General features: G+C 43.3%; 4 protein-coding genes and 1 long non-coding RNA gene across 11 annotated transcripts; 2 read left to right on the plus strand and 3 right to left on the minus strand.

Moving 5' to 3' along the window:
• Positions 1 to 11640: 11640 nt before the first annotated feature.
• On the minus strand, positions 11641 to 14946 carry LOC139387112 (protein-lysine 6-oxidase-like). The gene is made up of 6 exons (XM_071133128.1): positions 13977 to 14946; positions 13777 to 13885; positions 13314 to 13445; positions 12282 to 12438; positions 11920 to 12015; positions 11641 to 11760 (listed from the first exon to the last, which is right to left on the minus strand). The coding sequence occupies exons 1-6, from the start codon at positions 14944 to 14946 to the stop codon at positions 11641 to 11643; spliced, it is 1584 nt and encodes a 527-aa protein (XP_070989229.1).
• Positions 14947 to 18094: 3148 nt separating this feature from the next.
• On the plus strand, positions 18095 to 58462 carry LOC139386519 (uncharacterized). Of its 3 annotated transcripts, XR_011629063.1 has the most exons (5): positions 18095 to 18140; positions 18461 to 18692; positions 55119 to 55567; positions 57521 to 57671; positions 57835 to 58462. It is a non-coding gene; the product is annotated as an uncharacterized lncRNA (long non-coding RNA). The 3 variants fall into 3 exon arrangements; XR_011629064.1 differs by lacking the exon at positions 57521 to 57671; XR_011629062.1 differs by lacking the exons at positions 57521 to 57671; positions 57835 to 58462 and having other exon boundaries at positions 55119 to 56844.
• On the minus strand, positions 27936 to 30923 carry LOC139386517 (nicotinamide riboside kinase 2-like). 3 transcript variants are annotated; one of them, XM_071132108.1, is made up of 7 exons: positions 30701 to 30923; positions 30401 to 30491; positions 29384 to 29432; positions 28943 to 29117; positions 28547 to 28725; positions 28325 to 28410; positions 27936 to 28224 (listed from the first exon to the last, which is right to left on the minus strand). In XM_071132108.1, the coding sequence occupies exons 1-6, from the start codon at positions 30724 to 30726 to the stop codon at positions 28325 to 28327; spliced, it is 606 nt and encodes a 201-aa protein (XP_070988209.1). In that variant the 5' UTR covers positions 30727 to 30923; the 3' UTR covers positions 27936 to 28224. The 3 variants fall into 3 exon arrangements, with proteins under 3 accessions (XP_070988209.1, XP_070988208.1, XP_070988210.1); XM_071132107.1 differs by having other exon boundaries at positions 27936 to 28227; XM_071132109.1 differs by lacking the exon at positions 29384 to 29432 and having other exon boundaries at positions 27936 to 28227; positions 30701 to 30882.
• Positions 41191 to 81386, minus strand: LOC139386516 (caytaxin-like). Of its 3 annotated transcripts, none has more exons than XM_071132105.1 (12): positions 80511 to 81386; positions 66621 to 66750; positions 58464 to 58519; positions 57856 to 58092; positions 57499 to 57657; positions 57229 to 57331; positions 55806 to 55937; positions 55518 to 55604; positions 54850 to 54948; positions 54269 to 54304; positions 52973 to 53014; positions 41191 to 42327 (listed from the first exon to the last, which is right to left on the minus strand). In XM_071132105.1, the coding sequence occupies exons 2-12, from the start codon at positions 66707 to 66709 to the stop codon at positions 42324 to 42326; spliced, it is 1044 nt and encodes a 347-aa protein (XP_070988206.1). In that variant the 5' UTR covers positions 66710 to 66750; positions 80511 to 81386; the 3' UTR covers positions 41191 to 42323. The 3 variants fall into 3 exon arrangements, 2 of the variants coding, with proteins under 2 accessions (XP_070988206.1, XP_070988207.1); XR_011629061.1 differs by having other exon boundaries at positions 42274 to 42327; positions 54246 to 54304; positions 80511 to 81351; XM_071132106.1 differs by having other exon boundaries at positions 42293 to 42327; positions 52973 to 53021; positions 80511 to 81351.
• A 12073-nt stretch (positions 81387 to 93459) lies between these two features.
• Positions 93460 to 107203, plus strand: LOC139386976 (complexin 4c). The gene is made up of 4 exons (XM_071132897.1): positions 93460 to 93585; positions 93701 to 93909; positions 102031 to 102118; positions 105823 to 107203. Exons 2-4 carry the CDS (start codon positions 93740 to 93742, stop codon positions 106048 to 106050), a joined length of 486 nt encoding a protein of 161 aa, XP_070988998.1. The 5' UTR covers positions 93460 to 93585; positions 93701 to 93739; the 3' UTR covers positions 106051 to 107203.
• The last annotated feature ends 20005 nt before the right edge of the window (positions 107204 to 127208 follow it).

Consider the following 127208-nt stretch of genomic DNA (forward strand, 5'->3'; position numbering starts at 1 on the left):
TGAGTCTGCCGATAAGAAGTGATTGATAGTCGAAAGCCTTGGCCAGGTCAATGAAGACGGCTGCACAGTACTGTGTCTTATCGATGGCGGTTATGATATAATTTAGTACTTTGAGCGTGGCTGAGGTGCACCCGTGACCAGCTCGAAAACCGGATTGCACAGCAGAGAAGGTATGGTGGGATTCGAAATGGTCAGTGATCTGTTTATTAACTTGTTTATTAACTTGGCTTTCGAAGACTTTAGAAAGACAGGTCAGGATGGATATAGGTCTATAAGAGTTTGGGTCTAGAGTGTCACCACCTTAGAAAAGGGGGATGACTGCGGCAGCTTTCCAATCTCGGATGATACAAAAGAGAGGTTGAACAGACTGGTAATAGGGGTTGCAACAATGGCGGCAGATCATTTTATTATGAGAGGGTCCAGATTGTCTAGCCCAGCTGATTTGTACGGGTCCAGGTTTTGCAGCTCTTTCAGAACATCTGCTATCTGGATTTGGGTGAAGGAGAAGCTGGAGAGACTTGGGCAAGTAGCTGCGGGGGGTGCGGAGCTGTTTGCCGGGGTTGGGGTAGCCAGGAGGAAAGCATGGCCAGCCATAGAGAAATGCTTATTGAAATTCTCGATTGTTGTGGATTTATCGAGGGTGACAGTGTTATCTAGCCTCAGTGCAGTGGGCAGCTGGGAGGAGGTGCTCTTATTCTCCATGGACTTTACAGTGTCCCAAAACCTTTTGGAGTTAGAGCTACAGGATGCATTTTCTGTTTGAAAAAGCTAGCCTTAGCTTTTCTGACTGACTGCATGTATTGGTTCCTGACTTCCCTGAAAAGTTGCATATCGCAGGGACTATTCGATGCTAGTGCAGTCCGCCACAGGATGTTTTTGTGCTGGTCGAGGGTAGTCAGGTCTGGAGTAAACCAAGGGCTATATCTGCTCTTAGTTCTACATTTTTTTTGTAAGGTGCATGTTTATTTAAGATGGTGAGGAAATTACTTTTAAAGAACGACCAGGAATACTCGACTGACGGGATGAGGTCAATATCCTTCCAGGATACCCGGGCCAGGTCGATTAGAAAGGCCTGCTCGCAGAAGTGTTTTAGGGAGCGTTTGACAGGGATGCGGGGTGGTCGTTTGACCGTGGACCCATAGAGGATGCAGGCAATGAGGCAGTGATCGCGGAGATTCTGATTGAATACAGCAGAGGTGTATTTGGAGAGCAAGTTGGTCAGGATAATATCTATGAGGGTGCCCATGTTTACGGATTTAGGGTTGTACCTGGTGGGTTGCTTGATAATTTGTGTGAGATTGAGGGCATCTAGCTTAGATTGTAGGACTGCCGGGGTGTTAAGCATATCCCAGTTTAGGTCACTTAACAGAACAAACTCTGAAGATAGATGGGGGGCAATCAATTCACATATGGTGTCCAGGGCACAGCTGGGAGCTGAGGGGTGTCTATAACAGGAAACAACAGTTAGAGACCAATTTCTGGAGAGATACATTTTTTAAATTAGAAACTCGATCTGTTTGGGCATAGACCTGGAATGTATGACGGAACTTTGCAGACTATCTCTGGAGTAGATGTCAACTCCTCCCCCTTTGGCAGTTCTATCTTGACGGAAAATGTTGTAGTTGTGTATGGAAATCTCAGAATTTTTGGTGGCCTTCCTAAGCCAGGATTCAGACACGGAAAGGACATCAAGGTTGGCGGAGTGTGCTAAAGCAGTGAGCAAAACAAACTTAGGGAGGAGGCTTTTGATGTTAACATGCATGAAACCAAGGCTTTTTCGGGTTACAGAAGTCAACAAATGAGAGTGCCTGGGGATACACAGGGCCTGGGTTAACCTCTACATCACCAGGGGAACAGAGGAGGAGTAGGATGAGGGTACGGCTAAAGGCTATCAAAACTGGTCGTCTAGTGCGTTGGGGACAGAGAATAAAATGAGCAGATTTCTGGGCGTGGAAGAATAGATTCAGGGCACAATGTACAGACAGGGGTATGGTGGGGTGTGGGTACAGTGGAGGTAGACCCAGGCACCGAGTGATGATGGGCTAGTTATGCTAGTTATGCTGGGTGAGGTCACCACATGTGTGGGAGTTGGGACAAAGGAAGTATCTGAGGCCTGTTGAGTGGGACTAGGGGCTCCGCAGTAAACTAAAACAATGATAACTATCATAAACAACAGTGTACAAGGCATATTGACATTTGAGGCAGACAAAGCGAGACATAAAGCAATCACAGGTGTTGATTGGGAGAGCTAGAGAAGACAACAACGGGTAAGACAACAACAGCTATTGATCTAAGACAACAACAGCTATTGATCTAAGACAACAACAACAGGTAAAAGGTGATGAATGGGCAGAGAGGGTCGGTTAACTACACACAGGGCCTGAGTTCGAGGCTGGGGCCGACAGATAATCAAAAAAGAAACAAAATGGAGTACCGTGATTAATGAGCAGTCCAGCAGGCAGCAGCTATGTAGCCATGTGATCATTGGGTCCAGTGAACAGCAATAGATGGAACATGGAAGCCACGGGGCAGTCGTTACTACGCTAGCAAGCGGGAGACACAGCGTTTAAAGTTAGCAGGCCGGGGTAAGTTGAAGCTTCTGCGTCGACGTTCGGCAAAGGCCGGTTGAGGGCACAGCAGATGGAGTTACGTCGGCGGACCAGTTGTGGTGGTACGGCGGGGCGCCGTGTCGACAAAGGGTCCGGGCCAGATGGCAAAAGAGTAGTAATAGTAGTAGTAATTTCGTTTGCTAGCCGGGAGATGCGCCTGGCTCGCGGCTAACTGCTGCTAGCTTCGGGGCAGGGGTGTTAGCCACTATAGCTACTCGGTAGCAGCTAGCTAGCAGCGATGATTAAATGCAAAGGTCCAGAGCTTACGGCAAGGATCCGGTGGACTAGTGGATTCTAGCGGTGTTGGGGTAGAGCATTGGAGTAATCACAGAGTAGGCCGGGAGGTGGGCCTGGCTCAGGGCTAGCTTCGGCACTGGGTCACTCGGAGGCAGCTGTGATGATCAGGAGTAATGGTCCAGGGTTTACGGCAGGAATCCGGCGTTGTAGTGGAGGAAACAGTCCGATACTGGCAGGCTGGCAAGTATTATCCAGGCTAAAACACGTCTGGTGTCTGTGCAGAAGGTAAAGGCCGCTAGCAGTGGCTAACAATGACTAAATAGCTAGTAGCTAATTAGCTGGTTAGCTTCTGATGGCTAGCTGCTGATGGAGGTTCTGGCTATAAGGTCTAAAAAATAGCGGATCCGTGTCACATTGGGTGAGGCGGGTTACCGGAAGGTATATTTAATTTAAAAATGGAAAAGAGATTGAAAATAAATTGAAATACATACAAAAAAGACGAAAAGTACAAAAGTAAATGAGAGGACGACAAACCACATCTACACTGCTACGCCATCTTGGGTTTGAGTTCAGGGCTTTGTGATGGACACTCCCATACCTTGACTTTGTTGTCCTTCAGCCATTTTGCCACAACTTTGGAAGTATGCTTGGGATCATTGTCCATTTGGAAGACCCATTTGCGACCAATTTTTAACGGATGTCTTGAGATGTTGCTTCAATGTATCCACATCATTTTCCTCCCTCATGATGCCATCTATTTTGTGAAGTGCACCAGACCCTCCTGCAGCAAAGCCTCCCCTCAACATGATGCTGCCACCCCCATGCTTCACGGTTGGGATGGTGTTCTTTGGCTTGCAAGCATCCCCCTTTTTCCTCCTAACACAATGATGGTCACTATGGCCAAACAGTTCTATTTTTGTTTCATCAGACCAGAGGACATTTCTCCAAAAAGTACCATCTTTGTCCCCATGTGCAGTCTGACTTTTATGGCGGTTTTGGAGCAGTGGCTTCTTCCTTGCTGAATGGCCTTTCAGATTATGTCGATATAGGACTCGTTTTACTGTGGATATAGATACTTTTGTACCTGTTTCCTCCAGCATCTTCACAAGGTTATTTGCTGTTGTTCTGGGATTGATTTTCACCTTTTGCACCAAAGTAAGTTCATCTCTAGGAGACAGAGCATGTCTCCTTTCTGAGCGGTATGACGGCTGCGTGGTCCCATGGTGTTTATACTTGCGAACTATTGTTTGTACAGATGAACGTGGTACCTTCAGGCATTTGGAAATTGCTCCCAAGGATGAACCAGAATTGTGGAGGTCTACAATTTTTTTCCTGAGGTCTTGGCTGATTTCTTTTGATTTTCCCATGATGTCAAGCAAAGAGGCACTGAGTTTGAAGGTAGGCCTTGAAATACATCCACAGGTACACCTCCAATTGACTCAAATTATGTAAATTAGCCTATCAGAAGCTTCTAAAGCCATGACATATTTTTGGGGAATTTTCCAAGCTGTTTAAAGGCACAGTCAACTTAGTGTATGTATACTTCTGACTCACTGGAATTGTGATACAGTGAATTAGAAGTGAAATAATCTGTATGTGAACAATTGTTGGAAAAATTACTCGTGTCACAAAGTAGAAGTAGAAATTTGTGGAGTGGTTGAAAAACGTGTTTTAATGACTCCAACCTAAGTGTATGTAAACTTCCGACCCAACTAAAAAATAGTCCAGCCGACCTCGCCCCTGCAGCCTCTGTTTGCCTGCCTGCCTGCCTACTTACCTGCCTGCCTGCCTGCCTGCCTGCCTGCCTGCCTGCCTGCCTGCCTGCCTGCCTGCCTGCCTGCCTGCCTGCCTGCCTGCCTGCCTGCCTGCCTGCCTGCCTCTGTATGTCTGTCTGTCTGTCTGTCTGTCTGTCTGTCTGTCTGTCTGTCTGTCTGTCTGCCTGCCTCTGTCTACCTGTCTGTCTGTCCTGAACAGCAGCTGGGTGTTAACACACCGGGTTTGATAATAGACGTGTTGTTTGTTTCTCCTTACCCCTGGGCATTCAGTTCTGGAAAACTAACTCCATGATGCTGTGTAATAATGGTCACAGCTTAGAATGTGTGCAACATACAACAAATTGTTTTGGGATTTTGATAAGTTGAGGGTTCAATCAAATCAAATTGTATTTGTCACATGCACCGAATACAACAGGTAGACCTTACCCTGAAATGCTGAATACAACAGGTAGACCTTACCCTGAAATGCTGAATACAACAGGTAGACCTTATCGTGAAATGCTGAATACAACAGGTAGACCTTACCGTGAAATGCTTACTTACAGGCTCTAACCAACAGTGCAGTTCAAGTAATAGTGTTAAGAAAACATTTACTAAATAAAATAAAGTGAAAATAAAAAGTAACGCAGTAGAATTACATAACAATAACGAGGCTACTATATACAGGGAGCCCGGTACCGAGTAAATGTGTGGGGGTACAGGTTAGTGAGGTAATTTGTACATGTTGGTAAGGGTAAAGGGTAAATACATAGATGATCAACAGCGAGTAGCAGCAGTGTAAAAACAAAGTGTGGGAGGGGGGGTTCAAGTTCAAACCCCCGAGCTGACAAGGTACCAATCTGTCATTCTGCCCCTGAACAGGCAACCCACTGTTCCTAGGCCGTCATTGTAAATAAGAATTTGTTCTTAACTGACTTGCCCGGTTAAATAAATACATTTAAAAAATTCAGACGTGGATGAAGTGTGTATAGTCTCCCGGTTTATTAACTGAGCCAGTGTTTATTAAATTCTGTATGTTGGTCGAGGTGTCTGCCTGTCTCTGCCTGCCAGTTCTATAAGTTGCCCAGGCCCATGTTATGCCAGGTGGACATTTCCTCTCCCTCTCTGTCTCTCACTCTCCCTGTCTTGTGCTCTCTCTCTCTATCTCTGTCCCGACTTAGCTGTGGGCTGCTGGCCCATAGTTGCAGCCGTAATGTATATTATGTCTGAACTGGACCCTCTTTCTGTTTGTCTGAGCTGTAGGATACCGGCCGTAGCTCTATGGGGGAACTGGACCCTCTCTCTGTTTGTCTGAGCTGTAGGATACCGGTCGTAGCTCTGATGCTTATTATGGAGGAACTGGACCCTCTTTCTGTTTGTCTGAGCTGTAGGATACTGGTCGTAGCTATGATGTTTATTATGGAGGAACTGGACCCTCTTTCTAGTTTGTCTGAGCTGTAGGATACTGGCCGTAGCTCTATGGGGGAACTGGACCCTCTTTCTGTTTGTCTGAGCTGTAGGATACTGGCCGTAGCTCTATGGGGGAACTGGACCCTCTTTCTGTTTGTCTGAGCTGTAGGATACTGGCCGTAGCTCTATGGGGGAACTGGACCCTCTTTCTGTTTGTCTGAGCTGTAGGATACTGGTCGTAGCTCTGATGTATGTTATGGAGGAACTGGACCCTCTTTCTGTTTGTCTGAGCTGTAGGATACCGGTCGTAGCTCTGATGTATATTATGGGGGAACTGGACCCTCTTTCTGTTTGTCTGAGCTGTAGGATACCGGTCGTAGCTCTGATGTATATTATGGGGGAACTGGACCCTCTTTCTGTTTGTCTGAGCTGTAGGATACCGGCCGTAGCTCTGATGTTTATTATGGAGGAACTGGACCCTCTTTCTGTTTGTCTGAGCTGTAGGATACCGGCCGTAGCTCTATGGAGGAACTGGACCCTCTCTCTGTTTGTCTGAGCTGTAGGATACTGGTCGTAGCTCTGATGTTTATTATGGAGGAACTGGACCCTCTTTCTGTTTGTCTGAGCTGTAGGATACCGGCCGTAGCTCTATGGAGGAACTGGACCCTCTCTCTGTTTGTCTGAGCTGTAGGATACCGGCCGTAGCTCTGATGTTTATTATGGCTGAACTCAGCAATATTTCTCATCTCAATGAGATGACAGAGTAACTGTGGAATTTCTCTTCTCAGTGCCTAAACCAACCTGCCTGGGGAGGCCAACCCCGGGCCCCGGTTTCCTGGACCCAGGTATGCACAGCACATCGCAGTCCAGCGCACTCTCCCTCTACAGCTGCCTCAGCCCATGCTCACGTGGCCCAAATATCTCGCCAAACCTTAACACCCGTTCTCCACACTACCCACCTACGTGCAGATGCAGCGGAGGGAATGTCTGTGTTTACCAGAGCATTTCTACTGGATCAGTAGCATGACTCAGAGAGGAGCTAGCAGAGAACTTACTCTGAAACATGTAGCTGCCAGTTAGCTAGGCTACGGGCTGTTCCTCATTGAAATTTGCTAAGCAACAGCAACAGTTACTAACCACACTACAGTATAACAAGTAGAATGAGCTTTGGGCTTCTCAATGTTCTTCTCTCTGTCTGTTCTACCTGTATTTGGCCCAATATGGCATTATGTCTCAGAGTCTGTGTCCCAGACGGCATCCTATTTCCTATACAGTGAGTGGACAAAACATTAGGAACACCTTCCAAATATTGAAATGGACCCTCTTCTGCCCTCAGAACAGCCTCAATTCGTCAAGGCATGGACTCTACAAAGTGTCGAAAGCGTTCCTCAGGGATGCTGGCCCACGTTGACTCCAATGCTTCCCACAGTTGTCAAGTTGGCTGGATGTCCTTTGGGTGGTGGACCATTCTTTATACACACAGGAAACTGTTGAGCGTGAAAAATCCTGCAGCATTTGCAGTCCTTGACACACTCAAACTAGTGCTCCTGGCACCTACTACCATATCCCGTTCAAAGGCACTTAAATCTTTGGTCTGACCCATTCACTCTCTGAACAGCACACATACGTAATCCATGTCTCAGTTGTCCCAAGGCTTAAAAATCCTTATTTAACCCCTTCATCTATACTGATTGAATTTGATATATCAGGTGACATCCGTAATGGGTCACAGCTTATACATGGATTCACTTGGTCAGTCTATGTCATGGAAAGAACAGGCGTTCCTAAAGTTTTGTCCACTCCCTATTGGCCCTAGTTAAAAGTAGTTCACTATATAGGGAATAAGATCGCATTTGGGACGCACAGAGACTGATATCCTTCCTGCCAACAACATCTGGGTTGATGTAATGATGTCTGAGTGATGTTAAGCAGAAGGGGCCAACCTGGCGTTTCCATCTCCATCTACTGTAGTAGCTGTCCCTAGCCAGGAGGAGCTGGACGCTCCTGATGTCTGAACTAGCTGCTACCGTCCGTCTGCATGCTGCATGGCTCACAGCTGAGCAAACAGCCACTGTCTTCTCTTCTACATGGCATGTTTGAAATCACAGGGCCTCTCTAGAAGACCTGGGTAGAGTAGGAAACAAAGCTTTGTAGCATCTAATGTTTTTGTTTAAACAGTTGACATGTTCAATGGTTGATTCTCTAGTCCTACTGACTAGTCCTGTTTCTGTTGACCACAAAAGTAGAAAGTCTGTACCTCCACAACAGAGTGGAGCTTTGACTCAGATTGTCACTGACTGTCTGTAAATATTGGGCTGGAATTCCTAGACAGACGGGATGGAATGGAGTTGAATGAAGAGGAAAAGGATTTTCCAGTCAGACTCTTTCAATAACATAGACAATCTATTCTGGCATAGACACACATTAGAGTCTTCCAGTGTAAACCAGTTCATCTTAGATGTTTGCTGTTCTTTTACAACAGAGTCTATGTCTTCTGGTGGCTTCGTATATATTTATCTTATTGAATGCAGGTAGTGTTCTAAAATCTTGATTCAATATTCAAAAACTTTTCAGTGACAAAATGTGTTATAAATAGCTTTGTACATAATGACTTTCCAACTCAAACCAACCCATGGCTGTATAACAACCTCTGACCTCCGTCTCCACATAGGCCTGTCAGCAAACAAAATGTCACGGCACAGCAGCTCTCCTCTGTGTTTGTGAAATCTGGTGTTCGAGGGCTCAGCCTCTCTTAAGACCAGGCACAATCTGCACCACACGTAGTCCACTCCCAGCAGTCTTCATTCAACAGGTGGGTTGAGTCAAATTGAGGAGATACTCTCAAAAATCAGTTTATCCAAAATGGCATTGCAGTATTTAGGAAGCAACATTAAGTGTTTTTTCCTCCACTTGTCCAACTGAAACACAAAAATAGTTTTAATGTAGTGTGAAAATAACCATTCAAAATAACCAGGAAAGATTTTCTGTGCAAAATGTCCAAATGACATCAGTTTGACGGGTTGTAAGGAAATAGGAAAGCTGTGAAAACAACCCAAAGTGTTTCTGATAAGATTTCAGTTCGGCTTGGATGCATATTTTATGTGGTTAAAATACGATTTGCTTTTATGATGCTGATAGAGACAGCACCTCTACAGACGGTAGCCTATCTAACTGCTCATTCTCATTCGCTCAAGATGCTGAAAGAAAGAAATCCTGTTTCTCCACTCCTGTTCCCGAGTCAAAATGTTGCCTACATTTGATGTATCATTTTTACTGCCAGAATTGCGTAATTCTGCTGGAGGACAAAGGAAAACTCCACCCGCTCTTTTGGTATTTGTTTCATTAGATCCATTGCTGTTTTGCATCATGTGATTCAGAATGCATCATATGGGGATGATTTCTGTATTTTGAAAGCGACATATCTTGAAAACTTGATTGTTGACAAAGAAAACATTTTGGGACTATGTTAACAATGGACTAATGAAACAAATACCAAACGATAGTTTTTTGGGGGGTTGGAATTTTCCTTTTAATGTTTTAGGCTATGTGAGAGGTTATAGACCGACAGTCAGTTTCCATTTAAACCATCTCAACAGTATGCTACAGTTCCCTTGATGTGCTATAGGCCTATTTGAAGTCCCCGTCTTGTGACTTGAGAGTTTGTTTAGTGTATCTCAATCATCACACATAACCTAGCTATCATCCTCTTCTACCACTTCACTTAATCGTTCCCAAACGTTACTCGTCTGGTCCTCCCTTCTCTTTATTTTCAACTCTCCATTTCGCAGCCTTTCTCTTATTGAATTCAACTCTGACATTTTCCTGTTTTGCCTCCGTGGATCAACGCTAAACTTTTGCTGCCTGTTCCCAAAAGCATTTGTTGAGTAGCGTGTAGGCTATTTGGAGCGTGTACAGTTAGGTCCGTAAGTTTAGGCTTACGCACTAGTGCCTTTAATAATGAAATTAAAACCTAGATATAGCCTATAGATATAAATTGCACAAGAAGTATACATTTACGGATTTTTTAAGATATTGTTTTCTCCTAATTGAACCCGCCCGCCACACACCCGGATTTCATCCACACAATATGTGTATCATATCAACCCTAGACCCATTCGTCCCGCAGATATAGGCCTAACCAGATATAGGCCTAACCAGATATAGGCCAGAAAATAAGAATTTGTTCTTAACTGACTTGCCTAGTTAAATAAAGGTAAAACATTTTTTTTTTTAAATAAATATAGGCCTAACCTCGGGGACTGCGGGTGCTCCACTAGTCTGAGCTCTATTTTCCATGTGACAAAAGAAAAGAATAGTCGGAGGTGAATTTATTTTGAATACACCCACTCTTCACCATGCTTATCTAGAACAACACCTTCAACAAAAACAACACCAATTGTAAAATGTAGGTTTGAGCGGCATATAAACAATTTTACATTACAATGTAAAATAAAATAAAATAACATTCGCTCACACATGCATACATACTTACAAGGTAAAATAAAATATATTATTACATTGATACTTAGCACATACAAGACCAGGCGTTTGCAACGTATTAATTATGGCCACGAAGTGGTTATTAAAGACGTATTAGCACATACAAGACCAGGTGTTTTGCAACGTATTAATTATGGCCACGAAGTGGTTATTAAAGACGTACTCAACTGCATCTAACGATACTACAAGTGCAGAGCAAACATCAAAGCATACAAATAATATTATTCGAGCATAATGTCTAATTCAAGCACAGGCACTTTTTCCATTCCATTTTCCAAGATCATGCTAAAAAAATACAAAAATATCCCTCTTCTTCAAAGGATTTGTTACATCGATAAAAAAATACACAATGTCATGACATCTCCTAATCCTCGGTATTTAGTAACAAAATGCCTTCTTTAGTACAGATTTCCAAACATATGACACACTAAAGAATTTGAAGGAATGTCATCAACAGAGGAATGTAAAAAAAACAAAAACAAATCTATCTACAACAGCTATTGGCCGCAACAACTAGTTGAGATTGTTGCTGCTTACAGTACTTAAAGGGACAGGAGGACAAATACCTCAGAATCCATGGCATGCTTTAACCCCTGTGGAGAGAGGAAGAAAGAGATCCCTTTAAGAAATAGTGGTATGTAGTGTATCAAATCAAATGCATTCTGTTAGATTTCCAAGTGTGCTCCTGAGTGGCGCTGCGGTCTAAAAGCACTGCCTCTCAGTGCAAGAGGAATCACTACAGTCCCTGGTTTGAATCCAGGCTGTGTCACATCCGGAGTCCCAAAGGGCGGTGCACAATCGGCCCAGTCTCGTCCGGGTTTGGCCGTCATTGTAAATAAGAATTTGTTCTTAACTGACTTGCCTAGTTAAATAAAATATATCTAATATATATAATATATACAATATACACAATATATATATTAATGTTTATGCTAATACCATTACCAAAAACATATATATTTGCCACCCAGCCTCTATTTTTTGCACTTACATGGCCTTTGGGGTGTAAAAACCTACACAGGGCTGAGACCTTGTTATGTATGGCATCATGGCCAATTACAGAGAGTCCATGATATATTGGTCAATCACAAAGAATCTCATATCGTGGCCAACCAATCACAGAGCATCTCTTACCTGGTTACCCGACAGTTCCGTGTCTGAACCTGAGTACCCGTGTATGTGATATCACACCGCACCACGTTGTTGGAATAATCAGACTCTTGAACATGATAACTGGGATTCACTATGACCTGAACAATGAAAAGATTTGTGTGTGAACAACGCTGCTTAGAGGAGATGGTCAGACCTCATTCAGATTGCACTGTTTTAAAACAGAACTGTTTTACCATTAAGGAATAGACCATTACCAAGTTGCTGTTGTAAATACAATAATAATTGAATGACATTACCCTCAGGAAGTAGTTTCCTGCAGGAACATCAGTGATGTCGATCCACTGACAGTCAATATTGGCAGCATAGGTGTCATGACAGCCTGGACTCAGCCCCTGTCAACGCAAAACAAAACACAGCCACAGCTCAATATGCAAAAAACAATGAAACGTGAAAAGAGTTTGAAGGTAACCCAGTAATGAGACATCATCACATTTATCTGGCTATATTGTTCTATAGTGAAAGGAGGGAGAAAAACTCTTGACCCAGAGTTTTTCCTGTGTATGAGCGTTGCAGAACTAACCTGTGTATGGGCGGTGCAGAACTAACCTGTGTATGGGCGGTGCAGAACTAACCTGTGTATGGGCGGTGCAGAACTAACCTGTGTATGGGCGGTGCAGGCATATCTGCGTCTAAATCCAGCATCACAACCTGTGTCCTCCAGACAGAAGCTGGCCTTGTGTCCCTCAGCTACCTTCCTTCCTGTTGTCACATCTAGCAGGTCATAGCTACTGAAGGCATCCATACTGTGGTAGTGTCTGGGGGAGGACATAGAGGGGGAGACCGGAGAGAGAGAGAGAAAGAAGAGAGGAGAAGGGAGAGAGAAAGAGACATGAGAGAGGAGAGGAGAGAAAGAAGAGAGGAGACCGAGAGCGAGGAGTGAGTGACAGGAGAGAGGAGAGAGAGGGGAGAGTGACAGGAGAGAGGAGAGAGAGGGGAGAGAGACAGGAGAGAGGAGAGAGATAGGAGAGAGGAGAGAGACAGGAGAGAGACAGGAGAGAGAGGGGAGAGAGACAGGAGAGAGGAGAGAGACAGGAGAGAGAGGGGAGAGAGACAGGAGAGAGGAGAGAGACAGAAGAGAGGAGAGAGACAGGAGAGAGGAGAGGAGCGATAAAGGAGAGAGGAGAGTGACAGGAGAGAGGAGAGAGAGACAGGAGAGAGGAGAGAGAAACAGGAGAGAGGAGAGGAGCGATAAAGGCGAGAGGAGAGTGACAGGAGAGAGGAGAGAGAGACAGGAGAGAGGAGAGGAGCGATAAAGGCGAGAGGAGAGTGACAGGAGAGAGGAGAGAGAGGTGAGAGAGACAGGAGAGAGGAGCGATAAAGGAGAGAGGAGCGATAAAGGAGAGAGGAGCGATAAAGGAGAGAGGAGAGAGAGGGGAGAGAGACAGGAGAGAGGAGAGAGACAGGGTACAGGAGTAAATGATGTACAATGATCTGGATTAAGTAAAAATTCAGGTTCTACAAAAAAAGGAACTGGTCTAATCTATCCTCTGAAGTTTCCCCATTCATACATATACAGTCGTTATAAGTGTTTCTGGCCAGCTGCTATTGCCTGTCACGAGTGAGGAAGACCTGAGACAAATAGAGCTAGTCATTTCTACTTCCTATATGCAATGGGAATATATTTACTCACTGGTGACAGCTGTGCCATTCCCACTGGTGTCTTGGTTTAACAGGAAGGAAGTCAGTGGTGCCCTGGTTCTTGACTTTCTGGGGGAAGCGGAGCAGTACTCTGTAGTCTATGTCTCTTGCTGTGCTCGCAGACCTGGGACAGACCATACAGGGAAAGATACATTAACTGTCATATTATATCTGATAAGGTAATCGTTTACAATTGTAAAAATGAGTATGTTTTAAGTTTATTGGCAGTGCAAAACGGAAGTACCTAAGTGACATCCTGTTTATGTTGCCTATTGAGTGGCAAACTACCAATTGAAGGCATTATGTACAGTAACCACACATTTCAGGAATTGAAGAGACAATGGGATAATGCAGACTTTTTTTCTCAAAGTGTTTCGCGGATGAAGACAAATAGAGAATATATGCTGTGAAAAAATTGCGCACAAAGCCAGTTGGGCAACTACAGTATAACGTACCTCGCCAAACAGTTCTCCTCAGCCGCACAGCGCAGCGAGTACATCTGCATCCGCTGGATGTATGCACCTGCCTGGATGGCATACGGGTCTGGGACGAGATCTGGGAGCCCTAAAGAGAGACAATGCCATCACATAAGCCGTATAAGCGCCTATAACGGTTGTCACTGGAGCGTTTACACTTTTATGCGCCAATTACATACCATTCTGAAAATATCTAGTGCCGGGAACGGACGCCGGGGGACGCGGCCGCCGTGTGCGTGCTACGGGCGTTCTGCCTCTGGAGGAATACATGTTGTAGAAGACGGAATTCCGGTGGTTTTTAAAAGGGTTCCGAGGGTCGTCCGAGACCATATCCTCGCCATTACTTGCTGCCTCATTCGATGTCTCAGCAGCGTTAACGGGTCCGGGTCCTGGAGGAGTACCCCTCCGGTTAGGGATGAAATAACGTGCGTTGGAATTATCCGTTAGTGCGGGTTGCCTGGAGATGGATGCACCGGGCTCCGCGCGCATCTCTTGGTATTCTACGCCCGGTACAGGCACTGCCTCCCTGCCTCGGGATGAAGAGGCGGGAAGCCCCGAGCGAGCATCCCAGGTAACATCCTGAGTGACAGGGGCTCCTCTCCTCGGTACGCCGCTACCGGAGAACTCGGGGAGCAGCCCAGGGACCGAGGCGTTTACACGGGAAGTGTACTCTGGTGAGTAGCGCCGTGCGCCAGGGGACCCCGCCACACCCGCTCGGTATGGCACCTCGGGCTGCGACCTGGCCCCTGACTGGCGAGCATTGGGTACCAGATACTGTCTACTATCATGTCCTAAATGTGCTGATCCAGGATCTAGAACGTTGTTGGTTTGGTCCCGTAAATGTCCACCTACGTTCGATTCGATTGGTCCAGGTCTTCTGTGCGCCATTGTGCCTTCCCGCGTTCCAGGCTGAGTCTGACCGGTGCCATCCCTCCCAGTGCTCATGTAGACTCTGGATTGGCTTCTCGGCCGCGCCGGTGATTGATACTCTGACCCGGTGCTCATCAAACTGTACACCTTACCGTTATTCTCCCACTGAATCCTCTGCCGCCAAGGCCCCACTCGTTCGCGTGGCGGCTGCTGCTGCCCGGTAATGAGATGAACCAGTCCTTGGAGGAGGTAGAAAAGTAAAACCGACCACTTCGCCATAACTGATAATTTAAACGTACTAAACACTCTCTAGAACTCATTAACTACAACATTAATCAATAGGCCTACGTATTTGACATTTGTATTGCACAGAATAGGCTAAAATGGTTCTGTAGAGGAGTTCAAAGTTCTTAGGAGGAGCGCGTGCACTTTCCGTTCCAGTGAATATGCGGCATAGCCTGCCTGTTTTCTCTGTGTGCGGCACTACTGATGGTTGGAGAGGACAGGAAGCTTGAATTTCTCAGCCATTTATCAAAACGGGCTAGTTTACTTAAGCATGCACAGAAAGCCTGAGGTTAGAGAGAAAATACTTAACTCTTTCCTCCCTGTGGAGTTCAGTTACACAAGCCTTATAACGTAGCTTACACAAGCCTAGAGTTTACTTAGCAAACTTTACGCACTGGTGTCATCTAGGGTCATCTGAATAGCAACGCCACTTTTGTGTGTTTCTCATGATCAACTTGGGCATTATTTCAATGCAAGTAATCTATATAAGAGCCAGTACTTTATTTGACACTTATTTTCTCTTATCATTTTGGCATTTTTTTTCTTAAAAGTCATCAATGTAAGGGAATGTCGTATTTTTTTCACCCAACTTTTAACCTAACTCCAATGACAGGATGAACATTTTGGTTGATTTCACGTTGAATTCACGTTAGTTGATAACTCAACCAAATTTAAATCAAAACTAAACGTTAATCTGATGTCTGTGCACAGTGGGAAGTCAGTCAGTAGGCTATCCCAACCTGGTCTCATAGATTAGACGTAACATAGTAAACGTTGATCCGGGATATTCAAATTCGTATGATATAATACGTTTGGTATGGTTATATAAAACAGATGGTTACTTAAGGCAAAAACAAAAGTAGGGTGGTTGGTCAGGGTGGATGGTTGGGCTTATAACGTGAATGTCTAGTTAACTGGTTGGTTGGGGTGGATGGGTGGGCTTATACCGTGAATGTCTAGTTAACTGGTTGGTTGGGGTGGATGAGTGGGCGTATAATGCGAAAGTCTGCAACCCAAAGTTTGCGAGTACAACTCATGGACAACTTTAGCATTTTAGCTCTTTAGCAACTTTTCAGCTACTTACTACATTTTAGCTACTCTGTAACTGCTTAGCATGTTAGCTAATCCTTCCCCCAAACTTAACTCTAACCTAAACCCTTTAACCATTCAACCCTTCCCCATCCACTAACCCCTAAACTTAATCCTTTAACCTAACTCCTAAACTTAACCCTAACCTTAAACCTAACCCCTAACCCCTAGCCTAGCTAACGTTAGCCAGCTAGCTAACTTTAGCCACCTATCTAGAATTCATAAAATATCATACATTTTGCAAATTCATAACTTAAAGTATGTTTAGCAAATGTATAACATTTTGTACAGTTTGCAAATTTGCAACATATAGTACAAATTGTAATTCGTAACATCTCATACAAAATGGGTGAGGAACATCCACAAATTAATACATAACATACGAAACATAACATACTGTATCATACTAAATTGAGAGTCCGGATTTACATACAGAATAGTATGAAATGCTCTGAGACAAGGTTGGCTACTCTGTATCCACCATGAGATATAACAATTGCACTCAACAAGCCTACTGTCCCTATGAATAAAGAGATACAATTTGGTAAACTATATAATAAACACATGTGGAATGCTGTAAATTGTTCCAAATAAATTCAATGACATTCAATATCAATTTCTCTGATTGGCTACAACATCTTATACCTTTTCTTCAGGGGATCCATCTTCCTTTTTAACAATATGTTTAGCCTAATCACAGAATGACAAACGTCTCAATGAATCTGTCATTGTGAACGACATTGGTAGGCTACTACATCTCTAAATGCTGACATGACATCTCTAAATTTTACCATCTCTCAACCCTCTGTCTGTACACTTGAATAAACATCTCTATTTCAGAGCATGGCCATGGGGTGGCAGTGTACATCTGTGTTTGAGACACCTGTCAGACCGTCACGGTTAATATTGAAGTATAATCAAATCAAATCAAATTCTATTGGCCATATACAGGTGTATAGCAGATGTTATTGCGGGTGTAGCGAAATGCTTGTGTTTCTAGCTCCGACAGTGAAGTAACATCTAACAAGTAATATCTAACAATTTCACAACATACACCCAATACACACAAATCTAAAGTAAAGGAATAGAATTAAGAATATATAAATATGTGGACGAGCAATGTCAGAACAGCATAGACTAAGATACAGTAGAATATAATAGAATACAGTCTATACATATGAGATGAGTAATGCAAAATATGTAACCACTATTAAAGTGACAAGTGTTCCATTTATTAAAGTGGCCAGTGATTTCAAGTCTATGTATATAGGGCAGCAGCCTCTAATGTGCTAGTGATGACTATTTAACAGTCTGATGGACTTGAGATAGAAGTGTTCGGTCTCTCTGTCCCAGCTTTGATGCACCTGTACTGACCTCGCCTTCTGGACGATAGCGGGGTGAATAGGCCGTTGTTGTCCTTGATGATCTTTTTGGCCTTCCTGTGAAATGTCACAGGTGGTGTAGGTGTCCTGTAGGTGTCCAAATCAAATCAATGAATTATTTATTGTTCATTATGCTTGACACATAGCCTATATTTTCACAATAGTAGTACACTTGGGGTGTGTGGACAAATTTTAATGGGAACAATATTTTTTGATATGGTACCTCAGATATACAGTATCACTCATATGACATTTGGTTATTGGCCATCTGGCAACTTGGCGAGACCAGAAGAAGGCTGTGCGAAAACCGTGTGTAAATTGTATTTTGTAGGGTAGCCTAATGGCCAGTATAGTGTGCTTTTCTGTCAAAATGAACTGGAATATAACAACAATGCGAAAAAAAACACTCAGCAGTAAGAACGTTTGTTGTTGGTTCAAACAATTGACTGGAACATACTGTATATGGGACACAAGGAGAGAGAAGTGCTGGCAAGTGTGTCTAGCGGATAGTCAGGACCACGCTCCAAATAGGGCAAAAGCTCAACGACTGTCTCTGTCTGTCTGGTGGCTATGATTAGTCAGGAACCCGATACCTGGTGGGACGTTCTAGAATAGAGCTAGGCCCCGCTCACCGAGCCAGTATAAGACCGGCTGCGCCTTGCAACGGGTTTGGCACAGATTTCCCCTCTCGAGCAGGACAGATACAAAGTATAGACAGTAAGTATATATGCTATATTGAGTCTTTACTTGTGTGTCTGAAGTGAGAAAAAAAAACTAGTGAACAAAAAAAGTATTAAACAAAAGAAAGTAAACAAATCACAACAAACTGTTGCCACAAAGGTTGAAAAATAGCCTATATGTTTTAAATTAAATAGTTTTTTTTTTTTTTAATAAAAGGATTTGAAATATTTTTTCGTTGTTGCTCTTCGGGTTGCTTTCATATTAAAACACCTGTTAGTTAGACTTCCCCTTGTGATGCTGGCCGAATAAAAACTAATTGTTGTACGCTTTGAATATATCTCATTCCATAAATCTAGGTATCCCAGGGCTCCTCAGAATCTTTGATTCTTGTGCGATTAAACGAAGATGAAGGTCTATAATGGTTATGCCACAAGAAACCCACGAAGGAATACACCTGTTTTACTTCCCGATACCGTGACACCAGAAGCCATATCACGCGGAGTATACATCTAATTGATAAACCCGGAGGGTATGACGGGGTCACCATAACATTACTACAGATCACATCACGGGGAGACAAACTTCAAGGTGAGACAAAACAACAAAAGACCGATATATTCCTTGAGAAAGATCGTATACTGTAGCCTACAAACGTCATGTTTTCGGTCAATGCTCCACGGTCTGTTATTGCTTGTACGGTCACTCAGTGCCAAGTTCTGCCTTCGAGTGTTTTTCCATTTTGTCATGAGCTGAAGCACGCTCATATTCATGTTGTAGTGGTTTATGTAGGCTAATGAAGAGGTGTCTGCAGGTGAACTTATATTCTTCAGATTCCAAAGTGAAAGAACGACATTTGAGGAATAGGCGATATGTAATATGCTAGCCGTTGTCTATTCACCTAAAAAGGTTTACTTGTAACCCTCGGATGGCTTATCTTAAGTGAATGACCAGACGCGCATGTTTGACGTTTTTTATTCAGGCCCAAAAAATATCTATTTTGATTTGAGAAAAATATATATACTAATACTACCACTGCCCCTATCTAAAATTGACATTGCAAGTGGACAGTTTTCAGCTCACACTGATGGCATTTGAAAGCCAACACTAACGTTGACAGCGACGACAGGTTTTCAGTAAGACATGTAGGCCTATCACTTCTATATTAGGCTACATACCAAGGTCAGTGGGACGATTTGGATTAATTTGGTCTTACGGTTTCATCTGGCAATAGGGTGTACCTTTAATTGACTCAGAACGTGACCAGACCAGTGGAGGCTGCTGAGGGGACAACGGCTCATAATAATGGCTGGAATGGCATCAAACAACCTTGTCATTCCACAAATTTCGCTCCAGCCATCACCACGAGCCCTTCCTCCCCAATTAAGGCGTCAGCAACCTCGCGTGGACCAGACGTCATAAAATGATATTCCAGGCAATGAACTTTACCTCTAGTTGTAACTAATATGTTGCTTTGTCAGGGGGGGGGGGGGCGTTTTATGATGGCGTGTCCTTGCTTTGATAACCTACATGTGGGAACTAATCCTCGTGATACTCTGTTGTGACACAGATAGTGTGATGGCTATTATTATTCATATAAACACTTAGGCCTATGTATCACCTTTTAAGTCTAACATTAATTATTAACGTTTATGTATAGTTTTTACAGTTATTATATAGTTATATTTACAGTTAACACATTCATATATAGTTAATAATGGATCTATTGAAATAAATTGCCTTTCAAGCACTGTAGTAGGCCTGTGTAACAGTATAACTTTCGTCCATTCCCTCACCCCCTGCACACACAGACAACTGACACCCACGAAGCATCGTTACCCATCGCTCCGCTGCCCTGGCAGAGCAAAGGGGGAACAACTACCTCAAGGTCTCAGAGCGAGTGACGTCACCGATCGAAACGCTATTAGCGCGCACCACCCCTGATTGTAGTTGTTCGGTAGCCATGCACGTTTCTATGTTTCTTTAATCATTCCATAATACAGCACCAATATGACAAGTGCCAAGACTATTGCTGTATTACAGGTTGTTTTATTGCTTTGGTGAAATTTTCACAGGTATGTGGTACATTTTCACAACTTAGTACAAAACTCAAAACAGATCATCAAAAGGACAGTTGTTTGAAAACTCTTAAGCACATTTTCAATTGACTAATTACAACATACAAAATCACACAGTCACCTTTTCACCAAACGGGGACAACAACAGTCCACACATTTTTGGTATGTGACCTCAGCGGGAATCGAACCTACAACTCTAGTGTTGCTAGTGCCATGCTCTAATGAACTGGGCCACGTACAGGACCACTACAATACAACACTGTAAAATACAATACACAATGACTGTACATACAGGTGGAAGATGTTCTGATTGCCATCCCCATGGGTGTACCAACCTCCCTCAGGGCACGGATGAGGCATGCTATGAATTCAATCCAGACCTATGTCAGGCTGGAATACGACACATTCCTAAAGGTTTTTCCCAGGTGCATTACCAGTTGGTATATTTACTGTGATTTCGATGAGAACCTATGGCCAAATGCTCAAGACAGGCTTGATGTAAACTACTGCCAGATAATTTTTTTTGTTGCTTTCTTCGCTTTCATTTGATTGCATTGTGAAAGATGTCTTCAGTGATCACACCTTTGATAGAAATGATGGACATTTGATGTTCAGTCAATTTTAATGGGTGTATTGCCTAATGTGAAAACAGTTTAATGTACTGTAGTTTACAGTACTGTCGAATACTACATTCAAAGGATAATTTTGAAACATGCATCTTAAATGTTTTGCTATTGGATAAACTGGTTGTTAAATTAACTCAATTGAGGAGATATCATTATGTTGTGTTAAGGTGATTAAACCAATGTGCTCATTATATTTCACAGTAAACGTATATTTTGGATCAATGGTTGTGTGGTGAAAGATGTCTACAAACAAAATCAATGCACAATGAAAGGTTTCGAATGTTAGACTGGCTGCATTATTCCAAATGTTACCAGTTTGGAGTTTTGTACTAAGAGCTTTGAAAATACTACCAAAGCGATTTAAACAAAAAAAACAACAGTATTTATCATCCTACACAAGTCTAGGAAAGTGTTTGGGAAATTTAGGAAGTAAAATATCTCTCTCTCTCTCTCTCTCTCTCTCTCTCTCTCTCTCTCTCTCTCGCTCTCTCTCTCTCTCTCTCGCTCTATATATACATATATATATAAAAACTACAGACGATGTCCGCGCCCCCGTGGAAATCTACTCGGCATAATACAAATAAGCTAGAGTGGTGTTTGTCAGACCATGAGACATCTCGAAAATCGGTCAAAATTGCCTGTAGAGTCTGAACGGTTTGGCCTACAAACTATTATAACCCCTCTATGGAAAGATGAGACTCATGAACAGGATGGTGGTTTCCGTTTTGCTCTACGACCCCCCCCCCCCCCCCCTCACAAACGTCTTGGGACTCGTCTGAATTTCTGTACAGCCGATCTACCAAACTTCTGTCTGTAGCGTCCAAATATTTACACACTGATATGACCTCTCTGTGTAAAGGTGAGATTCTCACAAACTCGTACATGTCATTTTGCTCTCGGATGCTCACAGGCCTCACAAGACTCATTTTAAGGTCTCCCGGTGCCGCTTTAAAAAATGACAGGAAGTACAGTATATATGGAGAGTGTTTGGTGGCAAAAAATAAGGGGTTAAATACATGTACAAGACAACATGTATATATGTATATATGTTTCCAGATTTTCTTATATATCTCAGATATAGGACAGACACTTCAGAACAAATTTCCTTTAGATTTTTTTGGGGGACTGTCTTTTGTTCCATGTAGTGAATCTGTTGTTCAATGCGTTTGCATGGGCTAACAGCAGAAAGGCCAAACATATTTTTTAAATCAAATTATTTGTAAAAAAAAAAAAAAAATGTGATGCTTCAAGGGGTCTTGGAATTCAAAATCAAATAGCTAAATGGTCCTTGGTATGACTTTCTTAAAACAATTCCATAGAGCTTAGTAGAATGTGTGTGTGTGTGTGTTTGAGTTTGAGTTTATTTTTATTTTTTACAGGGACAGTGCACATTAATCAACGTTTCAGTAAAAGTGCCGGTTTTAGCCAGCCGGCTAATTTTCAACCGCAGTCCCTGGGCAGGTTATTAAAAACAATTACAATATAGACAATAGCAACATAGAACAAGCAAGACATAGCAACATAGGACAAGCAAGACACAGCATGCAGACAGAGCAACATAAAACAAAAAGCAACAAGACAAAATTCATAAATGTAACAAAGTGTTTCCACACCTCACAAGCTACAGACAACAGACAACATGGAAAGCATGTGTGTGTGTGTGTGTGTGTGTGTGTGTGTGTGTGTGTGTGTGTGAGTGTGTGTGTGTGTGTGTGTGTGTAAGAACAGGTTGCACAGTGACTTACTCCTTTTACCTTAGTGAAGTTGATCCTGTTGGATACCATCAATTTAACTGTCAAAAACCAGACAGAGTTTCTGCCAAAGTTGTGCCAAATATCCCCCGTGCATGCTCAAGATCAGGTTCTATGGAAAGGGCCAACTCATAACTAATGTCCTTTGCCCTTTACAGCCTTGATTATCTAACAGCACAGTGGTAAATGAAACAGATCACTTCTTATAAAACAGAACTGGGTATGTCCTAAGTCAGGGGTCTCCACCCTTTTCTAGCATAAGACCTACTTTTTAATTATGAAACATTTTGAGCAACTGCACATTTTTCCTATCTTGGTTTTATTCGGTTCTGGTCTGGGATTTTTTGTTTTGTTTTTCACTCTTAAAATTCGAAGTATTCATAAAGAAACAATTAAATTGGATGCTATAAGTCAGTGTCAATGCTTAAATCACACATCAATGTGGATTGGCAGTTGGCCTGCGAGCTACTGGTAGCTGGCCTGCAAGCTACTGGTAATTGGCCTGCGAGCTACTGGTAGTTGGTCTGAGAGCTACTGGTAGTTGGCCTGTGAGCTACTGGTAGTTGGCCTGCGAGCTACTGGTAGTTGGCCTGCGAGCTACTGGTAGTTGGTTGCGAGCTACTGGTAGTTGGCCTGAGAGCTACTGGTAGTTGGCCTGAGAGCTACTGGTAGTTGGCCTGAGAGCTACTGGTAGTTGGTCTGAGAGCTACTGGTAGTTGGCTTGAGAGCTACTGGTAGTTGGCTTGAGAGCTACTGGTAGTTGCCCTGAGAGCTACTGGTAGTTGCCCTGTGAGCTACTGGTAGTTGGCCTGTGAGCTACTGGTAGCTAGCTACCCCTGGCCTAAGGTCAAACAATGTTGCCACAATTTTGGGGATATCTAACTTTGTTACCAGGCACCTGTGCATCGGAGGTAGTGTCTGGTGAATGACATTTGGGTTCATCATGTTATGCTTGTAAAAAGTATTCCATGTATTTAAATTCAATCAAAGTTCATATGTATTTATGAAGCCCTTTTTACATCAGCAGTTGTCACAAATTGCTTTAAAGTAACCCAGCCTAGACACAAAACAGCAGCAGCATCATCAAAAATGCCTGTCTTTGGAGTTGGTAATTGGGTTGTTGGGTAGTTAGGTACTAGGGTAGTGGGTGGTAGGGTAGTTGGGTAGTAGAGTAGTTGGGAGGTAGGGCAGTTGGGTAGTAGAGTAGTTGGGAGGTAGGGCAGTTGGGTAGTTAAGTAGTAGGGTAGTTGGGTAGGAGGGTAGCTGGGTAGTTGAGTAGCTGGGTGGCAGGGTAGTAGGGTAGCAGGGTAGTTGGGTAGGAGGGTAGCTGGGTAGTTGAGTAGCTGGGTAGCAGGGTAGCTTGGTAGTTGGGTGGTAGTCTAGTAGGGTAGTTGGGTAGTTGGGTGGTAGTGTAGTAGGGCAGTTGGGTAGTAGGGTAGTAGGGTCGTAGCATAGTTGGGTGGTAGTGTAGTAGGGTAGTTGGGTAGTAGGGTAGTAGGGTTGTAGCGTAGTTGGGTGGTATTCTAGTAGGGTAGTTGGGTGGTAGTGTAGTAGGGTAGTTGGGTAGTTGGGTTGTAGTGTAGTAGCGTAGTTGGGTAGTAGGGTAGTAGGGTTGTAGTGTAGTTGGGTGGTATTCTAGTAGGGTAGTTGGGTGGTAGGGTAGTTGGGTAGTTGGGTGGTAGTGTAGTAGCATAGTTGGGTAGTAGGGTAATAGGGTTGTAGCGTAGTTGGGTGGTAGTCTAGTAGGGTAGTTGGGTGGTAGTGTAGTAGGGTAGTTGGGTGGTAGTGTAGTAGGGTAGTTGGGTGGTAGGGTGGTAGTCTAGTAGGGTAGTTGGGTGGTAGTGTAGTAGGGTAGTTGGGTAGTAGGGTAGTAGGGTCGTAGCGTAGTTGGGTAGTAGGTTGGTAGTCTAGTAGGGTAGTTGAGTAGTTGGGTGGTAGTGTAGTAGGGTAGTTGGGTGGTAGTCTAGTATGGTAGTTGGGTGGTAGTCTAGTAGGGTAGTTGGGTGGTAGTGTAGTAGTGTAGTTGGGTGGTAGTCTAGTAGGGTAGTTGGGTGGTAGTGTAGTAGGGCAGTTGGGTAGTAGGGTAGTAGGGTCGTAGCGTAGTTGGGTGGTAGTCTAGTTGGGTAGTTGGGTGGTAGTGTAGTAGGGCAGTTGGATAGTAGGGTAGTAAGGTCGTAGCATAGTTGGGTGGTAGTCTAGCAGGGTAGTTGGGTAGTAGAGTCGTAGCGTAGTTGGGTGGTAGTCTAGCAGGGTAGTAGGGTAGTAGGGTCGTAGCGTAGTTGGGTGGTAGTCTAGCAGGGTAGTAGGGTAGTAGGGTCGTAGCGTAGTTGGTTAGTAGGGGACTGACTCACTTGAGGGGGAAAGCGTGTGACAGCCTTACAGGCCGGCTCCCCTCCTTCCAACCCAAATATGGAAGAACAGGCTTTACTCTATGGTTATGTCCCGGTTACCATGGAGCCGCCATGTGACGTGGGAGCACATGGATCGCATGCCTCTCCGGTTCTCACCTTTCCCCTGTTGCCTCCGCCTCCGTCCGCCTGGAGAGCCTGATTGGCTGGTGCAGGAGATAGGGCCGTGAGACAGGCAGGAGGGCACGTAGAGATCATAACCCCTCCCCCCGGAATCTCTCTGTACAAGGCCTAATAATGCTCCCCTGACACCCAAGGCATCTGGCCTAAATATAACACACACACACACACACACACACACACACACACACACACACACACACACACACACACACACACACACACACACACACACACACACACACACACACACACACACACACACACCAGCAGGCTGCCACCAGCCACCCTCAGCTTGTCCTCGTCAGGCACCCAAAAAATTCCCAGTTATGTGTCACAAGACAAAAGGCCCAGCTCCCCGCACCCACTGGTCACCACCCCGCACCAGCTGGTCACCACCCCACACCAGCTGGTCACCACCCCACACCAGCTGGTCACCACCCCGCACCAGCTGGTCACCACCCCACACCAGCTGGTCACCACCCCACACCAGCTGGTCACCACCCCACACCAGCTGGTCACCACCCCACACCAGCTGGTCACCACCCCACACCCACTGGTCACCACCCCACACCAGCTGGTCACCACCCCGCACCAGCTGGTCACCACCCCACACCCACTGGTCACCACCCCACACCCACTGGTCACCACCCAGCACCAGCTGGCCACCACCCACACCAGCTGGTCACCACCCCACACCAGCTGGCCACCACCCACACCCGCTGGTTACCACCCCACACCAGCTGTTCACCACCCCACACCAGCTGGCCACCACCCACACCAGCTGGCCACCACCCACACCTGCTGGGCACCACCCACACCCGCTGGTCACCACCCACACCCGCTGGTCACCACCTCACACCTGCTGGTCACCACCCCACACCCGCTGGTCACCACCCCACACCAGCTGGTCACCACCCCACACCCACTGGTCACCACCCCATACCTGCTGGTCACCACCCCACACCCACTGGTCACCACCCCACACCAGCTGGTCACCACCCCACACCAGCTGGCCACCACCCACACCCGCTGGTTACCACCCACACCAGCTGTTCACCACCCAGCACCAGCTGTCCACCACCCCACATCCGCTGGTCACCACCCCACACCAGCTGGTCACCACCCCACACCCACTGGTCACCAACCCACACCCACTGGTCACCACCCCACACCCACTGGTCACCACCCCACACCAGCTGGTCACCACCCCACACCAGCTGGTCACCACCCCACACCCACTGGTCACCACCCCACACCAGCTGGTCACCACCCAGCACCAGCTGGTCACCACCCCACACTAGCTGGTCACCACCCCACACCCACTGGTCACCACCCCACACCAGCTGGTCACCACCCCACACCCACTGGTCACCACCCCACACCAGCTGGTCACCACCCCACACCCACTGGTCACCACCCAACACCCGCTGGTTACCACCCACACCAGCTGTTCACCACCCACACCAGCTGTCCACCACCCACACCCGCTGGCCACCTCCCCGCACCCGCTGGTTACCACCCACACCAGCTGTTCACCACCCACACCAGCTGTCCACCACTGACACCCGCTGGCCACCTCCCCGCACCCGCTGGTCACCACCCACACCAGCTGTTCACCACCCACACCAGCTGGTCACCACCCCACATCAGCTGGTCACCACCCACACCAGCTGGTCACCACCCACACCCGCTGGTCACCACCCACACCCGCTGGAAGACTGCTGGGTTGGCTGTTCACACCGTATTGTAGTTATTGAAATCCCAGGTCATGGTTGACAAGCTATAAGGATGAAAATACACTGTCATTACCAGTATCATGGATAAAAACATAAGCCCACTTTCTTGGTAGTTGAGGTCATATTGTAAATAGATTAGATATCATTGACCAGCCGATGTCCGTCAGACAATAATTTATCTGATGCTTTTTATCCCAAGCGACTTGCACTTAAAAACATATTCAGTAGGATTCAAACCCAGAACCCTGGGTACAAGAACTGCAACCAAATGAGCTAACAGAACCACCGACATGGCTGTTTGGTGCGTTGCAACACGCAAGGTCCTTTATGAGGGAATGAACTGTAGATTACAGATGTGATGGGCTTTGAATGATGAAATACAAACACAACCAATGGTTTGTTTTGACTGCCTCCCCTCATTAATGGGATGGAGCGCTGTTGTTAAATGCTAAACACAATAAAATATGCATTGTACGAAATAATAACTTTTTTTAAATGTCTTGGAGGGAACAATTTACGGTGGCTTCAATTTAACTTCAAAAGAGCTGTTAACTATTTCCATGGCATGGAAAACCTCTCATAATCATCGAGAAGCCATTTCCACTGATGAATATGTCCCAGATATCTCTGCATTGACATGGCTGTTTACGTAGGTCGGCACAGTGTCAGTATGAAGTAGTTACTACTACATCACAGTAGGGCTAGTTTTGTTGTTGATTTTGTTGTTGTTGTTTATGTTTGTGGAGAGTTTTTGGTTCAATGTTCAAAATCCATCAGGAATAAATTCTGTTCTGGTTTCTTTCCCTTTTCCTGAATGCTAAAGCTTCGAACAGAGCAGCTGAGCAGCTGATGTAAAATTATGTTAAAAAAAAAACCAAAAAACAGACTAAGCATTTGTGTTGATCTTGAATCTGTCTTCAGTGTACAAAATGATATGAAGATGTAACAGCTGTATATGTTTCTGTAGGTATTAATATAATACTTTTCTAAATGCTCTCACTGTAATATAGCTGCGTCTACTGGATACTAGTCTTGTGTTGCCACATTTCCTCGTTTAGAAAGCGGTAAATTGAAAGTTCATTGGATTGAGAATAACCACAGAACACAGTAGATGGATTCATAGGTCTCTTTATGTTGTAGACACAATCTTTCCTCTCAGTGTGGGAAGATATTTTTTAACCATGAAAACACAGGAAGCACATAGACCTGTTCTTCATGTGTTTCAACACTGGGCAGTCCAGTTGGTAAATCATCTTAGAAAAGGTTAACATTTGATTATACAAAATACAATGCTTCTGCCGTTCAGTTTTTTAAAAATAAGTTAGGCCTTAAACTATTTACATATCCATATTAATTTCAGGCAGTAGTATTTACAGGTTTATACACAAGTCTTGGGACTCCCTGCTGTGGAAGAGAGAGATATAACAATTATTAGCAAGCAATACAGTAATGCCGATTTATATGTGTACACGTAAGTGATCCAATATATGTATTCGTTTACCTATAAGTTGTTGAGTAGGGTGTTTTGTATGTTTTCATACACTTGGTTGTAGATCTCCTCTTTAGGTTTCAAGCCATCAAGGTACTCTGAGGGGCAAAATGCCTCAAATTTAGTCATTATAAACCATAGTAAAAATAGTGGAAAAGTTAAATACACATATATATTATAATAATTGATCATAATAAACATGATATGAACTCTGCAGTAGTGTCCAGTACATACCTATACCATGGTAGTTTTCTTCCATCTCTTTCCTGTGTTTCAGGTACATGGGCCAGACATGGCCTTCAAACAGACCAGGGGGGTCAGGGACTGTGTAGTTCCTTGTACTTCTCCTCCTCTTGCACTCCTCTTTTGGAATGGCAATGTAGTAGCTTTTGTCATAGACATCAACAATAGGCCTGCAGGAAACAAAACAAACGGTGGTCAGAACAAGGCGTGAGTTGTGAAAACTCTAGTTAACTTTCATCGATAAAGTCAATAATAGTGTATAGTAAGATACGATTGAACGTTATTGTCCTCGAAGGGAAGACAGAGAGAGAGAGTCTAACTACAGACTGACTTCAGGCAAAATGTTGTTGTCTTTAACATGTCAAATGTTGTAGGAAAACAACATACTTGTAGTTATAGAGCAGAAACCCTTCCACGATGAGGATGTGGATACCGTTGTCAGGGTCTGAGTCCTCTGCTTCAGGTGTGACGCAGATGCCGTGGGAGCGGGCGAACTTGATTGGGTTCTCTTGCCATCCCTCCACAGTGTTAACCATGGCCTCCATATCCAGGGATGTGATCACTAGAGAACAGGGAATAGACAGAACAATACGCTTCACCACCAGGGAACTAAACAGCACAGCAGCCAATGTGTTTCAAAACACAACAGTCAGCTCTAGTAACTGGCGTAGCATTCACAGAATTTTTGTAAAAATTGAATTTAAAATTGCAGGTAAATTGTTGTCTATTACAAAAGTATCAGAGGAACTTTTGAAGATGTCAATTAAAGGAAAAGAGTACATTACTCGTAGTGTTTGTTTTCATTCCTACAGCGAATCCAACTCTTACCATCCCACTGCCTAAAGCCGTCCTCCCCGACTTCTATCTGATCGGGTTTCTGAAATAACAGTCACCAAGAAAACATTGCTGCAACCTCAAGGTGATGATGACAGAGTAGTAACCAGTCAGTGCTGATCACACCTGGATATGAGCTAAGTTAACGATGCCAGCGTCTCCACTGAGGCAAACAGCTAAAGGCTAACCTGCACCCTCAGTGCACCATCAATAATGCCTTGTAAGGGCCAGGGATGGGATCAGGAAGTAAATTCCATTTACAATTCTAAATTCCAATTCTAAATTCCAATTCTAAATTCCGAAATCCAACTCCCAATTCCTGAATTGACTGAATTGAAATAGAATTGACCCCAACCATGCTGCTGGCACATGGCCTAACTGCTCAACATGTGGGCAGGGCACTGTAGTCGTACTGGAGAGGGTACACGGTGTCAGCCGTTGACAGTCAGTGATATTCATCCACTGACATTTAAATAAAAATAAACCCTTTTTTTTTAAATGATCCTTAATTTGCAATAAGTTGTTGACATTGACAACATATACAGATCATTACGGGGTGAATGAAAATGTTCAAAGTCAAATGAACATTAATAACTGTCATGCAGTAAAAACAATTGTTGCATTACAATGAAAAGTGAATGCAATGTTTGAACTTCAAATGATGTAAACATTTCAACATTTTCATTGGTTCTTCAGGAGACAATGTTAAGCACATTATATCAGGTGGAATATGGTAGCTCTGTCTGGTCATCCTTTACTGACTTTCCACCAGTAGGTGGCGATATTAAGTGTTCAAGGCCAATTTTTTATTTTATTTGTAACTCCAATTAAATAGGCTTCTGTAGGCTATACAAGCTATACAATCTGTTCGTTTTCGATCATAAAAACGGATGGTAAAACAAGTGAACACGATGTTATGACTTCAAAATAATGATATGAATCAAATAAAAGTGGTTACTCAAACAGCAAGCTTTCTGGGCTGAGAGACATAAACGTGATGAAGCATCTTACCTTAAAAAAGTCATCCTGATGTATCACACAACAGTTGGGCAACGCCTGGATCAATTTATTGGTTAGAGTGGTTTTCCCACCGTTGGTCACGCTAGACAGAATAATTAAAAAACACAATGAACATCATTTTCTATCAATTATCTCCGGTCCACTTGATCTTGTGTGGACCATTCATTTCGGCTACAGAAATACGTTTGGTATTATCAATATTAGAAACGTTGAATTATGTTCTTACCGTCATAACAAATAGTAAAATAGTAAACTTGTTTTTAATATGAATATTCATTAGATATGACTTACCCGCCAATTCCTATAATGAATTTCATGATGATATCTTGATCTTGGTCCGTAGCAGTAACTACTCTACGTCGGTGTTAGACGAAGGAAAGGAACCCCTATAGAAACATTAACTTTCAAAAGAAAAGTCCTTTAAACTTTATTTTTTTTATCTTATTGCTAGAATGTCCCCTCCCTTTACTACTTCATTGATAGAGCATCTCTGCCTCGCATATAAAGGATTCACCACAGCGTCACTATTCATGTCACACCTCGTGGCTCAACTTAGTCCAATCAGTCCGTTTTACTGTAGCCAATTAGCTTCTACTGTACTCCGGAACTATGTCCAATTGGAGTGCGGTGCTACTGTGCTAGATTTGTATAGCTCCGATTTTTCCACCTGTTACTTGAACTCAGTCGGCATAGCGGTCACACACACACATGCACACATGCGCGCGCACACACACACCCCGTCTGAAAACCTAGACCACCCCTTCCATAGCATGTCAAACCTTTGCCAGCCGATACGGGAGCTATGTCAGGCATCATTGGCTTCCTAGAAGACAACAGAATAAATAGCTTGACTCTAAGCTGTGAAACACAATGATAATTCTCTCCAGGCAAATCACCATGCTTTAACTGATGATAGGGACAAGAACGAGATTATGGAGATTAGATATGCATACATCATATAAACTCAGCAAAAAAAAGAAACGGTCCTCTCACTGTCAACTGCATTTATTTTAAGCAAACTTAACATTTGTAAATATTTGTATGAAGATAACAAGATTCAACAACTGAGACATAAACTAAACAAGTTCCACAGACATGTGACAAACAGAAATAGAATAATGTGTCCATGAACAAAGGGGGGGTCGAAATCAAAAGTAACAGTAAGTATCTGGTGTGGCCACCAGCTGCATTGCAGTGCGTCTCTTCCTCATGTACTGCACCAGATTTGCCAGTTCTTGCTGTGAGATGTTGCCTCACTCTTCCACCAAGGCACCTGCAAGTTTCTGGACATTTCTGGGGGGAATGGCCCTATCCCTTACCCTCCGATCCAACAGGTCCCAGACGTGCTCAATGGGATTGAGATCCGTGCTCTTTGCTGGCCATGGAAGAACACTGGTGTAACTCTGGCAGTTGTTGTTGCCATCCTGTACCTGTCCCGCAGGTGTGATGTTCAGATGTACCGATCTGTGCAAGTGTTGTTACACGTGGTCTGCCACTGCGAGGACGATCAGCTGTCCGTCCTATCTCCCTGTAGCGCTGTCAAGGCATCTCACAGTACGGACATTGCAATTTACTGCAGTCTTCACGCCTCCTTGCAGCATGTCTAAGGCACGTTCACACAGATGAGCAGGGACCCTGGGCATCTTTTTTTGGTGTTTTTCAGAGTCAGTAGAAAGGCCTCTTTAGTGTCCTAAGTTTTCATAACTGTGACCTTATTTGCCTACCGTCTGTAAGTTTATAGTGTCTTAACGACCGTTCCACAGGTGCTTGTTCATTAATTGTTTATGGTTCATTGAACAAGCATGGGAAACAGTGTTTAAATCCTTTACAATGAAGATCTGTGAAGTTATTTGGATTTTTATGAATTATCTTTGAAAGACAGAGTCCTGAAAAAGGGACCTTTCTTTTTTTGCTGAGTTTAGATATTATGCAAGATAACAATATTGTAGTCATGATCAGATTTGCTATTGCTCAAGCTGATCATAATATTATGGGAAATGTGACTGTGACTTACAGTCTCATTAAGTAGGTTTTATTGAAAAGAAAGTTATTATATTCTCCTATCCTGGGATTTGTGGCTAGGTCTGTTATTGTTGTCATGAATATGTTATTCTATGTTCTTAAATGACAGGATACACAGCAATACACAGCCCCATGCAAGTGATGGTGGTTTTTGCTGTGTCCACTAGCCTTGACCTCCGCTCTAGCTAGCCGTGACCTCCAGTCTTTCCTTGCCTTTCCTCACTATACAAAGAGCAGGAAATGTGCAGAAAAGGGTGTGGCTCTATGGCTAATCATTTACAGGAACAGAGATGGTTAGGTTACGGTTAGAGACCAGTATGGATGATTTACTCTCCTTCTCCAGGCTTGTATATAATGGTCTGTAGTGCATCAGCGCAGTGTGTTTAATGAATCCATTTGGTTCACTAGACCTGGGTCTATGTGAGGCCATTTGATTTCTTTCAGATACTTCATGGTGAACTTAATTTAGCTTTCCCAGCGCAATGGCATATCCGATATGCTTGGCAAACTAAATCAACCCCACTTAAAGTAATGAAGTAAACCAAATGAAAAACAATCATATTTTGACCACCCTGGCCTGTTGCAATGTAGGCTGGCAGGAGTAGTTGAGAGGGTAAATATGCCCACGATTCGACAGCTTGGTGGTGGGGAAAACCAGTGGGACTATATTTAGGAGTAACATTAGGCCGGTATGGGCTGGTGGGTTCGGCAGGATCAGGCTCGGCTGTTGGCACTGAGTCACACATACTTCTGATGCAACCAAGGCTTGGTTGGAAGACGGTATAGTGGCATGGCCCTTGTCCATGTGACCATGTGGCCTCATGCCTCTTTGCTGCCGGTGTGTGTGTTTCTGTCTGCCTGCCTGCCTGCCTGCCTGTCTGTCTGTCTGTCTGTCTGTCTGTCTGTCTGTCTGTCTGTCTGCCTGCCTGTCTGTCTGTCTGTCTGTATGTCTGTCTGCCTAACTGCCTGCCTGCCTGCCTGCCTGTCTGTCTGTCTGTCTGTCTGTCTGTCTGTCTGTCTGTCTGTCTGTCTGTCTGTCTGTCTGCCTGCCTGTCTGTCTGTCTGTCTGTATGTCTGTCTGCCTAACTGCCTGCCTGCCTGCCTGCCTGTCTGCCTGTCTGTCTGTCTGTCTGTCTGTCTGTCTGTCTGTCTGTCTGTCTGTCTGTCTGTCTGCCTGCCTGCCTGTCTGTCTGTCTGTCTGTCTGTCTGTCTGCCTGCCTGCCTGCCTGTCCGCCCGTCCGCCCGTCCGCCCGCCCGCCTGCCTGTCTGCCTGGGGTCCCACTAGATAGGATGTCTTGTCTAACAAACTACATCTCTGTTTCTGAACTGTAAAACCCTTTGAACTTCAAAGCTTCTCAGTCATCTTGTTGTAGTAATACTATTACTAGGCCTGGCTCACTAGTTAACCATTTAAAAGGTTCATGAATTGTACATGTATGGCACTTCGCCCGGGCGGAGTGGTGTGGCTTGTGCTTAATTTCCTTGGACAGGAGAGGGTGACATGGATCAGAGGCTAAACCTTTTACTACGACCCTCATCCCTGTGATTATTATTGTTAGGCCTTAGAGAGCTGGACTTTGGATTGTATCTATCGGATAACATGGACGTCTCATGTTTAAGGTGTGATAACATAGACATGTCATGTTTAAGGTGTGATAACATAGACATGTCATGTTTAAGGTGTGATAACATGGACATCTCATGTTTAAGGTGTGATAACATAGACATGTCATGTTTAAGGTGTGATAACATGGACATCTCATGTTTAAGGTGTGATAACATAGACATCTCATGTTTAAGGTGTGATAACATGGAGGTCTCATGTTTAAGGTGTGATAACATAGACATGTCATGTTTAAGGTGTAATAACATGGAGGTCTCATGTTTAAGGTGTGATAACATAGACATGTCATGTTTAAGGTGTGATAACATGGATGTCTCATGTTTAAGGTGTGATAACATAGACATGTCATGCTTAAGGTGTGATAACATGGAGGTCTCATGTTTAAGGTGTGATAACATGGACATCTCATGTTTAAGGTGTGATAACATGGAGGTCTCATGTTTAAGGTGTGATAACATAGACATGTCATGTTTAAGGTGTGATAACATGGAGGTCTCTAAGATGGCACCAGAGAAGAAGGCAGATGTTAGTTTATTTATTTTTTAACTTATTTTGCACATAATGTTGCCTCTGCGATTAATCACCACGGTTTGGCAGAATCTTTTCTGGCGAGGCCGACACGAACGATATACTGCTTTCTCGGGAACAGGCTCAGATCCCTGTGATTTTCGTGAAGAGGAGGAGGAGAAAACGTCTGAGAATTTGTGGGTGATCGAATAAACCCCCGCTTCCTTCCATTCTGCTAGCAAACATGCAATCTTTGGACAATAAAATAGATGACCTACGTGGAAGATTAAACTACCAACGGGACATTCAAAACTGTAATATCTTATGTTTCATAGAGTCGTGGCTGAACGACGACACTATCAACATACAGCTGGCTGGTTATACGCTGTACCGGCAGGATAGAACAGCAGCGTCTGGTAAGACAAGGGGCGGCGGACAATGTATTTTTGTAAATAACAGCTGGTGCACGATATCTAAGGAAGTCTCAAGCTATTGCTCACCGGAGGTAGAGTGTCTCATGATAAGCTGTAGACCACACTATCTACCTAGAGAGTTATTTGTATTTTTCATAGCTGTTTACATTCCACCACAGTCAGAGGCTGACACTAAGACAGCATTGAATGAGCTGTATTCCGCCATAAGCAAACAAGAAAACGCTCACCCAGAGGAGGCGCTCCTAGTAGCCGGGGACTTCAATGCAGACCATCTTTCCTCCACACACAGAGACACGTGAAAAACTCTCCCTCGCCCTCCATTTGGCAAATCTGACCATAATTCCATCCTCCTGATTCCTGCTTACAAGAAAAAATTAAAGCAGGAAGCACCAGTGACTAGATCAATAAAAAAGTGGTCAGATGAATCAGATGCTAAGCTACAGGACTGTTTTGCTAGCACAGACTGGAATATGTTCCGGGATTCCTCCGATGGCAGAGGAGTACACCACATCAGTCATTGGCTTCATCAGTAAGTGCATCGATGACTTCGTCCCCACAGTGACCGTATGTACATATCCCAACCAGAAGCCATGGATTCCAGGCAAAATACACACTGAGCTAAAGGCTAGAGCTACGGCTTTCAAGGAGCGGGACACTAACCTGAAAGATTATAAGAAATCCCGCTATAAACTACTTCTATACTCGCTTTGAGGAAAATAACACTGAAACATGCATGAGAGCAACAGCTGTTCCGAAAGACTGTGATCACGCTCTCCGCAGCCGATGTGACTAAGACCTTTATACAGGTCAACATTCACAAGGCCGCAGGGCCAGGCAGATTACCAGGACGTGTACTGTGAGCATGCACTGAGCAACTGGCAAGTGTCTTCACTGACATTTTCAACCTCTCCCTGTCTGAGTCTGTAATACCGACATGTTTTAAGCAGACCACCATAGTGCCTGTGCTCACCCTGTGCTCACCACCGCTCAGTCAGACTGCTCTATCAAATATAAAATCATAGACTTAGTTATAATATAATAACACACAGAAATACGAGCCTTAGGTCATTAATATGGTAAAATCCAGAAACTATCATTTCGATAAAAAAACGTTTAATCTTTCCCTGAAATACGGAACCGTTCCATATTTTATCTAACGAGTGGCATCCCTAAGTCTAAATATTGTTGTTACATTGCACAACCTTCAATGTTATGTCATAAATATGTACAATTCTGGCAAATTAATTACGGTCTTTGTTAGGAAGAAATGGTCTTCACACAGTTCACAAAAAGCCAGGCTGTATATACTGCTGCATATACCCTGACTCTGCTTGCACAGAACGCAAGATATGTGACACAATTTCCCTAGTTAAAAAAAATTCATGTTTGCAGGCAATATTAACTAAATATGCAGGTTTAAAATTATATACTTGTGTATTGATTTTAAGAAAGGCATTGATGTTTATGGTTAGGTACACATTTTTGCGAATGCGCTTGTTAAATCATCACCCATTTGGCGAAGTAGGCTGTGATTCGACAATAAATTAACAGGCAGCGCATCGATTATATGCAACGCAGGACAAGCTAGATAAACTAGCAAAATCATCAACCATGTGTAGTTAACTAGTGATTATCTAAAGATTGATTGTTTTTTATAAGATACGTTTAATGCTACCAACTTACCTTGGCTCTTTGCTGCACTGGCGTAACAGGTAGTCAGTGCAGTCTCCTCGTGGACACATAATTTGTTTCCAAAAATGCAGATTACCGATTGTTATGATACCTTGAAATCGGCCCTAAGGGATCGGCCATTCCGATGAATCGGTCGACCTCTAGTAACAACTCATGCTGATCCTCAACACAAGGGCCCATCAGGGGTGGGTGCTCAGCCCCCTCCTATACTCCCTGTTTACTCATGACTGCACAGCCAGGCACGATTCAAACACCATCATTAAGTTTACCGATGACACCACAGAGAGGTTGAAGTTCCTTGGTGTCCACGTCACCAACAAACTAACATGGTCCAAGCACACCAAGACAGTCGTGAAGAGGGCACAACAAAATCTATTCCCCCTCAGGAGACTGAAAAGATTTGGCATGGGTCCTCAGATCCTCAAAAGGATTTATACAGCTGCACCATCGAGAGCACCATAACTGGTTGCATCACCGCCTGGTATGGCAACTGCTCTGCCTCTGACCGCAAGGCACTACAGAGGGTAGTGTGAATGGCCCAGTACATAACTGTGGCCAAGCTTCCTGCCATCCAAGACCTCTATACCAGGCAGTGTCAGAGGAAGGCCCTAAAAATGGTTAAAGACTCCAGCCACCCTAGTCATAGACTGTTCTCTCAGCTACCGCACAGCAAGTGGTACCGGAGCGCCAAGTCTAGGTCCAAGAGGCTTCTAGACAGCTTCTACCCCCAAGCCATAAGACTCCTGAACACCTAATCAAATGGCTACCCAGACTATTTGCATTGCCCGCCCCCCTCCTCTTTTACACCACTGCTACTCTCCGTTGTCATCTATGCATAGTCACTTTAATAACTCTACCTACATATAGTACATATTACCTCAACTAACCGGTGACCCCGTACATTGGCTCTGTACCGGTACCCCCCTGTATATAGTCTAGCTATTGTTATTTTACTGCTGCTCTTTAATTACTTGTTACTTTTATTTCTTATTCTTATCCGTATTTTTTTTAAACTGCGTTGTTGGTTTGGGGCTTGTAGCATGTGACTAATACAATTTGATTTGATTTGATTTAAGGATGTGATAACATGGAGGTCTCATGTTTAAGGGTGTGATAACATGGAGGTCTGATGTTTAACCTTTCTGGGATAGGGGGCAGCATTTTCACTTTTGGATGAATAGCGTGCCCAGAGTGGACTGCCTCCTACTCTGTCCCAGATGCCAATATATGCATATTATTATTAGTATTGGATAGAAAACACTCTGAAGTTTCTAAAACTGTTTGAATGATGTCTGTGAGTATAACAGAACTCATATGGAAGGCGAAAACCTGAGAAAAATCCAACCAGGAAGTGGGACATCTGAGGTTTGTAGTTTTTCAAAGCTTGGCCAACCGAATACACATTGAGATATGGATAAAGTTGCACTTCCTACGGCTTCCACTAGATGTCAATCACCTTTAAAAACTTGAATGAGGATTCTACTATAAAGGAGGGGCTCATGAGACCTCTTTGAGTCAGTGGCCTGGCATAGTGCCTTGGTCTCATGACGCGCGTTCCCGACAGAGTTACCTCTCGTTCCAGTGCTTTTCTGAAGACAAAGGAATTCTCCGGTTGGAACATTATTGATGTTTTATGTTAAAAACATCCTAAAGATTGATTCCATACATCGTTTGACATGTTTCTAAAGGACTGTAACGGAACTTTTCAAGTTTTTGTCTGGATGAAGTGCCTGTGCCTCATGAAGATGGATTACTGGGCTGAACATGCTAACAACAAGTGGCTATTTGGACATAAATGATGGAACTTTATGGAACAAATAATTAATTTATTGTTGAACTGGGATTCCTGGGAGTGCCTTCTGATGAAGATCATCAAAGGTAAGTGAATATTTATGGTGTTGTTTCTAACTTTGTTGATTCCAAAATAGCGGATATTCCTCTGGCTGTTTTGGGTTCTGAGAACGGCGCTAAGAACCCAAAACAGCCAGAGGAATATCCACCATTTTGGAATCAACAAGAAATCCCGCTATGCTTTTTCCGTAAAGTAAAAAAAAAATCTGACACAGCGGTTGCATTAAGGAGAAGTATATCTTTAATTCTGTGGATAACACTTGCATCTTTTATCAATGTTTATTATGAGTATTTCTGCAAAATCACAGGATGTTTTGGACTCACAACATTACTGCACGTAAGGCGCCAATGTAAACTGAGATTTTTGGATATAAATATGCACATTATCGAACAAAACATACATGTATTGTGTAATATGATGTCCTATGAGTGTCATCTGCTGAAGATCATCAAAGGTTAGTGATTAATTTGATCTATATTTCTCATTTTTGTGACTCCTATCTTTGGCTGGAAAAATGTCTGTGTGTTTTTTCGACTTGGCTATGACCTAACATAATCATATGTTGTGCTTTAGCTGTGAAGCATTTTTTAAATCGGACACGATGGGTAGATTAACAATATGTTTATCTTTAATTTGCTGTATTGGACTTGTTGAGATACATATTTCAATTTTTTTGAATTTCGCGCACTGCCTTTTTAGCGGAATGTTGTCGAGGGGTTCCAAAGGTTATCCAAAGGGTGTGATAACATGGAGGTCTGATGTTTAAGGGTGTGATAGCAGGGAGGAGAGGACAGAACATGACATAGGCTGACAGGAAAGGACAGGACTGGATAGGGGGACAGCAGAGGACAGAACAGGACAGAACAAGTGAGGACAATATTTTCACCTGTATCTATAAATAATTTCTTTATTGGACATGAATTATGTAAGGACTCAAAGAATGACTGATATTTTTATAGGCTTTGCTTTTGTCAAGTGGGCCAGGAGTTTACCCATGCAGAGCCAAATTTAATGCTCAAACCTAACCAGGAACAACTCTTGGCTCTATATAAGCCTGGAGTTCATCTAAAACGATATATGAAAATGTGGCAGTCTCTTCAGTTTTATTACCGGGAAATGGCTTTGATACCATTGTGCTTACAGCCTCATCAGCAACAGCAGGCTTATGTGTGGGTGTGGGTGTGTGTGTGTGTGTGTGTGTGTGTATAAGAGATAATGTACTCATAAATTGTCACATCTGCTCCTGCTACTGCCTCTGGTGTTCATCCGGTGTCTTCTTGACCTGCAGTTACTCCCCCTGTACTCTCTCTCTCCCTCTCCCTCTCTGTGTGATTGTGTGGTTAGAGAAAGGTGTGCTGGAGTCAGAGCAGATACCTACCAGCTGCAACTTGTTCCATAATCAAGACCTCAACAAATACTCAGTCCTGCCACTTCCAGTCTGCCAGATCGTAATCTCTGCTCATTACCGCTCTGTCTCTGGCTCCTGTCTCCTGTTCCACATCTCACCACCCAACTACATTGCTCTGGATTCTACTCACCACCACTGTCTTTGATTCCCCTCAGGACCTGTTTACCCTGTTCTACTCAGCTAACTCCACATCTGTTTTTTCTGCAACTCATCCAAGCTTCCCCGGATCTGCACTCCATATCTCTCTGTGTAACTATTAGTATTTTGTTTCCTCATCTGAGTCTGCTCTTGGGTTCCCCTGTGTCGCTCCACCTAACATAAATAACAGCAATAAAAGCTCTCTGTTTTTAGATGCCAGTCAATTACACTACTAATTAAAAACATTCCACTAACGATTTTTTTTTTTTTTAATTTTACCTTTATTTAACCAGGCAAGTCAGTTAAGAACAAATTCTTATTTTCAATGACGGCCTGGGAACAGTGGGTTAACTGCCTGTTCAGGGGCAGAACGACAGATTTGTACCTTGTCAGCTCGGGGGTTTGAACTCGCAACCTTCCGGTTACTAGTCCAACGCTCTAACCACTAGGCTACCCTGCCGCCCCAATAACACGATAACAATCACACTTTAATAGGTCAAATAATATGGTAGAGGCTGTTCGATAGCAAGAACTGGATTTGATTGGATTTTTCCAACAAAATTGTATTACAAACAATGAACAGCACACACTAATATATATAAGAACACATAATTTAAACAGTTAATTAGGTCATTTAAATGCATTGCATCATAGGTGTAAACAATAGATACATGTAAAGTAAGATCTCTACATGGAAATAGAGGAATTGAGACAGCTCATCAATAAACCAGGAAACTAAGATCATCCGTAATGTTTTGATATGTCCTGTGTACCAGTCTGTCCTGTGTACCAGTCTGTCCTGTGTACCAGTCTGTCCTGTGTGCCAGTCTGTCCTGTGTACCAGTCTGTCCTGTGTACCAGTCTGTCCTGTGTGCCGGTCTGTCCTGTGTACCAGTCTGTCCTGTGTGCCAGTCTGTCCTGTGTGCCAGTCTGTCCTGTGTACCAGTCTGTCCTGTGTACCAGTCTGTCCTGTGTACCAGTCTGTCCTGTGTACCAGTCTGTACTGTGTACCAGTCTGTACTATCATTCCATTCCTTGCCAAACATGGCATGACAAGAAGTGGCGAGGCGTGAAATGATAACAGAAACAGACTGGTACCCAGGATAGTTTTTTACCCAGGATAGTTTTTTACCCATGATAGTTTTTTACCCATGATAGTTTTTTTTTTTTTATATCCCAGATGACGAGGAAGAAAATTTTAACCAGCATGCCATCTGTCTAGTAACCTTCAGAAAACACAACAACACACACTAAACTAAAACATATTTCATTTGTTACAGTAGTAACAACCTCTGAAGTAATTTGGTCAGTTCAGAAGAGGAACTGCTTATATTGCACATTATTTAAAAACAATGGCATTTATACATTGAAGAAAAAAGATACATGTTTTGGTTATATCAAACATTATTGCTTGTTGCACACATATACCTTCATACTTGTATTACAGCAATGTTATTACATTAATGTTATTACATTACATTATTACAATGTTATTACAACTATGTACATCTGGCTTGTACCAACCAAAGCCTGTTCTTGTCCCTTCAAAGGAAATAAACACATTTAACAGAATTCATCCAGCTATCTTGCATCAGCCCAATGCATGTTCATCATGCAGCAGGCTAGATCACAGCTGATTGATTCATGCAAGGAGAAATGGTAAGAGAAAGCGAGGCTATCTGCCAGGGTAGGTTTATTCCATGGGACAGAGGTCAGGCTATGTGCCAGAGTGGGTTTATTCCAATCGGAAAGAGGTCAGGCTATGTGCCAGGGTAGGTTTATTCCAATCGGAAAGAGGTCAGGCTATGTGCCAGGGTAGGTTTATTCCATGGGACAGAGGTCAGGCTATCTGCCAGGGTAGGTTTATTCCATGGGACAGAGGTCAGGCTATGTGCCAGGGTGGGTTTATTCCATGGGACAGAGGTCAGGCTATCTACCAGGGTAGGTTTATTCCATGGGACAGAGGTCAGGCTATCTGCCAGGGTAGATTTATTCCATGAGACAGGGGTCACGCTATCAGCCAGGGAAGGTTTATTCCATGGGACAGACAGACCAGGGTATCTGCTGTGTGGAAAGTAAGACAAGGTAGGATGATGTTGATGTAATGTCAGGAGCCCTCTTCACCCACACACCAGTCCTCATCATTTCTCCATCAGTCCTTTATCTTCAGCCAAGAAGTCTTTTACCCTGATAGACAGTATCCTCATGAATCCTCAGCCGGGTTGTGGATTCTTGTTTTACCTGGAATGGTTTTAGATAGAGACACATTTAAATCATCATCATTATCACCGCCATCATTACCATCATCATCATCATCACTACCACCACCAACAACAACTTCATATAAAGAACAATAGCTGAGCCCAGTAGCTGAATTCTCATCATTGATTCTCATCATTCCACTGAGGAACCCCTTGAGTTACACCGCCTCAGTTTAATTATTTATATTGTCCTCAACTTCCTGTACAAAACAGATCGCGTCCCTTCCTCTATTCCAGCCCAGATCCCTGGTGTATGTCCCTGCCTAAATGGCAGCTTCCATTAACCTTACTCCTACAGTACAGTGTAAAATCAAAGAACACCGCCACTTGCGGGCAGAGCTTTGGTCTCTAGTGTAACCGGGGCGGTCTTGAAAGTTAACCACCTTCATGGGCATGGAAATCATGCATACATTATTTTAGAGGGGGCACAAAGTATGTGAGGTTATTCCCCCTCTGGAATTTAGAGAATTTTGCATTTTAAAACAAACATTGTTAATGTTGTAAATGACTATTGTAGCTGGAAACGGCTGATTTTTAATGGAATATCTACAAAGGTGAACAGAGGCCCATTATCAGCAACCATCACTCCTGTCTTCCAATGGCACGTTGTTAGCTCATCCAAGTTTATCATTTTAAAAGGTTAATTGATCATTTGATCATGAAGCTGCCAATTGAGGACTTGTGAGGCGTCTGTTTCTCAAACTAGACACTCTAATGTACTTGTCCTCTTGCTCAGTTGTGCACCGGGACCTCCCACTCCTTTCTTTTATTGACAATTGTCTTTTATTGACAATTACATGAAGTTGATGCAAAGAGTCAATATTTGCAATGTTGAACCTTCTTTTTCAAGACCTCTGCAATTCGCCCATGCTATCAATTAACTTCTGGGTCACATCCTGTCTGATGGCAGCCCATTCTTGCATAATCAATATTTGAAGTTTGTCAGAATTTGTGGGTTTTTGTTTGTCCACCCGTCTCTTGAGGATTGACCACAAGTTCTCAATGGGATTAAGGTCTGGGGAGTTTCCTGGCCATGGACCCAAAATATCAATGTTTTGTTCCCCGAGCCACATAATTATCACTTTTGCCTTATGGCAAGGTGCTCCATCATGCTGGAAAAGGCATTGTTCGTCACCAAACTGTTCCTGGATGGTTGGGATAAGTTGCTCTTGGAGGATGTGTTGGTACCATTCTTCATTGATGGCTGTGTTCTTAGGCAAAATTGTGAGGGAGCCCACTCCCTTGGCTGAAAAGCAACCCCACACATGAATGGTCTCAGGATGCTTTACTATTGGCATGACACAGGACTGATGGTAGCGCTCACCCTGTCTTCTCCGGACAAGCTTTTTTCCGGATGCCCCAAACAATCGGAAAGGGGATTCATCAGAGAAAATTACTTTACCCCAGTCCTCAGCAGTCCAATCCCTGTACCTTTAGCAGAATATCAGTCTGTCCCTGATGTTTTTCCTGGAGAGATGTGGCTTCTTTGCTGCCCTTCTTGACACCAGACCATCCTCCAAAAGTCTTCATCTCACTGTGCATGCAGATGCACTCACACCTGCCTGCTGCCATTCCTGAGCAAGCTCTGTACTGGTGGTGCCCCGATCCCACAGCTGAATCAACTTTAGGAGACGGTCCTGGCGGTTGCTGGACTTTCTTGGGTGCCATGAAGCCTTCCTGCAGAAATGTAGTGGAAATGCTTTTGGGGGATTCAGTTCATTTGCATGGCAAAGAGGGACTTTGCAATTAATTGCAATTCATCTGATCACTCTTCATAACATTCTGGAGTATATGCAAATTGCCATCATACAAACTGAGGCAGCAGACTTTGTGAAAATAAATATTTGTGTAATTCTCAAAACTTTTGGCCACAACTGTACAACTCAACACCCCACATTGAGTATACAGTACAGCCCACAGTCTACTATATAAATATAACTCAACACCCCACATTGAGTATACAGTACAGACCACAGTCTACTATATAAATATAACTCAATACCCCACAGTGGGCATACAGTGCCGCCCACAGTCTACTATATAAATATAACTCAATACCCCACAGTGGGCATACAGTGCCGCCCACAGTCTACTATATAAATACAACTCAATACCCCACAGTGGGCATACAGTGCCGCCCACAGTCTACTATATAAATACAACTCAATACCCCACAGTGGGCATACAGTGCCGCCCACAGTCTACTATATAAATACAACTCAATACCCCACAGTGGGCATACAGTGCCGCCCACAGTCTACTATATAAATATAACTCAATACCCCACAGTGGGCATACAGTGCCGCCCACAGTCTACTATATAAATACAACTCAATACCCCACAGTGGGCACACAGTGCCGCCCACAGTCTACTATATAAATATAACTCAATACCCCACAGTGGGCATACAGTGCCGCCCACAGTCTACTATATAAATATAACTCAATACCCCACAGTGGGCATACAGTGCCGCCCACAGTCTACTATATAAATACAACTCAACACCCCACATTGAGTATACAGTGCCGCCCACAGTCTACTATATAAATATAACTCAATACCCCACAGTGGGCATACAGTGCCGCCCACAGTCTACTATATAAATATAACTCAATACCCCACAGTGGGCATACAGTGCCGCCCACAGTCTACTATATAAATACAACTCAACACCCCACATTGAGTATACAGTGCCGCCCACAGTCTACTATATAAATACAACTCAACACCCCACAGTGGGCATACAGTGCCGACCACAGTCTACTATATAAATATAACTCAACACCCCACATTGAGTATACAGTACAGCCCACAGTCTACTATATAAATATAACTCAACACCCCACATTGAGTATACAGTACAGCCCACAGTCTACTATATAAATATAACTCAATACCCCACAGTGGGCATACAGTGCCGCCCACAGTCTACTATATAAATATAACTCAATACCCCACATTGAGTATACAGTACAGACCACAGTCTACTATATAAATATAACTCAACACCCCACATTGAGTATACAGTACAGCCCACAGTCTACTATATAAATATAACTCAATACCCCACAGTGGGCATACAGTGCCGCCCACAGTCTACTATATAAATATAACTCAATACCCCACATTGAGTATACAGTACAGACCACAGTCTACTATATAAATATAACTCAATACCCCACAGTGGGCATACAGTGCCGCCCACAGTCTACTATATAAATATAACTCAATACCCCACATTGAGTATACAGTACAGACCACAGTCTACTATATAAATACAACTCAATACCCCACATTGAGTATACAGTACAGACCACAGTCTACTATATAAATATAACTCAATACCCCACATTGAGTATACAGTACAGACCACAGTCTACTATATAAATATAACTCAATACCCCACAGTGGGCATACAGTGCCGCCCACAGTCTACTATATAAATATAACTCAACACCCCACATTGAGTATACAGTACAGCCCACAGTCTACTATATAAATATAACTCAACACCCCACATTGAGTATACAGTACAGACCACAGTCTACTATATAAATATAACTCAATACCCCACAGTGGGCATACAGTGCCGCCCACAGTCTACTATATAAATATAACTCAACACCCCACATTGAGTATACAGTACAGACCACAGTCTACTATATAAATATAACTCAACACCCCACATTGAGTATACAGTACAGACCACAGTCTACTATATAAATATAACTCAATACCCCACAGTGGGCATACAGTGCCGCCCACAGTCTACTATATAAATATAACTCAACACCCCACATTGAGTATACAGTACAGCCCACAGTCTACTATATAAATATAACTCAACACCCCACATTGAGTATACAGTACAGCCCACAGTCTACTATATAAATATAACTCAACACCCCACATTGAGTATACAGTGCCGCCCACAGTCTACTATATAAATATAACTCAACACCCCACATTGAGTATACAGTACAGCCCACAGTCTACTATATAAATATAACTCAACACCCCACATTGAGTATACAGTGCCGCCCACAGTCTACTATATAAATATAACTCAACACACCACATTGAGTATACAGTGCCGCCCACAGTCTACCATATAAATATAACTCAACACCCCACATTGAGTATACAGTACAGCCCACAGTCTACTATATAAATATAACTCAACACCCCACATTGAGTATACAGTACAGCCCACAGTCTACTATATAAATATAACTCAACACCCCACATTGAGTATACAGTACAGACCACAGTCTACTATATAAATATAACTCAACACCCCACATTGAGTATACAGTACAGCCCACAGTCTACTATATAAATATAACTCAACACCCCACATTGAGTATACAGTACAGCCCACAGTCTACTATATAAATATAACTCAACACCCCACATTGAGTATACAGTGCCGCCCACAGTCTACTATATAAATACAACTCAACACCCCACATTGAGTATACAGTGCCGCCCACAGTCTACTATATAAATATAACTCAACACCCCACATTGAGTATACAGTACAGACCACAGTCTACTATATAAATATAACTCAATACCCCACAGTGGGCATACAGTGCCGCCCACAGTCTACTATATAAATATAACTCAATACCCCACAGTGGGCATACAGTGCCGCCCACAGTCTACTATATAAATATAACTCAACACCCCACATTGAGTATACAGTACAGACCACAGTCTACTATATAAATACAACTCAACACCCCACAGTGGGCATACAGTGCCGCCCACAGTCTACTATATAAATATAACTCAACACCCCACATTGAGTATACAGTACAGACCACAGTCTACTATATAAATATAACTCAATACCCCACAGTGGGCATACAGTGCCGCCCACAGTCTACTATATAAATATAACTCAATACCCCACAGTGGGCATACAGTGCCGCCCACAGTCTACTATATAAATATAACTCAACACCCCACATTGAGTATACAGTACAGCCCACAGTCTACTATATAAATATAACTCAACACCCCACATTGAGTATACAGTACAGACCACAGTCTACTATATAAATATAACTCAACACCCCACATTGAGTATACAGTGCCGCCCACAGTCTACTATATAAATATAACTCAACACCCCACATTGAGTATACAGTACAGCCCACAGTCTACTATATAAATATAACTCAATACCCCACAGTGGGCATACAGTGCCGCCCACAGTCTACTATATAAATATAACTCAATACCCCACATTGAGTATACAGTACAGACCACAGTCTACTATATAAATACAACTCAATACCCCACATTGAGTATACAGTACAGCCCACAGTCTACTATATAAATACAACTCAACACCCCACATTGAGTATACAGTACAGACCACAGTCTACTATATAAATACAACTCAATACCCCACAGTGGGCATACAGTGCCGCCCACAGTCTACTATATAAATATAACTCAATACCCCACAGTGGGCATACAGTGCCGCCCACAGTCTACTATATAAATATAACTCAATACCCCACAGTGGGCATACAGTGCCGCCCACAGTCTACTATATAAATATAACTCAACACCCCACATTGAGTATACAGTACAGCCCACAGTCTACTATATAAATATAACTCAACACCCCACATTGAGTATACAGTACAGACCACAGTCTACTATATAAATATAACTCAACACCCCACATTGAGTATACAGTGCCGCCCACAGTCTACTATATAAATATAACTCAACACCCCACATTGAGTATACAGTACAGCCCACAGTCTACTATATAAATATAACTCAATACCCCACAATGGGCATACAGTGCCGCCCACAGTCTACTATATAAATATAACTCAATACCCCACATTGAGTATACAGTACAGACCACAGTCTACTATATAAATACAACTCAATACCCCACATTGAGTATACAGTACAGCCCACAGTCTACTATATAAATACAACTCAACACCCCACATTGAGTATACAGTACAGACCACAGTCTACTATATAAATACAACTCAATACCCCACAGTGGGCATACAGTGCCGCCCACAGTCTACTATATAAATATAACTCAATACCCCACAGTGGGCATACAGTGCCGCCCACAGTCTACTATATAAATATAACTCAATACCCCACAGTGGGCATACAGTGCCGCCCACAGTCTACTATATAAATACAACTCAATACCCCACAGTGGGCATACAGTGCCGCCCACAGTCTACTATATAAATATAACTCAACACCCCACATTGAGTATACAGTGCCGCCCACAGTCTACTATATAAATATAACTCAACACCCCACATTGAGTATACAGTACAGACCACAGTCTACTATATAAATATAACTCAATACCCCACAGTGGGCATACAGTGCCGCCCACAGTCTACTATATAAATATAACTCAATACCCCACAGTGGGCATACAGTGCCACCCACAGTCTACTATATAAATATAACTCAATACCCCACAGTGGGCATACAGTGCCGCCCACAGTCTACTATATAAATATAACTCAATACCCCACATTGAGTATACAGTACAGACCACAGTCTACTATATAAATATAACTCAATACCCCACATTGAGTATACAGTACAGACCACAGTCTACTATATAAATATAACTCAATACCCCACATTGAGTATACAGTGCCGCCCACAGTCTACTATATAAATATAACTCAACACCCCACATTGAGTATACAGTACAGACCACAGTCTACTATATAAATATAACTCAACACCCCACATTGAGTATACAGTACAGACCACAGTCTACTATATAAATATAACTCAATACCCCACAGTGGGCATACAGTGCCGCCCACAGTCTACTATATAAATATAACTCAATACCCCACAGTGGGCATACAGTGCCGCCCACAGTCTACTATATAAATACAACTCAATACCCCACAGTGGGCATACAGTGCCGCCCACAGTCTACTATATAAATATAACTCAATACCCCACAGTGGGCATACAGTGCCGCCCACAGTCTACTATATAAATATAACTCAATACCCCACAGTGGGCATACAGTGCCGCCCACAGTCTACTATATAAATATAACTCAATACCCCACAGTGGGCATACAGTGCCGCCCACAGTCTACTATATAAATACAACTCAATACCCCACAGTGGGCATACAGTGCCGCCCACAGTCTACTATATAAATATAACTCAATACCCCACAGTGGGCATACAGTGCCGCCCACAGTCTACTATATAAATATAACTCAATACCCCACAGTGGGCATACAGTGCCGCCCACAGTCTACTATATAAATACAACTCAATACCCCACAGTGGGCATACAGTGCCGCCCACAGTCTACTATATAAATATAACTCAACACCCCACATTGAGTATACAGTGCCGCCCACAGTCTACTATATAAATACAACTCAACATGCTGTAGTGGCTAATTCCTCATTAATATCATTCCACTGAGGTAAGCTACTCCTTGTGTTATATTTATTTATTGATCCGCTCCCCCCTGTACACAAGCGACAGTGTCCCTCCCTCCCTCTCCGTCCCCCTGCCATCCCAGGGATATCAACCAAGGCCCTTGGTGTATCAGCCTAACTCAATGGCAGCTGTGGCAAGGGTTATGGCTTGTGACATATAGACCACTAGGACACATAGCACAGTCTGCGACAGACAGATACACTGGTGGTGTAATGCTGCTGGGGTTTTGGGGAGGTGGGGAGCTGAGACATTGAGGTGCTGGGGTTTTGGCGAGGTGGGGAGCTGAGACATTGAGGTGGTGGGGTTTATGGGAGGTGGGGAGCTGAGACATTGAGGTGGTGGGGTTTTGGGGAGGTGGGGAGCTGAGACATTGCGGTGCTGGGGTTTTGGGGTTTTGGGGAGGTGGGGAGCTGAGACATTGAGGTGGTGGGGTTTTGGGGTTTTGGGGAGGTGGGGAGCTGAGACATTGCGGTGCTGGGGTTTTGGGGTTTTGGGGAGGTGGGGAGCTGAGACATTGAGGTGGTGGGGTTTTGGGGAGGTGGGGAGCTGAGACATTGCGGTGCTGGGGTTTTGGGGTTTTGGGGAGGTGGGGAGCTGAGACATTGAGGTGGTGGGGTTTTGGGGTTTTGGGGAGGTGGGGAGCTGAGACATTGCGGTGGGGGGGTGAGCGCAGTGGTTTGCTGATGAGGAAGAGAGGGCATTGTAAAATAAACACCTGCTGGGGTGCTTGAACACTGGGGTGGTGTGACACCAGGGTGGTGAGACACCAGGGTTGTAAGAAACTAGGGTGATGAGACACTAGGGTGATGAGACACTAGGGTAGTGAGACACTAGGGTGATGAAACACTAGGGTGGTGAGACACTAGGGTGATGAGACACTACGGTGGTGAAACACTAGGGTGATGAGACACTAGGGTGATGAGACACTAGGGTGATGAGACACTAGGGTAGTGAAACACTAGGGTGATGAGACACTAGGGTGATGAGACACTAGGGTGATGAGACACTAGGGTAGTGAGACACTAGGGTGATGAGACACTAGGGTGGTGAGACACTAGGGTGGCGAGACACTAGGGTGATGAGACACTAAGGTAGTGAGACACTAGGGTGATGAGACACTAGGGTAGTGAGACACTAGGGTGATGAGACACTAGGGTGGTGAGCCACTAGGGTGGTGAGACACTAGGGTGGTGAGACACTAGGGTGGTGAAACACTAGGGTGATGAGACACTTGGGTGATGAGACACTAGGGTGGTGAGACACTAGGATGGTGAGTGGCAGGGACACTGAGGTAGTAGACACTGGGGGTGGGGAGAAACTGGGTCACTAGGGTGGGGAGACACTGGGGAGACGAGACACTAGGGTGGTGTGACACCAGGGTTGTGAGAAACTAGGGTGATGTGGCACTAGGGTGATGAGACACTAGGATGATGAGACACTAGGGTGATGAGGCACTAGGGTGGTGAGACACTAGGGTGATGAGACACTAGGGTAGTGGAGGGCTAAGTTACTAGGCTGAGGAAACAGAAGGGTTGTTGAGGGCTGTGACACTAGGGTGGTGAGACACTAGGGTGATGAGACACTAGGGTGGTGAGACACTAGGGTGATGAGACACTAGGGTGGTAGAGGGCTGGGACACTAGGGTGGTTACACTAGGGTGTTGAGACACTAGGGTGATGAGGCACTAGGGTGGTAAAACACTAGGGTGAGGAAACACTAGGGTGGTGGAGGGCTAAGTTACTAGGCTGAGGAAACAGAAGGGTTGTTGAGGGCTGTGACACTAGGGTGGTGAGACACTAGGGTGAGGAAACACTAGGGTGGTGGAGGGCTAAGTTACTAGGCTGAGGAAACAGAATGGTTGTTGAGGGCTGTGACACTAGGGTGGTGAGACACTAGGGTGAGGAAACACTAGGGTGGTGGAGGGCTAAGTTACTAGGCTGAGGAAACAGAAGGGTTGTTGAGGCCTGTGACACTAGGGTGATGAGACACTAGGGTGGTAGAGGGCTGGGACACTAGGGTGGTTACACTAGGGTGTTGAGACACTAGGGTGAGGAAACACTAGGGTGGTTACACTAGGTGGTAAAACACTAGGGTGAGGAAACACTAGGGTGGTGGAGGGCTAAGTTACTAGGCTGAGGAAACAGAAGGGTTGTTGAGGGCTGTGACACTAGGGTGGTGAGACACTAGGGTGGTGAGACACTAGGGTGATGAGACTAGGTGGAGGGTACTTTCAGACACAAGGGCAGTGAGACACTAGGGTGGTGGGACACTAGGGTGATGAGACTCTAGGGGGAGGGTACTTCCCTCGTCTCAACCGTGTTGTTTTTCAACCGGCTGCAACTCTGTTCTAGTTATGTCCTAGTAATGTTTCCTAGTATAAATAGCCCTGAACTTTGGCAGGGATAGAGAGATACAATGTGCTAAGGAGAGGAGCAGATGAGCTTTATGTAACAGACTTTAAATTAATGTGAAGAGAGGTACCCAGGTACGTACATTTAAATGGAGAGTCCTAATGTCCTAATGTGAACAGGCTGACACAGTTAAAAACCTAAGAAGAGGTTGTCCTGTATGTCCTAATGACGTCCTCTTAATAGATCATAAAGTTCAGTGAAATTGACTGACATGAAAACCTTGTGATCAGTTAAAACAGAGTGCAGTTGTTAGAACTGATAGGGAGAGATGTTACCTCAAAGGTTGTGACCTGTGTCCTCTAACATTGACCTCGGCCTGTAAACACTTCTCAGCGGAAGCGTCATACCTACAGCTCCTACTGTTTGTGTTGTAGCCTGCTGCTGCCACAATTCAATACGAACTTGTGACGGTGACGCAAAGCAGTGGGTCACATAGCTCTGGTCCAGGGCGTTTATGTGCATTTATGCAGAAATTACTCATTCTGTTTTACCTCAGCAAAGCCTCTTCCTAGCCGACAAAAGCTGGTCAAAATGATCTCACTACGATCAGTTTACAACCTGAACGGATTGTTATCTGATTGAGATGGCTGTCAGATCAACCAATTTTGCCCGCTAGGTTGACTGTGGAAAAGTCTCAGGCAATGTAAAGAAGGAATCAATTGATTTGTGAAACTCTTTGTACTGTACAGAAGCTGTATTATCTGCACAGTGAAATAGGCTCACCTTTCCGTGGTGGGTGCAGACTTGGTATGCTCCATCTCCTGCCTATGGACTCCATAAGAGATATTTATTATGGGCCGGACATTATAAAGGATAGGACATATGTACACTACAAAAGTATGTGGACACCCCTTCAAATTAGTGGATTCGTCTATTTCAGCCACACCCGCTGCTCTGACAGGTGTATAAAATTGAGCACACAGCCAAGCAATCTCCATAGACAAACATTGGCAGCAGAAAGACCCGTACTGAAGAGCTCAGTGACTTTCAACGTAGCTTCCCCGGTCAACTGTAAGTGCTGTGATTGTGAAGTGGAAACGTCTAGGAGCAACAACGGCTCAGCAGCGAAGTGGCAGGCAGAAGGGACCACCGAGCACTGAAGCGCGTAGCTCGTAAAAAAAAAAGTATGTCCTCGGTTGCAACACTCACTACCGAGTTCCAAACTGCCTCTGGAAGCAACGTCAGCACAATAACTGTTCCGTCGGGAGCTTCATGAAATGGGTTTCCATAGCTGAGTAGCCGCAAACAAGCCTAAGATCACCATGCGCAATGCCAAGCATCGGCTGGAGTGGTGTAAAGCTTGCCACCATTGGACTCTGGAGCAGTGGAAACGCGTTCTCTGGAGTGCTGAATCACGCTTCACCATCTGGCAGTATGACAGACAGATCTGGTTTGGCGGATGCCAGCAGAACACTACCTACCCCAATGCATAGCACCAACTTTAAAGTTTGGTGGAGGAGGAAAAACGATATGGGGCTGTTTTTCATGGTTCGGGCTAGGCCCCTTAGTTCCAGTGAAAGGAAATCTTAACACTACAGCATACAATGACATTATAGACAATTCTGTGCTTCCAACTTTGTGGCAACAGTTTGGGGAAGGCCCTTTCCTGTTTCAGCATGACAATGACCCCGTGCACAAGGCAAGGTACATACAGAAATGGTTTGTAAAGATCGGTGTGGAAGAACTTGACTGGCCTGCACACAGCCCTGACCCCAACTCCATTGAACACATTTGGGATGAATTGGAACGCCGACTGTAAGCCAGGCCTAATCGTCCAACATCAGTGCACGACCTCAATAATGCTCTTGTGGGTAAATGGAAGCAAGTCCCCGCAGCAATGTCCCAACATCTAGTGGAAAGCCTTCCCAGAAGAGTGGAGGATGTTATAACAGCAAAGCGAGGACCAACTCCATATTAATGCCCATGATTTCAGAATGAGATGTTTGACGAGCAGGTGTCCACATACTTTTTGATCATGTCGTGTATTTACGCTTACCACATAAAACATGTCTCTGTTACCTTTCTTTTTGTGCTATCATCTTCTGGTCATCATATCTGGAAATAAATACAACTAGTGTGAGTGTAATGTTGTTGTTGTTGTTGTTGTTTTTTACCTCAGAAACAACTAGTTTACTTTAATTTTATATTCCTGGCAGCTAACCATCTTTGCAACCTGATTATGATTTAGACCCTTATAGTCAAAGCTCTCTTATGTTGCTTCTACTCAGGCAGCCCAATTCTGATCTTTTGCCCAATTATCTGATTAGTGGAAAAAGATCAGAATAAGACTGCCTGTGTAAACACAGCCATATAGACCCACATACATGTACTCATTCTGTACATATACATAACAGGAGGCTGCTGATGAGAGGATCGCTCATAATAACGTCTGCAACGGCGCAACTGGAATTGATGCATTTGATATCATTCCACTGATTCCACTCCAGCCATTACCACGAGCCCGTCCTCCCAAATTAAGGTGCCACCAACTTCCTGTGATATACATAGCACACACTCCATAGCTTAGCTGCGTCTCCTGTAAGGTGAGCAGGCTGAACAAGGTGCCTCATCGGTGACCCCTGGTGGCAATGGGGACTTACTGCAGGACACATTCTGGGATCTGTATGTGGTCCATAGGAATCAGCTGGCTCAACTCATCCAATGTGTGAACATAGCGGATCTTATCCAGGAACTTCACACTGCAGCAGAGAGAGTCAGATGGATGGAGAGAGGAAGAGAGATTTTTATAGTCTGAATCACATTCATCTCGGAAGCCTAGAACTAAAATCGTGCATAATTGGGTCAAATGCGATACCAGTTATGTCAAATTAGAACCACTTTAACATTGTTTTCTCTAATGGTTCTTTAGGTTCCTGAGGCTGCTCCTCCTTCTGAGTCCTGAGGCTGCTCCTCCTTTTGAGTCCTGAGGCTGCTCCTCCTTCTGAGTCCTGAGGCTGCTCCTCCTTCTGAGTCCCGAAACTGCACCTCCCTCCTCCCTGCTCCCATGCCCTCCCTCTGAGTCTCGAGGTTGCTCCTCCCTCTGAGTCCTGAGGCTGCTCCTCCTTCTGAGTCCTGAGGCTCCTCCTCCTTCTGAGTCCTGAGGCTGCTCCTCTCTCTGAGTCCTGAGGCTGCTCCTCTCTCTGAGTCCTGAGGCTGCTCCTCTCTCTGAGTCCTGAGGCTGCTCCTCTCTCTGAAACCTGAGGCAGCTCCTCCCGGCTCCCATGCCACCCCCGGGTGCAATGATGATGATGATGATGAGGGGTCTTACCTGATGAAGGGTCTGGAGATGGCCAGGATTGTACGGATGAACCAGGATGGGTGAGCAATGACCAGCCACTTCAGATTCTTCTTCAACCTGCAGAGGACATTAAAATACCATTTACATTAACTGTATGTTCATACAGCATAGGTTACACATCTATAAGCATATTATAAATCAGGACATTACACATCTATAAGCACATTATGATCATGACATTACACATCTATAAACACACCATAAACACAATTAACCTGACACACCATTTAAAGGTCCATTCCGTAAAATATAATTTACCTCCGGTTGATGGTGTGGTAGCACCTCTTTAGCCAGCTGATACCAGGCATCCTCCTGCGAGGCGTAGCTCCGTTCAGATAGATAATCATGTAGTCCTCAGCCACTAACAACTCCAGGCTACTGATCACATAGCTGACGAGAAAACAAACACACAACTCATATTAAATACACATTACCGATGGAAAACATACACAACTCATATTAAATACACATTACTGAGGGAAAACTGACACACAACTCATATTAAATACACATTACTGAGAGAAAACGTACACACAACTCATATTAAATACACATTCCTGAGGGAAAACAGACACACAACTCATATTAAATACACATTACTGAAGGAAAACTGATAGAATAATTTGTATGTTTAAGATAATGACTAAAGTATTCCACCCTGAAACCATATCATTATTAAATGCGCATTCTTGAGGGAAAACACATACACAACTCATATTAAATACACATTCCCGAGGGAAAAAACACACAACTCATATTAAATACACATTCCTGAGAGAAAACGTACACACAACTCATATTAAATACACATTCCTGAGGGAAAACAGACACACAACTCATATTAAATACACATTACTGAAGGAAAACTGATAGAATAATTTGTATGTTTAAGATAATGACTAAAGTATTCCACCCTGAAACCATATAATTGTATGAAATGTGTTATAGTCATAATTCAATAATGTGTGTGACTAGGCCATTGTGTTACTATTTCACAATATGAGCTGGGTATAGTTAAGACACTCAAGGCCAACTGAACTGTCGACTTGTGAGAACTCTGAAATCAATAACAGGAAAGAGGCCTCCCCAACCTAGGTATTGGAGTAACTGTTAAAAATGGCTTGCAAAAGATAATGAGAAACTATGTGTTAGTATTGTGGAAAAATATAGCCCACCTAAAGAGAGGTGGAGTTTCTACTGATGTGAGTTCATTTGTGTGTGTGTATGTTACAAAAGGATTGTGTTCTCATTTTGAAGTCAGAGTGCTCTCTGAATAAAGTATTGATCTATTGCAGAATCTGAGACTTTGTCTAATTCTTTATTAAACCGGAGATTTACGACCTCTGGGGAAATAGACAAAGCTTGAGTGATAGTTGAGTTTAACCATTGGGGATAAAAATTATCACACAACTCATTAAATACACATTCCTGAGGGAAAATATACACACAACGCATATTAAATACACAATCCTGAGGGAAAATATACACACAACGCATATTAAATACACAATACTGAGGGAAAACATACACACAACTCATATTAAATACACATTACTGAGGGAAAACAGACACACAACGCATATTAAATACACAATCCTGAGGGAAAATATACACACAACGCATATTAAATACACATTCCCGAGGGAAAACACACACAACATAATGTGGTGTGGGTTCTTACAGGAAGAGGTTCTCCATGATGTAAGTGTAGTCCTCACAGCTGCTCTCTGGCAGGTAACACGCCGCAAACACTATGATGGCATTCAGACCCTCACCGTAGTAACCTGAGAAAGAGAGAGAGGGAGAGAGAGAGAGAGAGAGAGAGAGAGAGAGAGAGAGGCGGAGAAGGGTGAATCATTTACTCGATTCGGAACACACACACACACACACACACATATGGTCATTGTCACCCCCCCTCCCCCCAACCTAACCTCCATCCCCTGACACCAACCTCCATGTGTGACCACCCTCAGGTATGGTCTGATGACAGCCATGTCTATCCTCTGTTCCTGGTCTCCTATGATCACTGTCCTCCACAGTCTGCCTGCCTCCTCCTCCTCCTCTGTCTGGCCTCCAGGCAGACCCTTGGAACTCACTATAGGAGTGTCGTCTGAAAACCACGAGGTGTGGATGCTGGTCATCCTCTCAATATACTTGCATCTTAGTTTCATCAGTGAACATGAAATTGAAAGTTACTCACTTGTCTTGCTTTATCTCAAAATGATGTGCTAATTGTGTATATTGTATATTGTAGTTATACTTCACATCTTGTTCCCTTCCCCCACAGACCATGTGACCCCTGTCTGACCTTCCCACTCCAGGTCGTTGCCGTTGGTGATAAACTCCAAGGAGTCGTTGTCGTCGGGCGTGTCCATGTCGTCCACATTGACATCCAGGTCGTCAGGGTTACCTAAGAAGTCATCTGACAGGACGGAACCCTCGCTCTGGTCCAATGACATGTTCATGTCCGGAGCTACCAGCGTACGGCGCTTACGCAGGGCCGACGACTCACCCCAAACTCCAACGTTCAGGGTGTTAGGGGGAGCTAGTAGAGGAGACAGAAGGGGAGGCGAGGGTGAAGAAAGGAGGTGAGGGGGAGGAGAGGAGAGGAGAAGAGAGGAGGGAGGAGAGGTGAAGAGAGGAGGGGAGGAGATGAGACAAGAGGAGATAAGAGGAGAGGAGAAGAGAGGAGGGGGGAGAAGAAAAGATGAGGGGATAGGAGAGGAGAGGAGAGGAGAGGAGAGGAGAGGAGAGGAGAGGAGAGGAGAGGAAACAAGAGGTGAGGAAAGGAGAGGAAAGGAAACAAGAGGAAAGGTTAGGAAAGGAGAGGAGAGGACAGTTTATCACTATGAACATTTTACTGGCAGAAATTTTTGAATTGTTGGACTGGAGAAAATAAACTTTTGCTCTACTTACTTGTCGTGTTGTCAGTGAGCCCCCTGTCCTCCATGTCTCCATCTTCTGGTAGAGGCCTGGTAGGGACCACAGAGACAGAGAGGTTTGCCAAGACGTTATAATAATTGTTTTAGAAAATGATTGTCACTGGTAATAATACACTCCTGAGTTCAGAGCCTCGGTATTGTGGAGATAGACTATTGTTCTCTATTCTCTAGATATAAACAGTGGGATGTCTTGAGTCAGAGAACTCAACCACAGTTATTGTGTACCATGTCTCCCCCTGACATTATAACAAGAGAATCTCACTGTTAACACAGGAAGAAATAAGAGGGTGGACGGCAGTGGAGGCTGCTGAGGGGAGGACGGCTCATAATAATACCTGGAACGGAGCCAATGGAATAGCATATATTTGATACCATTCCTCTCCAGCCGTTGCCACAAGCCTGTCCTCCCCAATTAAGGTGCCACCAACCTCCTGTGGTGGATGGCTAGATTCCAGTTTCTCTACTCTCTCCCCCCTTTCCGAATCCCCAACCCTTAACTCTACACCCTAACCCCTCCACAGTCTCTGGTTACCATAAAGATGATTTATTTGGGTGTGATAATGCTACTGAATTACCAAGGAAAGAGATGAGGAGATAGGAGAAAATAATAGTGTACATTGGGCTTAGATGTATCATACTAGTGTACATTGGGTTTAGCTGCACCATAATAGTGTACATTGGGCTTAGCTGTATCATACTAGTGTACATTGGGCTTAGCTGCCCCATACTAGTGTACATTGGGTTTAGCTGCCCCATACTAGTGTACATTGGGTTTAGCTGTATCATACTAGTTAGTGTGCATTGGGTTTAGCTGCCCCATACTAGTGTACATTGGGTTTAGCTGCACCATACTAGTGTACATTGGGTTTAGCTGCCCAATAATAGTGTACATTGGGTTTAGCTGCCCCATACTAGTGTACATTGGGCTTAGCTGTATCATACTAGTTAGTGTACATTGGGTTTAGCTGTATCATAATAGTGTACATTGGGTTTAGCTGCCCCATACTAGTGTACATTGGGTTTAGCTGCACCATACTAGTGTACATTGGGCTTAGCTGCACCATAATAGTGTACATTGGGCTTAGCTGCACCATAATAGTGTACATTGGGCTTAGCTGCCCCATAATAGTGTACATTGGGCTTAGCTGCCCCATAATAGTGTACATTGGGCTTAGCTGCCCCATAATAGTGTACATTGGGTTTAGCTGCCCCATACTAGTGTACATTGGGTTTAGCTGCACCATAATAGTGTACATTGGGCTTAGCTGCAGCTCAGAAATATAACAATAGGAAAACACAAAACCAAAGTGAATGTCAGGTAGACCCTTGGGCCTCCTACCAGGGGCAGACTGGCAATCTGGCATTTCAGGCAAATGTCAGATGTGCTGGTCCATTTTTAGCCCAATGGGCCTGTCTAACTTGGGTTATCTGTGACCAATTAGAATTTTCTGGCTAATAATTGGATCACCAAGGAAAAAAATGGGCAGGTGTGTTAGAAATGTCAGGGCCGATTTCTGGTCCCAGTCGGGCCCTGCCTCATTACACTCTGAACATTATAATCACTACTCCTTTACCCATCCAATAGATTCATCTCACTACTTTCTACCCATCACAGAGCTTCCTTTCACTACTCCTCTACCCATCCCAGAGCTTCCTTTCACTACTCCTCTACCCATCCCAGAGCTTCCTTTCACTACTCCTCTACCCATCCCAGAGCTTCCTTTCACTACTCCTCTACCCATCCCAGAGCTTCCTTTCACTACTCCTCTACCCATCCCAGAGCTTCCTGTCACTGCTCCTCTACCCATCCCAGAGCTTCCTTTCACTACTCCTCTACCCATCCCAGAGCTTCCTTTCACTGCTCCTCTACCCATCCCAGAGCTTCCTTTCACTACTCCTCTACCCATCCCAGAGCTTCCTTTCACTACTCCTCTACCCATCCCAGAGCTTCCTTTCACTACTCCTCTACCCATCCCAGAGCTTCCTTAAACTACTTCTCTACCCATCCCAGAGCTTCCTTTCACTGCTCCTCTACCCATCCCAGAGCTTCCTGTCACTACTCCTCTACCCATCCAATAGCTTCCTCTCACTACTCCTCCAATAGCTTCCTTTCACTACGTTCTACCCATCCCAGAGCTTCCTTTCACTACTCCTCTACCCATCCCAGAGCTTCCTGTCACTACTCCTCTACCCATCCAATAGCTTCCTCTCACTACTTCTCTATCCATCCCAGAGCTTCCTCTCACTACTTCTCTACCCATCCCAGAGCTTCCTTTCACTACTTTCTACCCATCCAATAGCTTCCTCTCACTACTCCTCTACCCATCCAATAGCTTCCGCTCGCTACTCCTCTACCCATCCCAGAGCTTCCTTTCACTACTCCTCTACCCATCCAATAGCTTCCTTTCACTACTCCTCTACCCATCCAATAGCTTCCTCTCACTACTCCTCTACCCATCCCAGAGCTTCCTTTCACTACTCCTCTACCCATCCAATAGCTTCCTTTCACTACTCCTCTACCCATCCAATAGCTTCCTCTCACTACTCCTCCAATAGCTTCCTTTCACTACTCCTCTACCCATCCCAGAGCTTCCTTTCACTACTCCTCTACCCATCCCAGAGCTTCCTTTCACTACGTTCTACCCATCCCAGAGCTTCCTTTCACTACTCCTCTACCCATCCCAGAGCTTCCTTTCACTACGTTCTACCCATCCCAGAGCTTCCTTTCACTACGTTCTACCCATCCCAGAGCTTCCTTTCACTACTCCTCTACCCATCCCAGAGCTTCCTTTCACTACTCCTCTACCAATCCCAGACTTAGTTAAGTTTTTAGTGAGTTAGTCAAAATCAGGAAAAGCAGTGTATAATGTAATGTGATATTGTCTGTTGCAGATATAACCTGAGATATTACCCCAATAATTTCAAATATGTGATTCATGAGCTTGTCTTGAGTTTAAACTGTGCCCATATTCCAAGCCTTATTGGACACGTACCTACATCCTGCATCCAAGATAATTAGTGTTTCAAAATGGTTCCTATGTTTCATGTCTACTGCACACCACCCTCAAGATTCAAGGGTGTACGGTTTTTATTAGTCACGTTTCAAAAAAACATTTGTTTCCCCAGCGTAACCCTGAGGTGAATAACTGATGATGTAATCTGATGACGTAATCTGATGATGTAATCTGATGATGTAATGAGTGACCTGAAGGACTATATAAGCACCTGCTACCCATTGTTTTCCCCCTGGTTCAAGACATGTGCCAGAACACCTGACCCATGTTTACTGTACATACTGATGGGTAATTATATACCGTTGTAACACAGGTCTGTTTTTATGATAAATCAGTTTCAAGTTATGAGAGTCCGAGCTGAATGTGTAGCCTCCATGTATACGGCTTCAGAACGTATTCACACCCCTTGAGCTATTCCACAGTTTGTTGTGTTACAGCCTGAATTATATCCCTTGACCTATTCCACAGTTTGTTGTGTTACAGGGTGAATTATATCCCTTGACCTATTCCACAGTTTGTTGTGTTACAGCCTGAATTATATCCCTTGACCTATTCCACAGTTTGTTGTGTTACAGGGTGAATTATATCCCTTGACCTATTCCACAGTTTGTTGTGTTACAGCCTGAATTATATCCCTTGACCTATTCCACAGTTTGTTGTGTTACAGGGTGAATTATATCCCTTGACCTATTCCACAGTTTGTTGTGTTACAGGGTGAATTATATCCCTTGACCTATTCCACAGTTTGTTGTGTTACAGGGTGAATTATATCCCTTGACCTATTCCACAGTTTGTTGTGTTACAGGGTGAATTATATCCCTTGACCTATTCCACAGTTTGTTGTGTTACAGGGTGAATTATATCCCTTGACCTATTCCACAGTTTGTTGTGTTACAGCCTGAATTATATCCCTTGACCTATTCCACAGTTTGTTGTGTTACAGGGTGAATTATATCCCTTGACCTATTCCACAGTTTGTTGTGTTACAGCCTGAATTATATCCCTTGACCTATTCCACAGTTTGTTGTGTTACAGGGTGAATTATATCCCTTGACCTATTCCACAGTTTGTTGTGTTACAGCCTGAATTATATCCCTTGACCTATTCCACAGTTTGTTGTGTTACAGGGTGAATTATATCCCTTGACCTATTCCACAGTTTGTTGTGTTACAGGGTGAATTATATCCCTTGACCTATTCCACAGTTTGTTGTGTTACAGGGTGAATTATATCCCTTGACCTATTCCACAGTTTGTTGTGTTACAGGGTGAATTATATCCCTTGACCTATTCCACAGTTTGTTGTGTTACAGGGTGAATTATATCCCTTGACCTATTCCACAGTTTGTTGTGTTACAGCCTGAATTATATCCCTTGACCTATTCCACAGTTTGTTGTGTTACAGCCTGAATTATATCCCTTGACCTATTCCACAGTTTGTTGTGTTACAGCCTGAATTATATCCCTTGACCTATTCCACAGTTTGTTGTGTTACAGCCTGAATTATATCCCTTGACCTATTCCACAGTTTGTTGTGTTACAGCCTGAATTATATCCCTTGACCTATTCCACAGTTTGTTGTGTTACAGCCTGAATTATATCCCTTGACCTATTCCACAGTTTGTTGTGTTACAGCCTGAATTATATCCCTTGACCTATTCCACAGTTTGTTGTGTTACAGGGTGAATTATATCCCTTGACCTATTCCACAGTTTGTTGTGTTACAGGGTGAATTATATCCCTTGACCTATTCCACAGTTTGTTGTGTTACAGGGTGAATTATATCCCTTGACCTATTCCACAGTTTGTTGTGTTACAGCCTGAATTATATCCCTTGACCTATTCCACAGTTTGTTGTGTTACAGCCTGAATTATATCCCTTGACCTATTCCACAGTTTGTTGTGTTACAGGGTGAATTATATCCCTTGACCTATTCCACAGTTTGTTGTGTTACAGCCTGAATTATATCCCTTGACCTATTCCACAGTTTGTTGTGTTACAGCCTGAATTATATCCCTTGACCTATTCCACAGTTTGTTGTGTTACAGGGTGAATTATATCCCTTGACCTATTCCACAGTTTGTTGTGTTACAGCCTGAATTATATCCCTTGACCTATTCCACAGTTTGTTGTGTTACAGCCTGAATTATATCCCTTGACCTATTCCACAGTTTGTTGTGTTACAGCCTGAATTATATCCCTTGACCTATTCCACAGTTTGTTGTGTTACAGGGTGAATTATATCCCTTGACCTATTCCACAGTTTGTTGTGTTACAGGGTGAATTATATCCCTTGACCTATTCCACAGTTTGTTGTGTTACAGGGTGAATTATATCCCTTGACCTATTCCATAGTTTGTTGTGTTACAGCCTGAATTATATCCCTTGACCTATTCCACAGTTTGTTGTGTTACAGCCTGAATTATATCCCTTGACCTATTCCACAGTTTGTTGTGTTACAGGGTGAATTATATCCCTTGACCTATTCCACAGTTTGTTGTGTTACAGCCTGAATTATATCCCTTGACCTATTCCACAGTTTGTTGTGTTACAGCCTGAATTATATCCCTTGACCTATTCCACAGTTTGTTGTGTTACAGGGTGAATTATATCCCTTGACCTATTCCACAGTTTGTTGTGTTACAGCCTGAATTATATCCCTTGACCTATTCCACAGTTTGTTGTGTTACAGCCTGAATTATATCCCTTGACCTATTCCACAGTTTGTTGTGTTACAGGGTGAATTATATCCCTTGACCTATTCCACAGTTTGTTGTGTTACAGGGTGAATTATATCCCTTGACCTATTCCACAGTTTGTTGTGTTACAGGGTGAATTATATCCCTTGACCTATTCCACAGTTTGTTGTGTTACAGGGTGAATTATATCCCTTGACCTATTCCACAGTTTGTTGTGTTACAGGGTGAATTATATCCCTTGACCTATTCCACAGTTTGTTGTGTTACAGCCTGAATTATATCCCTTGACCTATTCCACAGTTTGTTGTGTTACAGGGTGAATTATATCCCTTGACCTATTCCACAGTTTGTTGTGTTACAGGGTGAATTATATCCCTTGACCTATTCCACAGTTTGTTGTGTTACAGGGTGAATTATATCCCTTGACCTATTCCACAGTTTGTTGTGTTACAGGGTGAATTATATCCCTTGACCTATTCCACAGTTTGTTGTGTTACAGGGTGAATTATATCCCTTGACCTATTCCACAGTTTGTTGTGTTACAGCCTGAATTATATCCCTTGACCTATTCCACAGTTTGTTGTGTTACAGGGTGAATTATATCCCTTGACCTATTCCACAGTTTGTTGTGTTACAGGGTGAATTATATCCCTTGACCTATTCCACAGTTTGTTGTGTTACAGGGTGAATTATATCCCTTGACCTATTCCACAGTTTGTTGTGTTACAGGGTGAATTATATCCCTTGACCTATTCCACAGTTTGTTGTGTTACAGCCTGAATTATATCCCTTGACCTATTCCACAGTTTGTTGTGTTACAGGGTGAATTATATCCCTTGACCTATTCCACAGTTTGTTGTGTTACAGGGTGAATTATATCCCTTGACCTATTCCACAGTTTGTTGTGTTACAGCCTGAATTATATCCCTTGACCTATTCCACAGTTTGTTGTGTTACAGGGTGAATTATATCCCTTGACCTATTCCACAGTTTGTTGTGTTACAGGGTGAATTATATCCCTTGACCTATTCCACAGTTTGTTGTGTTACAGCCTGAATTATATCCCTTGACCTATTCCACAGTTTGTTGTGTTACAGGGTGAATTATATCCCTTGACCTATTCCACAGTTTGTTGTGTTACAGCCTGAATTATATCCCTTGACCTATTCCACAGTTTGTTGTGTTACAGCCTGAATTATATCCCTTGACCTATTCCACAGTTTGTTGTGTTACAGCCTGAATTATATCCCTTGACCTATTCCACAGTTTGTTGTGTTACAGCCTGAATTATATCCCTTGACCTATTCCACAGTTTGTTGTGTTACAGCCTGAATTATATCCCTTGACCTATTCCACAGTTTGTTGTGTTACAGGGTGAATTATATCCCTTGACCTATTCCACAGTTTGTTGTGTTACAGCCTGAATTATATCCCTTGACCTATTCCACAGTTTGTTGTGTTACAGGGTGAATTCAAAATGGATTCAAAAATATTTTAAAAAAAATCACCCATCTACACACAATATGGTCTTTGTGATTGAATCTGTGTTTGAAATGCATTGCTTGAATGAAGGACCTGACAGATATTTATAAGTGTGGGGTACAGAGATGAGGGACCTGACAGATATTTATAAGTGTGGGGTACAGAGATGAGGTAGCCATTCCAAAATCATGTTAAACAATATTATTGCACAAGGAGTAAGTCCATGCAACTTATTATGTGACTTGTCAAGCACATATTTACACCCGAACTTATTTAAGCTTGCCGTAACAAAGGGGTGTGAATACTTATTGACTCAAGACATTTCAGCTTTTTATTTGTTATTAATTTGTAAACAATAAAAAATAAAAAAACATAATTACACTTTTGACATTATGGGGTATTTTGTGTAGGCAGTGAAAAATCTCAGTTCGATTCATGTTAAATTCAGACTGTAACACAACACAATGTGGAGAAAGTTAAGGTGTGAATACATTCCGAAGGCCCTGTATGTCAATGTAGTACTACTACCCAACATCTCTGTTCATGCTAATCACTAATCACTTACATTCATTGTAATAACTGTGTATTTACAGTACTGTTTTATAATTTATCAATTTGAGGTTGAGAGGTTGAACCCAATGACATGAAATCAAACATTATAAATCGTCTCAATAGAATTAAACAGAAAACAAACTCAGTGTTACTAATGAACTGCCTCCTCCTTGTTATGATCTTTTATGAAATGTTTTAGTATTCAAACAGAATGTGAAAATACTGAGGTGTGCCAATGCAGCCACACTGTATGTAGGTTAGTTGCCTCTGCCAAGAGACCCAGCCTTTTATGGAGTAGGTTGTAGTGCACTCGCTCAATAAACACATGGTTACTGGTTCAAACCCTGCTCTGATCGTTTCCTCATAAATCGCTATGCTCCTCTACCTGGGGAAGTCTTCGTCCTGCCACTCATCCTTGACCTCCATGCTGTCCATGCGTGCCGTGACCTCTGACATGACCTCTGCCGTTCCCATCCTCCAATCAGGGAGCAGGACCAGCCTGGGCCCTAGGGTCACTTTCAGAGAGAGATTATAAACAACATGTTCACTCAAACATTCTTCGAGTCACTGTCAGAGAGACAGAGAGACACAATTGCTCCTAACCAAGGTGCTAACTGAGTAACTGTCAGTCAGACACACAGAGATAGAAATTATAACCAACGTGTTCACTCGGGCCTGGAGTCACTGTCCGAGAGAAGCTCTGACGAAGGCTGTGAGGCCAACGCGTAAGCTTAATAAGTGATATTGGCAAGGCTGGTAACTTAATAAACACAAGTGATATTGGCAAGGCTGGTAAACTTAATAAACACAAGTGATATTGGCAAGGCTGGTAACTTAATAAACACAAGTGATATTGGCAAGGCTGGTAACTTAATAAACACAAGTGATGTTGGCAAGGCTGGTAAGCACAGTATAGAAGTTGTAACTTTTTTCCAAGACACACAGAGAGAGAGAGAGAATAAATAAACAATGTGGTGGCAATGGGTTCAAAGAGAAACTAAAAACAAGTCATTTCCTAACTCTAGTCTAGGGAGTTAGTGCACATCTCTCCACTAAGTAGGACTGCACAGGAAGGCCCGGGACGAGAGCTAGTCATTTCCATACCCTGCGGGAAGATGACAAACACATATAAAACATCTAAGGATGATATAAAATATGATACAAATAATCAGAGACTAAAAAACAGAATCAACTCATGATGTGACCCTTCACATTGTACTTAGTGCAAGGATATTACAATGATTATGTCCTCTTCGAATGGAACAACTCACAGGTCCTTCTGGACAAAACAAACTGTCCTTGTCATTGAACAGAGTTCGGTACCAGAGACACTACATAGTGCACTACTTTTGACCAGAGCTCTATGGGCCCTGGTAAAAACAAGTGCACTGGGAAGGGAATCACATAATTTGGGTTGTGTAAGAGGGGTTACCCCCTCTTACACAGCTTCAGTCTACCTTTATTTAATAGATCATGTAATCAAATCACAATAAGCTGTGGTTCAATCTTCCTTCAGTACAGTACAACATAGTCTATTTACTGACAGGGTGCACAGTGATGTAATGTTGGTGAATCGTGCCCTGTGCTCAGCTGAGTCATGTGTGGACAGAACATCAGGTCTGTGACATAATGTTTCAGGGAGGAGACGCCATATAAATACATTTAGAACAGTACTATACTGTACATATTGCCAATGGAATCAATCTATACTGTACATATTGCCAATGGAATCAATCTATACTGTACATATTGCCAATGGAATTAATCTATACTGTACATATTGCCTATGGAATCAATCTATACTGTACATATTGCCAATGGAATCAATCTATACTGTACATATTGCCAATGGAATCAATCTATACTGTACATATTGCCAATGGAATTAATCTATACTGTACATATTGCCAATGGAATCAATCTATACTGTACATATTGCCAATGGAATTAATCTATACTGTACATATTGCCTATGGAATCAATCTATACTGTACAGTTTGAGATGTAGCTGAGATGTCTCAGTGCATAATATTTGTCTACAGATATGGGTTTGTCCCAAACGCCACCCTATTCCCTATATAGTGCACTACCTTTGACCAGAGCTCTAAGGCACTGCATCTCAGTGCAAGAGGCGTTACTACAGTCCCTGGTTCGAATCCAGGCTGTATCACATCCGGCCGTGATTGGGAGTCCCGTAGGGCGGTGCACAATTGGCCCAGCGTTGTCCAGGTTTGGCAAAGAGTAGACCGTCATTGTAAATAAGAATTTATTCTTAACTGACTTGCCTAGTTAAATAAAGGTTGCATTTGAAAAAAATATATATAAATAAATATGGGCCCTGTGTCATGGTTGTCGTAAGAACTGGACCAAGGCGCAGCATACTTAGAAAACCTCTCTGGGATATGTGGGACGGTAGCGACCCACTTGGCCAAAAGCCAGAGAAAATGCAGAGCGCCAAATACAAATAAATTCCTAGAAAAATCAAACTTTCATTAAATCACACATGCAAGATAGCAAATTACAGCTACATGTGTTGTGAATCCAGCTAACATGTCAGATTTCAAAAACTCTTTTCGGCGAAAGCAAACGATGCTATTATCTGAGGATAGCACCTCCATAAACAAAAGAGAGAAGACATTTCAACCCTGCAGGCGCGACACAAAATGCAGAAATAAAAATATAAATCATGCCTTACCTTTGACGAGCTTCTTTTGTTGGCACTCCAATATGTCCCATAAACATCACAAATGGTCCTTTTGTTCGATTAATATTGTCCATATATATATCCAAAATATCAATTTATTTGGCGTGATTGATCCAGAAAAACACTGGTTCCAACTTGCGCAACTTGACTACAAAATATCTCAAAAGTTACCTGTAAACTTTGCCAAAACATTTCAAACTACTTTTGTAATACAACTTTAGGTATTTTTTAAAGTAAATAATCGATAAAATTGAAGATGGGAGGATCTGTGTTCAATACAGGAAGACAACAAACTCAAGCATGCTTTCTGGTTATGCGCCTCTATCTAACAGTACACATGAAGTGACCCTCATTCAAGATGGCCGTACTTCTTCATTACACAAAGGAATAACCTCAACCAATTTCTAACGACTGGTGACATGCAGTGGAAGCAAGTCCCTTAGAAATCTGGATTCCCAATGAAAACCCATTGAAAAGAGAGTGACCTCAAAAAAACACATCTGAATGGTTTGTTCTTGGGGTTTCGCCTGCTACATAAGTTCTGTTATACTCACAGACATGATTCAAACCGTTTTAGAAACTTCAGAGTGTTTTCTATCCAAATCTACTAATACTATGCATATCTTATCTTCTGGGGATGAGTAGCAGGCAGTTGAATTTGGGCATGCTTTTCATCCAAAATTCCAAATGCTGCCCCCTATCCTAGAGAAGCTTAGAGTTCCACATCTTTATTATCAAGTGAAACTTCAGCAAAACAAAACAATAAACGAACAACGAAACGTGACTACGTGGTGCACAAGCACAAACACAAAATAATATCCCACAAACACAGGTGGGAAAAATAGCTACTTCAATATGATCCCCAATTAGAGGCAACGATTACCAGCTGCCTCTAATTGGGAACCAAACCAGAACACCAACATAGAAATGTTAAACGAGAACACCCCCTCGTCACACCCTGACCAACTTCACCATAGAGAAACAAGAGCTCTCTATGGTCAGGGCGTGACAGTACCCCCACCCCAAAGGTGCGGACTCCGGCCGCAAAACCTGAAACGAAATGGGAGGGTTAGGGGGGGTGGCTAGTGTCGGTGGCGGCTCCAGTGCGGGTCGCATCCCCCCCAGACCTCGGATCCGACCATGGCGCCGGGTTGAACGACGTACCTGGACTGGGCATCGGTGCCGAGGAAGGCTCCTGCCCTGGAGTGGGACTGGACGCTGTGTCTGGACTGGGCAAAGGCGCAGAGGGGGGCTCCTGCCCTGGAGCAGGACTGGACACCGTGCCTGGACTGGATATCGGCGCAGAGGAAGGCTCCGGCCTTGGAGCTGGACTGGACTCCGTGCCTGGACTGGATATCGGCGCAGAGGAAGGCTCCGGCCTTGGAGCAGGACTGGACACCGTGCCTGGACTGGATATCGGCGCAGAGGAAGGCTCCGGCCTTGGAGCTGGACTGGACTCCATGCCTGGAAGCTCCGGACCGTTGACCGTCGCTGGAGGTTCCGGACCGTTGATCGTCACAGGAGGTTCCGGACCGTTGACCGTCGCTGGAGGTTCCAGACCGTTGACCGTCGCTGGAGGTTCCGGACCGTTGACCGTCACAGGAGGTTCCGGACTGTTGACCGTCGCTGGAGGTTCCGGACCGTTGACCATCGCTGGAGGTTCCGGACCGTTGACCGTCGCAGTAGGTTCCGGACCGTTGACCGTCACAGGAGGTTCCGGACCGTGGACCATCACAGGAGGTTCCGGACTGTGGACCGTCGCAGGTGGTTCCGGACTGTGGACCCTCGTTGGAAGCTCTGGACTGGGAAACGTCGCCGGAAGCTCTGGACTGGGAATGCGCACTGGAGGCCTAGTGCATGGAGCCGGTACAGGTGGCACCGGACTGGTGACACGCACCTCAGGGCGAGTGCGAGGAGCAGGCACAGGACGTACCGGACTGGGGACACAAACTTCAGAGCGAGTGCGAGGAGCAGGCACAGGACGTATCAGACTGGGGAGGCCAGATGTGCGGAGCCAACACAGGTTTCCCCAGACTGCTAACAGGATCTTCTGGTCGAATGTTTGAGCAGAACACACTTGCACAACATCTCTCTCATCTCTCTCTCTCCCAACTTCTCCATTGCCTCCCTGACAGTCTCTGGCTCTTCCCGCGGCTCAGCCGCCAGCTTCATGTGCCCCCCTAAAAGATCTTGGGGTTTCTGTGGCCGTTGTCTGACGACACGCTCCTCCAGAGTTTGCCATTCGGGCTCTGGCACTCTCCTCGGCTCGACCGGCCACCCCTTGTGCCCCCTCCCAACCCCCAAAATCTTGTGTTTGTCCTTGGGCTTTCTGCAGCCGGGAACCCTGGCATCATCGCTGTCCTCCATCCTTACCTTCCGTCTGCCGCCAAGGAAGGGTCTCGGATCCACCCATCACTTCTTCCCATGTCCAAAACTCCTTCACCTGGTGAACACGCTGCTTGGTCCTGGTTTGGTGGGATATTCTGTCACGGTGTATTGGAGGCGAAGTCAGGTGCAGGAGAGCAGAGTATAATGAACAGGCACATTTTTTATTATAGTTCCAACAACGAGAGCACTACATGAAACAAACACGCTCAAAAAACAGAACATAAAAGTAAAGCGCGTAAACGAACACCACATGAAAACAAAATAATATCCCACAAACACAGGTGGGAAAAATAGCTACTTAAATATGATCCCCAATTAGAGGCAACGATTACCAGCTGCCTCTAATTGAGAACCAAACCAAAACACCAACACACAACTAGAACACACCCTTGTCACGCCCTGACCTACTACACCATAGAGAAACAAGAGCTCTCTATGGTCAGGCCGTGACACCCTGGTCAAAAGTGGGGCACTACATCATACATTTGAGTCATTTAGCAGACGCTCTTATGCAGAGCGACTTACAGCAGTGAGTATATACATTTTTGTATTTGTTCGCACTGGTCACCCATGGGAATCAAACACACAACACTGGGGCTGTAAGTGCCATGCCCTACCAACACTGCCATTTGGGACACAGACAAGGCACTGATATGTTGTAGCCCTGATATAGAGCAGAGTCATGGAACTGATATGCTGTAGCCCTGTTACAGAGTAGAGACAAGGCACTGATATGTTGTAGCCCTGATATAGAGTAGAGGGAACCCATGTGTGAAATCAGCAAATGGGGTTCATCCGTAACCCTAATGGGGACTAAAATGACCAGTCTGCCTCCGGGCCACAAGGCCAGCACTGGACTGGACCTATGATGTCATCACAATCAATTAACGGATTAAATGTTTACACTTTGCAAGTTGTAGCCATCGTGGTATAACTGGATCTTTATGCACAATAATAAAATCTATGTGATGTGTCGTATGTCTGTCTGCATTCAACACAATGCTGGGAGTCCTTATTGTTGTGTCGTATGTCTGTCTGCATTCAACACAATGCTGGGAGTCCTTATTGTTGTGTCGTATGACTGACTGCATTCAACACAATGCTGGGAGTCCTTATTGTTGTGTCGTATGTCTGTCTGCATTCAACACAATGCTGGGAGTCCTTATTGTTGTGTCGTATGTCTGTCTGCATTCAACATAAAGCTGGGAGTCCTTATTGTTGTGTCGTATGTCTGTCTGCATTCAACACAATGCTGGGAGTCCTTATTGTTGTGTCGTATGTCTGTCTGCATTCAACACAATGCTGGGAGTCCTTATTGTTGTGTCGAATGTCTGTCTGCATTCAACACAATGCTGGGAGTCCTTATTGTTGTGTCATATGTCTGTCTGCATTCAACATAAAGCTGGGAGTCCTTATTGTTGTGTCATATGTCTGTCTGCATTCAACACAATGCTGGGAGTCCTTATTGTTGTGTCGTACAGTATGTCTGTCTGCATTCAACACAATGCTGGGAGTCCTTATTGTTGTGTCGTATGTCTGTCTGCATTCAACACAATGCTGGGAGTCCTTATTGTTGTGTCGTATGTCTGTCTGCATTCAACACAATGCTGGGAGTCCTTATTGTTGTGTCGTATGTCTGTCTGCATTCAACACAATGCTGGGAGTCCTTATTGTTGTGTCGTATGTCTGTCTGCATTCAACACAATGCTGGGAGTCCTTATTGTTGTGTCGTATGTCTGTCTGCATTCAACACAATGCTGGGAGTCCTTATTGTTGTGTCGTATGTCTGTCTGCATTCAACATAAAGCTGGGAGTCCTTATTGTTGTGTCGTATGTCTGTCTGCATTCAACACAATGCTGGGAGTCCTTATTGTTGTGTCGTATCTGTCTGCATTCAACACAATGCTGGGAGTCCTTATTGTTGTGTCGTATGTCTGTCTGCATTCAACACAATGCTGGGAGTCCTTATCGTTGTGTCGTACAGTATGTCTGTCTGCATTCAACACAATGCTGGGAGTCCTTATTGTTGTGTCGTATGTCTGTCTGCATTCAACACAATGCTGGGAGTCCTTATTGTTGTGTCATATGTCTGTCTGCATTCAACACAATGCTGGGAGTCCTTATTGTTGTGTCGTATGTCTGTCTGCATTCAACATAAAGCTGGGAGTCCTTATTGTTGTGTCGTACAGTATGTCTGTCTGCATTCAACACAATGCTGGGAGTCCTTATTGCTGTGTCGTACAGTATGTCTGTCTGCATTCAACATAAAGCTGGGAGTCCTTATTGTTGTGTCGTATATCTGTCTGCATTCAACACAATGCTGGGAGTCCTTATTGTTGTGTCGTACAGTATGTCTGTCTGCATTCAACATAAAGCTGGGAGTCCTTATTGTTGTGTCGTACAGTATGTCTGTCTGCATTCAACACAATGCTGGGAGTCCTTATTGTTGTGTCGTATGTCTGTCTGCATTCAACACAATGCTGGGAGTCCTTATTGTTGTGTCGTACAGTATGTCTGTCTGCATTCAACACAATGCTGGGAGTCCTTATTGTTGTGTCGTATGTCTGTCTGCATTCAACACAATGCTGGGAGTTCTTATTGTTGTGTCATATGTCTGTCTGCATTCAACACAATGCTGGGAGTCCTTATTGTTGTGTCGTATGTCTGTCTGCATTCAACACAATGCTGGGAGTCCTTATTGTTGTGTCGTATGTCTGACTGCATTCAACACAATGCTGGGAGTCCTTATTGTTGTGTCGTATGTCTGTCTGCATTCAACACAATGCTGGGAGTCCTTATTGTTGTGTCGTATGTCTGTCTGCATTCAACATAAAGCTGGGAGTCCTTATTGTTGTGTCGTATGTCTGTCTGCATTCAACACAATGCTGGGAGTCCTTATTGTTGTGTCGTATGTCTGTCTGCATTCAACACAATGCTGGGAGTCCTTATTGTTGTGTCGAATGTCTGTCTGCATTCAACACAATGCTGGGAGTCCTTATTGTTGTGTCATATGTCTGTCTGCATTCAACATAAAGCTGCGAGTCCTTATTGTTGTGTCATATGTCTGTCTGCATTCAACACAATGCTGGGAGTCCTTATTGTTGTGTCGTACAGTATGTCTGTCTGCATTCAACACAATGCTGGGAGTCCTTATTGTTGTGTCGTATGTCTGTCTGCATTCAACACAATGCTGGGAGTCCTTATTGTTGTGTCGTATGTCTGTCTGCATTCAACACAATGCTGGGAGTCCTTATTGTTGTGTCGTATGTCTGTCTGCATTCAACACAATGCTGGGAGTCCTTATTGTTGTGTCGTATGTCTGTCTGCATTCAACACAATGCTGGGAGTCCTTATTGTTGTGTCGTATGTCTGTCTGCATTCAACACAATGCTGGGAGTCCTTATTGTTGTGTCGTATGTCTGTCTGCATTCAACATAAAGCTGGGAGTCCTTATTGTTGTGTCGTATATCTGTCTGCATTCAACACAATGCTGGGAGTCCTTATTGTTGTGTCGTACAGTATGTCTGTCTGCATTCAACATAAAGCTGGGAGTCCTTATTGTTGTGTCGTACAGTATGTCTGTCTGCATTCAACACAATGCTGGGAGTCCTTATTGTTGTGTCGTATGTCTGTCTGCATTCAACACAATGCTGGGAGTCCTTATTGTTGTGTCGTACAGTATGTCTGTCTGCATTCAACACAATGCTGGGAGTCCTTATTGTTGTGTCGTATGTCTGTCTGCATTCAACACAATGCTGGGAGTTCTTATTGTTGTGTCATATGTCTGTCTGCATTCAACACAATGCTGGGAGTCCTTATTGTTGTGTCGTATGTCTGTCTGCATTCAACACAATGCTGGGAGTCCTTATTGTTGTGTCGTATGTCTGACTGCATTCAACACAATGCTGGGAGTCCTTATTGTTGTGTCGTATGTCTGTCTGCATTCAACACAATGCTGGGAGTCCTTATTGTTGTGTCGTATGTCTGTCTGCATTCAACATAAAGCTGGGAGTCCTTATTGTTGTGTCGTATGTCTGTCTGCATTCAACACAATGCTGGGAGTCCTTATTGTTGTGTCGTATGTCTGTCTGCATTCAACACAATGCTGGGAGTCCTTATTGTTGTGTCGAATGTCTGTCTGCATTCAACACAATGCTGGGAGTCCTTATTGTTGTGTCATATGTCTGTCTGCATTCAACATAAAGCTGCGAGTCCTTATTGTTGTGTCATATGTCTGTCTGCATTCAACACAATGCTGGGAGTCCTTATTGTTGTGTCGTACAGTATGTCTGTCTGCATTCAACACAATGCTGGGAGTCCTTATTGTTGTGTCGTATGTCTGTCTGCATTCAACACAATGCTGGGAGTCCTTATTGTTGTGTCGTATGTCTGTCTGCATTCAACACAATGCTGGGAGTCCTTATTGTTGTGTCGTATGTCTGTCTGCATTCAACACAATGCTGGGAGTCCTTATTGTTGTGTCGTATGTCTGTCTGCATTCAACACAATGCTGGGAGTCCTTATTGTTGTGTCGTATGTCTGTCTGCATTCAACACAATGCTGGGAGTCCTTATTGTTGTGTCGTATGTCTGTCTGCATTCAACATAAAGCTGGGAGTCCTTATTGTTGTGTCGTATGTCTGTCTGCATTCAACACAATGCTGGGAGTCCTTATTGTTGTGTCGTATCTGTCTGCATTCAACACAATGCTGGGAGTCCTTATTGTTGTGTCGTATGTCTGTCTGAAATCAACACAATGCTGGGAGTCCTTATCGTTGTGTCGTACAGTATGTCTGTCTGCATTCAACACAATGCTGGGAGTCCTTATTGTTGTGTCGTATGTCTGTCTGCATTCAACACAATGCTGGGAGTCCTTATTGTTGTGTCATATGTCTGTCTGCATTCAACACAATGCTGGGAGTCCTTATTGTTGTGTCGTATGTCTGTCTGCATTCAACATAAATCTGGGAGTCCTTATTGTTGTGTCGTACAGTATGTCTGTCTGCATTCAACACAATGCTGGGAGTCCTTATTGTTGTGTCGTACAGTATGTCTGTCTGCATTCAACATAAAGCTGGGAGTCCTTATTGTTGTGTCGTATATCTGTCTGCATTCAACACAATGCTGGGAGTCCTTATTGTTGTGTCGTACAGTATGTCTGTCTGCATTCAACATAAAGCTGGGAGTCCTTATTGTTGTGTCGTACAGTATGTCTCTCTGCATTCAACACAATGCTGGGAGTCCTTATTGTTGTGTCGTATGTCTGTCTGCATTCAACACAATGCTGGGAGTCCTTATTGTTGTGTCGTATGTCTGTCTGCATTCAACACAATGCTGGGAGTCCTTATTGTTGTGTCGTATGTCTGTCTGCATTCAACACAATGCTGGGAGTCCTTATTGTTGTGTCGTATGTCTGTCTGCATTCAACACAATGCTGGGAGTCCTTATTGTTGTGTCGTACAGTATGTCTGTCTGCATTCAACACAATGCTGGGAGTCCTTATTGTTGTGTCGTATGTCTGTCTGCATTCAACACAATGCTGGGAGTTCTTATTGTTGTGTCATATGTCTGTCTGCATTCAACACAATGCTGGGAGTCCTTATTGTTGTGTCGTAAGTCTGTCTGCATTCAACACAATGCTGGGAGTCCTTATTGTTGTGTCGTATGTCTGTCTGCATTCAACACAATGCTGGGAGTCCTTATTGTTGTGTCGTACAGTATGTCTGTCTGCATTCAACATAAAGCTGGGAGTCCTTATTGTTGTGTCGTATGTCTGTCTGCATTCAACACAATGCTGGGAGTCCTTATTGTTGTGTCGTACAGTATGTCTGTCTGCATTCAACATAAAGCTGGGAGTCCTTATTGTTGTGTCGTATGTCTGTCTGCATTCAACATAAAGCTGGGAGTCCTTATTGTTGTGTCGTATGTCTGTCTGCATTCAACATAATGCTGCGAGTCCTTATTGTTGTGTCGTATGTCTGTCTGCATTCAACACAATGCTGGGAGTCCTTATTGTTGTGTCGTATGTCTGTCTGCATTCAACATAAAGCTGGGAGTCCTTATTGTTGTGTCGTATGTCTGTCTGCATTCAACATAAAGCTGGGAGTCCTTATTGTTGTGTCGTATGTCTGTCTGCATTCAACATAATGCTGCGAGTCCTTATTGTTGTGTCGTATATCTGTCTGCATTCAACACAATGCTGGGAGTCCTTATTGTTGTGTCGTACAGTATGTCTGTCTGCATTCAACATAAAGCTGGGAGTCCTTATTGTTGTGTCGTACAGTATGTCTGTCTGCATTCAACACAATGCTGGGAGTCCTTATTGTTGTGTCGTATGTCTGTCTGCATTCAACACAATGCTGGGAGTCCTTATTGTTGTGTCGTATGTCTGTCTGCATTCAACACAATGCTGGGAGTCCTTATTGTTGTGTCGTATGTCTGTCTGCATTCAACACAATGCTGGGAGTCCTTATTGTTGTGTCGTATGTCTGTCTGCATTCAACACAATGCTGGGAGTCCTTATTGTTGTGTCGTACAGTATGTCTGTCTGCATTCAACACAATGCTGGGAGTCCTTATTGTTGTGTCGTACAGTATGTCTGTCTGCATTCAACATAAAGCTGGGAGTCCTTATTGTTGTGTCGTATGTCTGTCTGCATTCAACATAAAGCTGGGAGTCCTTATTGTTGTGTCGTATGTCTGTCTGCATTCAACATAATGCTGCGAGTCCTTATTGTTGTGTCGTATGTCTGTCTGCATTCAACACAATGCTGGGAGTCCTTATTGTTGTGTCGTATGTCTGTCTGCATTCAACATAAAGCTGGGAGTCCTTATTGTTGTGTCGTATGTCTGTCTGCATTCAACATAAAGCTGGGAGTCCTTATTGTTGTGTCGTATGTCTGTCTGCATTCAACATAATGCTGCGAGTCCTTATTGTTGTGTCGTATGTCTGTCTGCATTCAACACAATGCTGGGAGTTCTTATTGTTGTGTCATATGTCTGTCTGCATTCAACACAATGCTGGGAGTCCTTATTGTTGTGTCGTAAGTCTGTCTGCATTCAACACAATGCTGGGAGTCCTTATTGTTGTGTCGTATGTCTGTCTGCATTCAACACAATGCTGGGAGTCCTTATTGTTGTGTCGTACAGTATGTCTGTCTGCATTCAACATAAAGCTGGGAGTCCTTATTGTTGTGTCGTATGTCTGTCTGCATTCAACACAATGCTGGGAGTCCTTATTGTTGTGTCATATGTCTGTCTGCATTCAACACAATGCTGGGAGTCCTTATTGTTGTGTCGTACAGTATGTCTGTCTGCATTCAACATAAAGCTGGGAGTCCTTATTGTTGTGTCGTATGTCTGTCTGCATTCAACATAATGCTGGGAGTCCTTATCGTTGTGTCGTACAGTATGTCTGTCTGCATTCAACACAATGCTGGGAGTCCTTATTGTTGTGTCGTATGTCTGTCTGCATTCAACATAAAGCTGGGAGTCCTTATTGTTGTGTCGTATGTCTGTCTGCATTCAACATAATGCTGGGAGTCCTTATCGTTGTGTCGTACAGTATGTCTGTCTGCATTCAACACAATGCTGGGAGTCCTTATTGTTGTGTCGTATGTCTGTCTGCATTCAACACAATGCTGGGAGTCCTTATTGTTGTGTCGTATGTCGTCTGCATTCAACACAATGCTGGGAGTCCTTATTGTTGTCTGTTGATTTGATCGTTACGTTGTTAAAGTAATAGGCTGTCACCTCTAATATAGTAGAATAAAAAACATGAGCTGGCGACACGCCCAGAAAAATTATTTTGTGTGGAGTTTCTGACTAACGGCTAATAAACTATAAAACTATAAAAAATAAAGAGAGTCACACACTCCACCTCCAATATAAACAACTGTTTTCCCCAATGATCCTGTAGCAGCATAGAGGGGGTTGGTGGCAATGCAGTGCACTTCTGAACATATTAGTTGAAACTACAGCAGGAGATTACTGTGTGTGCACTCTGTGCTCTCTGTTCTGTCTGTTCTATCGGTTCTGTCCGTCTGTTCTGTTCTGTCTGCAGTGATGTCATTGGCTCAGCGGCCCAACCGTAGCAGCAGTTCATATGGCCTGCAGACATTAACACTACAGAGTCAGAGGTATGACCTGTTGACATTAACATGTCAACTGCTACAGGAGTTACATCTAGTCAAAGTCCCAAACGACACCCTATTCCCTATTTAGTGCACTGCTTTTGACCAGGGCCCATTGGAGACGCACGCTTAGTTCCAGATTGTTCAGAATAATTCTACAGCTCTCTCACACTCCACCCACGTGTCACTTATCCTACTGTCTGATTAGATACACTCACCCATCACACAGCTTTTTGTATGGGCATGGGACCATGTGCCTGCCCCATAGCTAAAGAGGAAAAAAGTCAGGACATTTAAATGATGCATTGCATACACTCTCAATAGAGGCATTGATAATATGATCAGACTGTACTGAACAACCAGACTGTAGGGGTGTATGCTGCTACATCTACGCAGACACTCAATAGGTACATTGATGATAGTATTAGAATGTGCAATCAACAGGGTATGTAGGGAATAGGGAATAGGGAATAGGGAATAGGGAATAGGGTGCCATTTGGGATGCTGACTGCGTCATACTCCATGTCAGCGATCCTAACTCTGGTTGATGAATAGAAAAATACATTGTCTCTGCAATTTGAACCAGATTAGCTGAGTGTAACGATGCATGAAAGGTCATCTGATTGATATAGAATGGGCTCAGGACTAGAATCATTGGTCCAGAGTACGTCATCATCATCATCATCATCATCATCATCATTATATCATCGTCGTCATCCTTATCCTCATCATCCTCATCCTCATCATCCTCATCACACAGAACAGTCCTAGAACTGAACATTCTGAACACTCTAAGGAAGGATGTCACTAACTGAGGTATAAAAAAAAAGCAGTAATGACAGTATATTGTCATTGGCCTCATATACAGTAGTCGAAACATAGTCGAAACATAGTTGAAACATAGTTGAAACATAGCCTGTGCTCTTGCCAACTCCATTGCTGTCATTGTCAAATCAAACCTTGACATGACAATGAGTGGCAGGGTGTTAGCATGATAATACAAACAGATTGGCACTCAGGCTAGCAGAACACAGTAGAGTATAGAACACTCACATTCAACAGGAAGTTCTCTGTCTCCTATAGCTGACTCTGAATGTCTCTGTTGTTTTTCTTCTGTAAGGCAGTCTTCCTCTTCCTCCTCCCTGTAGTCAGGGAAGCCCAGGACAATCCACAGGTAATGCTAGGCGATGAGACCAGGTGAGGTCAGGTGTAGCATGCTATGTGTGCCAACCAGGGGCTCTGGTCCAGGCTCCAGCCCTGGGTGACACCGCTTCAACCCTGTTCGCTTCAGCTCCAGTTTGGGACTGCTGCAGGCAGAGAATGGCTCCCTGTGGACCAGATGTGGTGCTCCCTGGTGAGAGTGGGTGGGTAAGAACTACAGTCTATGGTAGAAACATACACCTCTGTTCTGTTCATCAGAGCTCCCTACTCCTAAAGCAACAGTTTCTCATCTTGTCCAGTTGTGGTGGGAATAAACATTACTCTCCATGTAACCCAGGTTGTGTTGTGATGATCCATCTGTGGCCCTTCATTCATAGCTGGATCTCCTCTCCATCTTCTTCAGAGTTCACATACGCTAGAACACACACACCCCGTCCTCAGCTGTAACGCCCAGGCAGGCTGTCTAATCTCGCTGTGATGACATCATGGCTGTGGACGCTGTGTGAAAATGTCATCTCACCTGCCTGATTCCCACATATTCTTCTTCTCTCTCTCTTCTTCGTCTTTTGTCTGTGTGAATCTGATCGACTGGAGTTATAATACACAGCCTGTGGTAGTATGATCTGGTTGGTTTTGTCTTCTATGAGCATTTATTCCTGCCTACGTCCCTAGTTTTTCATATACGTTTATCCCTCACAAGCTGTTAAAGATGGAGGATTCTTTATCCACACTCTTCCGTGGCAACAGCATCTCTCTCTCTCTCTCTCTCTCTCTCTCTCTCTGCCCTCCTCTTTCAGCTGCTCTCTCTCACTTTTTAATAAAGTCCTCCTCCACATAATTCCGCTCCCCGCTCTCTCTCATTCTGCCTGTGCCACTGATGCTAGCATTTGTCCTCAACTCTCCCTCCTCCCCCTCTACTCTCCCTACTCCCCCTCCTCCCCTCTACTCTCCCTCCTCCCTCTCTTCCCCTCTACTCTCCCTCCTCCCCCTCTACTCTCCCTCCTCCCCCTCTACTCTCCCTCCTCCCCCTCTTGTCTCCCTCCTCCCCCTCCTCCCCTCTACTCTCCCTCCTCCCTCTCTTCCGCTTTACTCTCCCTCCTACCCCTCTACTCTCCCTCCTCCCCCTCTACTCTACCCCTTCCCCCTCCACCCTCTCTCCTCCCCCTCCTCTTTCTCTCAGTACAGCTGCATGGCGCTCTGGGCAGTGTCAGAGAACAGAGAGTAGCATCTCTCCCTCTGGCGCTGTAATGCCCGCTTCCCAAGCGGCGCAGCCACTGGTTTTCTGACCGTGCCATTGGCTGAGAGGGTGAGGTGAAATGCATTTTGGGGTATGTTTACACAATTTATTATCCACATGAGTTCTAATCGCAGGCTGATTCCCAGCATGCTGCATTTTCATCAGGAGACCTTAAAAGCTTTCAAATATACTGCGCATTAGACCTCACAATTTATACCAATACTGTTTTACTGACATACATTTGACCTACATGTTCAAAGTATATATACAATATGTGTGATAATAAAACAGTCCTATTGTATTGTCTTCTATTGTAAACATTAAGATACTATTACTTTTGGCACAAGGTTGACATAATGAGCTCACCAGAAGCAGCTTGAGCTAATTTCATAAAAGGGCAAATTGAACAGAGACAGAGAAGCACACAGCACTCAGAGTAGAAGCACACAGCGCTTCGGGTTAGCTTGGTTTCAGAAAGGTGTTTTTTTTCTAGTTATAAGTTCTTTGTGTTTTGAGTCCTATTCATATCCAGTCATGTGGAATAATGGCCAGTTGGTTTCTTTATGTCTTGCATGTAGTGCCACTTTGTCCAGAGGACACACTCTTATATCGCATGGAGACGGCTAGCTTAGACTCCCAGGGTAGATTCAGTGTCAGCTAGTCTACAAACATCATGGTTAGATCATCTGTAACCATGTATTCACACTACTATGTGTGTTATAGTAAGGTCTACTGGCAACTCTCTATTGGAAGTCTTGTGTTCCAGGTATGAAGAGGATTAAGTAAAACAGTTCGACAGTACTCACCTCAGCTCTGTCTTCACGTGTCTGCCACAGGGTTGCGCCAGAGAGAACCATCTCACCTGATTGCTACTGCCTTTTTTCTCAGAGGAGACTTGAGTATTACGATGATGATCGATACCAGATGAGCCAACTTCTTGTGACTGCGTCCCAAACAGGAACGTATGGAGAACGTTCTCAGGTCAAAAGGTCAGACCTTTTGTCGATACTGATAGGATCCAAAAGAAAAGCAGCGCTGCTCTCGGATCAGTTTTCTCCATTCACATCATAGCTTTGCATTATAATTTATAATAACAACGGATCGGCTCCTAGAGAGATACCACCAGCTACGGCTGCAAATGGGCTTTTGATTGAACATGAACATTTATTTCAATATGAATAGAATAGGCCCATGTATCTTTTAATGTGGTAATTTCGGTTTTCGTTTAAAAGCATAATGCTTCACTTGTTTGTAACAATTGCAAATACTTTGTCGACTTTCTATTTGTCGCCAACTTTGTTCTGATGTTAAAGGCGGGTCACAGTCAGAGAGATAGCCTCGACATCTTGATTCTACGTTTAGAGGAGATCTTCTGTGAATAAAGTGAGGCAGAAGAGCAACAAAAACTTTGGCTGTTCTACAACTGGTCTGGACTCTGGATCACTCGTAGAGTGGTCTGTATCACACGTAGGTGTGCAACGTTTTTTAGGAGCCACGTTACTAACGAAGGCTCTAGGAAACACTTCGGCTACCAAAGACACATCAAGGATCTAACAACGATCTTAAGGCTACAAAGGCTCTATGAAATGAAGCCCTATTCTCCCTGGAGAAGGTAGAAGAAGAAACCCTTCCCTGGCATGGATCCCACAACAGTAAAGACGAAAAACCCTTCCCTGGCATGGATCCCACAACAGTAAAGATGAAAAACCCTTCCCTGGCATGGATCCCACTACAGTAAAGACGAAAAACCCTTCCCTGGCATGGATCCCACAACAGTAAAGATGAAAAACCCTTCCCTGGCATGGATCCAACTACAGTAAAGATGAAAAACCCTTCCCTGGCATGGATCCCACTACAGTACAAATGAAAAACCCTTCCCTGGCATGGATCCCACTACAGTACAAATTAAAAACCTTTCCCTGGCATGGATCCCACAACAGTACAAATGAAAAACCTTTCCCTGGCATGGATCCCACAACAGTAAAGACGAAAAACCCTTCCCTGGCATGGATCCCACTACAGTACAAATGAAAAACCCTTCCCTGGCATGGATCCCACTACAGTACAAATGAAAAACCTTTCCCTGGCATGGATCCCACTACAGTACAAATGAAAAACCTTTCCCTGGCATGGATCCCACAACAGTAAAGACGAAAAACCCTTCCCTGGCATGGATCCCACTACAGTACAAATGAAAAACCCTTCCCTGGCATGGATCCCACTACAGTACAAATGAAAAACCCTTCCCTGGCATGGATCCCACAACAGTAAAGATGAAAAACCCTTCCCTGGCATGGATCCCACAACAGTAAAGACGAAAAATCATTCCCTGGCATGGATCCCTCAACAGTAAAGACGAAAAACCCTTCCCTGGCATGGATCCCACTACAGTAAAGACGAAAAACCCTTCCCTGGCATGGATCCCACAACAGTAAAGATGAAAAACCCTTCCCTGGCATGGATCCCACAACAGTAAAGACGAAAAACCGTTCCCTGGCATGGATCCCACTACAGTACAAATGAAAAACCCTTCCCTGGCATGGATCCCACTACAGTACAAATTAAAAACCTTTCCCTGGCATGGATCCCACTACAGTACAAATGAAAAACCTTTCCCTGGCATGGATCCCACAACAGTAAAGACGAAAAACCCTTCCCTGGCATGGATCCCACTACAGTACAAATGAAAAACCCTTCCCTGGCATGGATCCCACTACAGTACAAATGAAAAACCTTTCCCTGGCATGGATCCCACTACAGTACAAATGAAAAACCTTTCCCTGGCATGGATCCCACAACAGTAAAGACGAAAAACCCTTCCCTGGCATGGATCCCACTACAGTACAAATGAAAAACCCTTCCCTGGCATGGATCCCACTACAGTACAAATGAAAAACCCTTCCCTGGCATGGATCCCACAACAGTAAAGATGAAAAACCCTTCCCTGGCATGGATCCCACAACAGTAAAGACGAAAAATCATTCCCTGGCATGGATCCCTCAACAGTAAAGACGAAAAACCCTTCCCTGGCATGGATCCCACAACAGTAAAGATGAAAAACCCTTCCCTGGCATGGATCCCACTACAGTAAAGACGAAAAACCCTTCCCTGGCATGGATCCCACAACAGTAAAGATGAAAAACCCTTCCCTGGCATGGATCCCACAACAGTAAAGATGAAAAACCCTTCCCTGGCATGGATCCCTCAACAGTACAGACAGAAAACCCTTCCCTGTGTCACGCCCTGACCTTAGTTATCTTTGTTTTCTTTATTATTTGGTTTGGTCAGGGTATGAAAAGGGTGGTGTGTTTGGTTTTTTGTATTGTGTAGGGGTTTTTGTATGTCTAGGGTTTATCTAGTCTAGGGGTTTATATGTCTATGGTAGCCTAGATTGGTTCTCAATCAGAGGCAGCTGTTTATCGTTGTCTCTGATTGGGAAACATATTTCTTGGTTTATCTGTGGGTTATTGTCTATGTGTAGTTGCCTGTTTCAGCACTCTTGTTATATAGCGACACGTTCGGTTTGTTATTTTTGGTAGTTTGTTTAGTGTTCTTCGTTAATAAAAGAAGGATGTATTCAAATCACGCTGCGCCTTGGTCTCCTTGTTACGACGAACGTGACACCCTGGCATGGATCCCACAACAGTAGAGATGGCAAACCCTTCCCTGGCATGGATCCAACTACAGTAGAGACGGAAATCCCTTCACTGGCATGGATCCCACTACAGTACATACAGAAAACCCTTCCCTGGCATGGATCCCACTACAGTAGAGATGGCAAACCCTTCCCTGGCATGGATCCAACTACAGTAGAGACGGAAATCCCTTCACTGGCATGGATCCCACTACAGTAGAGACAGAAAACCCTTCACTGGCATGGATCCAACTACAGTAGAGACGGAAATCCCTTCACTGGCATGGATCCCACTACAGTAGAGACAGAAAACCCTTCACTGGCATGGATCCAACTACAGGAGACAGAAAACCCTTCCCTGGCATGTATCAAACTACAGGAGAGACAGAAAACCCTTCACTGGCATGGATCCAACTACAGTAGAGGCAGAAAACCCTTCCCTGGCATGGATCCCACTACAGTACAGACAAGGCTGATAGGTAGAGTCAGAATCGATTAGCTATAGGACCACAGGTGAGCTCCTGTCAGATAGTTAAATTTAAACACAAAATATATTCCACATCCCACTGTTCCCAGGACAGTAATAAACATATGTATGCCATGCGTGCAAGCGTGTGTGTGTGTGTGTGTGTGTGTGTGTGTGTGTGTGTGTGTGGGAGGGGGCGCACAGGGGTTCATGGGTAGGAGGATTATAGGTAGTGATTTGAATTAATCCTCCTATCCATCCTAGTGTAAGTAGATCTACTGTTTGTGTCTTGCCTGTAACCTTGAATGTTCCTGCATAACAGTAACGTATAGAACCAATACATACATTTCCCTCTAGGTCTAAATCTGCAGTAATTCATTACAGTAATTCAAAACATGAATTAATTTAACTTGCCAGCCGAATCGAAGCCAGTGGAATAGTCCAAAAAATACAAACCTAGCCCAGTTAGCAAGCCTCATCCTGCGTCCCTGAAAAAAAATGTCATGCCCTGACCATAGAGAGCTGTTTATTCTCTGTTGGTCGGGGCGTGATAGTGACTAGTGTGGGTCATCTAGGTGATTAATGGTTTATGTTGGCCTGGTATGGTTCCCAATCAGAGACAGCTGTTTATCGTTTTCTCTGATTGGGGATCATATTTAGGCAGCCATTTCAGGCCTCCAGTGCGCCTCCACAGTCCAGTGCGTCCTGTGCCTCCTCCCCGCACTCGCCCTGAGGTGCATGTCATCAGCCCGGTGCCACCTGTACCGGTCCCACGCATCAGGCCTCCAGTGCGCCTCCACAGTCCAGTACGTCCTGTGCCTCCTCCCCGCACTCGCCCTGAGGTGCATGTCACCAGCCCGGTACCATCAATGCCGGCACCACGCATCAGGCCTCCAGTGCGCCTCCACAGTCCAGAGCTTCCGGCGACAGTTCCCAGTCCAGAGCTTCCGGCGACAGTTCCCAGTCCGGAACCTCCAACAATGGTCTACGGTCCTGAGCCTACTGAGACGGTTGGTGGTCCTGAGCCTCCTGAGACGGTTGGAGGTCCAGAGCCTCCAGCGACGGTCGCTGGTCCAGAGCCTTCAGCAGGGGTTCTCAGTCCAGAGCCTCCTGCGACGATCCACAGTCCGGAGCCTCCGGTGTTGATCCCCGCACCAGAGCCGCCATGGAGGAAGACGTCGTATCTGTGTGGGTACTTCGCCCCGCACCGGAGCCCAACGGTAGATGCCCACCCGGACCCTCCCCTATTGAGTCAGGTTATGCGGCCGGAGTCCGCACCTTTGGGGGGGGGGGGGGGGGGGGTACTGTCACACCCTAACCATAGAGAGTTTATTCTCTGTTAGTTGGGGCGTGATAGTGACTAGGGTGGGTGGGTCATCTAGGTGATTAATGGTTTATGTTGGCCTGGTATGGTTCCCAATCAGAGACAGCTGTTTATCTTTGTCTCTGATTGGGGATCATATTTAGGCAGCCATTTCCTCATTGTGCTTTGTGGGATCTTGTCTACAGTAAGTTGCCTGTGTGCACACCAGTAGCTTCACGTTTCATTTGTTTGGTGAGTTTCTATTTATTAAAATATGTGGAACTCTACTCACGCTATGCCTTAGTCCAATCACTAGAATTTAATGTTCATTTTTCTACCATAAGCTGCCTCCAATGTCATTTTAGAGAATTTGGCAGTACGTCCAACCGCAGACCACATGCAACCAAGCCAGCCCAGGACCTCCACATCCGTTTTCTCAGGGAAACTCATCTGTGTGCTCGTCGTCCTCACCAGGTTCTTGCCAAATAATAGTTATTTGGCTTGTAACCATAGCGTACACAATTTTGGTGCTATATAGAACCTTTATTTGAAGATTCTACAGTTGAAGTCGGAAGTTTACTTTATTCAACCACTCCACACATTTCTTGTTAACAATCTATAGTTTTGGCAAGTCATTTAGGACATCAACTTTGTGCATGACACAAGTATTTTTCCAACAATTGTTTACAGACAGATTATTTCACTTTCACTTCTGACCCACTGGAATTGTGATACAGTGAATTCACTGTATCACAATTCCAGTGGGTCAGAAGTTTACATACAATAAGTTGACTGTACCTTTAAACAGCTTGGAAAATTCCAGAAAATTATGTTATGGCTTTAGAAGCTTCTGACAGGCTAATTGACATCAGTTGAGTCAATTGGAGGTATAGCTGTGGATGTATTTCAATGCCTACCTTCAAACTCAGGGCCTCGTTGCGTGACATCACGGGAAAATCGAAAGAAATCAGCCAAGACCTCAGAAAAACAACTGTAGACCTCCACAAGTCTGGTTCATCCTTGGGAGCAATTTCCAAAGGCCTGAAGGTACCATGTTCATCTGTACAAACAATTGTACGCAAGTATAAACACCATGGGACCACGCAGCCGTCACACCACTCAGGAAGGAGATGCGTTCTGTCTCCTAATGTGCTTTGGTGCGAAAAGTGCAAATCAATCCCCGAACCTCAAAGGACCTTGTGAAGATGCTGGAGGAAACAGGTACAAAATTATCTATATCCACACAAAAACAAGTCCTATATCGATATAACTTGAAAGGCCCCTCAGCAAGGAAGAAGACACTGCTTCAAAACCTCCATAAAAAAAGCAAGACTAAGGTTTGCAACTGCACATGGGGACAAAGATCATAAAATTTGAAGAAATGTCCTCTGGTCTGATGAAACAAAAAAAATAGAACTGTTTGGCCATAATGACCATCGTTATGTTTGGAGGGAAAAGGGGGAGGCTTGCAAGCTGAAGAACACCATCCCAACCGTGATAAACGGGGGTGGCAACATCATGTTGTGGGGGTGCTTTGCTGTAGGAGGGTCTGGTGCACTTCACAAAATAGATGGCATCATGAGGAAGGAAAATTATGTGGATACATTGAATCAACATTTCAAGACATCAGTCAGGAAGTTAAAGCTTGGTCTTCAATGGGTCTTCCAAATGGACAATGACCCCAAGCAGACTTCTAAAGTTGTGGCAAAATGGCTTAAGGACAACAAAGTTGTATTGGAGTGGCCATCACAAAGCCCTGACCTCAATCCAATAGATAATTTGTGGGCAGAACTGAAAAGTGTGTTCGAGCAAGGAGGCCAACAAACCTGACTCAGTTACACCAGCTCTGTCAGGACAAATGGGACAAAATTCACCCAACTTATTGTGGGAAGCTTTCGGAAGGATACCTGAAATGTTTGACCCAAGTTAAACAATTTAAAGGAAATGCTACCAAATACTAATTGAGTGTATGTAAACTTCTGACCCACTGGGAATGTGATGAAAGAAATAAAAGTTGAAATAAATGATTCTCTCTACTATTATTCTGACATTTCACATTCTTAAAATAAAGTGGTGATCCTAACTGACCTTAGACAGGGAATTTGTACTAGGATTAAATGTCAGGAATTGAGTTAAAATGTATTTGGCTAAGGTGTATGTACACTGTACAAATTATTAATTTCCCTCATCCATCTACACACAAAACCCCATAATGACAAAGCGAAAACAGGTTTTTAGAAATATTTGCTGTTTCATTAAAAATAAAAAACAGAAATACCTTATTTACATAAGTATTCAGACCCTTTGCTATGGGACTCGAAATTGACCTCAGGTGCATCCTGTTTCCATTGATCATCCTTGAGATATTTCTACAACTTTATTGCAGTCCAGCTGTGGTAAGTTCAATTGATTGGACAGGATTTGGAAAGCTGTCTATATAAGGTCCCACAGTTGACAATGCATGTCAGAGCATCCAAGCAATAAGGTCGAAGGAATTGTCGCAGAGCTCTAAGACATGATTGTGTCGAGTCACAGATCTAGGGAAGGATATCAACAAAAATCTGCAGCATTGAAGATCCCCAAGAACAGTGGCCTCAGTGGTTTTGAACCACCAAGACTCTTCGTAGAGCTGGCCGCCCGGTCAAACTGAGCAATCTGGGGAGAAGGGCACTCTGATAGAGCTCTAGAGTTCCTATGGGGAGAAGGGAGGAAGTTCCAGAAGGACAACCATCTCTGGTAGAGTGGCCAGATGGAAGCCACTCCTCAGTAAAAGGCACATGTGAGCCCACTAGGAGTTTTCCAAAAGTCACCTAAAGACTCAGACCGTGAGAAACAAGATACTCTGGTTTGATGAAACCAAGTTGAACTATTTGGCCTGAATGCCAAGGACCACATCTGGAGGAAACCTGGCACCATCCCTACGGTGAAGAATGGTGGTGGCAGTATCATGCTGCTGACATGTTTTTCAGCAGTAGGGACTGGGAGACCTAGTCAGGATCGGGGGAAAGATAAACAAAATAAATCCTTGATGAAAACCTGCTCCAGAGCACTCGGGACTTCAGACGGGGGCGAAGGTTCATCTTCCAACAGGACAACGATCCTAAGCACACAGCCAAGACAATGCAGGACTGGCTTCGATACTAGTCTCTGAATGTCCTTGAATGGCCCAGCCAGAGCGCGGACTTGAACCCTATATAACATCTCTGGAGAGACCTGAAAATTGAGCTGACAGCGTTTGAGAGGATTTGCAAAGAAGAATGGGTGAAACTCACCAAATACAGGTGTACCAAGCTTGTAGCGGCTGTAATCGCTGCCAAAGGTGCTTCAACAAATTCCCGTGGAAAGAGTATGAATACTTATGCAAATTTGATATTTCAGTTTTATATTTTCTATAAATTATTTTTTTAAACTCTAAAAACCTGTTTTTGCTTCGTCATTATGGGATTGAGATCCGTGCTCTTCGCTGGCCATGGCAGAACACTGACATTCCTGTCTTGCAGGAACACACACACACAGAACGAGCAGTATGGCTGGTGACATTGTTATTTTGGAGGGTCATGTCAGGATGTACCACCTCACCTCTGGTGAGACACAACCGCGACTCGTCAGTGAAGAGCACAGGCCTACAAGCCCTCAGTCCAGCCTCTCTCAGTCTATTGCGCACAGTCTGAGCACTGATGGAGGGATTGTGCGTTCCTGGTGTAACTCGGGCATTTGTTGTTGACATCCTGTACCTGTCCCGCAGGTGTGATATTTGGATATACCGATCCTGTGCAGGTGTTGTTACACGTGGTCTGCCACTGCAAGGACGCTGTCCGTCCTGTCTCCCTGTAACTCTGTCTAGTAACACCTAGTCTCACAGTACGGACATTGCAATTTATTGCCCTGGCCGCATTTGCAGTCCTCATGCCTCATTGGAGCATGCCTGTGGCACGTTCTCGCAGATGAGCAGGGACCCTGGGCACTTTTCTTTTGGTGTTTTTCAGAGTCGTCAGAAGAAAGGCATCTTTAGTGTCCTAAGTTTTCATAACTGTGACCTTAATTGCCTACCGTCTGTAAGCTGTTTGCGTCTTAAAGACCGTTCCACAGGTGCATGTTCATTAATTGTTTATGGTTCTTTGAACAAGCATGGGAAACAGTGTTTAAAGCTGTTACAATGAAGATCTGTGAAGTTATTTGGATTTTTAAGAATTATCTTTGAAAGACAGGGATCTGAAAAAGGGACGTTTCTTTTTTTGCGGAGTTTATAAAGAACCTTTGGTAATCTCAATGGTTCTTTGTAGATCCTTGTGAAGATACCATACAGAGTTTTTATTCCTTAGGTGTTATTGTTGTGTTAATTGACAAGTTGAATCCGGTGTGCTAGCTCTGGAACCACTGGGAGTCTCTGGAGAGAATTGAGAATCACTAATTTAGTCAACTGTTCTCATTTTGACACAAGGACATACAGTATGTGAGTCTTTCACAAGACACCATCACTGGTCAACAGATTCCATAAACTGGAATGACACTCACTAATGGTTGCAAAAAAAGAGCTGTGAGCAAACCACGCCCTAAAATATTATAATTAGCCACTGCCCCTACATTGTAATTACAATTAAAAGAAGAACGAACCCTATTCTGAACTCCAAAGAATCATTGAAGGGCTCAAAGGCTTATTTTAGTCAGTATGGTTCCACATAGAACCATCCCCCTTCCCAAAGAACCACTGGACCTGGTGTATGTGGGGTTCAGGTAGTCTAACTGTGTGTGTGGGGCTCAGGTAGTCTAACTGTGTGTGTGAGGTTCAGGTAGTCTGACTGTGTGTGTGGGGTTCAGGTAGTCTAACTGTGTGTGTGGGGCTCAGGTAGTCTAACTGTGTGTGTGGGGTTCAGGTAGTCTGACTGTGTGTGTGGGGCTCAGGTAGTCTAACTGTGTGTGTGGGGTTCAGGTAGTCTGACTGTGTGTGTGGGGTTCAGGTAGTCTAACTGTGTGTGTGGGGTTCAGGTAGTCTGACTGTGTGTGTGGGGTTCAGGTAGTCTGACTGTGTGTGTAGGGTTCAGGTAGTCTGACTGTGTGTGTGGGGTTCAGGTAGTCTAACTGTGTGTGTGGGGCTCAGGTAGTCTGACTGTGTGTGTGGGGTTCAGGTAGTCTGACTGTGTGTGTAGGGTTCAGGTAGTCTGACTGTGTGTGTAGGCTTCAGGTAGTCTGACTGTGTGTGTGGGGTTCAGGTAGTCTGACTGTGTATGTGGGGTTCAGGTAGTCTGACTGTGTGTGTGGGGTTCAGGTAGTCTGACTTTGTGTGTGTGGGGTTCAGGTAGTCTGACTGTGTGTGTGGGGTTCAGGTAGTCTGACTTTGTGTGTTTGGGGTTCAGGTAGTCTGACTGTGTGTTTGGGGTTCAGGTAGTCTGACTGTGTATGTGGGGTTCAGGTAGTCTGACTGTGTATGTGGGCTTCAGGTAGTCTGACTGTGTGTGTGAGGTTCAGGTAGTCTGACTGTGTGTGTGGGGTTCAGGTAGTCTGACTGTGTGTGTAGGCTTCAGGTAGTCTGACTGTGTGTGTGGGGTTCAGGTAGTCTGACTGTGTAGGTGGGGTTCAGGTAGTCTGACTGTGTGTGTGGGGTTCAGGTAGTCTGACTGTGTGTGTGGGGTTCAGGTAGTCTGACTGTGTGTGTGGGGTTCAGGTAGTCTGACTGTGTGTGTGTGTGTGGGGTTCAGGTAGTCTGACTGTGTGTGTGGGGGGTTCAGGTAGTTTGACTGTGTGTGTATGGGGTTCAGGTAGTCTGACTGTGTGTGTGGGGTTCAGGTAGTCTGACTGTGTGTGTGGGGTTCAGGTAGTCTGACTGTGTGTGTGGGGTTCAGGTAGTCTGACTGTGTGTGTGGGGTTCAGGTAGTCTGACTGTGTATGTGGGGTTCAGGTAGTCTGACTGTGTGTGTGGGGTTCAGGTAGTCTGACTGTGTGTGTTTGGGGTTCAGGTAGTCTAACTGTGTGTGTGGGGTTCAGGTAGTCTGACTTTGTGTGTGGGGTTCAGGTAGTCTGACTGTGTATGTGGGGTTCAGGTAGTCTGACTGTGTCTGTGAGGTCCACGTCGTCTGACTTTGTGTGCGGTCCAGTGGTGAGGTCTGGCTGGCCAGCTCCTGGTCAGTACTGGTCAGTAGGCTACATGTAATAAGCTAATCTCTTGAGCGGTTTTACTCCAGACAGAATACATAGACACCCAGATCCCCTCACCTTGACAGACAACAGCTTATGGTGACACCAGGGAAAGTTATACTCTACAGAACAACAACATCATCCCAGCTCTTCTTCAACTCTTCAAATCAAAAAAAGTATTTTTGCACTGAGCAGGTCAACATTGTGGAATTATTTTCTTAAAACTTGATTTAGCTACTTCTCTCACTCTACATTTGAGGCAGTTGTGGGCCTCTTTCTAACAACTTGCTGCCTTCACCTTCCCATGTAGTGCTCCGCTGTAGTTCCGTAGCTCATCAGTTGGTCCAGGATGTCGTTCATGATGAAGGCCATGTTGGGGAGTAAGTTGAAGGATATGACTGGAGGAGGAGGAGGAGGAGAGGTTGAGGTGCCAGCAGGCGATGTGAAGGAGACCCCTGAGTCTAAAGGAATGTCCAGAGAGGAGTTTGAGGACTACCAGCGACAGCTTATAGAGGAGAAGTGAGTAACCAATCAATCAATTAATCAACTGATCAAGTTCTACTTGCATAGTGTTTTGACAAATTCATGATAAATTCATTATCCCTTAACCCTAGCTAAAACCCCCAAAGGTCAAAGTGTACCAATTCATTACCCCTTAACCCTAGCTAAAACCCCCAAAGGTCAAAGTGTACCAATTCATTACCCCTTAACCCTAGCTAAAAACCCCCAAAGGTCAAAGTGTACCAATTCATTACCCCTTAACCCTAGTTAAAACCCCCAAAGGTCAAAGTGTACCAATTCATTACCCCTTAACCCTAGTTAAAACCCCCAAAGGTCAAAGTGTACCAATTCATTACCCCTTAACCCTAGTTAAAACCCCCAAAGGTCAAAGTGTACCAATTCATTACCCCTTAACCCTAGTTAAAACCCCCAAAGGTCAAAGTGTACCAATTCATTACCCCTTAACCCTAGTTAAAACCCCCAAAGAGCAAAGTGTACCAATGTGTCTTTATATCTGAACCTAAATCCAGATTTAGGCTAATATGAGGGATGGCTAATTTTCTCACAATAGCAGATTAGCAGATGAGGCAAGTCAGTGGAACTAGTCAAAAAACATTTATGTTTCAAGACGAATGTTTTTACATGCTACATGAACATACCGGACGGCAGGGTTTGGGAGTGGCTGATCACATGTCATCAGTTATGTTACCACCCAAACTTTGAAAAACTAGGTCATTACTTCTTGGATTACTTTTAAATTCACAAAGGATGTTTTGCGAGAAAAAAACAATACATCATGACATGTTTTCTGTTTTCTCAACGACATTCAATTCCCGAATTGAAAAAAAGGCGCATGTTTAAGTTCCACCTGAGCAAATCTGACCACAAGTCAGAGACCACTATGATGGCACATCAAATGTGTTTGATGGATCCTTTTTTTGTAGTCTTCTAATGGCTCTTCTGGGGAAAGTAATTAAAAGTTAACGGGAAAGTAATCAGATTATGTTACTGAGTTTTGGGTAATCCAAAAGTTACGTGATTGATTATAATTTTGTACAGGTAACTAGAAACTGTAACAGATTACAATTAGAAAACAATTGTGGACAAGAAGACAGAAGCTGAGGAAAAGTGATATCATATAATGAAAACAGAAGATTTGTTTCACGCTAACGTGACATGAACTTGAACTCGCTACTTCCAGTAACCTTTCAGAACTTTAATGAAAAAAGGTGCTAGCTGGCCTAAATGAATAACTGAAAAGGTACTAGCTGGCCTAAATTAATAACTGAAAAGGTACTAGCTGGCCTAAATTAATAACTGAAAAGGTACTAGCTGGCCTAAATGAATAACTGAAAAAGTACTAGCTGGCCTAAATGAATAACTGAAAAAGTACTAGCTGGCCTAAATTAATAACTGAAAAGGTGCTAGCTGGCCTAAATGAATAATTGAAAAGGTACTAGCTGGCCTAAATTAATAACTGAAAAGGTGCTAGCTGGCCTGAATGAATAACTCAAAAGGTGCTAGCTTCCTAAATGATTAATGCAAAAGGTGCTAGCTAGCCTAAAGAATAACGCAAACAGTCCTAGCTGGCCTAAATGAATAACGCAAAGGTACTAGCTGGCCTAAACGAATAAAGCAAAGGTGCTAGCTGGCCGAAATGAATAACGCAAACAGTCCTAGCTGGCCTAAATGAATAACACAACAGGTGCTAGCTGGCCAAAATTAATAACGCAAAAGGTGCTAGCTGGCCTAAATGAATAATGAAAAGGTACTAGCTGGCCTAAATGAATAATGAAAAGGTGCTAGCTGGCCTAAATGAATAACGAAAAAGTTACTAGCTGGCCCAAATAAATAATGAAAAAGGTGCTAGCTGGCCTAAATGAATAATGAAAAGGTGCTAGCTGGCCTAAATGAATAACGAAAAAGTTACTAGCTGGCCCAAATAAATAATGAAAAAGGTGCTAGCTGGCCTAAATGAATAATGAAAAAAGGTGCTAGCTGGCCAAAATGAATAATGAAAAGGTGCTAGCTGGCCAAAATGAATAATGAAAAGGCGCTAGCTGGCCAAAATGAATAATGCTAAAGTTCCTAGCTGGCTAGCTGTCCTAAATGAATAACGCTGAAGGTGCTAGTTTTCCTAAATGAACAATGCAAAAGGTATTAGCTGGCCAAAATGATTAAAGCAAAAGGTGCTAGCTGGCCTAAATGAATAATGTACAAAGTGCTAGCTGGCTAAATGAATAATGCAAAAGGTGCTAGCTGGCCTAATTTATGCTACAGACAATAACATCTACTACAACTCTGAGACCTTTCTAGCTTCATAACATGAGTGTAGAGTGTGTCAATGTTAAAGTCACAACCATCTTCCAGGGGTCTGTCTAAGAGCAGCAGAGGTAGTGGCATTACAGTCTGATAACTAACACAGTACCACATTATGTCTGATAACTAACACAGTACCACATCATGTCTGATAACTAACACAGTACCACATCATGTCTGATAACTAACACAGTACCACAGAGTGTCTCTGTAAGGGGGGTGAGTACTGGCGGCAGAGAAGTCAGACGCAGGAGAGAAAACTGTGTTTCCAGCAGCGTAGTTTATTAAACAAAAACTCACCGGGCAACATTACAAATAAAACAAATGGGTACAATACCCTACGCACGCCAGGACAAACGTGCACAAACACTTACAAATAACAATCACAGACAAACACATGTAATTGATGAGATTGAAACCAGGTGTGTTACAAGACAAAACCAAAGGAAAATGAAAAGAGGATCAACGATGGCTAGAAAGTCTGTGACTTCAACCGCCAAACACCACCCGAACAAGGAGAGGGACCAACTTCGGTGGAAGCCGTGACAGTGTCTGATAACTAACACAGTACCACATTATGTCTGATAACTAACACAGTACCTACCACATTATGTCTGATAACTAACACAGTACCACATTATGTGTCTGACATCTTCTACACAGAGTAGAGGTGTATAAGAGGTATATAAAGCCCTGCTGTGTATCATATAAACACTGGTTGAGTGGTTTAGTGATTAGCCTAATTTCAACACTAGCTGCCTGTCAAGCCACGAGTGTCTGTCTCTCACAGAGGGGCGGGTAGAGCAGAACGACAGGCACATGGTGTTACGTGTTGGTGTGCATGAGAGCAAGTGTGTGTGTGTGTGTGTGTGTGTGTGTGTGTGTGTGTGTGTGTGTGTGTGTGTGTGAGTGTGTGTGTGTGTGTGGTTGTGGGTGTGAGGCTCAGGTGATGTCAGTGAAAGGCAGAAATAAAAACTGTAGGCTGTAGTCTCCAGGCAGGATGGCTTATTGTAATGACTGGGGGCTGTAGCTCATTAGGCTCATGTAAGCCAGGCCAGGCAGGGGTCAGGGAGATTAGGATCTGGGTTACTGTCTTCCGACAGGTGGCGTCACCACTGCAACATGTCGATGCTAGTCCCTCCAATAACTCTGAAGTAAGATAATGCAATTCTGGTGTAATAACTGACCTGCGCTGTGCTCCAGACAACCCTTGTTCTTCTTCTTCTTATTATTATTATTATTTTACGTCTTCTTCTTTAACTTCTTCTTCTTTTACCTCTTCATCTTCTTTAACTTCTTCTTCTTTTACCTCTTCATCTTCTTTTACATTCTTCTTCTTTTACCTCTTCTTCATCTTCTTTTACATTCTTCTTCTTTTACTTCCTCGTCTCTTCCTTTTCCTGCTCCACTGCTATTGCTCCAGAGTCAGCAACTGGTAACCACACATGCTCCAACCCGTAATAACACATCTGCCACCCTCAACACTGGAGCCCCTCAGGGGTGTGTGTTTAGTCCCCTCTTGTACTACCTGTTCACCAAGACTGTGTGGCCATGTATGACTCATATCAAATCAAATCAAACTTTATTTGCCACATGCGTCGAATACAACAAGTGTAGACTTTACTGTGAAATGCTTACTTACAAGCCCTTAACCAACAGTGCAGTTCAAGAAGAAGAAAATATTTACCAAGTAGACTAAAATAAAAAGTAACACAATAAGAATAACAATAACGAGGATATATACAGGGGGTACCGGTACCGAGTCAGTGTGCAGGGGAACAGGCTAGTTGAGGTACTGTACATGTAGGTGAGGGCGAAGTGACTTTGCATGGGTAACAAACAAACAGTGAGTAGCAGCAGTGTACAAAAGGGGGGTGGTGAAAATGTAAATTTTCCAGTGGCGATTTTTATGAGTTGTTCAGCAGTCTAATGGCTTGGGGGTAGAAGCTGTTGAGGAGCCTTTTGGTCCTGGACTTGGCGCTCCGGTACCACTTGCTGTACGGTAGCAGAGAAAACAGTCTATAACTTGGGTGACTGGAGTCTCTAACAATTTTATGGGTTTTCCTCTGACTCCTCCTATTGTATAGGTCCTGGATGGCAAATGATGTACTGGGCCGTTCGCACTACCCTCTGTAGCACCTTACAGTCAGATGCAGAGCAGTTGCAATACCAGGCAGTGATGCAACCGGTTAGGATGCTCTCGATGGTGCAGCTGTAGAACCTTTTGAGGATCTGGGAACCCATTCCAAATCTTTTCAGTCTCCAGAGGGGGAAAAGGTTTTGTTGTGCCCTCTTCACAACTGTCTTGGTATGTTTGGACCATGATAGTTCGTTGGTAATGTGTCTACAGTCCCGTCGATGTTAATGGGGGCCTGTTTGGCCCATATTTTCCTGTAGTCTACGTTCTGCTCCTTTGTCTTGCTCATGTTGAGGGAGAGGTTGTTGTCCTGGCACCACACTGACAGTTATCTGACCTCCTCCCTATAGGCCGTCTCATCGATGATCAGGCCTACCACTGTTGTGTCATCAGCAAACTCAATGATGGTTTTGGAGTCGTGCTTGGCCATGCAGTTGTGGGTGAACGGGGAATATAGGAGGGGACTAAGTACACACCCTTGAGGGGCCCCAGTGTTAAGGATGAGTGTTGCAGATGTTGTTGTTGCCTACTCTTACCACCTGGGGGCGGCCCGTCAGGAAGTCCAGGATCCAGTTGCAGAGGAAGGTGTTTAGTCCCAGAGTCCAACACCATCATCAAGTTTACTGATGACACGACGGTGGTAGGCCAGATCACTAACGGCGATGAGACAGCATACAGGCAGGAGGTATGCTGACCTGGCAGTGTGGTGCCAGTTAGGGACCGAAATTACACAATGTAAATGGGACAATATTTTAATGTTGCACATATTTTAGTTGTCTCATTAAATGCTTTCAATATTTGTATATGCATTTCTACAATTTGTAGTTGGTTTGAGTTGTTTAGGTCATTGAAATTTGGGGCGATTGACATTATAAAACATTGTGTAATTTAATGTTGGTCCCTAACGTTCCCCAAAGGGATATCGAATGTCAAACCAAATTGACCATGAGCATTACGATCGGGTCCATGCAGCTGTGCTCCAAAAGGTTTAATTGGGTGCTCCTGTGGACATGTGGACAGGATATAAATAAACCCAACCGAAGTAAAACTGTTACGGTACCCTTCATTATGTGACAAACACTTTTTGTATCATCTCACAATCTCTCAGTTTTGGACGAGACTGACTATTTGACCAACATTATCCTATTTACATTTTGTAGTCAATTTTGACACTAGAGTAAATGTTTCAGACTCATATCGATGCCACATAGGCTATATTCAAAACGAGAAGTTACTTTTTAAGGGAAGTCGTTTGTTAAAGACGTCCTCCAGTGATTTTTGAACTTGTTGAAAAGTAATATCCCAGGTATAAATACAGTACACACACCGAAGAGTAGAAAATATGTTGAACAAAATAGTCTCAGTGAGGTACAATATTTATAAGTCATATTCTTAAAAATCAAGTCAAATATTTAACAATAAAAAAATGACAGCCAAAATTAGAGACTGTCACTTTAAGGACGGATTTGGGTCACAGAGGCAGAGTTCTATCCCTCAAGGCTACACTGGCTTGGTATGGAGGAACATCTACTTCCATACTGAACAACGTGGTTAAAATAGAGCTTCGAAGTCTATCTACAGTGCCTTGCGAAAGTATTCGGCCCCCTTGAACTTTGCGACCTTTTGCCACATTTCAGGCTTCAAACATAAAGATATAAAACTGTATTTTTTTTGTGAAGAATCAACAACAAGTGGGACACAATCATGAAGTGGAACGACATTTATTGGATATTTCTAACTTTTTTAACAAATCCAAAACTGAAAAATTGGGCGTGCAAAATTATTCAGCCCCTTTACTTTCAGTGCAGCAAACTCTCTCCAGAAGTTCAGTGAGGATCTCTGAATGATCCAATGTTGACCTAAATGACTAATGATGATAAATACAATCCACCTGTGTGTAATCAAGTCTCCGTATAAATGCACCTGCACTGTGATAGTCTCAGAGGTCCGTTAAAAGTGCAGAGAGCATCATGAAGAACAAGGAACACACCAGGCAGGTCCGAGATACTGTTGTGAAGAAGTTTAAAGCCGGATTTGGATACAAAAAGATTTCCCAAGCTTTAAACATCCCAAGGAGCACTGTGCAAGCGATAATATTGAAATGGAAGGAGTATCAGACCACTGCAAATCAAAGACCTGGCCGTCCCTCTAAACTTTCAGCTCATACAAGGAGAAGACTGATCAGAGATGCAGCCAAGAGGCCCATGATCACTCTAGATGAACTGCAGAGATCTACAGCTGAGGTGGGAGACTCTGTCCATAGGACAACAATCGCCGTATATTGCACAAATCTGGCCTTTATGGAAGAGTGGCAAGAAGAAAGCCATTTCTTAAAGATATCCATAAAAAGTGTTGTTTAAAGTTTGCCACAAGCCACCTGGGAGACACACCAAACATGTGGAAGAAGGTGCTCTGGTCAGATGAAACCAAAATTGAACTTTTTGGAAACAATGCAAAACGTTATGTTTGGCGTAAAAGCAACACAGCTCATCACTCTGAACACACCATACCCACTGTCAAACATGGTGGTGGCAGCATCATGGTTTGGGCCTGCTTTTCTTCAGCAGGGACAGGGAAGATGGTTAAAATTGATGGGAAGATGGATGGAGCCAAATACAGGACCATTCTGGAAGAAAACCTGATGGAGTCTGCAAAAGACCTGAGACTGGGACAGAGATTTGTCTTCCAACAAGACAATGATCCAAAACATAAAGCAAAATCTACAATGGAATGGTTCAAAAATAAACATACCCAGGTGTTAGAATGGCCAAGTCAAAGTCCAGACCTGAATCCAATCGAGAATCTGTGGAAAGAACTGAAAACTGCTTTTCACAAATGCTCTCCATCCAACCTCACTGAGCTCGAGCTGTTTTGCAAGGAGGAATGGGAAAAAATGTCAGTCTCTCGATGTGCAAAACTGATAGAGACATACACCAAGCGACTTACAGCTGTAATCGCAGCAAAAGGTGGCGCTACAAAGTATTAACTTAAGGGGGCTGAATAATTTTGCACGCCCAATTTTTCAGTTTTTGATTTGTTAAAAAAGTTTGAAATATCCAATAAATGTCGTTCCACTTCATGATTGTGTCCCACTTGTTGTTGATTCTTCACAAAAAAATACAGTTTTATATCTTTATGTTTGAAGCCTGAAATGTGGCAAAAGGTCGCAAAGTTCAAGGGGTCCGAATACTTTCGCAAGGCACTGTATCTTTTCCCTAAAGGAAACCCAAGGACCTGCATACAGTCTGACCTTAGTCCCCCTCTAATCAAAGACATGAGGGACAATTTACTTTGTCCTTATATGAAGAAGAAAAAAAACATCACCAAAAGATGCTAAATACTCAAATACCGTAATATATTGAGGCAAATACTGTAATCTTGCTTAGTCATGTTCTTGCTGTCATTATAATCCCTTCCTACCTGGCCGCCATTGGAATTCCATGAACCTATTGTTCCCAACCCTATCTCTAGCCAGGACCATCTCTATCTCCACCTACCTGACCATATCCTATATATGATTTAGCTAGGGCCCAAAGTTTCTCCTGGTCAGGTTAGGTTGTCAGTAAACATTTCCTAGCCTTTATGGTTTTTATATGTATTAATTGATGTGAGTTTGCTTCCATATCTATAAAATTAACACACTTGAGGGAGTTAAATCGAAGTGACTTTCTTTCCCCTTGCAGGATGGAGCGGGACAAGGAGTTTGCCACAAAGAAGGCGGAGAGGGCCAACTTGAGGTCCTGCCTGCGGGACAAGTACCGCCTACCTGAGGTAAGGGCTGACTTACTGTCGGCCCAGGGTTGGTGACTAACTGATTACATGTTACGTGTTAGTGATGGCTGTTTAACAGATTAAAGCTGTTTTCAGTCTCTCAGGCCCAGCTTTGATGCACCTATACTGACCTCACCTTCTGGATGGTAACGGGGTGAACAGGCAGTGGCTCAGGTGGTTGTTGTCTTTGGTGGTCTTTTTGGCATTCCTGTGACATCCGGTGCTGTAGGTGTCCTGGGGGGCAGGTAGCTAGCCTCCGGTGATGCGTGGTGCAAACTGCACCTCCCTCTGGAGAGCCTTGCGGTTGAGGGCGGTGCAGTTGCCGTACCTGGGGGGGATACAGCCCGACAGGATGCTCTCAACTGTGCATCTATAGGAGTTTGTCAGGGTTTTAGGTGACAAGCCTTCTTCACCACACTGTCTGTGTGGGTGGACCATTTCAGTTTGTCTGTGATGTGTATGCTGAGGAACTTAAAACTTTCCACCTTCTCCACTACTATCCCGTCAATGTGGTTAGGCGTGTGCTCCCTCTGCTGTTTCCTGAAGTCCACGATCATCTCCTTTGTTTTATTGACGTTGAGTGAGAGGTTGTTTTCCTGACACCACACTTCGAGTGCCCTCACCTTCTCCCTGTAGGCTGTCTCGTTGTTGTTGTCGTTGTCGTGGTAATCAAGCCCACTACTGTTGTGTCGTCTGCAAACTTGATGATTGAGTTGGAGGCGTGCATGGCCACGCAGTCATGGGTGAACAGGGAGTACAGGAGGGGGCTGAGGACGCACCCTTGTGCGAAGTAGAGACGTTGTTCTAATACCTCTTAAGGGGAAAGTAATCTAAAAGTAACAAAGTAATCTGATTATATTACTGAATTTGGGTAATCCAAAAGCTTCCTTACTAATATTACTTGTTAGATATTACTTCACTGTCGGAGCTAGAAATACAAGCATTTCGCTAAACCTGCAATAACATCTGCGAATCACGTGTATGTGACCAATACAATTTAATTTGATTTGATTTAGAAAGTAACGTAATCAACTCTGTGTAGGCTTGACTACTAACTTCAGATACGTGAAACTTAAAACACATGAGTTAGCCCTTAGCCTCGAATTATCACGTTGATCCCCTGTAGACAATGGAAACATGACTGTCAGAGACCAATCAGTTCTGGCCATATATATATATATATATATATATATATATATATATATACACACTGTATATATACACTGTATATATACTGTATATATATATGGGTAAAAGTCTTATAAGTTTTTCAAAGTAGCAAAAAAATAAAACAGCAATTACAATTCCCCAAAAGGCTTTTTTATGTTCATTGGAGTGTCACGTATGCCTTTATATTAGTTATATTCAAGAATAACGCCAATAAATAATTTTTTATGTACCCAAGGAAAATGTCATTCAGTATAACACTGAATGTTGTTTTTAATTGTTTTAATTTTATGCCCATTTTTCAAAATCACTAGGTTATATATCCATGCTTAGACTGGCAGAAATATAACTCCCCAGAAAAAATGACATTATTTTATTTTGAAAATTACATATTTGATGTGTCACAGGTACAACTCAAAATTTGTTGAAGGTTTTTTACACAAAACTTCCTGCCTTACACTGAAAAAAATCTAAAATCTACTAAAACATCTTTCACTTCATCCTTTGAGATGTGTTTTTGTCTCTCTGATTCAACAAAACAAAGTTATTGTATTTTAATATAAAATACTGGTGTTATACTGTGTGACAATATTTTGTTACCCTGAATAACACATATCACTACGGCCCACAAATATTGATTATAGGTGAATCCTTCAACAATAACAATAATGATCCTATGAACTATTATTAGTAGCAGCAATAGTATTTTTCTTTTAGCTATTTTTTAAGTTATAAAACTTTAAAAAATGGTTTGACATTGTAAAAACAGGATAAGATGTTTAAAATGTGCAGGCTAGCTGAACTTAGATCTCTTCCAAACTAGAGAGAGGGAGAGAAAAATGACCCATACGCCACACACATAAAGAACATGGGTTTTACTAGCAACATAGTTCTCCCTTTTTCTCTCAAACATGTGTTGTTACTATTTCATTGCTAATGTTAATAATAATCAATTTACTATAATTTGACTTTACATTGCATTAAGTTGCATAATTAAACAATTATTATATGATAGTTATTGTTGTAGTCATTAATTGTTACACTGTAACTGGTAAATTTGAATTATTTCAAGATACCTACACAAAATAGCTACATAAAATGCCCATCAAACTACTTCAATTCAAACTAATCCATTTTTAATCCATAATTGTGTGTGTGTGTCATATTATATTAACTAATATAATTCATCAGTTATATCTTAACTGTAGTGCAATAAAACATTAACTACAGTGTAATAGTGCAACTTAATGTTAAGCGTTATCCACCCAGCTTTATATCCTATTTTATCCTATTCTGTTGCTGACAGTAGCATGAAACCATGAAAACAATACCTTGCTTTTCTTCTGGCTAGTCTTTCCTCCCTAGCAACTGGATCTGCGTTAATCTTTTGTCCGTGCCTTGCGGCCCTCTCCTTATTAGACAATGGCATCAATAGTATAAAGATAATGTGCCTTGAAATACCTTAAAATGCCATAAAAAAAATTAAAATTATCATATTCAGTATTCATACAACATGTAAATATGAATTGCATGATTAAATGTTGTAAACGAGTGAAAACATGGGATAACAAAGCTAATGTCATTCAGCATAACGGGTGACATTGTGGTATAACATTACACTTTTGTTGTGCTGAAGGACAAAACGGACGGATTTCATACATAAACACATTTAACTGGCAGTTCCTTGGCCACCCATATAAAGTAAAATTATCCTTACTTTTCATATTTAATATATCTTTTTGTAAAATAATAGCATTAAAAGTATGTTGTACTGAAGGACATGCGTTTTTGTTAAAAAGGTTACTAGAGGGTGAAAAGGTGAAATCATCAAATATTTCAGAGATTTACTCACCTCATCACATTGGGTCTTCTTTGGGTCTTCTTTGTGATGTCACACATTGTCATATGATTACCATCACAAGAACCCACTGGGGAGCCAACCCAGCAAATCAGAATGAGTTTTTCCTCACAAAAGGGCTTTATTACAGACAGAAATACCCCTCAGTTTCATCAGCTGTTCAAGGTGACTGGTCTTAGATGATCCTGCAGCTGAAGAAGCTGGATGTGGAGGTCCTGGGCTGGCGTGGTTACACGGGGTCTGTGGTTGTGAGGCCGGTTGGACGTATTTCCACATTCTCTAAAATGACATTGGCGTCAGCTTAATGGTAGAGAAACGATCATTAAATTATCTGGCAACAGCTCTGGTGGGCAATCCTGCAGTCAGCATGCCATTTGCATGCTCCCTCAAAACTTGAGACAGCTGTGGTATTGTGTTGTGTGACAAAACTGCACATTAAAAGTGGCCTTTTATTGACCCAGCACAAGGCGCACCTGTGTAATGATCATGCTGTTTAATCAGCTTCTGGATATGCCACAACTGTCAGGTGGATGGATTATCTTGGCAAAGGAGAAATACTCACTAACAGGGATGTATGGAACATTTCTGGGATCTTTTATTTCATCTCATGAAACATGGGACCAACACTTTACATGTTGTGTTCAGTGTATATATTTGTGACTATGTGTCTGTTTCTCAGAGTGGCCAGGACGAAGCCATGGTGAAGATGGCGGGAGACGACCTGGATCTCCCTGAGGACCTAGCCAAGATGGTGGATGAGGATGAGGAGGAGGAGGCGGTGAATGACTCACTACTAGGACAGCTACATCAACTGCAGAACATGGACATGGACCAGCTGAAGACCAAAGCCCAGACCACCATGACAGAGATACAACAGGTGGCTGAGGAGAAGTGTGTCGTCATGTGAAGAGTGATCATCAGACTTCTTCTACCCATTGATCTTTCTTCAGCAATTAAGCAGTCCATTGTGTGAACGTCTACGTCAAGTGGGATTTACACAACAAGCACCAAGCCTACGTCTTTGTTATAATTATACAATATTGCATGTTAATCTTCACAGAACCACCAAATCATTCTGTTATTCAGTTGCCTCAGAAAATATGAATTGCTGAGGCGCTGTGAAATCATACTGTATATTGTTGCTAATGACGATCACCTCCTCTCTGTTCAACTTCCACACAGAAACAAAATTAATAAAATAGACAAAGCCCCTCAGTCCACGGGTATTTGACTGGTACACTCAATGTGGCCGCCGGTCCACCCATCACAAAATGTTGACTTCAATGGGAATATCTGTTCTAGTAATTATATTTTTATGCATCCACATCCGAAACGGTTGAAACAGAGTCCAGACTGAGTATTTTAACTTTCACACTAATAATTCTATATTAACCAGATTATGGCATTAGGCCGAGAATGGAAAAAGACATGTAAACACCTTACTCTGCTTATGTCAATTGGCGTGAGGTCAAAATCAAAGGAAGCATACATCGATTACAACACCTGGTTTTCTGAGCAATCTTTCAAAATGTTAGGACACGTAAACAGCTTAATCGGCATTCCAGTAGCATTGCAGCTGTGTATTTGATCTGCTCATGGACCGGTAGCGCAAGCTTCCCTCTTATGCACGAGTTAAGTGAGTTTCGGAAATAGTGAAAGTCTGCATCTCAGAAGTAGTTTACACATGCAAACTTTATATGTACAAACTCAGAATCAAATAGGCTTTGAGAAAATTACATGGTCACTGGGGTAGAACGTTTATTTTGATTCACGATTTTCTGCATTAATAAAAGTTTCACGAGTAAACAGGATTATTAGGGAAATCGTTTATCCTCTATGGGATTGGTGTCCCCCCCCTGCGGGACGATTGAGCTAACGTAGGCTAATAAGATTAGCATGAGGTTGTAAGTAACAAAAAAAATCCCAGGAGATAGACATATCTGATATGGGCAGAAAGCTTAAATTCTTGTTAATCTAACTGCACTGTCCAATTAACAGTAGCTATTACAGTGAAATAATACCATACTATTGTTTGAGGAGAGTGCACAATTATGAACTTTATGAAAAAATATTCATAAACGAATTAAGCACATTTGGGCAGTCTTCATACAACATTTTGAACAGATGGTTCATTGGATCAGTCTAAAACGTTGCATGTACACTGCTGCCATCTAGTGGAGAAAATCGAAATTGTGCCTGGGCTGGAATAATACAATATGGCCTTTCTCTTGCATTTCAAAGATGATGGTACAAAATAAATAAATAAAAAATGCATGCTTTTTTCTTTCTGTTATCTTTTACCAGATATAATGTGTTACATTCTCCTACATTCATTTAACATTTCCACAAACTTCAAAGTGTTTCCTTTCAAATGGTATCAAGAATATGCATATCCTTGCTTCACATCCTGAGCTACAGGCAGTTAGATTAGGGTATTGCAAAGCATGTAAACGTTTCAAACAAACTATTATATTAATCTGACTATCCACAATAATTGTATTATTGAGTGCATGTGGGAAATGACTGACAACACAGCTCTTAGCTCCCTCAGTAGATGTCTACTGGACAACACAGCTCTTAGCTCCCTCAGTAGATGTCTACTGGACAACACAGCTCTTAGCTCCCTCAGTAGATGTCTACTGGACAACACAGCTCTTAGCTCCCTCAGTAGATGTCTACTGGACAACACAGCTCTTAGCTCCCTCAGTAGATGTCTACTGGACAACACAGCTCTTAGCTCCCTCAGTAGATGTCTACTGGACAACACAGCTCTTAGCTCCCTCAGTAGATGTCTACTGGACAACACAGCTCTTAGCTCCCTCAGTAGATGTCTACTGGACAACACAGCTCTTAGCTCCCTCAGTAGATGTCTACTGGACAACACAGCTCTTAGCTCCCTCAGTAGATGTCTACTGGACAACACAGCTCTTAGCTCCCTCAGTAGATGTCTACTGGACAACACAGCTCTTAGCTCCCTCAGTAGATGTCTACTGGACAACACAGCTCTTAGCTCCCTCAGTAGATGTCTACTGGACAACACAGCTCTTAGCTCCCTCAGTAGATGTCTACTGGACAACACAGCTCTTAGCTCCCTCAGTAGATGTCTACTGGACAACACAGCTCTTAGCTCCCTCAGTAGATGTCTACTGGACAACACAGCTCTTAGCTCCCTCAGTAGATGTCTACTGGACAACACAGCTCTTAGCTCCCTCAGTAGATGTCTACTGGACAACACAGCTCTTAGCTCCCTCAGTAGATGTCTACTGGACAACACAGCTCTTAGCTCCCTCAGTAGATGTCTACTGGACAACACATCTCTTAGCTCCCTCAGTAGATGTCTACAGGACAACACAGCTCTTAGCTCCCTCAGTAGATGTCTACTGGACAACACAGCTCTTAGCTCCCTCAGTAGATGCCTACTGGACAACACAGCTCTTAGCTCCCTCAGTAGATGTCTACTGGACAACACAGCTCTTAGCTCCCTCAGTAGATGTCTACTGGACAACACAGCTCTTAGCTCCCTCAGTAGATGTCTACTGGACAACACAGCTCTTAGCTCCCTCAGTAGATGTCTACTGGACAACACAGCTCTTAGCTCCCTCAGTAGATGTCTACTGGACAACACAGCTCTTAGCTCCCTCAGTAGATGTCTACTGGACAACACAGCTCTTAGCTCCCTCAGTAGATGTCTACTGGACAACACAGCTCTTAGCTCCCTCAGTAGATGTCTACTGGACAACACAGCTCTTAGCTCCCTCAGTAGATGTCTACTGGACAACACAGCTCTTAGCTCCCTCAGTAGATGTCTACTGGACAACACAGCTCTTAGCTCCCTCAGTAGATGTCTACTGGACAACACAGCTCTTAGCTCCCTCAGTAGATGTCTACTGGACAACACAGCTCTTAGCTCCCTCAGTAGATGTCTACTGGACAACACAGCTCTTAGCTCCCTCAGTAGATGTCTACTGGACAACACAGCTCTTAGCTCCCTCAGTAGATGTCTACTGGACAACACATCTCTTAGCTCCCTCAGTAGATGTCTACTGGACAACACATCTCTTAGCTCCCTCAGTAGATGTCTACTGGACAACACAGCTCTTAGCTCCCTCAGTAGATGTCTACTGGACAACACAGCTCTTAGCTCCCTCAGTAGATGCCTACTGGACAACACAGCTCTTAGCTCCCTCAGTAGATGTCTACTGGACAACACAGCTCTTAGCTCCCTCAGTAGATGTCTACTGGACAACACAGCTCTTAGCTCCCTCAGTAGATGTCTACTGGACAACACAGCTCTTAGCTCCCTCAGTAGATGTCTACTGGACAACACAGCTCTTAGCTCCCTCAGTAGATGTCTACTGGACAACACAGCTCTTAGCTCCCTCAGTAGATGTCTACTGGACAACACAGCTCTTAGCTCCCTCAGTAGATGTCTACTGGACAACACAGCTCTTAGCTCCCTCAGTAGATGTCTACTGGACAACACAGCTCTTAGCTCCCTCAGTAGATGCCTACTGGACAACACAGCTCTTAGCTCCCTCAGTAGATGCCTACTGGACAACACAGCTCTTAGCTCCCTCAGTAGATGTCTACTGGACAACACAGCTCTTAGCTCCCTCAGTAGATGTCTACTGGACAACACAGCTCTTAGCTCCCTCAGTAGATGCCTACTGGACAACACAGCTCTTAGCTCCCTCAGTAGATGTCTACTGGAGAACTTATTTGTATTGTTTTTAATCTTTTTAAATGAATTTATCTTATTAACACTTTGTTCTAGCTAGCTATTTGTGTAGGTGGCTATCAAGTAAACCCATGAAAATACAAATAAATTAAACTAGAATAAGATGGTGTGTCTATAGTTAAAAGCATACATTGTCAGATTATTTTAACATTTTTCTTTGTCTGCTGTGTAGTAGTGAAAAATAAAATACATATTATGAGCAAGTCTTATTGACTAAGTAAACCGTATAGATAATCTGAAGGCTATATGTGTTATGCAAAATGTAAGGTGAAAACAGTTGTTTGCTGTATAGAGGTCAAGGGTTTCAAAAATTCTGCACATTTCCCCATACATACCCATCCAATCCGGCCTGCGGGTGGTTGGAGTTAATTTTTTGATTTTACCTTTATTTAACTAGGCAAATCAGTTAAGAACACATTCTTATTTACAATGACAGCCTAGGAACAGTGGGCCTTGTTCAGGGGCAGAATGACACATTTTTACCTTTCGATCCACCAACCTTTCGTTTACTGGCCCAATGCTCTAACCACTAGGCTACCTGCCACCCCGCAGGTAGCCTTATACAGTGCCTTGCGAAAGTATTCGGCCCCCTTGAACTTTGCGACCTTTTGCCACATTTCAGGCTTCAAACATAAAGATATAAAACTGAATTTTTTTGTGAAGAATCAACAACAAGTGGGACACAATCATGAAGTGGAACGACATTTATTGGATATTTCAAACTTTTTTAACAAATCAAAAACTGAAAAATTGGGCGTGCAAAATTATTCAGCCCCCTTAAGTTAATACTTTGTAGCGCCACCTTTTGCTGCGATTACAGCTGTAAGTCGCTTGGGGTATGTCTCTATCAGTTTTGCACATCGAGAGACTGACATTTTTTCCCATTCCTCCTTGCAAAACAGCTCAGTGAGGTTGGATGGAGAGCATTTGTGAACAGCAGTTTTCAGTTCTTCCCACAGATTCTCGATTGGATTCAGGTCTGGACTTTGACTTGGCCATTCTAACACCTGGATATGTTTATTTTTGAACCATTCCATTGTAGATTTTGCATTATGTTTTGGATCATTGTCTTGTTGGAAGACAAATCTCCGTCCCAGTCTCAGGTCTTTTGCAGACTCCATCAGGTTTTCTTCCAGAATGGTCCTGTATTTGGCTCCATCCATCTTCCCATCAATTTTAACCATCTTCCCTGTCCCTGCTGAAGAAAAGCAGGCCCAAACCATGATGCTGCCACCACCATGTTTGACAGTGGGGATGGTGTGTTCAGCTGTGTTGCTTTTACGCCAAACATAACATTTTGCATTGTTGCCAAAAAGTTCAATTTTGGTTTCATCTGACCAGAGCACCTTCTTCCACATGTTTGGTGTGTCTCCCAGGTGGCTTGTGGCAAACTTTAAACAACACTTTTTATGGATATCTTTAAGAAATGGCTTTCTTCTTGCCACTCTTCCATAAAGGCCAGATTTGTGCAATATACGGCGATTGTTGTCCTATGGACAGAGTCTCCCACCTCAGCTGTAGATCTCTGCAGTTCATCCAGAGTGATCATGGGCCTCTTGGCTGCATCTCTGATCAGTCTTCTCCTCGTATGAGCTGAAAGTTTAGAGGGACGGCCAGGTCTTGGTAGATTTGCAGTGGTCTGATACTCCTTCCATTTCAATATTATCGCTTGCACAGTGCTCCTTGGGATGTTTAAAGCTTGGGAAATCTTTTTGTATCCAAATCCGGCTTTAAACTTCTTCACAACAGTATCTCGGACCTGCCTGGTGTGTTCCTTGTTCTTCATGATGCTCTCTGCGCTTTTAACGGACCTCTGAGACTATCACAGTGCAGGTGCATTTATACGGAGACTTGATTACACACAGGTAGATTGTATTTATCATCATTAGTAATTTAGGTCAACATTGGATCATTCAGAGATCCTCACTGAACTTCTGGAGAGAGTTTGCTGCACTGAAAGTAAAGGGGCTGAATAATTTTGCACGCTCAATTTTTCAGTTTTTGATTTGTTAAAAAAGTTTGAAATATCCAATAAATGTCGTTCCACTTCATGATTGTGTCCCACTTGTTGTTGATTCTTCACAAAAAAATACAGTTTTATATCTTTATGTTTGAAGCCTGAAATGTGGCAAAAGGTCGCAAAGTTCAAGGGGGCCGAATACTTTCGCAAGGCACTGTAAGTGATAGGAGGGAATAGTTGATGAGTGTTGAGGGGTAAGGGGTGAGGGGGCTGGCATTTCTGTTAAGGGGGTGAGGGGTAAGGGGGTGGGGGGTTAAGGGGGTGGGGGGTAATGGGGTGAGGGGTAAATGGGGTGAGGGGTAATGGGGGTGAGGGGTAATGGGGGTAATGGGGTGAGGGGTAATGTGGGTAAGGGGTAAGGGGTGAGGGGTAATGGTGTGAGGGGTAATGGTGTGAGGGGTAATGGGGGTAAGGAGTGAGGGGTAAATGGGGGTAAGGAGTGAGGGGTAAATGGGGGTGAGAGGTAAATGGGGTGAGGGGTAATGGGGGTAAGGGGTGAGGGGTAAATGGGGTGAGGGGTAATGGGGTGAGGGGTAATGGTGTGAGGGGTAATGGTGTGAGGGGTGAGGGGTAAGGGGTGAGGGGTAAATGGGGTGAGGGGTAATGGGGGTAAGGGGTGAGGGGTAATGGGGGTAAGGGGTGAGGGGTAAATGGGGTGAGGGGTAATGGGGGGTAAGGGGAAAGGGGTGAGGGGTAATGGGGGTAAGGGGTGAGGGGTAATGGGGATAAGGGGTGAGGGGTAATGGGGGTGAGGGGTAATGGGGGTAAGGGGTGAGGGGTAAATGGGGGTGAGAGATAAAGGCTGTAAGCCTCTAAGCTCCTGCAGCAGTCCTGCACAAAATAATTGCCAGCCTGCAAGACGCACAAGATTGAATTTCACTAAAATCTAGAGAATCTTTTCTCCCACAGCGCACACACTGGTTGAATCAACATTGTTTCCACGTCATTTCAATTAAATTATGTTGAACCAACGCGGAATAGACATTGAATTGACGTCTGTACCAAGTTTAATTTAAATATATAACATTTTCCCTCCACTGTGAAAATTGAGATTGAATCAGCGTCATAATCATAAGAGTACCTTTCAATGCAACAAACCAAATCTAATTTTAAGACTGAGTTGGTGATTTTTATAGTAGGCTGAGCACACTGAGCAGCTCATCAGAGTAGGTAGTAGGTTTTTTACATCACCTGCTAGCAGTTTTGCATTACCTGCTAGCAGTTTTTCCATCACCTGCTGTGAAAGAGTAGCCTAGATTCCTATTTGAGATCACAGAGCCAATTATAGCCACATTTGTTCAAATCAAATGAAATCGTATTTGTCACATGCGCCGGATACAACAGGTGTAGTAGATCTTACATTGGAATGCTGAATACAAAATGTGTAGTAGATCTTACAGTGGAATGCTTACTTACAAGCCCTTAACTGACAATGCAGTTTTAAGAAAAATAAGTGTTAAGTAAAAAAAGAGATAAGAAAAAAAAAAATGTAAGTAACAAATAATTAAAGAGCAGCAGTAAAATAACAGTAGCGAGGCTACATACAGGGGGTACCGGTACAGAGTCAATGTGGAGGCTATATACAGGGGGTACCGGTACAGAGTCAATGTGGAGGCTATATACAGGGAGTACCGGTACAGAGTCAATGTGGAGGCTATATACAGGGGGTACCGGTACAGAGTCAATGTGGAGGCTATATACAGGGGGTACCGGTACAGAGTCAATGTGGAGGCTATATACAGGGGGTACCGGTACAGAGTCAATGTGGAGGCTATATACAGGGGGTACCGGTACAGAGTCGATGTGGAGGCTATATACAGGGAGTACCGGTACAGAGTCAATGTGGAGGCTATATACAGGGGGTACCGGTACAGAGTCAATGTGGAGGCTATATACAGGGGGTACCGGTACAGAGTCAATGTGGAGACTATATACAGGGAGTACCGGTACAGAGTCAATGTGCGGGGGTAAATTTAGTTTCTAGTTCAGGGGTAGGCAACCCTGTTTGTGGAATAACGCAGCTGCAGGATTTTGTTCCCACTAGGCACTACCCCTGACCAACTGAGCTAATTGATCAGTTCAGTGATTGTCTAAATTCAATACCCCTGGTCTTCCAGATAGGTAAATCAAAAACATGAAGTGCCTGCAGTACTCCAGGACCTACCCCTGTGCTAAATAGTGAATTACTAGCCCGGTTACAGCTCATTTTCGTCAGCAATGGGAGAGTGATTGGTTTCCTACTAGAGCGAAAGACTTGTACATACCTAACTATCTTTTAAAAAGCAAGTCAGGTAAAGAGCTTGTTTTTTGTCTTAAAGGGACAGTGTCCTGTTTTGAGACAGGCTTGAATTAGAAAATAAGCCATTAGGCAGAGGGAGCATAATTTGTCTGATTCTCTGTAATAATGATGTGGGGAAAATAATGTGTTTTATTTTGTAAAGTGGTTTCTTGCATCAAACAACAACAACATTTTCAGTCACCTCCTTGTCTGAAGGACAAGTGGATCAACAGATTAATGTCAAGACCTGCATGTTTAAACAAAAAAAAGGTTGCTTGAGTCGCTAAGAATATATTTGGTTGTGATCTTTGCAAAATAAATATTTTGGATGCAGCAGTTGTTCGCTATTATGCTAACGCTCATTGACGTAGGCTGTAGCAAAAGCTAGCCAAAGAGCCATTTTACTAATTGAAGTGTATTTGAACTATAACGCGGTTGATTTGCGATGATGACACAAACATTATATTAATCAGGACATTCATACAAGCCTTAAAATCCAATTATAATCCAAAAGCAATCATAAGCAACATGCAAATGGAGGCTTCTTTTTGCTGGCGATCTGTAAGAACTCCTCCGTTTCCTGCCACCAACTTGCGTGCATCGCCCTCGTGCGGCAATGTTAGCGAACACAGAAAGGGGTCTATACAGACAGACACACGTGTCACTTTGACACACGTGACCACGGTAACCTCCCGCTCTTAAAGGAGCAGCTGAACATTTTGTCTCGTCTGATATTTTGGTTAAATAACTCAGTTCACCATAAAAAAAATATATAAAAAAATAATATAGCACATTACTTCTTACTAATACGTTTCTTGTTTAAGAAACATTAGAAAGCAGTGTCATCCTTTCTTTTTTTAAAAATGTAATTAGGGCAAAATATATATTTGGGCTGGTAAAAAATGCGAGTGGCTCGTTGATTTTTTAATCTACCTGCCACAGTGGCTGGTGGACCAAAACGTTTATTTTAGGCCGTGATAACAATTAATAAAATGTTGTAAAATGGTTTCTTGCATCATATAACACAATACAATGTGCAATTTCCACCTATTTGGCCAATTGTCTTACAGATCTTTTTTTTATTTGATTATTTTATGATGTGATTTGAGTTTTCGGGACAAGTAAAACATTAGTCCTAAAATAGTTCATGTCAAGCATAATGTTTTAAAACGTCTCATTGAATGTAGGCCTACATTGAACACCACATTTCGGCTACTGTAAAGGGATATCATAGAAGTCGACAGCTTCATCCATGTGGAACTGTGACGGCATTTTCTCCAGTGGTTTTGTTGATAGGCCACAGTAATAGTCCTGCATTATGCTCAAATAGCCACAATAGCCTATTGGCCGCTGTCTGAAACTGTAACTTAAAGTCGAATACAGCCTCAGTGTTCACAGCTAATAATTTGAATCGCACAAGTCTAAAACAACGACCCTTCCAAATGTGGTAGTACCCATGCAAATGTTACGGTGCTTCCTTCATAAGAAGTGTGTTGTGGGAATTACTGATATGTCATCGATCATGCCCAGGCGTTCTGCCGCCGAAAGGCAAGAATCCTTAATAATTAAGTACAACAAAATATGGAAGCCAGAGGGATAAATGAAAGGCATATTAATGAGATAATGTCATTAGGCCAGTTGGGGCTGCAGGGTAGCCTAGCGGTTAGAGTGGTTGGACTAGGAACCGGAAGTTTGCAAGTTCAAACCCCCGAGCTGACAAGGTACAAATCTGTCGTTCTGCCCCTGAACAGGCAGTTAACCCACTGTTCCTAGGCCAAAATAATAATTTGTTCTTAACTGACTTGCCTAGTTAAATAAAGGTAAAAAAAAAAGTTATATTAACAAACATGCATTAATGTCTTTACGTATGTTGACATTGGGCCAGCATGCTTCCCAATCTGGAGCCAAGTTCAATCTAAACATGAAACCAGGTTTCTGAGTTAAATGGAGAATAGGACATTTGGATGAACTTGCTTTTTAAGTGGGCCTGAACGTTTCTGCTGTCATATCGCTGGAGTGAAGTTGTAGGTTTTGTATTCTGCTCACTTAAAGAAAATGTAATAAAGCTTAGTAAACTGTATTCATGTTGCCTTATCTGAGGTTTTCTAAACCTTTTCCTGAGGAGATTCTAAACCTTCCCCTCCTATTTTCAATTGGTGGCAGCAGAAGGATCCAGTACCACAGATTGCGCCACGTCTCTCCTCTGTAACTTGAACTAGATGATCACATGACATTGTCTCATCCTTCAAACCCTCCCTTTTCATCATCATCATCATCTCTCTGTTTCTCTCCTCCTTTGCTCCCTGTCCTATCCTCCTTTCCCCCCTGTAAGCTGACACAGCTCCTTTAAGTGTTAGCTGCTTTCTTCCTAATAGGATCTCAGAGGATTAAACTGTCATCTGAAAAAACTAAGCAGCTTGATTGCTACGCAGCATCTTCTTAACCAATTTGTACTCAATTAGGGTAATGGAGAAACAAGTAAAGAAGGACAGTGTTAATATATTAATGTGATAAATGGATTATTACCTGACTTGACAAAGATAAATGTTAAAAGGTTACTTCATTAAATTATTTACGGAATCATTAAATCTTGCCAGGTGGGTTTTCATGGTGTTGTCACACTTCACTCAACTAAGCAGTTCACTCAACACAGTAAATTTGGTTTGCTTGCTGAAATCAAATTAATACACCTCATTGATCCCCAGCAGGGTTGGGGGACAATTCCATTTCAATTCCAGTGAATTCAGAAAGAAAACCAAATCACAATTCCAAATGTTCCACATTGAAAAGCATTGAAGAAAACTGGAGTTGGAATTTCAGTGTACTTCCTGAATTGCCTGGAATTGAAATGGAATTGACCCCAACCCTGATCCCCACCAACCTGGTCTCAGGGCAATTCGTATGTAAAATTTACATTTTTCCCCCTCCGTCTAGTATGCTACATTCTGTTAGGCTACTATGGAATAGTAGTCGTACATTTTCATTCGTATTAGAGGATGTATAGATCATACGTCTTACCCGGTCGTACAATATCATACAATTTGGATAACATAACTTATTACACATCTTGGAGGACATATAGTATTTGCATAAAAGATTAGGATAATTAAGTTAAGATTAGGAAAAGGGTTTAGGGGAAGGGTTAGCTAAAATGCTACAGTTGTCCTGACACGACTCAAACATGCAACCTTTGGATTGCTAGACGTATACACCCACCCATTCTCCCCGACCCACCTCTCTACTTTCATTTCTGTCTAAAGTAACTAGACCATTAGTAGCTATCATACGTTTGAGAGGTTGCACAAAAATGCTTATAAAATACCCTTCGTATGGCTCTCAGGCCAGGCTGTCTGCAGAGAAGAAATGGTGTTTGTCACCAGCATAAAGCACATACAGGAACAGACACACAGGCATACAATGAGTGTACAAAACATTAAGAACACCTTCTCTTTCCATGGACTGACCAGGTGAATCCAGGTGAAAGCTATGATCCCTTATTGATGTCACTTGTTAAATTGTAATTATTTTCACCTCTAGGGCCTATTTATTGCCTACTCTTCTACATTTAAACACACTGTACATAGAGTTTTCTATTTTTATTTTATTTTGTGTTATTGACTGTATGTTTGTTTATGAGTATCTCTGTGTTGTTGTTTTTGTCACACTGCTTTGCTTTATCTTGGCCATGTCGAAGTCGTAAATGCGAACTTGTTCTCAACTGGCCTCCTGGTTAAATAAAGGTTAAATATTTTTTATTTATTTTTTAAATGACTCCCAATAATATGCTAGGCTACAACTAGGTCTGAATTCAGTTTCTTATGCTTGTGCTTTTACAATGTTTCTCAGTGGTCCTACAGTATCTCAGGAGTATTGGTGACCTTGACATGATAGCCTACAGTGTTTCTCAGTGGTCCTACAGTATCTCAGGAGTATTGGTGACCTTGACATGATAGCCTACAGTGTTTCTCAGTGGTCCTACAGTATCTCAGGAGTATTGGTGACCTTGACATGATAGCCTACAGTGTTTCTCAGTGGTCCTACAGTATCTCAGGAGTATTGGTGACCTTGACATGATAGCCTACAGTGTTTCTCAGTGCTCCTACAGTATCTCAGGAGTATTGGTGACCTTGACATGATAGCCTACAGTACATTATATCCCACTGTGTTTCCCAGGCCATTCCATGAATACCCCCAGAACTAACTAGAACACCTGGTTCAACCATTCAACTACTCATCAATCAATAATTAGTTCAATCAGTGATGCTGGTTATTGTTCTTGGCCAGCCCAATTAACAGTCCATTTCTATATAAGGCCCTTGCTATCTGAGATCCCTGGGACGTCCCTACCCCATTGGATGTGAAATGTAATATGTTTTAGCGAAGAGTTCATGTTAGGGTTAGGTTAGGGTTATGGTTATGGTTATGGTTAGAGTAAGGGTTAGGGTAAGGGTTATTGTTAGGGTAAGGGTTATGGTTAGGGTAATGGTTATGGTTAGGGTTATGGTAAGGGTTATGGTAAGGGTTATGGTTATGGTTATGGTTAGGGTAAGGGTTATGGTTATGGTTAGGGTTATGGTTATGGTTATGGTTAGGGTTATGGTAAGGGTTATGGTTATGGTTATGGTAAGGGTTATGGTTATGGTTATGGTTAGGGTAAGGGTTATGGTTAGGGTAAGGGTTAGGTTAGGGTTATGGTTATGGTTATGGTTATGGTTAGGGTTATGGTAAGGGTTATGGTTAGGGTTATGGTTAGGGTAAGGGTTATGGTTATGGTTATGGTTATGGTTAGGGTAATGGTTATGGTTATGGTTAGGGTAAGGGTTATGGTTATGGTTAGGGTAAGGGTTAGGGTAAGGGTTATGGTTATGGTTATGGTTAGGGTAAGGGTTAGGGTAAGGGTTATGGTTATGGTTATGGTTAGGGTAAGGGTTAGGGTAAGGGTTATGGTTATGGTTATGGTTATGGTAAGGGTTAGGGTAAGGGTTATGGTTATGGTTATGGTAAGGGTAAGGGTAAGGGTTATGGTTATGGTTATGGTTATGGTAAGGGTTATGGTTAGGGTTATGGTTATGGTTAGGGTAAGGGTTATGGTTAGGGTTATGGTTATGGTTATGGTTAGGGTTATGGTAAGGGTTATGGTTAGGGTTATGGTAAGGGTTATGGTTAGGGTAAGGGTTATGGTTATGGTTATGGTTATGGTTAGGGTAAGGGTTAGGGTAAGGGTAAGGGTTAGGGTTATGGTTATGGTTAGGGTAAGGGTTAGGGTAAGGGTTATGGTTATGGTTATGGTTAGGGTAAGGGTTAGGGTAAGGGTTATGGTTATGGTTATGGTTAGGGTAAGGGTTATGGTTATGGTTATGGTTAGGGTAAGGGTTATGGTTATGGTTAGGGTAAGGGTTAGGGTAAGGGTTATGGTTATGGTTATGGTTAGGGTAAGGGTTAGGGTAAGGGTTATGGTTATGGTTATGGTTAGGGTAAGGGTTATGGTTATGGTTATGGTTATGGTTAGGGTAAGGGTTAGGGTAAGGGTTATGGTTATGGTTATGGTTAGGGTAAGGGTTAGGGTAAGGGTTATGGTTATGGTTATGGTTAGGGTAAGGGTAAAGGTAATGATTATGGTTAGGGTAAGCGTAAAGGTAATGATTATGGTTAGGGTAAGGGTAAAAGTAATGTTTATGGTTAGGGTAGGGGTAAAAGTAATGATTATGGTTTAGGGTAGGGACGTCCCAAGGATCCCAGATAGCTAACCTATGTAATGTGCTTTTAGAATATGTATAATATCCCCTTAGAATCGATTGATGCACAGGTCAAACCATTATGACCTTGCAGAAAGTTAACCTGCACGTGCCCATGCCCATCCTTGTGCAGAAAAGAGAAAAGTAACAGCTGGGACTCTCACCACTTACCTACCACCGTTCCTAGGTTCCTAAATCTGTTTCTGAAAAACTGTAGACTGGCAAGCCATTAGAAGTGGATATGGGCGCTGAGACAAGATTAAATACCTGGGTTGAATGGTGGCAGACCAGATGTACAGTGGATGATCTGGCCAGCAGAGCTTCTTAACCTCCAAGTCTAGAGGCCATGGTACTGTACATTGGCAGTTGATTCAGGCATTATTGCCAGTAAGTGTTTGTCTTAGTGGAATTATTTAAGCTAGTTTCCACGCTGCATAAAACAGTACATAGGACTGTCATACCTTGCTGGTTCCACCGTCTGAAACAGAGTTTCCTCTCATGACCTCTACAAGCCAGAATGTTGGCTAAAACTGCATTTGATTCAAATTTACTCCACTATTTTACAAGGGAGGTTGGTCCTTATGTTTGTGAAATGTTTTGAATAAATATCTGCAGGAAAGTATTATTAACCCAACGCTTTATATCACCGGTCTGTTCTTTCCCCTTTAATAACGCTTTATAACACCGGTCTGTTCTTTCCCCTTTAATAACGCTTTATAACACCGGTCTGTTCTTTCCCCTTTAATAACACTTTATAACACCAGTCTGTTCTTTCCCCTTTAATAACGCTTTATAACACCGGTCTGTTCTTTCCCCTTTAATAACGCTTTATAACACCGGTCTGTTATTTCCCCTTAAATAACGCTTTAGAACACCGGTCTGTTCTTTCCCCTTTAATAATGTTTTATATCACCGGTCTGTTCTTTCCCCTTTAATAACGCTTTAGAACACCGGTCTGTTCTGTTCTTTCCCCTTTAATAACGCTTTAGAACACCGGTCTGTTCTTTCCCCTTTAATAACGCTTTATAACACTAGTCTGTTCTTTCCCCTTTAATAACGCTTTAGAACACCGGTCTGTTCTTTCCCCTTTAACGCTTTATAACGCTTTACGCTTTAGAACACCGGTCTGTTCTTTCCCCTTTAATAACGCTTTATATCACCGGTCTGTTCTTTCCCCTTTAATAACGCTTTATAACACCGGTCTGTTCTTTCCCCTTTAATAACGCTTTATATCACCGGTCTGTTCTTTCCCCTTTAATAACGCTTTAGAACACCGGTCTGTTCTTTCCCCTTTAATAACGCTTTAGAACACCGGTCTGTTCTTTCCCCTTTAATAAACAGGAACTGTGCGTCAGTTTAAGAAAGAGATATCCGTCTCAATCCACTGCATCCTCGTATGTCGACCTTCCACATTTGCAATAGAAGGTTTTTAATTTAACTAGGCAAGTCAGTTAAGAACAAATTCTTATTTACAATGCCGGCCTACCCTCGGCCAAACCTCGACCAAGACATCCAGAAAAGTTGTCTTTTCCTAAAAACATATTTTTTCTCCGAAAGGTTTGACCTACAAAGACTCTCACAGACATGATGGTGTTTTCCGTTCTGACGGTATTCTCCGTTCTGGCGGTGTTCTCCTTTCTGATGGTGTTCTCCATTCTGGCGGTGTTCTCCTTTCTGATGGTGTTCTCCGTTCTGGCGGTGTTCTCCTTTCTGATGGTATTCTCCGAACACCGTTCTGATAGTGTTCTCCGTTCTGATAGTGTTCTCCATTCTGACGGTGTTCTCCGTTCTGGCAGTGTTCTCCGTTCTGGCGGTGTTCTCCTTTCTGATTGTATTCTCCAAACACCGTTCTGATAGTGTTCTCCATTCTAATGGTGTTCTCCATTCTGATAGTGTTCTCCATTCTGATGGTGTTCTCCATTCTGATGGTGTTCTCCATTCTGATGGTGTTCTCCGTTCTGATGGTGTTCTCCATTCTGATGGTGTTCTCCATTCTGATGGTGTTCTCCGTTTTGATAGTGTTCTCCATTCTGATGGTGTTCTCCATTCTGATGGTGTTCTCTGTTTTGCTCTACTGCCCCCAAAAGTGTCACAGGACTCATCTGAAGTCGGTAATGTTGTTGTGCCAACTTCTCTCTGTAGCATCCAAACTGTTTGGGCTACAAACTAATATGACCCACTGTGGAAAGGGGAGACACGATGGTTACAAACACGATGGTTACATTTTTTTATATATATTTTTTTATACCTAAAGGGGTCCTAAAATTCAAAAATCAAATAGCTAAATGATCCATTGTATTACCAAACAAAACAAATCCATAAGTTAGCTTAGTACACCCGGGCCCGGATCATTTAGCTATTTGACAGCTAATAGAATATATGTTGAGTGAAGAATGGGAATTAGGTGAATTTTGTTTCAGAAAAAAATTCACAATGTTATAGGAGGATTTCCCCCATTTTGACATTATTCACAATGTTAAAGGAGGATTTCCCCCATTTTGACATTATTCACAATGTTAAAGGAGGATTTCTCCCATTTCGACATTATTCACAATGTTAAAGGAGGATTTCCCCCATTTTGACATTATTCACAATGTTAAAGGAGGATTTCCCCCATTTTGACATTATTCACAATGTTAAAGGAGGATTTTCCCCATTTTGACATTATTCACAATGTTAAAGGAGGATATCCCCCATTTTGACATTATTCACAATGTTAAAGGAGGATTTCCCCGATTTTGACATTATTCACAATGTTATAGGAGGATATCCCCCATTTTGACATTATTCACAATGTTAAAGGAGGATTTCCCCCATTTTGACATTATTCACAATGTTAAAGGAGGATTTCCCCCATTTTGACATTATTCACAATGCACCTTGTGTATGTTGCCAAATTTCGTCCTTACCATTGTCTGAAACAAATTGAGGATGGGAGAAGACTTGAACAACATACCACCCACCCATTACTCTGGCCAAACTAAACATTGGCAACATTGATTTTCTCAACATTGTTGTGCAGGTTGCTCATCTTCTACATTGAATTGAATTGAATTTATTTGGGGCAACAGACACATACAACAAAATACACAACGTGGACCCAGAGGATATCACTTGAAAGTATTAATTAAAATGCTTGTTTCCACAGTGGTCCTTGATGGTAAAAACAACATATGATGATTAAAAGACAAAAACAAAATTACAAACAACCATAAATACATTCATTTATATTGACAAACTAAAAAGTGTCACTATTCACAGCACTTCTCCCTAACCTTAAAAATCAACCATATTAATTTCACATTAAAACAATCTATTCACTGCACATCATACCGATCCTTCAAATAAATACACCTGACCAGCAGTAGGGGGCACAAGGCTCAGTGGAGTGGTTTCCCTTACTTAGACAACCTTGTCCAAATGAAAAACGTTGCCTGCTTTTTAAAGCTATTTTGACTTTTTCTTTGCTTGATCTCTAAGGGAAGGCTATTCCATAGACAAATGCCTGTATGGAAAAACGTGCTCCTCGCAGTACTATTTACTCTTGGGATTTTACAAGACATAACACTAGCTCTAGTATTGTAGCTGTGTTGGTTATACACCATTTTCACGTAACCTGGGGCACAATCATTTAAGATGTCAAACATATGATTAAGTTTAAGTTGGTCCACTCTGGACTCCAAAGGCAACAAGCCCACCTCCCGGAACTCCTGTACCCCTATGTGGGTCCTAGGGGGGACATTCAGCATATACCAGATAACATTCTGTGGGTCCTAGGGGGGGACATTCAGCATATACCTGATAACATTATGTGGATCCTAGGGGGGGACATCCAGCATATACCTGATAACATTATGTGGATCCTAGGGGGGGGGGGGGGGGGGGGGGAATATTCAGCATATACCTGATAACATTATGTGGGTCCCAGCATATACCTGATAACATTATGTGGATCCTAGGGGGGGGGGGGGGGGAATATTCAGCATATACCTGATAACATTATGGGATCCTAGGGGGGGGGAATATTCAGCATATACCTGATAACATTATTCATATAGCTTATACCTGATAACATTATGTGGGTCCTAGCGGGGACATTCAGCAAATACCTGACAATATTATTTTGCATGACCTGCATTCTCTTTTTCAGCTTTTTTGATAGCCTACTATACCAAGCAGAGCAGGCATAATCAAAATGACACTGAATCAAGGTTGAGACAAGCATTTTCTTAATTTTAATGTTAAAATATCTAGAGTTACAATATAAAAATATCAATTTGTTTGACATTTTTTAAATAATTTTCGCAGCAATCAGGTCTCCAGAAAGGGATCTTGGTACACACCAAGATAAGATGCTCCTTGCCTGCACAGTTTACCATTATCTTGTCAGCCCTAAGCAATCTATGTTTTGTTCCAAACAAAATCGATTCAGTTTTCCCAAATGTAGTGACAATTTGTTGTCAGACAACCAATCTCTAACAAAACGCAATTCCTTACTCAGGGTCTCCTCTATGTAAACTGTTTCCTTCCCTGGTATCAGTATGACTGAATCCTCAGCATAAAGCAAGAGTTTACACTTTACTGTACCTGGCATATCATTAATGTATATAAGATAGGCCCTAAAATTGATCCCTGTGGTACTCCACAGGATATTTATTTTACCTCTGACAGAACATCACCAATATTACATACTTGTGTTCTGTTGGTCAGATAAGACCTAAACCAATTCACTGCTACATAGTTTAGACCCATGCGTTTCAGTTTCATCAAAAGAACATCATGGGCCACAGTGTCAAAAGCTTTCCGCAAGTGGAACATGACCATACCTGTATAGTTCCCCCTTCTCACTTTCCTGCTTAATGTGGTCACAAATGTGGATAAAGCGAGTATCAGTGGAATGAGCTGTTTGGTGCTCAAGAAGGTAACCCTCAAGTTGATTAAAAACAAATCTCTCAACAACTTTAGATTTTACTGCTCTTCTTGTGGAGAGCGGAACCACCCGGGCTGTTCTGAGATCCTTGGGAAATGTACCACTACTAATAGAAAGGTTTTACAATACGCGTTATCATTTTAGCGGTGACACAAGGCACTATCCTTTATGAATCTCACAGGAAGGCTATCCAGGCCAGTTGCCTTGTTTTTTTCTCATTAAGCATAGTAGATTGGAAACTGTGTCCTCTGTTACCATGCACAGCTTAAACAAAGGATTTGTGATACCTTTGCTAAGATCTTAATGAATGACTGGCCATAGTGTCTAGAGCAGGAGGGTAACTTTAAAACATGTTTTTTTAACCAGGCAAGTCAGCTAAGAACAAATTCATATTTACAATGACAGCCTAGGAACAGTGGGTTAACTACCTTGCTCAGGGGTAGAACGGCAGATTTTTACCTTGGCAGCTCGGGGATTTGATCTAGCAACCTTTTGGTATTGGCCCAACACTCGAGGGGGTGTTCTAGGTTTATTATTTCTATGTTGGTGCTCTTGGTATGGTTTCCAATTAGATGCAGCTGAGGTTCGTTGTCTCTAATTGGGGATCATACTTAAGGGTTCCCTGTTTCCACCTGCTGTGTGGGATATTGTTTTGAGTTGGTGCACGTAGCGCAGACGATGTTACGGTTCGTTGTTGGTTTCGCTTTGTTTGGAAGTTTCGCTTAAATAAACATGTCGAACTTTAATCACGCTGCGCCTTGGTCCGTCACTCCACACAACCGTGACACCTGGTCATAACATAGAACACCATCAATATACAGGCCAATACTACAGTATTTTACGTTATGGAGAGTTTTTGAGCCAATGTCCTTTGACATTGGTTGTCATTAACGACATCTATAAAATGTTGGGATTTGTCCTTATCCTTTTTTGTATCTTGCCTGGTTTCTACAGTTAATATAACCGTCATAATCTTGTTGTAGATCTTGTCCTTCTGAATCTGACCAGGTAGCTATTCCCTTTTCCTTATGAGGTCTAAGATCTCGGGAAGTAATCCATTTCCCTGACTGCTGTTCGATTCAAATTTGTTTCATCGGAGCCAGAGAGTCGAGTGCAGACAGAAACAGATCTTTAAAAAGATACCAAGCTTGATCAACGTCCTCACAGACACCAATCCAAAAAGTCCTTCTACAAAACGTTATTTTGACTATTGTTTCATAGGCCGTACCTTTATTAACTGGCTCTTGTAGCATTATGGATTTCTTACGGGTACAGTAGGTTACCGTATGATCACAAAAACCAATATTTAAGACTCCTGACTGACAGACGTTCTCTTCATCTGATACTGTTACGGATACAGGTATCCTGTGTCTGTGTGTGTGTTTTTTTCTCTCCTTCTCCCCTCACAGGTGAAAATCATCACTCCCCAATCAGTCAACAATCAACCCATCAATCAGAAGACACACCTCCTCCTGTTTCCTACCCAATCACAGTTCCTTTCCCTTGGTTTAAAAACCCCATCAGTTGTTTGTTCTAGAGCGCAATCTCTCTGTAAATGCCATGTATGTAGATCTCTGTGTTTCACTCTCTCTTTGTGTATTAACCTCTCTTTTGTTTGAGCACCTCCATAGCACTTTGTCATCACCTGTGAGTATTGTTTTTGGTTATGGTGTTTCTTTGATTGCTGGTGGGAAAAGGGGAAACCAAGACAAGTCCCCCATGGGTATACACTACCCGTAGGTGAACTTTGTTAAATACACTAGTTACAACTGAGCGGACCACCCACTGTATTGTTAGCTGTTGTTAAAGTAGGCTAGTCTAGCTTAGGGGTGTTTTTGTATACTTATTGTTTCTTTCCTTGGGTCCAGCTCAGCCCCTTTTCCTGCTCCCCCCATTACCGTGTGTTTATCAAATAAACCTGGAGTTTGACGGTAGATTTCAGTTGTCCTGGTTATTACGTTCACACTTTTACTTTGTCACAATTATAATTTGCATGAGTTATGTTACGCGTCTCATTACCATCCCCCCCCCCCCCTAGACTGTCGGGCCAAAAGGGATTCGTAACAGATACAATAATCAAATCCAAAGTTGATTTACTGTCAATACACATCCGGTTTGGCTCAACAATCAGTTGTTTTAGTCCAAATAACTGATTGAAGTTACACAGGGCATTTACTTGTGTACTTCCATTGGGTGATAACTGCACATTTGTATTACATTTGTATTGAATTTATGTCACAGTATAACTTTAGACCGTCCCCTCGCCCATACCCGGGCGTGAACCAGGGACCCTCTGCACACATCAACAGTCACCCACGAAGCATCGTTACCCATCGCTCCACAAAAGCCTTCAGATTATTGCTA

Source organism: Oncorhynchus clarkii, chromosome 28, assembly GCF_045791955.1.
Source record: "Oncorhynchus clarkii lewisi isolate Uvic-CL-2024 chromosome 28, UVic_Ocla_1.0, whole genome shotgun sequence".
Lineage (NCBI taxonomy): Eukaryota > Metazoa > Chordata > Actinopteri > Salmoniformes > Salmonidae > Oncorhynchus > Oncorhynchus clarkii.

Coding starts and splice junctions, on each gene's coding strand:
- LOC139386516 (XM_071132105.1), bottom strand. CDS start 66,709: ATGGGAACGGCAGAGGTCATGTCAGAGGTCACGGCACGCATGGACAGC. Junction 54,949..55,517: donor ATCTCCAGACCCTTCATCAG/GTAAGACCCCTC, acceptor TCTCTGCTGCAG/TGTGAAGTTCCTGGATAAGA. Junction 53,015..54,268: donor ATGATAGCACAAAAAGAAAG/GTAACAGAGACA, acceptor TGGAGTCCATAG/GCAGGAGATGGAGCATACCA.
- LOC139387112 (XM_071133128.1), bottom strand. CDS start 14,946: ATGGCGAAGTGGTCGGTTTTACTTTTCTACCTCCTCCAAGGACTGGTT. Junction 13,446..13,776: donor GAGGAGAACTGTTTGGCGAG/GTACGTTATACT, acceptor GGTCTGTCCCAG/GTCTGCGAGCACAGCAAGAG. Junction 12,439..13,313: donor GAATGGCACAGCTGTCACCA/GTGAGTAAATAT, acceptor GTCCTCCCCCAG/ACACTACCACAGTATGGATG.
- LOC139386517 (XM_071132108.1), bottom strand. CDS start 30,726: ATGAAATTCATTATAGGAATTGGCGG. Junction 29,433..30,400: donor ATCAGGATGACTTTTTTAAG/GTAAGATGCTTC, acceptor CTGTTATTTCAG/AAACCCGATCAGATAGAAGT. Junction 28,411..28,546: donor AGAAAACTACCATGGTATAG/GTATGTACTGGA, acceptor TTTGCCCCTCAG/AGTACCTTGATGGCTTGAAA.
- LOC139386976 (XM_071132897.1), top strand. CDS start 93,740: ATGTCGTTCATGATGAAGGCCATGTTGGGGAGTAAGTTGAAGGATATG. Junction 93,910..102,030: donor CGACAGCTTATAGAGGAGAA/GTGAGTAACCAA, acceptor TTCCCCTTGCAG/GATGGAGCGGGACAAGGAGT. Junction 102,119..105,822: donor ACAAGTACCGCCTACCTGAG/GTAAGGGCTGAC, acceptor TCTGTTTCTCAG/AGTGGCCAGGACGAAGCCAT.